General features: G+C 52.8%; 7 protein-coding genes across 20 annotated transcripts in view; 3 read left to right on the plus strand and 4 right to left on the minus strand.

Moving 5' to 3' along the window:
- Positions 1–2,753: 2,753 nt before the first annotated feature.
- FAM227A (family with sequence similarity 227 member A) lies at positions 2,754–41,772 on the minus strand. 2 transcript variants are annotated; one of them, XM_037068027.1, is made up of 17 exons: positions 41,652–41,772; positions 36,977–37,046; positions 35,428–35,504; positions 33,429–33,575; positions 31,521–31,622; positions 30,946–31,050; positions 29,283–29,406; positions 23,744–23,851; positions 22,947–23,026; positions 20,755–20,842; positions 20,022–20,116; positions 17,146–17,303; positions 15,065–15,217; positions 13,356–13,493; positions 9,295–9,420; positions 5,760–5,819; positions 2,754–4,075 (listed from the first exon to the last, which is right to left on the minus strand). In XM_037068027.1, coding segments are annotated over exons 1-17 (1,677 nt in total). In that variant the 5' UTR covers positions 41,697–41,772; the 3' UTR covers positions 2,754–4,074. The 2 variants fall into 2 exon arrangements, with proteins under 2 accessions (XP_036923922.1, XP_036923924.1); XM_037068029.1 differs by lacking the exons at positions 2,754–4,075; positions 31,521–31,622 and having other exon boundaries at positions 5,570–5,819.
- Positions 41,773–48,360: 6,588 nt separating this feature from the next.
- On the plus strand, positions 48,361–73,109 carry CBY1 (chibby 1, beta catenin antagonist). Of its 7 annotated transcripts, none has more exons than XR_005069696.1 (7): positions 48,361–48,458; positions 50,010–50,124; positions 51,118–51,223; positions 51,307–51,425; positions 53,823–54,051; positions 69,980–69,984; positions 73,098–73,109. XR_005069696.1 is itself a non-coding variant. In XM_037067815.1 (5 exons), the coding sequence occupies exons 1-5, from the start codon at positions 49,554–49,556 to the stop codon at positions 53,901–53,903; spliced, it is 474 nt and encodes a 157-aa protein (XP_036923710.1). In that variant the 5' UTR covers positions 49,505–49,553; the 3' UTR covers positions 53,904–54,634. The 7 variants fall into 7 exon arrangements, 1 of the variants encoding a protein (XP_036923710.1); XR_005069692.1 differs by having other exon boundaries at positions 48,367–48,498; XR_005069694.1 differs by having other exon boundaries at positions 48,367–48,498; positions 50,015–50,124.
- On the plus strand, positions 55,337–57,357 carry TOMM22 (translocase of outer mitochondrial membrane 22). The gene is made up of 4 exons (XM_037067817.1): positions 55,337–55,488; positions 55,763–55,881; positions 56,333–56,450; positions 56,680–57,357. Exons 1-4 carry the CDS (start codon positions 55,372–55,374, stop codon positions 56,752–56,754), a joined length of 429 nt encoding a protein of 142 aa, XP_036923712.1. The 5' UTR covers positions 55,337–55,371; the 3' UTR covers positions 56,755–57,357.
- JOSD1 (Josephin domain containing 1) lies at positions 57,564–70,018 on the minus strand. Of its 3 annotated transcripts, none has more exons than XM_037067814.1 (5): positions 69,756–70,018; positions 68,561–69,387; positions 60,566–60,694; positions 60,233–60,427; positions 57,564–59,615 (listed from the first exon to the last, which is right to left on the minus strand). In XM_037067814.1, the coding sequence occupies exons 2-5, from the start codon at positions 68,743–68,745 to the stop codon at positions 59,516–59,518; spliced, it is 609 nt and encodes a 202-aa protein (XP_036923709.1). In that variant the 5' UTR covers positions 68,746–69,387; positions 69,756–70,018; the 3' UTR covers positions 57,564–59,515. The 3 variants fall into 3 exon arrangements, with proteins under 3 accessions (XP_036923709.1, XP_036923708.1, XP_036923707.1); XM_037067813.1 differs by having other exon boundaries at positions 69,707–70,018; XM_037067812.1 differs by having other exon boundaries at positions 69,691–70,018.
- A 3,518-nt stretch (positions 73,110–76,627) lies between the features above and the next one.
- On the plus strand, positions 76,628–113,750 carry GTPBP1 (GTP binding protein 1). Of its 4 annotated transcripts, none has more exons than XR_005069742.1 (13): positions 76,628–76,969; positions 80,436–80,547; positions 86,002–86,182; positions 86,715–87,063; positions 89,284–89,407; positions 90,648–90,762; positions 92,066–92,210; positions 92,343–92,525; positions 93,266–93,401; positions 93,960–94,138; positions 95,000–95,200; positions 96,063–97,582; positions 113,738–113,750. XR_005069742.1 is itself a non-coding variant. In XM_037068426.1 (12 exons), the coding sequence occupies exons 1-12, from the start codon at positions 76,778–76,780 to the stop codon at positions 96,153–96,155; spliced, it is 2,010 nt and encodes a 669-aa protein (XP_036924321.1). In that variant the 5' UTR covers positions 76,628–76,777; the 3' UTR covers positions 96,156–98,544. The 4 variants fall into 4 exon arrangements, 2 of the variants coding, with proteins under 2 accessions (XP_036924321.1, XP_036924322.1); XR_005069743.1 differs by lacking the exon at positions 113,738–113,750 and adding an exon at positions 98,697–98,707 and having other exon boundaries at positions 96,063–96,558; XM_037068426.1 differs by lacking the exon at positions 113,738–113,750 and having other exon boundaries at positions 96,063–98,544.
- SUN2 (Sad1 and UNC84 domain containing 2) lies at positions 99,391–117,921 on the minus strand. Its single transcript, XM_037068425.1, has 18 exons — positions 117,840–117,921; positions 114,791–114,938; positions 113,771–113,961; positions 113,279–113,416; positions 112,620–112,715; positions 112,192–112,285; positions 111,191–111,261; positions 108,689–108,816; positions 106,340–106,594; positions 105,856–105,933; positions 105,339–105,382; positions 104,488–104,653; positions 103,993–104,214; positions 103,661–103,745; positions 103,121–103,236; positions 102,806–102,973; positions 102,370–102,462; positions 99,391–100,964 (listed from the first exon to the last, which is right to left on the minus strand). Exons 2-18 carry the CDS (start codon positions 114,910–114,912, stop codon positions 100,851–100,853), a joined length of 2,181 nt encoding a protein of 726 aa, XP_036924320.1. The 5' UTR covers positions 114,913–114,938; positions 117,840–117,921; the 3' UTR covers positions 99,391–100,850.
- A 17,307-nt stretch (positions 117,922–135,228) lies between these two features.
- Positions 135,229–137,440, minus strand: part of DNAL4 (dynein axonemal light chain 4) — an 11,068-nt gene continuing 8,856 nt past the window's right edge. The window contains exons 4-5 of one of the 2 annotated variants that reach the window (XM_037068491.1): positions 136,143–136,241; positions 135,229–135,565 (exon numbers count right to left, since the gene is read on the minus strand). In XM_037068491.1, the coding sequence (XP_036924386.1) occupies positions 135,458–135,565; positions 136,143–136,241 (207 nt within the window). In that variant the 3' untranslated portion in view covers positions 135,229–135,457. Of the gene's footprint in view, positions 136,242–137,440 lie in introns of both variants that reach the window. The other variant, XM_037068492.1, reaches the window with a different exon arrangement.

The raw sequence follows: 137,440 nt of genomic DNA on the forward strand, positions 1-137,440 counted from the left end.
GGGAACCAAGCAGACCCCCCCCCCCCGGGGATCCTCAGAGAGGTGGTAAGCTTTGATTTGGGGCTGGGAGGATAAGTAAGGCGATGCCAGCAGGGCACTGGGAAAGGCAGCGGGAGCATGGAGGCCTGTGTAGGGAGCTGCAAGGGGTTCTGCCAGTGAAAGGTGCTAGGGAGACATGAGCTCTCAAAAGCCCAAGGTAACATCTGGTGACAGTTCACATTTCTAGCAGGTACTGCTTGCCACAGATTAACACGTCCACCCCACACAAAGGCACCCTGAGGCAGGCACTGTATCGAGAATGATGATACAGTGATGCTGTTCCATCTCCCTACGGATGATGGAATGGAGGCACCGCAGGGTTAAATAACTTGCCCAAGGCTCACAGTCTGGCTCACGTATAGGTTCTTAACCAATATGCTGAACCAGTATATGACAGACTCTCTATATTTGTATGTGATTTTATTTTACATTTACAGAAGCATGGCATAAGCACATACAGGAGAAGCAACTAAGCCTACTGGAGGACAATTCAGCCACCCTCGCTGTGTGGTCTTGGGGAAGTTACTTAACCTGTGACTCAGTTTCCTCATCAGAAAGCCAAGACTAGTATAAGGACTGAGTGGCTGTGAGAATGAAGTGGGTTAATACGCTTGGAGTATTTGGGCTGATGTGTGCAGAATGAATTGGAGCAGGTATGAGAGGACAGGGAGAGCACCTGGGAGAACGCTGTAAAAATCCAAGCCACGGGGAATGGTGGCTGCAACCGAGAAAGCCCTCAGTTTGAAATGGGGAAAACTGTGACGCATTCGCAGGACTACAGGACAAGACAAAATAATAGTATAACAATTTGCTTGAAAGTGTCTAATCCATAGTGTATGTCTTCAATTTTTATTGTGGGTAATTTCAAATACATTAAAAAGTGAAACAGTATATTCCCATCAGCTGGCTTCAAAAATTTTCAACACACAGCTAATCTTGCTTTATGTATACTTCCATCCACTTCCTCCCTCATATTATTTTGAAGCAAATTCCATACATCATAATTTCATATATATATTTCAGTGTATATCTCTAAAAGAACTCTTTTAAAAAACATAACCATAGTACCATTATCGCACCTAAATATTGATAAAACTTTTAATTCCATCATTCCTTGATTTATTAGGTGGAATATATTGAAGAGAAACGTCCCTTCATCTACTGTTTGCTTATCTAGTGATACAGTTCACATGGAAATGACATGATAAATACTGATTCATTTCCTTTATTTACCAGTCCTCAAAATAATGAATTGGTTCCTTAGTATCCTTCAAAGGTGGCCCATTAATTTTCTTTTATTTTAGATTTTTAAAATTTATTTTTAGAGAGAGGGGAAGGGAGAAAGAGAGGGAGAGAAACATCAATGTGTGGTTGTCTCATGCATCCCCTACTGGGGACCTGGCCCGCAAGCCAGGCACGTGCCCTGACTGGGAATTGAACCGGGGACCCTTTGGCTCACAGACCAGCACTCAACCAACAGAGCCAACCAACTGTCCTGCAAACTGAAAGGTCATCGGTTTGATTCCCAGTTAGGGCACATGCCTGGGTTGCGGGTCCCCAGTCGAGACACATTCAAGAGGCACCGAGTGGTATTTCTCTCACATATCGATGTTTTCCTCTCTTTCTCCCCACCGTCCCCTCTCTAAAAATTTTTAAAATGTGGGTGTATAGTGTGTCTTTACCTGTGAACCCTTCACCACATTAGGATAGTGAACCTATCATCACTCCAAAAGTTTCTTTGGGGCTCTTTGTAATCCCCTCCATTCTCCCCTTCCCTCCCTAACCACCCCACCACCTTTCCTTAGGCAACTGTTTGTTTAAAGACAAAATATACCCTCAGTTCATAATCAATTAAAAATCAGGACTACAGGACTCTCTCTCTTCTAATATAACATCTGGATTTCCTTTCTTCCATGCTCAGAGTACTCGTCCACAGCAACACTGGGAATGACAGAACTGGAGTATCAGTTACTCACTTGCTTTATCACACATTACAGTAAATGCTTTTTAAATGTTAGTTTCCTTTGATGCTCTATGCCCCTCCCCTTATAAAGGGTAAAAAATTCTTCCCCATAATTTATAAAGAGGGAAAATAGGTCTTTTATCTTGACCTTCCTGAGAGGCCTATGGTTAGGAGTCTTCAGGAATTTCTGGAAGTGGTCCATGCAAGGATGATCTTGGACCCAAGCACTATGCGAAGGGTTGTCTTGAAAGACGGTAAGGCGATTTACCTTGGATGCCAAAAACCAGGAGACCTCCCTCCTGAGTGGGGGCCAATGGCAGGGGCAGGTGAGCAGGTAAGTACACCCGTGGGAACTGCTCACAACGGGAGTGCACGAAAGGCTGTGGGAGCAGGAGGGGCACTCTGTCAACCTTGCTGGTGGTGTTTCCGGGAGGGCTTCCTGGAGGAGGAGCAGGAATTAGCAATGTTGGGAGTTAAGAGGGGAAAGGGAGAAGGGGTACCCAGGTACTGAAGCAGCAGTAGGCAAAAGGCCCATAAACAGGAGAGCGAGCATGGCTCCTCAGGAGAAAACTGCAAAGAGTTGACTGCAGGCACTCTCCCTCGGGGAGCGTGTCCGGACCTTTCCCTTTTTCCTCTTCCTCCCCGAAAGGCAGCATCTCCTAAACTCTAAGGGTCCCCTTGAGACTTGCAACCAGGGGAGCCATGGGCAGCAGCAGCTCCACCTGGGCCAATCCCATGACCCAGCCTCCAAGGCCCCCTTTTCTCTGACCTCTCAGTGAGCTGAGCAGCCCCACCTGGGCTCTCCTGTTGCTTCTTCTGTCCTAAGCCCTTCCTGGTTTCACTGTCCCAGCTTTAGTGAATGTACTCGCAAAAAAAAAAAAAAAAAAAAAAAAAAAAGAGTTGATTGTGGCTTAGGTAACAAAGGGGAGGGACAGACTGCTCTGGTTACCTAAGCCGTACAGAACCTCACGCATGGCAGGTGCTCAGCACGTGCTGCTTTCAGAAGAACGTGCTCTTCACTAGACAGGTGCTTTAACCAGCTAAGCCATGGAGCCAGCACTGAAGAAGAGCATGCTTTTCAATAGCAATGATAACAACAACAAAAATAATAATAGTTGGTAGCAACTACCAAGTGAAATACGCTGTGCCAGGAACCTGGCATAAAGTCTATCACTTAATCTTCACGAAAACACTACCCTGGCAGGCAGGCAGGCCTTCTTCTCTGTATTCAAGTTCAGCGCTTCTGGGCCTGAAGTCAACATCCGTTATGAAGCAGGGCAGGGACTCCAAGACCTGAATTTTCTGGGGCCAAAGCTTGGGCTCCTCTTCTACCACCCGTCCTGCACCTCTTTACCTGGGTAGCATCTCCAGGGGTGGTCACCGAGAGGGACACTCAGGTCCAGGAGAAGAGCCGTATCCCTGGGAGACATCGTAGGTCCCAAGAATGCACTCACTTGCTTCTTGGTTCAGGCACACAGCCACCGGCATGGTTTCCTCCTTTTGGCTGTGCCAAGCAGGCTGTTCTCACCCAGAACAGGTCACTCCTTGGGCCATGAGGCCAAAAGGACACTGGCTGAGCCTCTCAGCCCAGCTGCACGTCCTTCTGCACACTGGCCCCTGTACCTCTGAGCCTCAGTGAAGTCTCTCTCCACTGGGCTTTTCTTGGATTCCACACAGATCTGTAGCAAAGTATTAATGCATTCTTGGTTTATACATCCTACCCTGTCTTGTGGCTGTGAGCCCTGTAAGGTCAGGGACTGGGTCTTTATTCATCCCTGTAACCACAGAACTAGTGCAGGCAGGACACACAACAGACACGGAATGAATATTGTTCAACCTCTCTAAGCCCTGGTGGAAGAAATGGAGGTAATAGCGCCACCTTGGGGGAGTTAAGGGAGATGATGTCTAAAAAGGATGTCGCCCTGGTGGTATGGCTCGGCTGGTTGGAGTATCCTCCACTCGTGCACTGAAAGGTCTCAAGTTCTATCCTCAGTCGGAGTCTGTACTGGAGGCAACCAACTGATGTTTCTCCCTCACATCGACGTCTCTTTCTCTCCCCTGCTTTCTCGCTCTCTAAAAGCAATGAAAAAAGGTGCTTGGATGAGGATTTTAAAAAAATAAATAAAAAGGACTTAACAGAGCACTTGGTACATAGTTAAGTGCTCAATAAATTATGTCTCCTGTGATTATTGTTACACAATATTATATATTCCGTGGTGTTACTAATAAACAAGTGAATGAAAAAATTACTAAGTAACTGCATGGATGAACGATGTGAATTAACTTCAGTTTACACCCCAGCTCCGGCCCGTGGTAGGAGTGCGCCGTGATATTCTTTGCCCCACAGACTGGGAGTGACCAGATGAGCTGCCGTATCAGCTTCTCGTTTGCCTGCTGTTCCTGTTTTAGATTCAACCCAACAAGCGTGGGCTTCGTTCCTAACGTTCTCCCAATTCTTGGACAAGGATTCCTCCAGGTGAGCTGGAAGGTGAGAGGCTAAGCAAGAACATTTCATTTTTCTGCCACTTCTTACTGACCTCTCTATGGATGGATCATAAAAAACCAAACAGAAACAGACTTAAAAACCAGTGTGATGAAGAAAGGAATCCCCCAAATTATAGAAAGGGCCTAGAAATCAACCACCTCTGGGTACGTGAAGGGTCTGAATGTACTGGGGGGAGGTTTGCAGAGCCAAGGGAGAATCTGGAGCTAAATTATAACAAGTACATAAGAAAAAAATGAGAACATGGGCTGATTTAAAAAGAGAGAGAGACTTAGTTCCAGGGATATCAAACAGTTTTGCAAAAAAAAAAAAATAATAACCACAGTGCGCTACATGGCGCATGGTGACGGCACTGATGGCCTAACAATGCTGATTAATGATCCGATCACAGTCATGACAGAAACACACTGGGAGCACGGGGCATGGGAAGCGTGTGCATGTGAGAGAGTGCCTGGCCCTCACCCTTCCTAGTGAGACCTTGATAGATCAAGTCTAACAATGAAAAATCAAGGAGCAGCTCTTGATCGTGGCCACTGCTCGGAACCTGCACTCAGACTGGACGGTGTGCTGCCCCATCACGTGCTCCCTTCGCCTCCGGGCGGGGGGAGTCCTTCTCTCCTGCTGACCTGGTGGAGCATTCATGTGCTCACCAGCCCGGGAGCATGGGACCTTGTGGCCCAGAAGCCTCATGGCCAACGGCAGCACTGGCTCCACATGCAGCCTCCAGGGAGGGGGCCTGAAGTGCGACAACAGCTGAAAACAAGCTAAGCTGCCTGGGTGACGGCTGAGAAGTTGCCCCGGACTCCAAAGGTCAGTACTTTCAAGTGGAACAGGCATTCTGGGTGCTGCCTTTTGTCTGGGTCTTGCTGAGGACAGCTGGGTTTTGTGGAGGAGATGAGCATTGAGATGGGGGCCCCCCATTGTCCTAGATCACTCTGCATTGGAATAAAAACCTTCTTCCTTTAAAAAACATCAAGGAGCAGAGCAGCATGATATTTAGACATAAAAAGGAAAACAGATATTAATGGAGAGGAAAGAGCAACGAGCACTTGTTAAGATGCACTGGACTGGTCTCCCCTTCCACTGTAAAATGGATGTTACAAAGAATAGTATGCATAAGCTACTCCTAACCTGGAAGATTCCATCGCCGCCCAAAAAACTGGTAAGACTTTCTTCATAGGAAGCTTACCTCTTAAGCCTTATCTTAAGAACAGTTAGGCCGCAGCTCGGGCCCTGGGGTCTAAAACTGCTTACCAAATGAGAGAGCCTGGGGAACAGTCGCCACTAAGCCGCTCCGAGCATCCGCTGCCTCCACTGTGAAATGAGGACAAAACACCCGGTTACCTCACAGGAATGCCGTGACAGACAATCCACAGCTCGTGCTTGGCGCGGAGCGAGGCCCCGGCCAAACGAGCACTGAGTAAGCCCAGCTGTGGGACCCCCGCTGCCTGCCCCTGCACAGGTGAGAAAAACTAATGAATAAGTAAAAGTTACAGTTAGGAAAAAGATTACTTGCGATTTCTTAACAAAGTATGGGATACTTTAAGACATGAAACTTTGCCGATGTACAAAAAATTCGTATTTTGTACTACTCAACAATCCTTTCCTGGGCACCAGAATTTTAAATGATAGCATTTTTATGGGCTTCCACTGTGACTTCTGCCTGTCTTGTGCCGACAGATGGGAGAATGAGGCCACGAGCTCAGGAAAAGCCCCGAGTGCGTCAGCATCTGTTCCTCCACCCTTTAGCCCATCTGCGCTTGAAGCCTGCCTCTTCCTCCGCCCCAGAGCAGTGACCCGGTGAAACAACTGCTTTCTCCAAAATGGTCTGCTCTAAATCTTCCCATCCAGAACGTTCCACTGTAGTAGTTTCTTGCACTGCTTTGAGCCCAGGAGGTTTTCGTGTTAGCAAAAGTCTAAGAGCTTAGAGAAGCATTTGATCTTGACCTTCAATGTGTGTATCAGGGAAAGCTTCCTGGAGGAAGAGACATCCTCTGCCCTGACTCTGAAGCAGCAGCAGGAGCAGGCTGTGGAAGGATGGCCAAGGTGGGAGGGGTAGTAGCATTTCTGCAGAGTAGGTGCTTGTGCCCAGCAAGGCCTGGAGGCAGGAGGAGCCTGGCCTCTTAGGGCAGCTGCAGGGGCTCAGAGTGGTTTGACAGGCCGGGGGTGGAGAGAGAGGAGGGAGGAGAGGTGAACAGGGGCCACCTCACAATGCCTCACTCCTGTCTAAGAGTTTGGATTTTACCCCTAGGATCCTTAGGGGAAGAGGAGAAACTGTGGGTTTTGAGTGAAAGAACAGCATGATGAGATATGGATTTTTTAAAGAGATCCTCGAGGTGGAGTCTGTGCCTAGACTCCAGAGTGCCTCCGTTGCCCCCTTTGAGAAACAGAACGAAACACAAGTCCTCAGAAGACTGTGCTGGGACTTGAACGGGATGACCGATGGACTGCGCCTAGCATGGGGGAAGACCACTTCTCAACTCCTCTCCCAGTGTTTGCAGCGGGAAGAACAAGCCTGCTCTAGACGTCTGGGCTCACCACCCTCGCTGACTTCTGAGGGAGGTGTCTAGGAGGACATCTGTGGGCCCAGGCTGTTCCCTGTCTAAACGTGGAAGAAACTCTGGGAGCTTGGAGGTGCTTTCCTGCGGGTAAGAACTGGTGTCTTTTCTCAAGCTTCACCGTTTCAGTTCCCAGCGATGAGTGAGCAGGATGTGGACACAGTCCTAATTGGTAAGCTGGCCCAGGGCCCGGAGAACCCGGGAGTCCCTCTGGGCTGGGCTGGCCAGTGCTCTCAGGCATGCTCAAAGGCTTCCTGGACTAAGGAACGTAAGAAGTTTTAGGAAAAAAATGAGACTATTAATTATTGGCAGTTTCTGTGCCAGGCTCTTTCCGTGGGTTGGCTCTTTCATACACGACAACCATCCACATGTTTCATGGCAGGGAAACCAGGCAAGAGAACTTTGGGAACTTGGCCTGAAGTCATATAGGGGGCAGAGAGAAGATCGAAAACCCCAGATCCTTTCACAGCTAAAGCTCCGCCTACTGCTCCATCTTTTCCTGTAAGGGAAACTATGTAAAGGAGACAGTGACTCCTTTACCTGATGAATTTGAACCTGGGGCCCCTCCAGAGCAGTCATCCCTGCCACGACGGGGGTCCCCCATGGGCCGTTATAAAGGAGAAGGTGTTGGAGTTTGTTTATACATGATTCTCTTCTCCTTTTTAATTCCTATTGTCTGTATGTTTTATAGTATACATGTTACACTAGTATAGAAATATAGATGCAATTTCTAAATAATTAATATATTGTTAGGGGCTGGATGCTCCTAAATACTTTTTTACTGAGAGAGAGATGAGATCAAGATCAAGAAAGCTTGGAGACCACTGACCTAGAGGCACCGCCAGGGTTCCATGTAAAGGTAAATATTCACGGGACACTTTTGCAAATTCCCCCCAAATACATCCACACTCCCTTTGTGAAGACTTCCATCTGCCATCGGGACTTTTAAAATCCAAATATGACCACACGGCTTCCCTGTAGAGTATCTTTCAGTGGCTCTCCATGACTTAGAAATAGTGCTTCATGCACACCCCTTCATGACCTGTCCAGGGACCTTCTCCACCTCGCCTCTCCCGGAAGCCCCTCACACTCTTGCTTGACCTCCTGCCTCGGAGCCTTGGCCTCCACTGCTCCACCCACCGAGAAGGCCAGCTTCTGCTCTCATTCCCTGCCTTCTGCTTGGCAAACACCCGACTCAGGTCAAGACACACCGCTTCTGGAAAGCTGGTGTGGCTCAGTTGGCTGGAGTGTCATCCCATACACCAAAAGGCTGCAGGTTAAATTCCTGGTCAGGGCACACACCTAAGGTTGCTGGTTTGATTCTATTATGGTACATACGGGAGGAAACCAATCGATGTTTTTCTCTCACATTGATGTTTCTCTCTCTCTCCCTCACTTTCCTCTCTTTCTAAAAACCAATAAACATATTTTTTAAAAAGGATTTCTGCATGGCTCCAGGCTTCTGCATCCTTTGTACCCTCTGTCAAATAGCACCTTTGGAACTGACCGCATTTACTGGTTGATACGCCTGCCTTCTCTCTACCAGATTGTAAGCCCTCTGAAAATAGGAACTGTGTCTTAGCTACCACTATTTACCCAGTGTCTATAGCAAGGAACTTCTGAAACCTCTCCACACCTGGGCTTGCTGCTCTATAAAACGCACTAGATAATCTCCACCTCACATGGCTGTTACAAAGACTAGAATGAGCCCTGGCTGGTGTGGCTCAGTGGATTGAACACAGGCCTGCGAACCAAAGGGTCACCAGTTTGATTCCCAGACAGAGCACATGCCTGGGTTGTGGGCCAGGTCCCCAGTGGGAGGTGCATGAGAGGAAACCACACATTGATATTTCTCTCCCTCTCTTTCTCCTTCTCTTTCTAGAATAAATAAATAAAATCTTTAAAAAATAATAAATAAAGGTTACAATGAGGTCATGTTCCTAAAGTGTTTAGCTTAATGCTTGGCACAGAGTCACCAGTTAATAAATGAGAACCATTATTATAATGTTATAATTTAATATTGTTAGTTATAACATTTTAAATAAAATAATAGGTAAAACAGTAAATGCATAAATAAATGTCACCCACGCAAAAAACTCCCTGCTTCTGTTTTTCACTCAGCCTAGGAAGAAGTATTAATATAATGAACTCTCTCCTCTATCCTGGGAATCGTTATTTTTATTTTTCAGTCTTTGGCCGCAGTTTTCTTTTTCTCCAGTTGTTCAACCTACCTGAAACTGGAAACATCGGACACGCCACTGGAGCTTTCTAGTTCCAGGGAAGAGAGTTCACTGGGGCTCGAAAGTGGGATGGGAGGGTAGTTCAACTTTTGTCTCTCTTTCTCTGCCTTTTCCTTTCTGTGGGGCAACAAAAAAGATATCAACAGCAATCAGCTCAAAAAATGCAGGGTGATTTCTTCAAAGTTTTCACTGGCATCTTGATGGGTGTGGAAAAAAAAGGTTTACAAACCAGTCAATAGCGCTGGCAATCACAAACAACTAAAGTGGAGAGGCAACCACACGTTGATGTTTCTCTCCCTCTCTTTCTCCTTCCCCTTCCCTTTCTCTAAAACAATAAATAAAATCTTTAAAAAATTTTAATATTTTAACTCAGGGTGGAATTGAGTGCTGGCCTGGAAACCAGAGTGTCGCTGGTTCGATTCCTGATCAGGCACATGCCTGGGTTGTGGGCCGGGTCCCCCATGGGGGGGCATGTGAGAGGTGGCCATGCATTGATATTTCTCTCTCCCTTTCTCCCTCCCTTCTTCCACTCTGTCTAAAAATAAATGAATACAATCTTTTTTTAAAAATCCAACAATTCATGATAAAAACTCAGCAACTAAAAATAGGGGGAACTACCTCATTTTGATAAAGAATACCTACCAACAAAAGACAGCTAATGTCAAACTTAATGGTGAGAAGTCTGAAGCTTTCCCATTAAGGTCAGAATCCAGGATATTCCCCCTCATCACTGCTTTTTTCTCTTTAGTGATTGATTAATTGACTGATGGATTTGTAGAAAGACAGACAGACAGAGAGACAGAGACAGAGGGAATGGGGTTGGCCCTTTTCTTTCTTTCCCTTGTTAGAGTGGCTGGTCTGGAAAACAGACCGTGAGCTGGAACTCCGGCAGCCAACGTGATGGACTGTGAGGGTCCTTGGGGGAGGAATGCAAGGGCTAGGAAGATTTTATTTTGCTTTTGTTTTCCAGAGAAATTGAAATAAACTGACTTCAGGCTTGAGGATACTAGACTAGTAGAAAATAAAGTTAAGTGGAAGTCTGTCTACTAAATGCAGGATGCCTCCCCCCATTTCTTTCCTCTATTTCCAGAATGCCTGTAGCCAGGCATACACCCCATAGGCAAACGACTGGAGGATTCTTCTTCTCCTACAGAATGAGCTGCTGCTGAGAAAACCACATAGATGCTGATTCCTGAGGGTCTTTTGGTGAGAACGCTGGCTTCTTTCCTATTGCCGAAAAGAGAGCAAGCCCAGGCACTGAAAAGCCTCTGATTCTTACTTCCACTGTCAGTTTTTTAGAGCTTTACTCTTATGTATAAAGACAGCCCGGGATCATCTATAATTTAAGGAAAAACTCAAAGATGAAAGCGAGAGTTCAAAACAGGCAAATAAACAAACAACCCCCCCCCAAAATGCCCAAGAAAGATACCCATAGAAATAATATGGGAGTCAGAAGAAACTTAAAAAAAAAAAGATTAACACCCTGGCTGGTGTGGCTCAGTGGCCTGAGTGCCAACCTGTGAGTCTCAGGGTTGCTGGTTCAGTTCCTGGTCAGAGCACGTATCTGGACTGCTGGCCAGGTCCCCATTTGGGAGCTTGGGAGAAGCAGCTGTCAGTGTTTCTCCTGCACATTGACAATTTCTCTCCCTCCCTCCCTCCCTCTCCCTCTTTCCCCTCTAGAAATAAATAAGTAAATCTAAAAAAAAATTTAGTGCCCTCAGTTATAAATTAAAATATCACATCTATGAAAAAGAAGAAAATGCTATGAAAAAGGAACAGCCAAAACATAAGACCAGACTCTACGAAATTCATAATGAAATAGAATTTTTAAAATTAAAACTAGCATTGGAAGATAAAATGCAGACAGAAATTCATATAGATGCCAACAGAAGAATAAAGATAAGAAAATTAGAAAACCAGTCTAGGAAGCTCCAATAACCAAGTACAATCCAGAAAAGCAGAGTGGGAAATAAAGAGAGAGCAATAATTAAATAATAAGAGTTGTCAGAAGCCTCCAGTACGAGGGTTCCCAATCCCAGTGAAACCGTAAGAAAAAGACTGACCCCCAGGTCATGACTGTGGGATAAAGGCAATACACTAAAACCTTCCACAGAAAAAAGTAGGATGTAGAACATTCAAGGCCATGGGAATCAGAGCGGTATCATGCTTTTCAAAAAAAACTAAAAGGTAGGAAAAATTTTTTTCCAAATTCTGTAGCAAATGGACTTTTAATTTAGATTTTTATTCCCCACAAAACATCTGTCAAATATTCATCAAGAGCAAAGTCATTTTGAATGTGTAATGACTAGGAAAACCTTCCCATGTACCTTTTCTTGAAGAACCACTAGAAGATATGTTCCAACAAAATGAGGAAGTAAAGTAAGAAAGAAAAAGACACGTGACACGGGAAACGAGAGGCTCCGACCGAGTGGAGCTGACGAAGGGCAGTCCGAGGATGACGGTGGGGAGGCTCCCAGACAGTAGCTGGGGGCAGACACAGCGCACGCCAGTCTAGACTGGTGGAGGGCGAGGGCCTGAGAAGAACTCCAAAATTAAAACAAAGAAAAGAAAGAAGCAGGAGAAATTAACAGCATGTCTCCCCACTTTTAGGATCTTCCACCACAACTTTTTCTTAGCCTTTGAAGTCTGCCTCTGCTTGCAGTGGAGAGACAAGAACAAGCAACAAAACGCATCTGCCCCTGTAACGGCCGCACTGTCTAATAGAATACACATAGAATATATATGATACGTTTGAGAATACGGAAAACAATGCAGCTGAGTTTTTGACAGCTCTTAACAATCTGGAAGAAATGATCAACAGATTATGTCACAGAAGGAAAAAAATCAAGAAACACAATGTAAGCATGTTATTTAGAAGAATGGAGGTAAGTTCCAGAGCCGAAGATGGAAATTTCTGTACAGAAGACTCCTGGATGGCCGCCTCAGAGTCACAGGACAGCAGACTTCAGGTGCGGCCTGTGAGACTCCCTGAGGCCCCTGCGTTCCCTCCTCAGCTCTCCTTCGCTCCCTGACCAGCCAGACACAGGGGCAGGCTGGTAACTCAGCTCTAGGAGCTGGCTACAGTGGCGGCCCATTCACTCCTCGCCACCCCAGCAAAGCAGCAGCACTGACCACTCCCTGCTGTGTCCCCTTTTGAAGTGTTGTCTTAGGACCCATGCAACTTGTAGCACGTTACCTATTTACGTATCTTTTTCCTCCTTCCACACTGCGGGGACTTTTAACTTATTTCTTTCTTTGTATCCTAAGTGCCTGGCATAGAAGGTCTTTAGTCAATGTTTACTTGGCATGTCTGTGCCTTCGTTCTCTATTTAGTAAAATGGGAGTAAGGTTGTTTAATACGGTTTGATGAGATGCAAATAAAATACAGTGGTCACGATGTCTTTGTTTGATGACACGTCACCCATTCTACCCCACAGCACTGACTGTGTGCCCTGCTCTCAGGCCTGGCTCTGCACACAGCACTGATCCAGACCAGGTGGGCGGGCCATGGCCCAACCAGAGATGTTGATGCGGTTTGGTGCCTGGAGACAGAAAGGACTGTAACCCTTCCTTTAGGTCACACTATAAAAACACAGGCTTATCTCTGGCCTTCTTTCTTTCTCTGGGAAGAGGGGCAGCTGCAAAAATAAGCCAGCGGGCGGAAAAAGGGTGATGGGGGCGGGGGGGGGGTGGGCGGAGAGCGCCTGGAGATATTGCTGAGCCCTTGGGGCCGACGGGGCGCTCGCCTGCAGGCTGCCTGGTTACCGAAGCCACTGGCCTGACCCTCCGCTCAAGCTCCTTTGAGCTGCTTTCCTGGCCTTGCAGCCGAAGAGCTCTGACCAACACAGTTTATCAAGGGCAAATGCTTGGCACAGGGGGAGTACAGAATCATTGGTGCCTCTTTCTACTATCACTAATAATAAAAAATAAAATAGAATGGAGTGAGTCACACATAAAAGTGAATGAACTTTCAGGTTTTCTTTTCCATACGCTAAGAATTCTTCCATTGTTCACACATTTCTACTTTTCCTCTGGTATTTTTTCAAACCAACCTTGAAAGGAATGCAATCTCCCTCTGAATGCTTCCTCTAGATTTCTTCTTCCTCCCCTCATTGAGGACCGAAGGGTGGATGAACATGCGGTTTGCCTTTTTCTTCTCTGCTTCTCTTTGGTCTACGTTCTTCACTTCCCTGTGGAAAATCACAGACATGGAGGAAAAGACTGGAGAGCCAGTACAAGCTCTCCTCGCTCATCTCTGTCTGCAGAGAGAGAGGCCAACGTTTACGGTCACTCACTGCGTCTGTGCAGAGAAACTGAGCCGAGAGCGGACCACACAGCAGCAACTCGGCCACTGCTGTGTGCCGGGGGTCCTGGCAGCTCTCGGGACAGATAGGAGTGTGGGGGCTGGGGGGGGTGTCCCTGAACTCAAGGAGCACACATCCAAATTAGGAAGAGGGGTGAGGAACTCCACAGTCTGAGAGAAGGCTGAAGCGTGAGCTTTGAGGGCAAGCTGAATTCAAGTTCGGGCTCCACTGCCTGCTCTGTGACCTTGGGCAAACTGTGTGACCTCTCCATGCCAGTGTACTCATCACCTCGGTAACAGCGCCTGGGGCTGGGGGGGGGGCGGGGTTACTGCAGGTCAGGAGCTGGCACACAGCGAGGGCTCCAAAATGTTGGCTGTGTTTCGGTAAGCTTGGGGTGCACCGAACAGGGAGGCAGACTTGGGTAATGAATGCATCAGCTGACTTCCGAAGTGGGAGTGCACATTTACTTGAAGAAGTAGGTCACGAGTGTTCAAAGTAGACAGAATAGCAGTAACTACGTGAGTGGGAGGAGTGGGATGAGGGTGCGGCTCCACCTGCAGGTACAAACTGGCTCTTCCTCCGCCGGAGGGAGACCCCATGGTCACCAACCCGCGTTGACACCATCCTCCCCACAACCCCAGGTTCTGTCACTGCCAGGTCAAGCCAGGCGCTGAGCTAGGCATCTCCTTTCACTCCCACGCCCACTCCATGAGCACCACTGGGCGTGTCCCCAGCGTGGTGCAGGTGGTGTGCAGGCCTCCCCACGCAGACGGAGGGACCTGACACACAGAACGAGGCAGCTGTGTCTGGCGCTGCCGTCCGTCCTGCTCCGGTGCGAGCCCTCTCACGGATGTGCTCCACGGGGGAACTAAACATGACTGATGTCCCAAAAGGGCCCTGGCCCATCTACAGGTAATGTTCTACATGGACAGTTGTCGCCTTCAGTTTGTTATGCCTACCGTTTAAAACATTTAAAATTTGAAAATATATAAAGTTTACATATAAAAGAAAGTAGTATAACGAACACCACTTCAACAGCAGTATTCTTCAACAGTTACCAACAAAAGGTCCATCTTGACTCATCTATTGCTCCCTTTGCCCCGCTGTCCCCACCCCAAATGTGTTATTTTAAAGCAAATCGTAGACACCATGTCATTTTACCCATAAACACTTCATTATGTATGTCTTTAAGATGACCCCTTAAAAATAACTACAAAACTATTATACCCTCCTTTCAAAGGCAACACAGCAATAAAAGGAATTCCTTAACATCATCTAAAACCCAGTCCACGTTCAAATAAAAGAATCTGGTTTCTGTTATTGTAGAGTTCACATTCTGAGCGTAAGAAAGCTCAACGTGCTTAAGATGCTGCAGGGCCAGCCCCGCAATGACAATTCCTCTGATGTGCTACAGAAGACCAGCGCTGGAACCTGCCACTCCCCGGGGCCCTAGATACCTGAGGAAGGTGTCCTGCTGCTCCTTCAGGTACTCGTCAAAGTAAGTCCACTCGCTCCAGTGGAGGAGGTTCAGCTGCCGCAGGGTATCCTTTCGCCTCTTCATGTTGCACAGGGTCATGCTGATAATGTCAGCATAGGTCAGGCTGGACTCAGTAGCTTTCACGGTCAAGGAGAACCCACCCTGCTGGCCGGTACTGACTCGGGGTGCATCTGGAGTATGGGGAGGAGGGGAGGTGAGGCGGCAGAGTGGGGAACCTGTCTGTGGATGGGGTAATGGGAGCCTGAGCAGGAAGCGACTCTGCTCTTTGACCTTGGCCCGCTTTGGAAGGAGGCCATCCTCTGTGCGACCAGGCCGCTCCCTAGCTCTGAATAAAGCCCTTCTCTCTTCCCACTGACGGAAGGGCTGACGCTTTTTTAAGACTGCCATCTAAAAGTCTCACTCTGTCATCTTAGTGGTGAACAGGAAGCAACTTCTTCTTTCCTTTCAGGTCCAAGGCGTCATTGCCTGGCTCATGTTTGTTTGTCCAAAGATTTCCTCTGCCTCCCGTCGCCCCCTCCACCCTCCCGGACGGGTCAGAATCTCAGCTACACTCGTCACTTGTTGTGGGAGCTCAGACAGGATGTAAGTCATCTTTTGTGTCTCCAGTTCCTCATTTATAAAGTAGGGGTAATAACACCTACCTTAGACGATGGTAATAATAATAATAATAGCCCTGGTGTAGCTCAGTGGATTGAGCGCGGGCCTGGGAACCAGAGTATCATGGTTTGATTCCCAGTCAGGGCACATGCCTGGGTTGCAGGCCAGGTCCCGGCAGGGGACGCACGAGAGGCAACCATACATTGATATTTCTCTCCCTCACTCCTTCCCTTCCCCTCTAAGATAAATAAATAAAATCTTAAAAAAATAATAATAGTGAGAGTTACTATTTACTTAGTACTAGCCGTATGCCACTTAATCCTGGTCACGACACTGCTGGCTTGGTTTAACTACCCTTATTTTAGGAAAGAGACGACAACACAGATACAGAGCTCAGGGCTGTTGTGCACCTGAGATCTGAAGACCATGGGTTACAGGGGGGACTCAGATCCGGGGCCGCGTATCCCGGCCCAGGCTTCTTCCACTACACTGCGCAATCCTGACAGACCAATAGGTGATATAAGAAAAAGCATTTTATAACAATAAAGTGCCAAGAATTGTGGGTTGTTATTCTCTGCCTGCAGACATGTCAGTAGGTTTGTGGATATGAAGTGCTGAAAGGCAGCAGCTATAAGTCCTACCCGGCTCACTATGAAAGCTCCTCCTGATGGGGAGCTACAGGTCCTCGGACCATTCGGGCACCTGTTGCCCGCCAGGCACCACAGGAAGCCTTGACCTCTGTTGTGCTTGCACTTTGAGACACAGTCCTATGAGGAAGGGGCAGCCATCCCCAGTTTACAGATGAGACAGTGAGGCTCGGAGAGAAGCTAGAACTCATCCGAGATCACTCAGCTGGTAAGCAGTTGAGTGGGTTCCTGAGTCCCTGTTAGGCCATGGCAGACCCTCTGTGGTAAACTGTGGTAAACTCAGGCCACCAACATGTCACACCTGCTTTCTTAAGGTCTGAGCTTCTTACCAGATCTTCAGGGTAAATGCCAGTTGGGCCAGGACTGTGCTGGTGTGTCTGGGGGAGGGGTGTGTGTGAAAAGGGTGTGAGAAAAGACACACACCTAGACATCAAAATTCCTTCTCAATACGTACTCCAGGGTCCCTGAGCACCTGGGAGGCATTACTGGGTTGCAAGGTATGGGAGGACATCTAGTTAATGCTTTCGTTCTGGTTTATGGGAAGAAACTTTGCACACAGGGTCATTCAACTTGCCTAGGTCCCACACAGCCAGTTCCTGAGGCAGATGTGGATCTAAATGAGCAAGATTCTGACCCTGAGGCTCTGTCAACCTCGGCCCGAGAGGCACCTGCTCTGTGCCAGGCGCTGTATTAAGGGCTGCATGCCTCACCCTTACCCTCTCTCCAACCCTTGCTTCCGGGCAGAGGAAGCAGGGGCCCCGAGTAACCTGCGCCCTGCCTGTGCAGGAAAGGATATGGGATGGTCTTGGTTTTCTCCTTCCGGGTTATCAACACGTCTTGGCCGCTGCGCCGCAGAGTGACGTAGTTCAGGAGGAAGTACACGATCAGAGGGCTCTTCCCGTAAACATTGAAGAGGCTTGAAGTCAGCTCAGGGTTTTTGCAGGCAGGGTGAGACTGAGCAGAAGAGAGAGGGGAAAAAGGAATCCTGTCATTTCACCGCATGCTTTAGCAAGTGTACAGGCACTCATGTCCCTTGACCCGGTACCTCTGGTTTTGGGACACTCTCCTAAGAAAGGTGGACAAAATAAAAACGGTTTAGGCACAAAGATGTTTATTGCAGACACTTTTACTATAACAAAGTATCAAAGTAACAGTCATGAAATTATTAATATCCCTAACCAAAGGTATAGTACGCCACTATTCCAATGTTTACAAAGAGTTGGCATTAAAATATTGTTTCAGATATAACAGATTAAAACAAGATGCAAAATTGAGCAGATATTACATATATGAAATAAATATAACTATATAAAATAATTGGGTAAAAAAAACAGGTGAGAGCCCTGGCTGGTGTAGCTCAGTGGATTGAGCGCGGGCCTGTGAACCACACGATCGCGATTTGATTCCCAGTCAGGGCACATGCCTGGGTTGCGGGCCAGTTCCCAGCAGGGGACACATGAGAGGCAACCACGCATTGATATTTCTCTCCCTAACCCTTCCCCTCTAAAGGTAAATAAATAAAATAAAATAAAAACCAATAGATTTTAGCATCAATTGGAACTTAAAAAATATTTTAAAAACCCTGATACACTGTATTTTGAAAAAGTAGCTATAGTATAACCAAACGGAAGTTCCATCTCTGAGTAATGGCTGCGATAGCACCTAACCATGCTATTCTCTGACCCTCCCCATTTTAACGGCCTCCCGAGATTTCTTCTGTCTGCATCAGGGTCCCTCAACCTCAGCACTTAACACTGGGGGGCAGATAATACTTCACTGTGGGACCCTACTCTGCGCATGGTCGCATACTGGGTGACCCCTGGCATCCACCTGCTAGATGACAGACAGCACCACTCCACCCCCTCCCACCCCCACTGTGACAACCAGAAGTGTCTACAGCGTGGCCAGACATCTCTGAGGGGGCAAAAGCAGCAAGATCCTGCTGGAACCACAGCAGCGTGGGGTCAGCAGGGAACCTAGAAGACATTGAGTCTAATGATCCCCAAAACCCTCCTCCAAACAGGGCCCGTCGGTGGTCACCGGCTGCCACTGAAAGGGGGGAAACAAGGAAAAACACATCATAACACACCTGACACAGAGTCAATTCATTCACTTTAAGGACTCTCTCTCTTGTCCCGAGATTGTCTTCTTTACCTTTTTATGATGATGACTTTTCCTTTATGAAACGAGGATGCCAGAGAGCAGCCATTTGGCCTTAGTGAACTTATTTAGAAAAACAAAGATTTTCAAAGTCTAGAGAAACCTAAGCAGACCCACTGACTCTATCAGAGAATTATCTTCTGGTGGTTAGTTGCCAATTTCCTCCCTGACAGCCCAGGACTCAGGGGATTGGGGGGTTACCTGCCCTCTGCTGCACTCGGGGCGGGGGCGTCAAACCAAAAAGAAAAGCGGGGCCACAGCAACACTGCCCGGCTTCACTTTCCCGGTTTCAGAGAAGCTGGTCGAGGACGTTAAACGACCCATTCAGGGAGCACAGCCGATGAGCCGCAGCACGGAGATGTGAGTCCGTGACTGTGTCTTTCCGCTGTGCCCTGCTGCTCCTCAAGAGTTTCGTGCTAGAAGCTGGCAGACAATGGGCAGTGGTAATAAACATGGAGAAGTGAAGGAGGTTCAGGAAAACTGCTACAACACTTGCCTTACCTGGCCTGTGGCTCCTTTGCCAGCTGGCGTCTTGGGAAAGCCCACAACCTCTTGCCCGTTCAGGGTCCTAAGGGCCTCTCCCGCCACACGAGAGTGGTGAGAGTGTCGGGGCCACTGACACAAACTACCAAGTGCCGAGGGTTGTGGGGAACATTTGGGGATGAGGAGGAGAGGAGAACACGCATCGTCCAGGGAGTCCTGTGGTCTGCGGGCTGTGCGGGTGACAAGGCTCAGCAGTTAAGGGCTCAGGCCCAGAGCCGGGCAGATCTGCAGTCTCGGCTTTGTCACTCACTTGCTTTGTGAACTTGGACAAACGAGTCACCTGCTCTGAGCAGCGTGTATTATTCCTTGCGGATAAACCGAGAACACTAGGCGCGGTGACCTTGGAGGACTGTGGCAGTCAAACGACATACACCGCACGCACAGGTCTGGCGCGGGACTTGAACCCTGCGTCCATCACACGGCCATTACAATCGCTGCCTCAGACACACTTCCTCGTGCTGCGGCCTACGAATGACTGTCTCTACTCTAGAGAGCAGGAAACAGACTCAGTGTTCCCGCGCTACTACACCCAGGCTCCCGGGGTCCAAGCAAGTCATCCCTGGAGAAATTCAGACAGTGTTTGCTCAACTTGTGCTTCCCTCAGCCAAGAACTTTGATCCCCTGACCACCACCTGAGTCTGCACAGAAATACCCCAGTTCTTACGCTGGCATCTCCACAGTGCTGACTTTTATAGCCATATCCCCCCCCCCCCTTTTAAATCATCTTGACTATTATACTCCTAGCCCTAGCTGGTGTGGCTCTGTGGATTGAGTGCTGGCCTGAGAACCAAAAGGCTGCAGGTTCGATTCCTAGTCAGGGCATATGCTTGGGTTGTGGGCCAGGTCCCCACTTGAGAGGCAACTACACACTGATGTTTCTCTCCTTCTCTCCCTCCCTTCCCCTCTCTCTAAAAATAAGTCGATAAAATCTTTAAAAATATGTAAATAAATTTCCAATCATATGCCCACCTTCTTAGGACGCATAGTCTCATATAGTCTTGCTTCTGATATCCTCAAGACTTGCTGTGTAGCTCTCCTCAAGAGTCGAGTCTGGCCAGAATGCTCTGTCAACGCAATGTCAGCAGAAAAGGACCACTGGAGCTGGTGGCTGTCGCATGAACGAGTACCTGCCAGACCTCAGCTTCCTACCAGTGCGGAAAGGCCTGGGTGCGCTGAGACCACTGGGAGATTCCGCAGGAAGTAGCTCAGGTAAAGTCACATAATTTCACCCCATTCGACCCCGCAGCCTTGTAGGGCAAGCCAGGACTCTTGTTTCCAGCAGAACTGTGAATAGCAAACTTTTCCAAGGGCGTTGGCCACCCTGGGAAGTCACTCAGTCACCTCTATAGATCAACAGCTAGGCACAAATCAGTTCCTGCCTCAGTAAATGCTGGCTTCTGATGGGGAGAGGAGCAGTAATCCAGTTTCGGATTTATTTTCTCCCTCCCCCTGACAGCCTTGCTTCCCTATAGATGTTAGCGCTGCCCTGCACTCCCCGTTAGGGAAGTAGGACTTAATTAGAGCTTGCCAAACTGAAAAGACAAGTACGTCCCCACACAAAACGTGACTTGGTGCCAAGGCCCAGGCTTGAAACTGGGTGTAAACTAGGGTGACTGACTATGTTGAAACAAACCCGAGAAATGAAGAATTTGGAGATAACTCAGTCCAAAGCTTACATTTCTCTTTTAGGCAATTAATGTACCTTTCATGGTATTCTGTATTTGGGAGGTGTCCTCTGAAGTCTTCTTGGATACAGAGTCTTTCTCACTGCTTGAAATCGCACTAGTAGACTCCAGGGGAGAGGAAAAAACAGAACAAACTCAGTCCAAGGGGCAGTGAGAGGGATACAAACAAATACACCTGCCATTTCCCAGTTATTTCTGATCGTCCTTGTAGAGGGACAGCTTTCAGGCACAGCTGGGCAACTCGGCCCTCCATCCAGCAGCGCGGTGGAGAGAAGTGGCTGAGGGAGAGAACGCATGGGCTGCGGCCAGTGGCGGCTCGGGTCCCAGCCCTCTGCGCAGTGGCTGCTGATCTTGGGGACGTCATCACACATCTCGCTGGCCTGGGTTCCCGCACAGGTTCTTATGAAGTCAGCAAACATGTGCCATGAGCACCGCAGCCACTGCTCACGCAATCGCCACGCCTCCTTCCATAGACATGCCGTTGAGCCACCACTTAGGTGTCTGGCACTGGGAAGACCCTGAAACCTAGGCCCTTTCCAGAGGAGCTCCCCGTCTAGCGGGGAGATCACAGTGAATAGACAACTTTGCTATGGTGTAGAAAGTACCACGTATTTATTAGAGAGGCAGTATGAATTAGGATTAGGTTTGTAGGTGAGTGACAGGGACTCAAAATAACAGTGGCTCGAACTACATAGAAATTTCCTTCCCACACTGGAATCTGCTGGGATAAGTCCTTAGAGCCTCTGACTTCTTCCAGATCCTGGTCCGACCTTTGCTAAGACAGAACCCTTGTTCTTAGGGTCCAAAATGGCAGCTAGAGCACCAGTCATCACATTCACCTTCCAGGCAGCAGAATGGAGAAAATGGCAGAGAGACAAAGGAGTCATATGAGCTCTTTTCTTAAGACTCCCAGAAACTGTCACGTGCACATCCACTAATATCTCATTAGCTGGATCTTGGTCACACGGCTCCACACAGATGTGGGGGGAGGCTAGGAAATGGAATCTCTTATCTGGCCAGGTACGTGCCCGGATAAACATCAGAGGGGCTCCTTCTGCAGAGGAAGGGGACAGCAGACACTGTGGCACAACTAACAGAAGGCCAGAAGCAGCACGAGCAGAGTGTCCTAAGGCGGTGGAGTGGGGGATGCTTGATTCTGTCTGGGGGAGAGCTGGAGGGATTCCAAGCAGAGAAGACACGTTTGTTCTGCCTTCAAGGACAAGTAGGAGTTTAGTGATGCTAAACAGATGGCCCACCGAGTGGCACAGAGGCAGTCCACCAGTCTCAACAAGCATGGCTTGGCTTTCATATAAATGTATTTGAATAGGAGGAAGAAGGCTGAACGGACTTCCCATACACCATGCAGCTGGTTGTCTGACAGCTACTGATGTGTATGGTGTGGAAGTGGTTCCTGGGACTCGCCAGAGGGAAAACACTCCCAGGGCTCAATGAGGCATCACGCTCATCCTCAACAGGCCTCTCAGCTCTACAGCAGAGAATAAACGCGCATCTGGCAGCACGAAGATGCAGGAGCTCAGAGCTCAGACTGACCGCGTCCCAATGTCTGCTGAAGTCAGCTGTGTGGCCTGGGGCGAGTGCTTCACCTCTGAGTATTTCTTCCTGTGCCAGATACAGATAATCATCACCGACCTCACAGGAACGTTGGAAAGGACCAGCGAGGATATATGCAAAGAAAATCTGCACGGGGTGGACTCCCCAAAGTACTTTTCCATCCAGCCTCGTGTTATGACCAGCGACCACCCCTCGGGTGTATGAGGCTAGGCGACCATCGCTGAGATGGTGGCTACAATCACACTGCTCGGGTCCCTCCCCACCACGGCACAGGGGACATGGGACCATTCTACCCACGTGGTCACCCTGCAGCTCAGATTCTGTACGCCGAGAGCTCATCTGCAGTGGGGCCAAGTAGCAGGAGAGCCTGTGTTTGAGCTGGGGTGAGACTCAACAGGGGCATGCCTGGAGACATGAACGGGGAATGGGCTTTGAGATCTCGTTTTGGTGGGTATGGGCACAGGCTGGAGGGACTAGGGTCAGCACTGTCATTGACCTTGACTGTACCCGTGCTCTGGCACTGGGGAAAATTCAGGGTGCAAGATGACGGGGTAGGGAGTGCAGATGCGGAGCTGACCAGAAGCCACAGAAGCTTACGGGGGCTCCAAGGGGTCTGGGTTCGCACCTCCCTCCTCACCTGAAGACCGGGGACTTTCTTGCTCTGGGCAGGCTTCTGTGAAGAGGGTGTCTTAGAAGTGAGGAAGGACCGCGCTCTTCCTAGGGGAGAGACAGAGTTGTTTGCCCGTTCCCTCCCTGTCCTGGTATGACACTGCAGGCTCTGGGCTTTGAGACGGCCCCTCCCTGGACGCAACAGCAAGAGAACTGGCCCCAGGCAAACCAGAAGCACCCGTTGAGCAGCTGGACTGGGCACCCCTTCCCAGGCCGCTCAGCACCCAAAATCCCTGCCACAGCGCCCGGTTCCCTGCAGTACCACTGTGTGGCTTGCATTTCTCACTAGACTGCTGGTGGGGTCCACGCTCGCCTCCAGTGGGACGCCAGTGTTGACGCAGTGTGGTGCCTGGCACGCGGTGCTCTTTACGCAGCTGCTGAGAGCAGTAAGAAAGCTGGCCCTGGGGGAGTTGCTTCTCTGAACCCTATTCCCTCCGCTGTGGATTCGGTGTGTAGTTCAGCTCATTGTGAAGATTAGATAAAAAGGGTGAAGAGCTCAGCATGGTGCCCGGCATGCAGACACACAGTAACTAGCACCCACTGTAATAATGTAAAATATTGCCTCCACACCCCAACAATGATGCTGTGCTGACTCTAACTATGGTTAACAAATGAACGTTTCAGTCATCTGGCGACTAGTTTGGGGATATACATGAGACAGAACCTGGCTTGAGGATTTCAGTACTAAGGCCTTTCCCTGCCCCAGCTACATGGTGGCTGGGCGCGGCCTGGGCACTTCTGCCCAGTCTGTGAGAGGTACCTTACCTTTTATCAGTCTTTTTCTATGCGACATCAATTCTTCTCTCCAGAATCTCTCTGGATCCAGTTTGGAGTAGTCCCAACTGTCATAGCTCTGTGGGCAAGGATATATACCTAAGAGGGAGTCAGAAACAATCATGAAAACTGCAAAAGAGAACGGGAGGCAGAAGACGGGAGGCAGAAGACAGAAGACAGAGGCCTCTGAGACGCCCCCTGCTGGTCATGGAGAGGCTGGGCTTCCAGCAAAGCATTATCCCCACCCCACACTGGCACTGTGGTCTTGGGTGTCCCTTCCTCTCTAGGAGACTTCGGTTTCTTCATCTAGAAGATGCAGGAGGTGATGCCCACTCTGCCCTCCGGACGGCGTGGGTGTGAGGATCAGATCAGAGCGCCCCGGGGACCTGTGACGTGCTACACAGATGTAAAGGCCCTGCAATGATCTGTCTTCCTGTCTACCTCCTCTGCTTTTACTGAACTCTGAGCTTGCTGAGCACAGGCCTATTTCTCTTTCCACCTGCAGGGCTTAGTATTGAGCCCGGAACATAACAAATCCGTACTTAGTAAATTTTGTTCAGCCTATTATCACACTTAGCTAAGTACCAGAAATAGGTTCACCCTAAATATTTGACGGAGATGCTTATGGGATTAACACTTTTCTTTTAAGGAAACTGAGTGTTTTGGGGTCTTGGCTTCCTAGAACCTGAACCCTCAGACATCAGAGGGACTGTTTCCCTCATCCTTTGGTTTAGGAAAGGAAAGACCAAGGGTCGGTCCAGACAGTTGAGCCTCCAGCAAAGCCGTTTACTGGACAAAGTCAGTGAGGAGGTTTGTTGTTACCGGGGATGGATGAGGAGAAGGAGGCTCCGCCCTGGACAAAAAGGGGAACAGGAAGGGGAAACGGAAGAGGAGGCAGCAGGGCAGGGCGGCCTAGCTCTGCGTGGACTCCGTCTCAACGCCGGGGTCTGGACGGCTGCTCCCCATTGTTTGCTGTTCAGTTTCTCTGATCCTGACCACGGTGAGGGGATTAAACGGGTGTGCAGAGAGGCGCCGGCACGGCAGAGCGTTATCCGCAGAAAGGCCTGTGGGCAAGACTGGCCCTCAGCGGGCACCTGGGACCTTGGCTGGTAAATATTTCCTTACACCAATATAAACTTTCCCTAACCACCTAGAAGAAATGGATAAATTCCTAGAAACATACACCCTCCCGAGACTAAATCATGGAAGAAACAGGAAATCTGGACAGACAAATAATGGGTAAGGAGACCGAGTCAGTAATTAAGCCCCTCGTCCAACAAAGAAAAGCCCAAGACCAGATGCTTCACAGATAAATTCTAATAAAATTTAAAGAATTAACTTCAATCCTTCTCGAGTTCTTCAGAAAAAATTGAAGGGAACACTCCCACACTCATTGTAGGAGACCAGCATTATACTGACACCAAAGCCAGCGAAGGGTACAATAAGAAAAGAAAATTACAGGCCACTATTCCTGATGAATACTGACGAAAAGTTCTCAACAAAGCCCTAGCAAACAGAACCCAATAGCACAGTGAGAGGAGCACACGTCACTGTGAAGCAGGATTCACCCTCGGGATGCCGGGTAGTGTGACATACACACAACAATAAATGGATATATCACGTTAGTAAAAATGAAAGGTAAAAACCACATGTTCATCTCAATAAATGCAGAAAAAGCATCTAACAAAATTCGACATCCTTTTGTAATAAAAACTCCCAAAAAGCTGGGTGCAGAAGGAACACATGTCAACGTCCCGAAGGCCATCTGTGACAAGGCCGCAGCTACATCGCACTCCACGGCAGAAGACCTTCTAGGATCAGGAGCACAAAACTGCGTTGTCCGCCCTTCCCACTCCTAATCAACACAGTGCCAGGGGTCCTAGCCAGAGCAAGAATAAGAAGGAAAAAACATCCAACTCAGAAAGGAAGAAGTAAAATCATCTCTATATGCAGATGACTTGCTATCATATTTAGAAAACCCTTAAGATTCCATAAACGCCGTTAAAACTAATAAATGAATTCAGTGAAGTTTCAGGATATAAATCAATACACAAAAATCAGTTGTGTTTTTATACACTAACAAAGAACTATCTGAAAAAGAAATTTTAAAAAACCCACTTACAATAACACCAAAAACAATAAAATACTTGGGAATAAATTTAGGTAAGAAATTAAAGTATCTATATATTGAAAACTATAAGACATTGATGAAAGAAATTGAAGACACAAATAAATAGAAAGATATCTCATGTTCAGGGATCAGAAAAACTAATATTGTTAAAATGTCCATACTACCCCAATCCATCTATAGATTCAATGCAATCTCTATTGAAATTCCACAGGCATTTTTCACAGAAGTAGGAAAAAAATTCACCCTGGCTGGTGTAGCTCAGTGAATTGAGTGCGGGCCTGCGAACCACACGATCGTGGTTCGATTCCCAGTCAGGGCACATGCCTGGGTTGCAGGCCAGTTCCCAGCAGGGGACGCACAAGGGGCAACCATACATTGACATTTCTCTCCTTCTCTCCTTCCCTTCCCCTCTAAAGATAAATAAGTAAAAATCTTTAAAAAAAATTCCTAAAATTTGTATGGATCCACGTAAGACCCTGAACTGCTGAGATAGTCTTGAAAAGAACAAAGATAGAGGCATCACACGCTGATTTTAAATAATGTTATGAAGCTATAGAAATCAAAACAGTATGGTATTGCCATTAAAACAGAAATATAGATCAATGAAACAGAATTGAAAGCCCAGAAATAAACCCACACATATACAGTCAACTACTTTTTGAAAAGAGAGCTAAGAATACTCAATGGAGAAAGGACAGTCTCTTTAATAAACGGTGTTGGGAAAACTCAATATACACATGCAAAAGAATGAAATTAAACCCCTATCTTAGACCACTTACAAAAATCAATTTAAAATTGATTAAGAATGGGAGTGTAAAACTTGAAGCCATAGAACTCCTGGAATAAAACCCAGGGGAACAGCTCTTTGACATTGGTCTTGGCAATGACTTTTTTTGGATATCACACCAAAGCACAAGCAACAAAAGTGAAAATAAACAAGTGGGACTATATCCAGCTAAAAAGGTTCTATGGAGCAAGAGAAAAAAACAAAATGAAAAGGCAACCTACTGAATGAGAGAAAACACTTGCAAACCATACATCTGACATCTGATGAGGGGTTAATATTCAAAGTATATAAGGAATTCATACAACTCAATAGCAAAACAAATAACCCAAGTAGGAAATGGGCAGAGGACCGGAACAAATGTTTTTCTGAAGAAGACATACAACGACCAATAGTGCATGAAAACGTGCTCAACATCACCACGGGTCATCAGGGAATGCAAATCCAAACCACGGTGAGATGTCACCTTCCACCCATTAGAGTGGCCATCACCCAAAAGGAGACAAATGCCAGTGGGGGGTGGGGAAAGGGGAACTCTTGTACCGTCGGCGAGAATGCAAATTGGCACAACCACTACGGAAAACAGTATGGAAGTTTCTCAACAAATTGAAACCAGGATTGCCACACAATCCAGGAACCTCACCTCTGGATACGTATCCAGAGGAAACGAAATCACTATCCTGAAGACACACCCGCACCTCCACACCCACCGCAGGTTACCGACAACCGCCAAGGCATATAAACCACCCGGACTCCCGCCTGTGGGCGGTGGGCAAAGAGGCAGTGCATGCACACGCAGACTGTTATTCAGCCACCGAAAGAATAAGGGGAATAAGTCAGAAAGAAAAATACTGTATGATTTCACTTGTGTTTAGAAACTTAACAGGCTAAACTCAGTTTGTTCTTAATTTCAGTGTCTGGTTCTATTTTGCTCGCTTGTTTGTTTTGTTGATTATGTTCCAGTTATAGGTGAGATCATATGGTATTCATCTGTCACCACCTGGCTTATTTCACTTAGCATAATGCTCTCCAGTTCCATCCATGCTGTTGCAAAGGGCAGGAGCTCCTTAAGTGAGCAAAATAGAACCAGAGACATGCAAATAAAGAACAAACGGACAGTAGCCAGAGGGGAGGGGGGAGAGGGCTAACGGGGCAAAGAAGGGGAAGGGTCATCAAGGAACATGTAAAAAGGACCCATGGACAAAGACAAGGTCAGGGGAGAATTGAATGTTGGGGGGGGGTGAGTAGGGCAGGGGAGAGTAATGGAGGGGGAAATAGGGACAACCGTAGCTGAACAACAATCAAAACTTTTTTTTATTTTATAAAAAGGCTGAAGCCAGAAGTGCAGAGTAGAACGGTGGCTGCCAGGAGCGGGGGTGGGGGACGGGGAGCGGACAGTCAGAGGGGCCAACTTCCAGTCACAGGCGGGACAGGGGCTCAGGATCTGATGCGCAGCGCGGTGGCTGCAGCTAACAGCACTGCACTGTCTGCTTGAGACCTGCCGTGACCGTGAACACTCAAAGCCCTCACCACAACAGCCACCACGGAAAACGGGGATGGTGTGAGGTGAAGGGAGTGTCAGCCAACCGTGTTACGGTCGACACTGTGCAACGTATACATTTATCAGAGCATCGCACTGCACCTTACACCCACACAATGTCACATGTCAACAACATATCCATAAAGCCGGGGAGGTCGCTTCCGTAGGGGGTAAGAGTGGTTCGCCGTGTGCAGACTGCTTGTGAAACAAGGTGGTTGATGCCGAACCCCTGCCCCCCAGACATTTGGATACGTGACATAGTACCCAGGTGTCTACACGACTAGAACCCAGGAAAAACCGTGGGTGCTGCTTCTCAAGTGAGAGTCTGTGTGAGTTCTCCTCGCCAGTCTCCTAACGTGGGGATTGTCTCCGAGACCGGGGTGCTCCCTTTGCCCTGGTGGTGTGGCTCAGTGGGTGGGGCACCCTCGAGAGAACTGAAAGGTCACTGGTTGGATTCTCAATTGGGGCACATGCCTGGGTTGTGGGACAGGTCCCTGGTGGGGGCGTGTGAGAGGTGCCAATGTTTTTCTCACACATCAGTGTTTCTCCCTTTCGCCCTCCCTTTCCCTCTCTCTAAAAATATGTAAGATCTTAAAACAAAAAGTGCTTGTATTTGCATAGTATGTAGTACACAGGAACCTCTCGATAAATGGTAGCTTTTTGAGTGTTCTCAGAAAATGTCTGGGTTGCGATGGGGGAGGTGGGGAGGAGACGGAAAAGCAGCTGAACAGCAAACATAACACGGGCACTGTGTGTGCTGCAGCCAGTGGGGCCGCCGGGCAGCACCCGGGGCAGGGTGTGAGGGAGGGCGGGATGTTCTAACCAGCATACTGCTTTCGGGTTCCTGAGTTCTGGGCTGGATACAAGAAGAGGACAAGAAATGTCTCAGAACTGTTTTGAGGAAGCAGGAAAATTCTATTCTTAAGCTCCAACTGTACACTTTACTTTTTTTAATGTCAAGGAGAGCAAAGGACAACTGCTTCAATGAAGCGGGGTGATGGCAAAGAGTAACATACTCGGGTGGAAAAAATAGGTGCAGAACTGCTTTCCCCAGGAGAAAGCAGGTGCCCCCTACCTGAGATCCACAGGCTCATGGTGTTACAGACGTCGGACTTGAACTCGTGTGAGTTGAACCAGGACTGCGGGAAGCAGCAGCAGAAGCTGGTGTACAGGCCCTTACTCAGAAGTGATGGCAACCTCTGGGGGGCAAGCAGAGGGCCTGAATGCATACATGCATCAATAAAAGCAGCTTTCCCTGTATATTGAATTATGTCTTCCAGGAGCTGGGACGACATTACAGCAGCTGTGATGATACACTGGGGGCTTATCAGGCCCAGAGGCCTTACAAAGGTTGTGCCGTCGAACCCTCTGGGCAACTCGGTGAGGGAGGCATTATCGGCTGAGGCACAGAAAGCCTAGGGGACTTGTTAAGGGGTCACTTAATCATTGGGATGTAAGTATGTCCCAGCGTCACTGTACTGTTTCACCTCCCACGCACTCTGTGACACTGCTCCTTCCTATAATCCCTGCCCTTAACGACACTGGGGATTGTATTTTTAAATCTGCCCTATCAGGTACAAAGTACTGAATTATTATTGTTTTAATTCATATTTTTAATTACTGCTAAAGATGAACTTTTTCTGGTGAATTTCTAGTTTATGAACTTTGTCCATTGGCCTATGGGGTGTTTCATTTCTTTCTTACTGATTTGTAAGAGTTTTTATGCTGTGTAACATATTCATATACAGTACAGGTATTTTTGCCTAGCTTCTCATTTGCCTTTTAACTTTGTACTAATTTTTAAAAAATTTTATATAATTAAATCAGTCTTTTCCTTTATTTGGGATCATATTTAAAAAGTCCTTCCCCACCCTCAAATCAGGCAAATATTCACTTATATTTTCTTTTAGCAATTCTTTTAGTACATATATACATATGTTCATATATAAAGTAAGATGTGTGTTCATATAATTTTTAAAAATTATATGCTTATTTAAATGCTTCAGAAACACACAGACTAGAAAAGAGCCCTGGCTGGTGTGGGTCAGGGAACTGAGCGCCAGCCCGTGAACCGAAAAGTTACGGATTTGATTCCTGGTCAGAGCACATGCCTGGGTTGCGGTCCAGGTCAGGCCCCCAGTCAGGGGCGTGCCAGAGGCAGCTACACACTGATGTTTCTCTCCCTTTCTCCCTCCCTTCCCCTCTGTCTAAAATAAATAAATAAAATCTTTAAAAATAAAAGAAAAGGAAGTCACTTATAACTTTATTTCCCAGAATATAACCATTGCTAAGAGTTTGGAAAATATTTTTCCATACTTTTTTCTATTCATAGGCACACACACACACATATATATATATATATATGTTTTTAACATAGACTTGCATAAATTGCTTTGTTTTTCACTTAAAATATAACATTATATCTTTCCCAATCAGTACAGGGTGGGGTAAAAGTAGGTTTACAGTTGTGAACATGTGCCGAAAGAGAGTTCATTCGTGTATTATTATTTATTAATCATTGTATTATTTTCTACCTGAAAAACCGTATCCCTGCTTTTGCCCCAGCCTGTACATACAGACCTGCCTCACTGTAGGTGCTGCGTTCAAACTCAGTGCGTGAATACACACAACTTGCTAGTTACTCCCTCATGGAAAGAAGTGAAGGGCATTCCGCTGGCATTAGATGTGAACGGCTACTGCGTGTGATCTTTTCCCCCAAAACGGTGGCCATGACTCACTTTTAAGATAGCCTCCTCGTAGTGGGACCTGGACCCATGGAACAAGAGAGAGGCATAGTGCTGGGCTATCCGGTCGAACAGCTTGTTCTGGATCTCTCTGTTTGGCTGCCAGGAAGAAAGATAGAGAAGGAATTACTGAGTTCCTTGTTGGAAGAGCCAAGGGCTGAGATTCTCAAATAAGAATTTCTCTTAATTTTAGGAATCTCATTCTTAAAATTGTTATTTAGGAAATAACATAGCAGTTTGTTTTACAGGGTTTATAAAATGTGTCGACAGGCAGAGAGCTGAAGAAAGGTCCTGACTTTACTCTCAGCCCTGCCCTTGACCAGCCTTGCGACACGGAATAGTGGACTAGTTCCTGAAGCTCAGGGAAGCTGGAAGACTGGGGGCAATGGTAAAGCGCAGGGATGAGGACAAGGCATGGGAGGGGAAGGGGTGGGGTGACTGGGGGGGAGCCGCAGGGGTGGTCCATGGAGTCAGAGGGGCTTACGGCCCGCGGTAACGAGGTTAGGTGGGATTTGTGCCATGGGAAAATAACCTGAGCAAGGGAGACAAGCAATCAGATTTGCATTTACCTGGAACCTTTCATGAAAGACCCACCAGAAGCTATCCAGCCATATGGCTCTCAGAGAGGGAGAAGAAAGATACTTCTCTAACTCTCTCTGCGAACAGAAAGACTTGAAAAGAAACAAAAGTGCACATTATTATTGTTGCTGTTACTGTTCTTTTTTATTATTTGCCTGGAGTCACAGGCAGATTCATAATCCTCTGTACTCAAAACCTTCCTCTCCTCCTTTACTGTCCCACACTCTGTCATTGTTACTAATCTCCCCATTTTCCCACCAGCTGTCTTTGGAGTCAACTTCAAACACAAACACCTGTCCCTAGCTGATGTGGCTCAGTGGATTAAGTACCAGCCTGAGAAACAAAGGGTCACTGGTTTGATTCTCAGTCAGGCACATGCCTGGGTTGCTGGCCAGGTCCTCAGTAGGGGGTGCACGAGAGGAAACCACACATTGCTGTTTCTCTCCCTCTTTCTCCTCTCTGAAAATAAAAATAAAATCTTTTAAAAAATAATAAAACTTAAAAAAAAACCCAAGCACCTAACTTTACAGTGAATGCTGACCATTTGCTTTGCCAGGTGTTTTCACATATTCTCTTTTAACCCTAAGGGCACAGGCGGCAAACACAAGGCCCTCGGGGCGAATCCAGCCCTCCACCTTGTTTTATCCAGACCAGCGCCTTGTTTCTACCTGGTGGCAGCACCGAGCTCTCACTAAACTATTAAGGAGTAGTTACATTTACACAGTCCTAAAATTATATTCGGCCCTTTGAAGGCAAGCACGAGGCTGATGTGGCCCCCAGTGCAAATGAGTCTGACACCCCTGTTCTGGAATAATCATAGGAGGCAAGTGTTATTATCTCCATTTTACAGATGAGGAAACTGAGGACTAGAGAGCCGAAGTCACTTGCTCAAAGTAAAACAGCTCACAAGTGACAGGGCCAGGATCAGGCAGCGGGAGGAAAGAGCGAGAGAGAAGGAAAGGGAAGAGAATTTGAAGCAAGGGGTGATTTGAAGCAAGCAGCGGTGATGGGGTGACTAGTCGGAGCTGAGGGGACAATGACCAGAGCTGCTCTGGAAACACAGGAGCTGTGCGACTGTGAAGGGCGACGAGGGGGGGCGCCCCTGGAAGGTGGCCGAGACCACTTTCTGGGCTTTTCCCCTCGAGAGCAGCCAGCCGTTGTCTCTATGTGAAACACAGGTTCTCCTGGGCCTCGGAAAACTCCCTCCCTTCCTCCCTGAGGAAGCCAGTGCGTGCTGCTCTCCGCGTGGGTTGCTCACCCCACGGTGCACCATGGGGCATGGAAAGAAAATACTCTAACTAATGTCTAATTAAGATAAAAAGAAATTAAGTTTACTGATATGCAGTGTAGCAATTGACAACAGAACATACATATCACACATTAAAAAAGCACATACCGCCCTGGTTGGTGTGGCTCAGTGGACTGAGCGCCAGCCTATGAACCAAAGGATCAATGGTTTGATTCCCAGTCAGGGCACATGCCTGGGTTGCAGGCCAGGTCCCCAGATGCACTGAAGAGGCAAGCAACCATACACTGATGTTTCTCCCCCTCTCTCCCTCCGTTACCCTCTCTAAAAATAAATAAAATCTTTCAAAAAAATTTAAAAAGCATATACCCTGAGAGTGTGCACTCAGAATTTTTCGCTCATCGAATATGTGACCGAAACAATATGAAGACTAGTGCTCTGGTAGAAAGAATCCAGGTTTTGGAGGTAACACGGGCTTGGGGTCTAATCTCACCTAAGTCACTTGCAAACTGCGTGGGCCTCAGTGACTTACTCAAATGCTCTGGGGTGTCAAACCAGGACAGCTGCATCTGCGGCAGGGTGCCGGCGAAGCTGGGGCGCTGCTGGGCCCACGGGCGGGCAGCACACAGGTGGGCTGTCTGCTCTTTCTCACCTTGCCACTGAGGGTGCTCCGCTCAGACTGGACCACATTGTCCACCATGGCACAGAACACCACGCCGTTGGGGAGTTCACTTGGCCTGGAGATGTCAAACTGGGTGCACTGGTACAGTTCCGCCAGCAGGTTTTTATCGGCTGTTTTCTGAAGCCAAAGAAGCAGAACATGAAAACGGGCTCCATCAGGTTGACAGTTTCCGACAAGAGGGTATCTTCCCCCTCGCGACCTTCGGAATGCTGAAGGGAACGGGGCGCGTGCACGACCCCAGCTCCCCTAACCAAACACCCACTCACACTATTTCTCTTTTCCCTTTCAGCCTGTGAGCACGTGTGTGCAGATGTGTACATGAGACTACTTTACACACACATGCACACTCAAATTTCAAATTTCTCATCTGAAACGACACATCCTAGCCGTGACCAGTGTGGCTCAGTGGACTGGGCATTGCTCCCCAAGGCGAAAGACTGCCAGTTCGATTCCCAGTCAGGGCTAGTGCCTGGGCTGTGGGTCCGGTCCCCAGTCAGGGCGTGTACAAGAGGCAACCAATCAATCGATGCTTCTGTCTCACATCGAAGTGCCTCTCCCTTTCTTTCCTCTCCCCTCCCCTCTCTCTAAAAGTAAATTAAATATAATAACATACCCTATTAACAAGATGGGCTATAATTATTTATTTATTTTTTAAAGATTTTATTTATTTACCTTTAGAGGGGAAGGGAAGGAGAGAGGGAGAGAAACATCAATGTATGGTTGCCTTTCGCGCGTCCCCTGCTGGGAGTTGGCCTGCAGGGAAATGGCCTGCAACCCAGGCATGTGCCCTGACTGAGAATCGAACCGTGATTGAGTCGCAGGCCCGCGCTCAATCCACTGAGCTACACCAGCCAGGGCTAAGATGGGCTATAATTAAGTTAATTACTTCTAATTAATACTACTGCCATTATACTCAAGTTCATGATAAAACTGGGAACATATAGTTTTCCCCCCTCCTTGGGTTATTTATTTAGTATGACTTTTTCAAAACGTCAATATGAGGTCAAAGAATACGACTACCCTTATGGTTCTTAATACATATAATTAAATGGATTTTTAAAGTAAAAATAAAATGTGACTAAAAAATGTAAAATTCTGGAAAAGTAGAAAGAGGAAACCAACTACCACCCGCCAAAGTCACCGGCCAGGAACGTTCCAAGGGCGGACCTGCTCTCTGATGGGTGCGGCGCCCGCACGGGGGGTCGGGGTGGGGGGGGTGGACCGCCGACTGAACGCACCGCCGCCGAGTCAGACAGCCTGGGCTCAGACGCCAGCTCTACCATTTAGCAGCTGTGCCACCTGGGGCAGGACATTTAAATCCGGTCAGCCACCATTATGGGTCATAGGGCAGTTTCCATGCTGACTCTCAACTGTTGCACTTGATGCTGTGTGGGAATTTTCTAAGCTAAAAGATTTTAAAAAGATACAACACTGTACTGTTCACATTCTCCAGCACTGAAGGGCTGAGACACATCACACCTGAGGAGCTGAAAGAGCAAGCTCAGAACCTTAACGGGGAGGCTGCTGGAGAGGGCCAGCAGTCTGGCCGTGGGTCCGAGCATCTGAGCAGGAAATGGGGATTGGCCATCAACCATGCATGATGGCGGACAGGTCAGCTACGCCTGAATCTCAGCCTGCATCTCAGCTTCTCAGGCATCTGCAGGGACCGACAGACTCGTCCTGCGGAGCGGTGCGACCCAGGGGCTCTGTGAGCTCCATCTGAACTCACTGTTCGTAGGTTCTGCAGACAGATGAGTGACCTCTGGAACGTCCCCCCATTCTACCCTTTTCAGGGTGCTATATGAAATTCTAGCATTCTTAAAACACTTGAAGATCCTCCACAAAGAGAATTGTGAGTTCCTGTGCTGTGGCCATCCAGGCACCCAGGACTTCCCCTGCTCTCAGGAACAAAAGTGACCTCGTGCCCAGCAGAAAGCAGCCAGAGACTCAGGAGTAGGTGGTCCCTTACCCTTTTAACAATGAAAGACTTGACGTTCCTGGATTCTGGGCTGCTGCAAGGAGCCTGTGGTTTCCTTTGGCTTGTGTCTGCAGGAGAATGGAAGAAGAGGGCGGGGCATGAGGAACCTCGGGCCGCCCCTGCTACGCTGCAATCACAGCAGTGATTTTTCACTCGCCCTGAACTGCCTGATGACACTCGTACCCCTAGTCTCACTAGATCCCGCCTGTGGTGTTGACTTATTAAGAGTCCCTTCTGCCCTGGCTGGTGTAGCTCAGTGGATTGAGCGTGGGCCTGAGAACCAAAGGATCGTGGTTTGATTCCCAGTCAGGGCACATGCCTGGGTTGCGGGCCAGTTCCCAGCAGGGGACTCACAAGAGGCAACCATACATTGATGTTTCTCTCCCTCTCGCCTTCCCTTCTCCTCTAAAGATAAATGAATAAAATCTTAAAAAAAAAAGAGTCCCTTCCTTGCCCTGACTGGCATGGCTTGGTTGCTTGGGTGTCGTCCCACAAAGCAAAAGGTCGTGGTTCAATCCCTGGTCAAGGTACACACTTGAGTTATAGGCTGGTCCCTGGTTGGGGCATAAGAGAGGCAGCTGATTATTGTTTCTCTCCCTCTCTTTTTCTCTCTACAAAATAAAATAAAATAAAATCTAGAATAAGTAGCATAGACAGTGGGGAGAAAATGAGGAGGGCAAGAGTAGTGTGGGAAATGTAGAAGCTAAAGAACTTATGACACATGGACATGAAGTAAAGGCGGGGAATGTGGGTGGGAGAAGGTGTGCAGGGTGGAGGGGAATGAAAAGGGGAAAATGGGACAACTGTAATAACATAATCAACAAAATACATTTTTAAAAAAGAAAAAATAAAATAAAATCTTTATTTAAAAAGGAGCCCCTTCCTTATTTATTTATTGTTTAAGATTTTATTTATTTATCTTTAGAGGGGAAGGGAAGGAGAGAGGGAGAGAAGTATCAATGTATGGTTGCCTCTTGTGTGTCCCCTGCTGGGAACTGGCCTGCAACCCAGGCATGTGCCCTGACTAGGAATCGAACAGCAATCCTTTGGTTTGCAGGCTTGTGCTCAATCCACTGAGCTACACCAGCCAGGGCGAGTCCCTTCCTTATCTGATCGGACCGCTTGAGCCAGAGGAGGAGCCGGGAGAAGCAGACAAAACGTGGGCTTTGAAATCAGGCTGGGATGAACCCAGGACCCTCCAGACAGGCTGTGAGACTTCTGGCTGGCCCCCAGGCTGCTCCTCATCCACAAAGTATGTCAGTGGCACCAGCCTCACAGGTTGGAGCATCAGGAAGATTAGACAGGGGAACACGGCGAGAGCACCCGGCACACCGTGGAACGTATCATAGTAGGTGGTTCTCGGAATGGTACTGTCCTCCCCTCCTCTGTTGCCCAGTGTCAAGAAGTCAGGTTCAAGGCTCCTTCAGAAGAGGACAGTGGTATCCTCGTCTGAAACTCAGGACTCCTACTCCATGCGTTCCACATACTGAAAAGCCAAACCCCGCAAAACACCATCCAGACCACGAGAAAGGGTTTTTGCCTCTGACTCTCGAGCTGCCGTGACTGCTCTCTGTTAAAGCCTTCTTCTCCAACTCAAATCTCTCAATTGCCTTCAAAAACCAGAAAGAAAGGAGACATTAAGGACTGATACAAATACTAGTGGATGGTGGGGGTCAGGGACGAGGCCATTTCTCCTGTGGGTGTGCAAATGGCCTGGAGCAAAGTTTGGGACAGGGCCTCAGGCCTTTCCGTGGCTGGCAGGGCCTTGGTGGCCACTGACCTCATGCCCCTCCTGTGTCACCACCAATTACGTGTCACCACCAATACGTCCCTCAACCCCACCCTCTCTCACATTGCCCCTCCTCCTGGCTAAACGTCCAAGGAGCACAGGACTGGAGTGGCCCCCAGCACAGCCCCACGGGTTGAATGCATTTTAAAATACAAGCATGGAGGCTACCAGATGGGAGCTACTCAATAAAGGCTATTATTATTATCATTGATCACCATACACTTGACCTCTAAAGAAATTTCTCTCGATCTCTGACGCCTCCTCTCCTATCCCCGCCCCCTCCTGAAGAGGGAAGCAAGCAGCACACACACTGGCCGCCTGACAAGTTGTGCTGACCGTCCGCCAAGCCCACCGTGCCTGGATCGCAGAGCTGACGGAGCAGCAGGCTTCAGTGTTCTCACCCTCCAGGAACTGACAGCCTGTGCCGAGAGCCACATCAGTGCCTGCGGAACATTCAACTGCGGGGTTTAGGGTTCGCCCACAGGAGACTGGGGTGAGCAGGAACAGTCGGGGCTGCCCAGCGCGGGAAGAGGCGAAGCTCCCGTCTCCTGGGATTGATTCGCTGAAATGCCCCTTGGCATGTGCGCAGGCGTGAGTGTCTGGGGCTGGGGTCCGGTCGGTAAGGCATGTGTCAACACCGTCGCTCTGATAAAGTGTGCAAGGATGAAGATGGTGAATTGGTGGGTGGGTGGCAATGTAGGAAAACAGCGAGGTCTCTGATCCTTCCCAGGATGCCTTAGGAGGACGGGGGGCCCTGCACACCGAGGGGACAGAAAGGACAGTCGAACATTGGAAAGCAGCAGGTTTTAGGGGAAGTGATGAGACCGGCCTGGGGCTGCATTTGCACGTGAGGTGACAGGGCACCTACCAGCGGGGCTGTTCCTGGGAAGGCAGCTCCCAAACCTGGCCGATGACCGGATCGTGGAGTATCATCAGGTATCCAGACTTGTTACAGAGGCTGATCTCTTAGGTCTGTGTTGGGTCCTGAATTGTTTATTGTGGCTCCTGAATAGTTAGCTCCCGATTTAAATGTTTAAGTACCAGTAATTGTCACCATGAAAAATCAAACAGCACAGTAAAAAGTCTTCCTCCTGCACCTCGCCCAATACCTTCGTATCCTGCAGGAGCCTTCCAGAGCCATTCCGTTCAAAGGGGGCCACACAAGGCGCACACAGCCCCAGACCTTGCAATTTGCACCCTGAGTTTCAGAAAGCTCCAGGGCACCCAGATGATCAGTTAGGGTTAGGTACCCCTCCTCTGCGTAGCTGGGAGCATGAGACTGCGATACAGGCCAGAAGCTACAATTTGCAAATGTACTATTCACTCCACACATATTCCCCGAGCCAAACTAAAAGCCGAACACTGTGCCGCTGTCCAGGATGCAGCAGCGTGCAGTGTTACTGTCCCTGCCTTAGGCGGCCCGGACTGGTGGGAGAAGCCGGTGATCAAGAGGTGAGTGGGGCTGCTGTGGGGAGGGACAAGGTGACAGGAGTGTGCCCAGAAGGGGTACTCGCGCTCGTCTTGGGTGGAGTGAATGAGAAGGCAGCAAGTGGAAGGAACGTGCCTGCCTCTGAAGTGAATGGTGAAGCTGTGGTGACCGGTGAACATGCTCTTGAGGGAGACTGGCAACAACGCTAAGCAAGGTTCACGGCCAGAGCCTGGGGGAGACACACACGGAGGGCATGAGAGAAGGAGGAGAAACAGGAGACGCAGGGAGGAGGGTCTAGGACTCAACAGGAGAAGGCTCCCTCATGCATCGGCATGCATCTCGGGGGCACGTCTTACTCACTCGTGGGCCCGAGCTCCTTGGTGCCATCCAGTGGGGCAGCACGGAGGCGAGAGAAACCGATGTGGCCACAGGTGCTGACTCAGAAGCAGCCACATGGTCAAGGCCGGATGTATAAAGGGCAAACCGTGGCCAACAGAGGCTGGGCAGGGTAGCCCAGGGGGGGCTCTAAGGGCAGGAGGCAGCTGGCGTCTGACAGATCTGACCAGCTGCCTGGGCCGAGGAGCAGGAAGGCCAGGCAAGGGGTCCCTTCCGCCAGGCCATGGGAGGACCGAGATGCTCCTGGCCCGGTGCTGGCTGTGACCGGCATCTTGAGGGAGCTATGCCCATGCTGGGCAGCCCTGAAAAGCCACCAGACCTCGCTGCTCAGAGGAGAGTTCTTCTGTTCCCTGGTTTCACAATTGTCATTAAAAAGTCACAGAGGTGACACATATAAATGCGTTCTTGTTTTCTGATTTGTTGAAATCAGAATTCCAGCAAGTTATTTTATGGCTATTGACAAACTAGCTCTAAACTGTGCGGAGACTGACAGAAGACCCCGAAACGCAAACACAGCAGTGACGGAGACGTGATGTTACTCGACCGCAGGAAGCACTATGAAACGACAGTGATCAAGACAGGTGGTATTGGCAAAGAACAGATGAACAATCAATGGAACAGAACAGAGAGCCCAGAAACAGATCCACATAAATACAGCCAACTGAACTCGGATGAAGGGTAAAAGGCAATTCAATGGAGCAACAACAGTCTTCTCGACGACTGGTGCTGACACTGGACACCTGCGTGCAAACAAGTGACCAAGGCACTGACCTCACGCTCTTCACAAAAATTAACTCGCAACGGCTCGCAGACCTACGTGTACAACACGAAACTCTAAACCCCCTAGAAGGTAACACAGGAGAAAACCTAAACGACCCTCGGTAAGGTGGTGGCTTTTTGGGTGCAACACCAAAGACACAGTCCGTGAAAGCAACGGTTGGTAGCTGGACTTCATTAACATTGAAACCTGCTCTGCAACAGACAAAGTCAAGACAGGGAGGACACAGGCCACAGCCTGGGAGAGCTGAGTGGTAAAGGGCATGCACCATGAAGAATTGCTATCAACTTGCACAAAGAACTCTTGAAACCCAACAATAAGAAAACAAACAAGTCAATTAAAAAATGGAGCAAAGCCCTGGCCTGTGGCTCAGTTGCTCGGAGCATCACCCCAATGCACCAGGGTTGCAGGTTCCATCCCTGGTCAGGGCATGTACAGGAAGCAACCAATGAATGCGTAAGTAAGTGCAACAACAAATTCATGTCTCTCTCCCCGCCTCCCTTCCTTCCTTTTTCTCTCTAAAAAAGCAATAAATTTTGCTTACAAATGGAGCAAAGAACTTAACAGACACCTCACTTCAGAAGACATACGGCCCTGTCTGTGTGGCTCAGTGGGTTGGAGCGTCGTTCCAACACAGTGAGGTCGCAGGTTCAATCTCCCATCAGAGGGCATACAAGAAGCAACTGATGAATGTGTGGGTAAGTGGAACGACAAATCCATGTTTCTCTCCCCCCACCTTCTGTCTCTCTAAAATCAATACATAATTTTTTAAAAAAAGAAGAAATACAGATGGCAAGTGAGCATACAGAAGAGACTGTTAACATCACAGACCATTAGAAAACTTCAAATTAAAACAATGAGATACCACTGCATACCGATTCGAATGGCCAAAACCCAGAACGCTGATACTACCACCAGATGTGGACCAGGACGTGGGGCGGCGAGGATTTTTCCTCACTGTGGTGGGAATGAAAAAACGGCGCCTCATTTGGGAGACAGTTTGGTAGTGTCTCCCTGTCTCCCAGCCTAAACACACTCAGCACACGGTCAAGGAATCACGCTCCCTGGTCTTCAAGCAAACGAATTGAAAATCGTGTCCAACATGAAACCTTGCACGTAGATGTTTATCACAACTTTACTCAAAATTGCCAACACTTGGAAGCAACCAAGCTGTTCTTCAGTGGGTGACAGAGAAACCATGGTACATCCAGATCATGAAGTATTATTCAACACTAAAAAGAAATGACTCATTAAGCCATGAACAGGCACGGAAGAACCTTAAATGCAAATCACTAAGTGAAAGAAGCCAACCCGAAAAGGCCACAGGGTACAGGCTTCCAGCTATATGACATCCCGGAAAAGGTAAAGCTATGCAGACAGTAACAGGACCAGTGGTGGCTAGGGTGGGGGTGGGGCACAGAGGGTTTTAGGGCAGCGAAGCCATCCTGTGAGACACCACCAAGGTGGACACACGTGGGTACACATCCATCCACACTCACAGCACAAAGAGAGAACCCCAATGTGAAGGACGGGCTTTGGGTGATGACGATGTTCATAATAATTTAGGTTCCTAAGTCAAAACAAACGTGCGGCTCTTGTGACAGGGAGGTCGTGTGTGAGTGGGGACAGGTGTGTGAGGACTCTCTACCTTTAGCTCCACGTTGCTGTGAACCCGCAACTGCTCTAAAAAATAAATTTCATTAATGAAACAATTTATCTCTGAGACCTCTAGTAGGCAAATGTGCTTTCCAATAAATGGGGGGGGGCCAGTAGGCCCCTTCCTTTCTGGAAGCCTGGCCCCGGCCCCAGCACCCGAAACTCACCAGGCTGCTGTCCAACAGCTGGCAGCTCAGGTCTATTTCGGCCATCTGCTGGTTCACCTGGTGGATGGAGCCGATGAGGCAGGCTGGGAGGGCAGCGGCTAAGGAAACCCTCCAGTGGCACCCACACGCCAGCAGGATGGCGCAGTAGGGCAAGGGCCCAGGCTCGCTCCCTCCCCGCCCACGAGTCTCTCTACTCCATTCTTTTTAACACTTCTTTTCTCTTGTTTTACATGAATTGCTTTATGAATTCTAAATGAAAATATTCTAAATACCTTGGAAAACTTAAAAAGCAGTCATCCATTATGCTACCACCCTAACAACTCCCGTTAGGATTTGGGGAGATTTCCTTCCAGTACTTTTTTACATAAGTACAAACTCAGTGTATGCCTATGGCTACTCTGACTTCTCTCCCACTCATTAACATAATTCCGGAGAGCTAAATAATTTTCATAATATTTTAAATGGCATTATATGAATCCAGGTAGAGGATGCACCTTAATACACTTAACTGTTCCTTGGCTATTGAATATTTAAATTGTTTACAACTTTTTGCAATGACAAATAATTGCAAATTATACACATAGTCACAGAGTGCTGTTTCCATATTTTGGATTTCTCCTTTAAGAGAGATTTTCAGGAGACGGATGCCTGGGTCAAAGTGCATCTCAACTTTGTTTATCACTATTGAAATCTCTGCCCACATCCTTGGCCCATCTGGTCGCCCTCTCTCTGAACTGCCTTCTGTCTTAGCTTCAATTGGTCTAGGACAGATCCACTGTAAAAGCCCCGTAATCCCGTCACTTCTCGCCGCCTTCACGAAAAGCAGAATCCACTCTTTCTTCCATTACCTTCCAGGGTTCTTACAAAACAGAGGGTGCGTGACAAGTGAAGGTGCCAAGGAGGGACAGGACAAACCCAACGGGTAGGTGAGGACGAGAGGAGTGTGGGATTAAGAAGAAAGCGGGAGCATTAGAAAAGGCTCAGGAAAGCTAGACACTGAAGCAGATCCTGATGAGCTCCCACGAGCTCATCTTGAGGGGGGTTTCGGAGAGGTGTGGGACAGGAGGGGACCCAGCGGGGTTCGTGCAGTTTGGCGGGCAGCAACATGACTTGAAGGGAAATAAGCTCTTTAGGAGATGGAAGGAGCTGTGGTTATTTGTAACCTGAGAGGGTTATTTGCTGGACAAGCTCTAAGCCGTCCAGAGATGGGATTCTGTGTGCCCCTGGGATGTAGTTCAAGGTCAGAAGTGAGAGTGGGATCAACGAAGGCAGGACTTGAGAAGTAAGATGCTGGCAGAGCCTGGATGATGCCAGAAGGGCAAAGGTGGAGTCCGGGCAAATGGGCTGGCAGGTGAGAAGAGTGGAGATAACTGGAGTAAAAAAAATTTTTTTGCCCTGGCTGGGTGGTTCCATTGGTTAGAGCCTCACCCCAATATGCCAACACTGTGGGCTCCGTCCGGGTCAGGATGCGCACACATAGCACCCGTGAATGCCTAAATAAGCGGACGACAAATCAGTGTGTCTGCGTGTCTGTCTGTCTCCCTTCCTCTCTTTCTCTAAGCTCAATTTAAACACTTTTTAAACTGAGTCTTAAGCTCACTTGTCTGAGGGTAGAAGGCGGGACAATGACCTTTTCGTTGCTATCTATAATTGTAATCCTTTGGAAGGTAAAGGGGAAAGAAGGAGACAATGAAAAAAAAAGAGCTTTTTTCTCTCTTCTTCCTCCTCCTTTCAACAAATATTTCCAGTACTTCTTCTGTTTGAGCTCTTTCTGATTATCTCAGCAAACCAAATTCAAATCAAATAATCCTTCAGAGTCTCCAATGCTTTTAGAGGCTAGGAAGAACTTAAGGCATGAAGAAAAGTAATGGAGGAGCTAGGAAGTAAAGCATGTCCTAAACTCGGCGCAGGTTACGCCTCTGCGGCTGGTGCATTGGGTCGTGACCGTGAATGGCACCACAGAAGGATACAGGGCGGACTGTCCTCCAGGCTCTTCCTCGCAGCATTCTGCATCTCGCGCCGGGCGGCCAGTGAGACTGCCAGGGGGTCGGCCACCAGCACCACCGGCATAGCGGTGACGTTGATGATTTCCATCTTCTTGTAATAAGCCACTGTCCTGTTTCTCGTAAACTGGCAAATGGTGGCAAGTTTCCACTTTTAAGATCCTCCCATTTCTCCCTCTGATCTTGTTCTCTGTTCGACCAGCCTCCTGGAAATCACAAAGAGCAAGGAACTATCTTAGAAAGCACCGCCACACCCCTCCGGCAGGCAGGGCTGACGGAGGTACGTGCTGCACGCAGCGTGGGGGGCAGAGGCTTCGGTCGGAGATGCCGACTGTCGGTGACGGTGACATACACGAATTTCCTTTCTCCCCGCTGATGCCCCCCACCCCAGCCCCAATGAAACTGTTATACACTTGACCTTCAAACAATAAGAGAATGAGGAAGGGCTGCCCCCATGTAGTCGAAAGTCCACGTATAACTTTTGATTCCTGAACTGAATTACTGAGAGCCTGGAAGCCTTATCAATAGCCTAAACAGTCAGTTAACACACACTTCATAAATTATAACACACACTTCATAAGTTATTACATACCGTATTCTTACAACAAAGTGAACTAGAAAACAGAAGATATGATTTAAAAATCATAAGGAAGAGCCCTGGCTGGTGTAACTCAGTGGATTGAGCGTGGGCTGCAACCCCAAGGGGTGCCAGTTCAATTCCCAGTCAGGGCACATGCCTGGATTGCGGGCCTGGTCCCCTGTGGGGGCCACGTGAGAGGCAACCACGCAACCACACATTAATGTTTCTCTCCTTCTCCCTCCCTTCCCCTCTCTCTAAAAATAAATTAATTTTAAAAAATCATAAGGAAGAGAAAAATATTTGAAGTACTATACCTAGTGATTGAAGAAAACTCATGATAAGTTAAAGGGATAATCGTAGTTTTAAAAACAAGGACACCGGGATGTTGAAATGGCTCAGCCTCCAGAGGACCCAGCAAGCTAGTCTGCAAATTAGAAATAAAATTGAACCTTGTTTGCCTCCTTGAGCCTCACCTGGGAAGCCAGAGGTACAGATGAGGTCCCTAAGACCCCCTTCAGCTCTCGGACACTATGATTCTCTGACATGGGTCCACCTCCTCAGCATGAGGGGCCTGATCTACCCCAGGCTTCTGCTCCTTCTCAGGAAACTGGCCCCACCTCTACCCTGCCTCCTAGGTCCTTGCTTTTCAGCCAGGAGTTCACCACTACCATCTGTGGGCCCTCCACATCCACAGCCTGGAGGAAGAAGCCTGGTTATCGTGAGGGAGAAACACTGCCATCTGCCAAGAAGGAAATTCAGAATGGAAGAGAAAATGGAAGCAGAGTTTGATGGGCAACTCAACTAAGGGGCCCTTCCTGGGATCTCCCTTCCTCTCCTCCCCAGGCGTGGGTCCCCCCGCCTGCCCCATGAACTCCCTCCTGGCCCCTGCCACGCTATGCTCCATGCCTCTATGCCTTTGCATGTGCTGTTCTCTCTCTCCAAAGCTCAGCCAGGTGATGCATCTTTTGGAAGACCTTCTTCAGTCCATTGGAAGGGAGTTCTCCCTTGCTTTGCGGTCGCGAGGGAGAAAGAGCAGAGGCAAAACAGGGAGAGGACCATTTTGCTACTGTGAGTCGCGGCATTCCCTTCTTCAGTCGTTACCCCAGGCCATTGGTACCACCCTGTCCTCTGTGAAGCCCAGGGATCTTGCTTTCACCACTCCGTCACGGCACTTACAATACCAAAATGGAATGATTTGCTTCTACAGCGTTCTCCATTAGGCAAGTTACTCCTTAGGGATTAGGGTCACTCAATAGTTGTTTCTGCCACACTTCCTTCTAGTCCAAAAAGGCTGTCCATTTCAGGTTATCCCAAGTCAGTGGGATCATGAGAAGGGCTGGCCCAGGCCCAGGTCCATCCTCTTTCCTCCCTCCTACTCCCAGCCTTTAGCTAACAGGCAAGGGGGGGACGGTTGGGAGGAGGCAGGTGCAGCGTAGGGCTCCTCACTTTCCTCCCACCCACTCTCCAGCACAACTGGCGAATCCCATGTTCCCCGAGAAGCTGGGTTCAGCGTGACCCTGTCACGAAGCATCTTGCTTCAGCTTAACGTTATTACTCATGTCTAATGGGGAGAATTGACTATTATGCTTTTTAAATGTTAAAAATACGTAGTGTGTTCCCTTCTGAATGTTTCATCATACCATTTTAGAATAAGTACTCCTTAAACATGTTAAGTTTTTGTTGCCAGCACTTAAGGAGGCACAAAGGACAAGGGAGGGAATCAGCTGAGTATCTACCCCCCGCCCAGCACTGCGCTGTGTGCGGGGGGCAGATGAGGGGAAGAGTAAGAAACATCCTGCCCCCACGAAGCCGATTCTGGCTGCTGAGACCGGAACATCCTTGTTTTTCAAGTTAACATGTTTTAAGTTAAGTTAAATAAATTGACTTTTACCCTGACTGGTGTGGCCCAGTGGATTGAGCACCAGCCTACGAACCAAAGGTGGCAGGTTCAATTCCCAGTCAGGGCACATGCCTGGGCTGTGGGCCAGGTCCCCAGGAGGAGGCATGTGAGAAGCAACAGACTGGTGTGTCTCTCACAAACATCAATCTTTCTCTCCCTCTCTTTCTCCCTCCCTTGCCTTCTCTCAAAAAATAAATAAAATCTTAAAAAAAACAAGTTTACTTTTATTCAGTTTAACCTTGGGTAATTCAATGACTAATGGTAGTGTCTAGTACAAGCTATCCCCTCCCTCCTGGGGATAGGATGGTAAGCGGACCAGATTGGCCCCCTGCCCTGAAGGAGCTGTGTCTAATAGGGGAGGCACCGGATGATCAAACAATTATATTAGGGAATCATGAATAACTCTGACCACTTCTTTGAAGGGTCACACAGTGCTACAAGATGACATAATAGAGGGCACTAACCTAGTCAGCATGGCCAAGACTTGGAGGAAGAGCAGGATTTAATTAAATGAAAAGGGACAACTATATTTGAACAACAGTAAAATAATTTAAATTTAAAAAAAGGAGGGGGGCAACACCATCCAAGCAGAGGGGGGCAAGGGCAGAAAGGTAGGAAAAGGCTAAACCTGTGCATCACAGAGGCTACTAGCCAATGTGACAGGCGAGACTTTGGGACTGGGTCAGTGTGACTGAACAAGTAACCTGTTTATTTCAACATGAAAATGAAGCAGTACCCCTGACCGGTGTGGCTCAGTTGGGGTAGAGTGTCATCCCACAAAGGGAAAGGTGGTCAGGACAAATGCTGGGGTGCGGCCGGCCCCCTGTTGGGGCATGTGTGAGAGGGGGTGGATGTTTCTCTCCCTCCCTTCCCCTCTGGATAAAAATAAAATAAATTAAAAAATTTACACCCTGGCTGGTATAGCTCAGTGGATTGAGCACGGGCCTGCAAACCACACGATCGCGGTTCGATTCCCAGTCAGGGCACATGCCTGGGTTGCAGGCCAGGTCCCCAGTGGGGGCCATGCGAGAGGCAACAACACACTGATCTTTTTCCCTTGCTTTTTCTCGCTCCCTTCCCCTCTCTAAAAATAAATACATAAAATCTTTAAAAAAATTGGAAAATGAAGCAGTAACACTTTAAATATATTAATTATACGTTAAAATTATAATACTTGAGACCCTTGGAATTAAATATTATTCAAATTAATATTACTTGATTTCTTGTTTTTTCCCCCACTTTTAAAAACAGGGCTACTAGAAAAATTCTAAATGACATATGCGGCCCACATTATGTTTCATGGCCAGCGCCGGGCTAGACCGTGCGGATTTTGGTTCTAGGACGTGGAACTCTCCCCTTCTCCATGCAGTCAGGTGTAATTGGAAGAAATTTACACTCGGAGCCGCAGACCCATTGCATGGGTCCAGCGCCTCCCTGGCTGGATAGCCCGCACCCACCACGCACCCTGAGTTTCTTCATTTATCAAATGGAACTAACAACACACTGTGTTAGGATTTCGGGAGATCTAGAGTTGACGCTGTAGAAGTTCCCTGCCCCTTGCTCACTGTGAGGCCTTGAAGCGGCCCGAGCCTATTTCCCCCGCTTGCAGAAACCGAAGAGAGTCCGGTGTAGGCAGACGGGGAGGGTGAGTCACCATTCTTCTGTCGGGCTTACCTGAAAACGCCGTGGCCGGCGAACTCGGGGCCAGTTCAATCACAGGTCCCTCCTGCGACCCTGCAAAGTTCAGCATGCGACAGCGGACGCCTGTTGCCCCTACACCCACTAGGAAGGGGTGCCCTTTGCTTTGCGGTCGCGAGGGAGAAAGAGCAGAGGCAAAACAGGGAGAGGACCATTTTGCTACTGTGAGTCGCGGCATTCCCCAGGCAACGCCGGGCGCGACCACCACGTCCCCCTATCCCACAACAATGGAACCTTCGCGCGCTGCCGCCAGACGCAGTTACCAAGGTGACGGCCTGTGTGAGTTAGAGAGACCAGACCGCAGGTCTGTGGGGAGAGCGAGTGTTGTTCCTCGTTCTATCCGGTATCAGGGAAACATGTAAATGACTCCAGAAGACAATCGCTTTGTGGAGTCCATTTAACATATCGAAAGCAGTTCTCGGGTGTTTCTGGTGCTTCTCAGAGGCTCTCGAAGTGGGCTCCGCCGCGCCAGGCACCCCCACTTTCTCGGTGGTAGAGGCCGAGGCGGGGCTGTACGTGCGCGCTGCGGGCGGGCGGTGGCGTGGCCCGCGGGGACCACGAACCCTCGGGGCGGCTTGCGGGTGGTATAGGCGTTTATTTGAAACCCGATTTCTGGAACCTGTAGAGTACGTCTCCATCCCGGCGTCTCCGGAGGGCTGAAGAAGGGTAGGATGTCCGGTCGCTCCCTAGGGGACCCAGCGCCTCCCGGCTGCTGGAGCGGCCTGAGGGCGCCGGGCCGGGAGCGAAGGCAGGCTTCACCCCAGGCTGGTGACAGCCCCTGTCGAAGTGTTTTTCCTTGATTGTAAATTGGGATAGTAATTCCTCCCGTAGGTGGACTGTGAAGCGCACGCGAGCGAACGTTTGTTCGCTGCCGTCCACTGAACCCACCGGCTGAGTGGTGGGAGACGGGTACCTGCGCGGGGACGTACTTGGATGGCTCTGAGTGGCGTGGGTCCCTTTGGGAATCCGATGAAAGCCAAAGGCTCACTTTCTTGTTAGGTTAAAATAAGATAATGTAGTTGATGGCCCACTGCAAACTGTAGAGCACTGCGCAGTGATGCAGTGATTGTCCTCGTCCGCGCAGCACTTTAGGCTTTGTTTTGAAGCCCAGTTTCACCACCTTCCCGCGGTTTGGTGGGGGCAAGTTACTTAGCTTAAGCCTCGGTTCCCTGATTTATAGATGGAGACATCCTTGGGTTGCTGTAAACATCACATGGCCCGGCTTTTTGTAAACACCAAAGTGCTTTAACCACCCGTGGGTCTGGTACTGTTGTTTTCCCTTATCACAAATGAAGAAGCCTGCGGCCCAGGGTTCCGCTTGGGGGGGCGGGAGAGCGCACAGTGATGATTGGGACCCAGATGCTCTCTTCACTTCCTTGGGGTTGAGCCCACCGGGCCCACTCTCCCCGGGGAGTTCCACTAGAAAGAAGGCTGCCAAGGGGATCTCCAGGTCCACCGTAATGTTCCAGGACCCATGCGTGGGTCTCTGCCAGAGTTGTTTGTGGATGATGGGATCTGACTTAAAAGGGAGCAAGTACAGACCCTTCCCTTTCCTCATCTGTTAGATACTGGCTGTGTCAGCTCTGCCATTTTATGGGCCTCCTCCTCCCACTGGACACCTCACCTACCTACAGGACAGGTGACCTTTGACCTACACACTGAGTGAGAGGCACTGTTATCCATCTGAAAGTGAAGTATAAATATAGCTTCATTTCTTTAAAATGGAGTCTCTGCCCAGGCTGTTGCCTAGTGTGATTCCCGCCATTGTGTGGGAGTAAGTAGAATTGCATCCTTTGCTCCAGACTGCGAATCTGGTGATGTCAGCTTGTGACAAAGTTTAACAGGCAAGTCAAGCGCTTGCCTGTGTTAACAGAAACTGTAGAGCCACACACGCCTGTGTTCAAATTCTAGCTCCCTTTTAGGATCTTAGTGTTTCTAAACCTTTTCTGTCAAATGGGGATAACTAGAGGAGCCAACAGAGGCTGGTTGCGAGAGTTGAGATTCTCTGTGCAGAGGCTGTAGCTTCTGCTTGCCTGGCACGTGGCGAGCACTCGACACGTGGGGGCCACTGCCAGGGCTATGAATAGCCACAGAGGATGTATGTTGCAGTGGTTTTAGGGCAGTAACATAGAGTCACTCACTCCACTGTTTGTACCTGTGACTTGTTCTTCCCCCAGCACAGGGAACATCGACCTTTCCCTGGTCAGGCCAAAGATGCCTCTCTTTGGCAACACATTCAGCCCGAAGAAGACTCCGCCTCGGAAGTCTGCCTCTCTGTCCAACCTGCATAATGTGAGTGTCAGGACGAGGGGCAGCCCGGTGTGCGTGTGACTGAGCTGCGAGCCTGGTCCCAGATGGGGAGCGGGGGGGGGGGGGCCCTAGAGGCATCCGAGGAGGGGGCATCCTCTTCATTTATGCTGCTCTTGCTAACATGAGTTCGAACTCCTCTGTGGAAATCGCTGTCAGAGCTTGTTCAGGAACCTAGTAAAGCAGTCAGTCTTGCGATCATTGGCTCCGTGTATTATCCAATTTGACTTCACTTTATTCCCAAGACGTGGCCGGGGATCGATTTCAGTCGTGTCCAAGGATCAAGTCGTTCTGAAAAGACGGTGTTTTGCCACCGTTCATGGCCTGCAGAAGGCTCTGTCACAGCTCCAGAGGCAGTGTCCAGGCTCCTCAAGGGCAGAGGTGGTCGCATTCCTCTCTGAACACCCAGCACTAGGCCTGACGCGGGGTGGGTGAGGGAAGAGCCGGGTGGGTGCTCAGTGAGGAGGAGAAACATCAGAAAATAGAGCAAAGAACAGCTGCTACTACTGCTGCTTGATGCGGGGTGGGCAAAAGTACGTTTACCATTCATGTGGAAAATAATGCAGTAATTCATAGGTAATAATACAGGAATAAATTGTTCTGCATATTCATAACCGTAAACTTACTTTTGCTCGACCCTGTATGTACCTCCACAGAAAGCAGCTGATAACTTGGGCTTATTACACTTAAAAAGGATTTTTCACAGTAGATGTACAATAATTCATTTAATGAATTTCAACATAATGTAGTTTTTTTCCAGAAAACGTCTATTATATAAAGCAGTATGTTTCATTTCTCTTATAGTTTAAAAGTGTTTGTCACACCTTCCTTGATTTTCTGACTTCAAAAAACACTGTTAAATGTGTTGGGTAATGAGTAGAGGAGAGAAAGGAGTTCCCGGGGTCCTGTGGTTAGGAGAGGTGCTGGGACTGTGAGGGCCATGGCCACCTGAAGTGGCACGCAGTGTCTCACCCACAGTTGGATCGGTCAGCCCGAGAGGTGGAGCTGGGCCTTGACTATGGAACCCCCACTATGAACCTGGCCGGACAAAGCCTGAAGTTTGAAAATGGCCATTGGATAGCAGGTGTGCCTATTTCCTGCCGTGTTGTCTAGCAGGACTGTGGGAGGAAACCCTCCTTGTAATCACCACCTCTATCTTTCCACCAGAGGCAGGGATTAGTGGAGGTGTGGACCAGAGGGAGGCTCTGCGCCTCCGGAAGCGGAACCAGCAGTTGGAAGAAGAGAACAGTTTATTGCAGATGAAAGTGGACCTCCTGCTTGACATGGTGAGGAAGGTGATGGGAAGGGCTGCCTGGGCTTTCCTTCTGAGGGAGGCTCCACCTCGAATCAGTTTGTGCAGCTCATACCTTGTGAGTGCNACCAGAGGCAGGGATTAGTGGAGGTGTGGACCAGAGGGAGGCTCTGCGCCTCCGGAAGCGGAACCAGCAGTTGGAAGAAGAGAACAGTTTATTGCAGATGAAAGTGGACCTCCTGCTTGACATGGTGAGGAAGGTGATGGGAAGGGCTGCCTGGGCTTTCCTTCCAAGGGAGGCTCCACCTCGAATCAGTTTGTGCAGCTCATACCTTGTGAGTGCCAGTTGCCCAGGTACATTGCTTTGCATCCAAAGACACAAACCGAAATCAGACACAGTCCCTGCCCTCAAGCAGTCACAGTCCAGCAGGGGGTGGAGGGAGACGGAGGACAAAGGCGATGACAGTTCCTCATGGTAAAGGCGACATTCAGAGTCTGTACAGGGCCTGGTGTTAGCGTGTGAAAGAGAGAGTTCTTCTGAGCCAGGAGGGCGCCACACAGGAAGGGGCAGTTGAGCTAAATGCAGAACAATAAAGGGAGCCTGGGATAAAGGGAAGGAAGACCATCTGCTCACGGCTTGGAGGCGTCCTGTCCTGTGCAGACCTTCGCCTATGCCCGGCGCAGACCTGCCCAGGAGCTCTCTGCATTGGCATCTGTTTCCTGTGACTGTTAAATACCCAGCAGGCACCCTGGCGTGTGGTGTGGTTCAGTGGGTTGGAGCGTCGGCCCACACACCAGAAAGGTGTGGGTCCCATTCCCAGTCAGGGCGCACACCTGGGTTCAGGTCTGATCCCAGGTGGGGCACATTAAGGGAGGCAACTGATGGATTTTTCTCTCTCTCCCCCCCTCCCACCCCCTCTCTCCACCCACGTCCTCTCTCTCTAAAATCAATAAACATATCTGTAGTTGAGGATTAAAACAGCAGCAACAACAAAGCCCAGCAGCCTGTCGGGCCTAAAGATACACATGAAGTTCGATTGAGAAGCAGGAGAGGGTACACTGGAGTGGTTAAGAGCGTGCGGTCTGGAGTTAAACTTCCTGGCTTCTTGTCCAGCTGCACAGCAGTTGTGTGACTTTAGGCAACTTATGAGATCTGTGTGAAGAATTTAGTTTTGTCAGCAATTAACTAGGCATGATAGTGGGAGTCACTAGTAGTGAGTTAATCATACAAGTAAAACACTCAGGATAGTGGATTGCTCAGGAAGTGTAGCTCTCATAGTAAGCTGACCTCTACTTCAGAGAGTGTCTCTCTCTTTCTGTCCCTGTCATGAAATCAAGTCCATTGAAAGATCCCGATGAGGAAAACGGCATTCTTTTTTTTTTAAGCATTTTTTGCCCTATGCATCATGGGAGCTACAGCTTAGAAGCAATTATTCCTTTAGCTTAGAATCACCAGTGTCTGCCTTTTTCAACTCCTGGAGTGTGCTGCTGTTAACACAGTGAGTGCCGTGCAATCCTAGGTGATCAAAAATGTTGATGGAGCCCTGGCTGGTGTGGCTCAGTGGATTGAGTGCTGGCCTGCGGTTACAGGCCAGGTTCCTAACGGGGCTGCAACAGGCAGCTGATAGGATGCATCGCTCACACACTGATGTTTCTCTCCCTCTCTTTCTCTCTCCCTTCCCCTCTCTCTGAAAATAAATAAGTAAAATCTTTTAAATATATATTTGTAAGTTGTTTTTTAAAAACCATTGATGGCCCTGGCAAGTAGAGCTCAGTGGGTTAAGCGCAGACCTGGGAACCAAACATCCACGGTTCGATTCCCAGTTAGGGCACATGCCTGTGTTGCAGGCCAGTTCCCAGCAGGGGACACACTAAAAGCAACCACACATTGGTATTTCTCTCCCTCTCTCCTTCCCTTCCCCTCTAAAGATAAATGAATAAAATCTTAAAAAAAAAAACAAAAAAACAACTCCCTGACTGGTGTAGCTCAGTGAATTGAGCACGGGCCTGTGAAGCAAAAGGTCACTGGTTCGATTCCCTGTCAGGGCACATGCCTGGATTGCTTGCCAGGTCCCCAGTGGGGGGACACATGAGAGGCAACCGCACATCGATGTTTCTCTCCCACTCTCCTTCCCATCCCCTCCCTCTAAAAATAAATAAATAAAGTAGTTTAAAAAATATTTTAAAAAAAATAAAGGCTTTACTTTGAGCAAGACTAGAGATTTAAAACAAAAAAAAAAAATTGATGGAGTGGATTGTGTTCTTCAAGTACCTGAAGTGGTTCTGCCCAGTTACAAATCGGTTCCTGTCACGGAGGCTGGCTGGCAGTGTTAAAATGCCCAAGGCCTCTCCCCAGTGCCCAGGGCTGGCCTTGGAAAACTTGATTCAGCCCAGAAATGTCCTTTGTAATAGTCTGCTGCTTTACTTTCAGTTCTCGGAGACCACTGCCGAATTCCAGATAATGAAGAAGGAATTGAATGAACTGAAGAGTGTCAACCGGAGAAGGAAGTGAAGACCTCCAGAAACATTTGTTAGAAGAATAGGGAGAAATCTACTGATCAGGGAGTTTATTTTTTATAGCCAAACTAGTGGAGTAGGTCCTGGGAGAGAGTGCCATGTAATGGGGCCAAAGGCACTGATTCGCAAACTTCCCTTCCAGCGTTTGGTGCAAGAAACTGCTCAGGACTTCAAAACAGGTCTGCATTTCCAGAGTGCAGCTGTTGGTGCTTTGCAGGAGGCCATTGAGGCCTGTCTGGTCTGGCCTTTTTGAAAACACCAACTTGTGTGCTATCCATGGCAACCATGTAACAGTTATGCCAAAAGACATCCAGCTAGTATGCAGCATACTTGCTTAAAAATCCACTATGATGGAAAACGTTTCCTTAAAAAAAATTCTCTTCCTGTTGTTGGTAGTTCTGAATGTTTTCTCTCCCCACCCTCTCCCCCTGCACCCCCACCATGGAGTCAAAAGGTATCTAAGTATATGACTGCAAGTGGAAAACAGGGAACAGAAATCAGGTGTTGGCAGTTTTTCCCTTTTCATTTGTGTGTGAGTTTTTAAAATATAAATGTGGGGACATAAAGCATTAATGCAAGTCAGAATGTTCCAGTGAACAATTTTAGCAGTTCCACTTGATGACAATATAAACAAACAACCCTGATACATTTTTCTGGATGATGCCAGCTTTGGATCTTTAAAAACAAGTAAATGTCTTATTGATGGCAATTAAATGATGTTTATGGCATTTTTTTTTCACACAGTAGATTTCGTCCATTCACTATACTTCTGAGTTGTCCTACATGCAAGCCCATTTTTAATGTCTTCTGGGCCGTTCCTGTAAGTTTGCTATTAAAGTACATTATTATTTTTTAAAATATTTATCTTTAGAGAGGAAGGGAAGGGGAGAGGGAGAGAAATACCAATGTAAGGTTGCCTCTCATGCATCCCTTGCTGGGAACTGGCCTACAACCCAGGCATGTGCCCTGACTGGGAATCGGTTCAACTCGCGGTTCGCGAGTGTGCGGTTCGCAGGCCCTCGCTCAATCCACTGAGCTACACCAGCCAGGGCTTAAAGTACATTATTATTAAAAATGAAGTAGGCTGGTCCGATGGTAGTGGGTTATCAGAACTCAACTAAAGTTAGTGTCACTAAAGTTGGAAAACAACCCCCCACTACTCAATTTGACTGGCTTTAAAAATAAATAAATAAATAAAGTAAATGGGATCCATGGGAGGTGTGTTAAAAATGCAGGTTTCTGAACCCGCGAAACCCCCTAGCCAAAATTACTGCAGAATTACTCCATAATTTAGCAAGTTTCCCCTGTGTTCCATTTCCACTGAAATTTCAGCCGCCTCCTGACTGCGGACCAGAGGGTGTCGCTCGCCCGCAGCGCTCCCGCCTCCGGCTCCCGGAAGGGCGCTCTATCCTCCGCCCGCACTACACTCGCCTTTCTTCCGGTTCCGGTGTCTCCTTACAGCAATGGCCGCCGCAGTCGCCGCCGCCGGCCCTGGGGCTCCCCTGTCCCCAGACGAATTGCCTCCGAAGGGTGATGCCGAGAGGACTGAGGAGGAGCTGGAAGAGGAAGACGACGAGGAGGTACTGGGGCCCTGCGGGGCGGGGCGGGGCGGGAAGCGGGGTTCCGGACGAGAACGTCCCGCCCGGGAGTCAGCTCCGCGTGCTGCGGGACCGGGGCAAAGGCGCGTAGCTGAGCCTGGCGAGGTCGGAGCGTCTTCTACGAGAAGCGGAGTTAGGGGCCTCTTTTGGCCCAGAGTGTCCTAGCTCCGGGGTAGGGGTGGGCGGCTCGGCGTGTCCCGGCGTCGGGAGGAGGTTACCGCCGGTTCGGCCAAGACTCGGACCTCCTTCATCACAGCCGGATGAGACCCTGTTGGAAAGACTTTGGGGTCTGACGGAGATGTTTCCGGAGAGGATCCGGTCCGCGGCCGGAGCCACTTTTGATCTCTCCCTCTTTGTGGCTCAAAAAATGTACAGGTAAGGGAAAAGGGCAAAGACGGCGGGGTGTGCCTGGGGTGCCATGAAGGAACACGGGCTTTGGAGGTGGCATACCTGGGTTGGGAGCCAGCCTGCCACCTAAGGTCGTTGAGTGACCTTGGACTTGTGATACCTTAACTTTTCTTAGTCTTAGTTATTCTATAAAGGAGGGATTCTTGTCGGGCAGGGGCCTTGTTAGGGTCGTTTTAGAATAGGTGAGTTAATTAACGTATTCAAATCTCTGTAAGAACTCAGGAGAATGTTGAAACTGCTCTCACTAGATGCACAGCTACCAGCACTGCTGCTCCTGTTTCTGGTCAGAGTATTGTGTAGGAGTCGGTTAGAATACGATTATCAAAAACACTGACGTACATAGCGTGAGAAACTTTGTTCCTTCTTGGTGCAGCTGCCTGGTTTTGCCTCACCACGGTGCTGACAAATCCTCCCGCAGGTTTTCCAGGGCAGCCTTGTGGATCGGGACAACTTCCTTCATGATCCTGGTTCTTCCTGTTGTCTTTGAGACTGAGAAGTTGCAGATGGAACAGCAGCAGCAACTGCAGCAGCGGCAGGTGAGCCCAGGCCCGGGGCTTTTTGCCAGTGATGGAGCTACAACTTGGTTATGGCTCCCCCACCTGGGTGGACCAGCAGTTCACGTGTGGGTAGAGGGTGGGATCTGTTCCATGTTCTTGATGGTGCTGTCAGCATTATTTTGTAGAGCCTGTCTGCCCTGTTATGTAGGATGAAAAATGAGATCCCTGGGCCTGTACAGTGCCTTATATCCTTCCTTTTCCGTTCCAGATACTTCTAGGGCCTAACACAGGGCTGTCAGGAGGAATGCCAGGGGCTCTACCTTCACTTCCTGGAAAGATCTAGATTGTTACTGCTATTTGACCTGTCTCAGCAGGAGAAGTTTGAAAATTCAGTAGTGTTTGAACTCCTGATTTTTTTTTTTTGAAACTTGGGTACACTGATCTATCCAAACCTGGTTGGGAGAATTTTCCCCATGTCATCTCATGGAGAGATTCCCTACTTGCAGCTGTGCCCTCCAAGCTATCCTGACTTACTACTTTTGTCCTCACTCTGATACCAGAGTGCGGCAGTGCAGATGGTTCCTCCACTCTGGCCATCCCATGTCTTTTGCTAAATTGACTCCTGACCCCATCTCAGTATCTCAACGTGGGGGCCATTGGGAAGGACGTGCCCCCGACCGTGGCCGACTGTTGTTTTGATGTGCACACCGTAAGAAACACAAACACATTACAGCTGCAGTGTAAAAGCAGCCACTGTGAATTTCTGTGTATTTTGGAAAAGACGGCTGGCTGGCAGCAGCTTAAAGCACAGGATGGGGACCGGAGGGCAGAGCAGCTTACTTCCGCTGCACATTTTGGCTGTTAGACCTTTGTGTGTGTGTGTCTAGGACAGTAAGAGTCAGTGCTCACTTTTGTATTTAAATATTAAAAATTGTTCCGGCCCAAAGTGTTATGTTGTGTACTTCTGATAAATACATACCTCGAAATTAGACCATTTCAGAAGGGCAGATACAAACTGCACCAGAGGACAGTGTAGCTCTGAAAATGGCGTGTGGATGTGAGTGAATTCCTCCTAACGCAGCATCACACCATGTTTACCCCCTTTGTTCCTTTATGTTCATAATCACAGTTCAGACAGACGTGAGGTTTATGTATGGATTTTCCATTTTTAATATTTGGTTAAACAAAATACATCTTTTGTAAACAAACCCAGCACAAGGCCAACAAAAAAGGGTGGGGAATAAAAGCAAGGAAAACAAAAAGCCTAGGATTGCCCCTCACTGGGCATCAGGGTGAGGCCTGCCCCCTTCTTTAAAGGAAATGGGACTTTTTCCCCTTGGGCATCAGCATGGGTCCCCGTTTCTAAGCACCAGAATTGGATATGAACAGAGAAACCAGCCCTGAAATGTTTAAGCATCTTTGCATATCCCATTGGCTCATGGACTCCAAGGACACGGGGACTCCTTTGAAGTGCCATCTGCACAGGTCCAAGCAGATTGGAGGTGTTTCCCCCTCTTCCCAGGAAATGGCTTACTATCTGTCCCTGACAGTGCCAGTGGAGCCAAGGTCCTGGTTGTGACAACCAGCAAGGTTGGCTGTAACTTCTGGCTGGTGGTGTTCGGAATGTCATTGTGCAGGGGTAAGGTAAAGAGCTCTCTGTGGTGCCAAGCAGGTCTGATGTAGAAAATGGTACAGAAGAGACTGGTCAGTTGCTTAGATGGTGTAATGCAGTAGCTGCTTAGTGCCCTCTTACTAAGCATAGAAAACAGCCTTGTTGAAGATACATGTGCAGAAAAAGTGCTGGTGTAAACATGCACTCCAGTCACAGTGGGGAGGAGAAAGCCTCGGCTTCATCCCAGTTGGCCTCCTCACGTTTGACGTGCAAGCCGAGAGCTGGCTTTACTACTGGAGAAGTCAGTCGCTCTCAGGCCTGGTGAGACCATCGATCTGCAAGGGCCAGCCAGGTCATCTTTGCCTGCCCACCTGCCTTGAGGCAATGTCAACCACTTTGGTGACACGCAGTATGTGTGGCATGTACTCCCCTTCTGTTTTCCAAAGTTACAGGAGGAAAATGGCCTGCAACTACTTAAAGAGGTATGGGGTGATCAGTTCTCAGTTGATTTGTAAAGGAAATCACAGAAAGATGACAAATCCAGGTCCTATAACATAATGCACATGACCACCTGACTTGAGGACTCTGCTTGTCACTGTGCTGACTCGGAGCCCAGGACTTCCAACTCTAGCTAGTCTCTTCACAATACTTTCCTCATCCAACTGCTTCAATTGGTGGAACTTGATGTTGAAGGCAGGCTTATTTTTTTCCAGTTTTTGCCACTGGGAAAACTGCCCTTTGGCTTAGCTGTGCCCCAGAGCCTCCCAAATGACTGTAGTGAAGTGGCAGGGACAATGCTGGAGTGAGGCAGCCAAGGTGGCCACGCCCACCTAGCTTTGGTCAAGTCCTCTTAGGTGTCTAGTTACCCGGTCACACTACCACATTGCAGGATCCAACCACTTGGTATGAAATATTAGAGAATTTTGCGCTATAAAACTCCACAAGGATGGCCATAAACCACCCTTAAAAATAGGGTGAGGGGTGGCATCGAAGGCTGGAGACGGCATGCTGCACTGCTGCTGGGGTTGTGAAGACCGTTTCCTGAGAGGCCCTTTTTGCTCTGGGTCCTTCAAACCAGTCACACGGGCTTTGCATGCACTGTGTCTTCAGACCCACTGGTTGCCAGGAAAGGGGAGATGGAGGCAGCATCCCCAGGTAGGTCAGAGCGGCAGTGAACTCCAGCAGAGCCTCTGTCAAGTCCTCAGAGGAAAGGGAGAAATAAGCTAGGACCCACCTTTTCCCCTCTCTCCAAATGAAATCAGGGTCTTCTGCCGCTTGCCGTGTGCAGAAAGCGCCTACCTTCCCTTCCCAGGAACAAGGAACACTGCTTGGTTCTTGTGACATTTCACACATCTGGCCTATTGCACTGTCAGATCTGTGGGGAGAGACCTGCTGAGATGTTTGGGGGAGTGGTGGGGGCAGACCCATTGCACGGGCCACAGCACATCACGGAGGGCGCCGGGGCAGATGGGACGGAGGCTGGACAGAACTGTCATGGGTCCGCTCTCCAACTCTGACGGGCCTCCACCTCTTCTGGTACCACCAGCAGGAGTTCACAGTTCTTGCCTCGCAAATGGTGTTTTAGAAATTTCCTATGGGGAAAAAAATGAAAGAAAAAAATGCTGGTAAAATTGCAAATTCCAGTCTTGGGGCCCCACGTTCACCAGTAACCATTATTTGTACCCTTGGCAACCCTAAAGAACACTCGCAGTGATCTGTTCTTGGAGGAACAGATCTCCCTCCAAGTCTTCCATCCCTTCAGTCTGTCCAGTTAGGTTTCCAACCTGAACTTCCACTCTCCCTCATGTTGTTGTCAAACGCAGCTAGTTCTGTGACAAACAGAGCCAGGCCAAAAGTACTCTAAAGGGCTTCCAACTATTAAAAATAAGAAAAGTTCCTTCATTGATCTCAGAAATTTCACCCTCCCTGGCCTGAATGTCTTCCCCTGACCTGGCAGCTCCGTGGTCACCACTGGGTATTGGTGACACTACCATGCCGGTCCCACCAGACCAGAGGCCAGCATCCCAGACTGGGAACTCCATAGGCCATCAAAGACTCAGGTCTTTCAAATCTGGGACCTTATGATTCCAGGTAAGGCAGGGAGAGGTCCAAGGAGCTGGGAGTTTCACTTCCTTCGCCAACCACAGAGGAGGTCGAGGTGCCGAACGCAGCACAGGAGCCCTCCCCACACATCAGCGCCCACAGGCACCTGAGCTCGCTCTCGCCTCCGATCCACTCAGGCATCTTCAGTTTGGAGTCAAGGTTGTAGTAGGCACCGCCCACCTCTCGAACACAGATCCAGTGCTGCCTTTTGAGAGGCAGCTTCAGCGGGCCCCAGCACAGGCTGGAGGGCAGGTTCATGATGAAGCCCATGACGTTGGTCAGAGCGATGGCACCGACATCCCTGTGGAAGAGGAGCGCTGTCAGGCCCCGCAGCAGCCAACCCTTCCAGGTTCCCAGCTCTCATACCACAACCGCCCACCTACCTCCTCCTCCCTCATACCCTGTGTGCCAGTTCCCAAGTCAAGACTAGTTAGGTTACCTGCGCTTGTCCCACCAAACTGCTTCGTAGCCTTTGGTCTGCAGTGCTGCCATAATAACGTTCACATCATAGTTCCCGTTTCCCAGCATGCTCTTCTTGTGAGGAGTCACCATGGTGTTTGGAGACAACCTACAGATGTGAGAGGAGGGCTGAGCCCTGCTGATCAGCCTACCACCACCTGAGCCTGCACTACAGAAACGGCCTTTACGCCACTGTCCCCTGGAAGCTCGTTTCCTCCATTCAAGTCAACTGTAACCAACTTTCAACAAACTAGTCTGCAGGCTGGGCTCCTACTGTCCTGGGGACTACACCTCCTTTTATGCCAAACAGTAATTCACAGTGATGGGGCCTATACCTGTCATTTAGCACGGAATAGCCTCCTTTGTGAGATCCTGGGCCCACTCATCTCTGCAGTCTCTTTCCTTGCTGATTTTCCCGCCCTGATACAAGCCTTTCTTTTAACAATGGAAAGTAGTATTTGATATCAGCATGGGTAGTATCTGTTACTCTTTTTTTTTAGCTCAAGTGCTTTCTAGTCAAGGCTTGCACACTTGATATAATTAATCATTTCATGCCCAAAGGCCTACAGGGGCCCCGGCAGGCAACCTGAATGTACAATGCAAGCTGGGGCCAGATGCGAAGCAATAAAAAGTAGTAAGGCCTATGTTAAACTGGGGTGCATGACCCGCCGAAAGCATGCTGAATGCCTATGTCCATGTGTGAAACACTTAAATGAGAATTTTTTTAAACCTGAAAACACCAAGAATCAGCTGAAAAAAATGTTGGTGCCCAACAAAACTCCACTGCAGTCTGGTTCACTCACCCAGCTGCTTAAGGCCACTCTTGGCCCCGCCTCTTTGCCAGGCCTCCATCTCAAGGCAAGGCCAGTTGAAAGGCATTTCCAATGCTGCATTTTGCTTTCACAGGGTCTGAGGCCAGGGCCTGAGGAACGGCCACCTGATGGGTGCTAAGTGCGGGGGAAGGGAAGTGGGCAGTAAAAGCAGAGGCGTCCAGGAGGCTGCTCAGTGCTGTCTCCAGAATGAGACTGTAGGTCTGTTCTAAAAACTGAAGAAATCTCATAAAAAGTATAAAACTTCTACATACAGAAAACAGGGGTAATTTTTCAACACAGAAAACATTCCCGCCGCCACTTAAACCCTCTAGTGGCCCCCAAAACACTGAACCACAACCTGCACTACCTCCCCTCAGCCTGCCAAGGCCTCGGGGCCCCGCTGACCCCATCGCACCTCCTGCCACTCGACCTCCTTGGCTTCTTGCGCACACAGAGGTCTTGCTCACCGAGGGCCTTTGTACCCACCCACGGTTGCCACCACCTGGAATACTCTCCCCCAGGTCGTCACTTGGTCTGCTTGTTGTTTGGGTCCCAAGTATTACCACCTCAGAGGCTTCCTCTGACCACCCGGCCGTAGGTTCCTCCCAGCCACTTCCTTCAGTTACATTCCAGCCCTGTCACTACCTGACACCTCTTCCCAGATGTGTTTTTCCACACCAGAGGGACAGCAGGGGACGCAGGGGCCTTCTCCTGCGCAGGGGCCAGGTCCTGTTGATGCGACATCACCAGGGCCTGAAGGGTGCCTGGCACATGACAGGTGCTTAAGGAATGTTCTGGAAATGTTCTCTGTGTTTGTCATCCTGTCTCTTTTCCTGAGAACAGCAGTGGGCCCTTAAAGTGAGAAAAGCTGTGTGCCTGTCCCCAGGGCAAAGGTGTCTGAAGACACTAAGTTACAATTTGCAACCAAAATGTGTTCCCTGTAACAACAATTACCATTTTTTGAAAATGTCTGTGCCAAGCCCATGACAGGCTTTCATATTTCTAATTTAATCCTCACAATAAGCCTATGAGGCTATGAATCATTTCCATTTTATAGGTTTTAAAAAAACTCAAGTTTGAACGACATCCCTGATTACTTTTCTTTTTTCATATTGTTTCTTTTTAAGATTTTATTTATTTTTAGAGAGAGGAAAAGTGGGGAGAGAAACACCAATTGGCTGCCTCTTGCACACCCAGAACAGGGGATCAGGCTGCAACCCAGGCACATGCCCCGACTGGGGATCGAACCAGCAACCTTTTGGTTGGCAGACTGGCCCTCAACCCACTGAACCTCACCAGCAAGGCCTGATCACTTATCTTTCCAGTGACAGTGCTAGGATTCAAACGCAAACCTGTTGGGATCCAGCACTGTGCCTGTCTTACAGCAAGGATCCCCGATCGGAATGGCAGTGTGGCGGGGTAATGAGAACCAAGGCCAGCGGAGCCCCTGGGGCCTGGGCTGAAACGTGGTTTAACCGGAGGAAGGCTCTCAGGCCCTCGGATTAAATTCGGAAGCGCATGAAAGGAAGCCCAGCTCAACACACACCAGGCTCCCGTCCCCTCGCCACCTTTTCTCAGTTCTTCCGGAGCAGTCTCCAGCCAGCGGGTTCGTGAAGGCGCCAACAAAGGAACTGCAGGGCCTCCCTCCTCTTTCACCACCTAAGTCCCTCCCGGGCTCAAAGCTCACGGCTGCGCTTTCCCAAGTGTGTTCCTAGAGAAAACATTCAATACGATGGCTGCGTGAATCAAGAAAACAGGTTTGCTGCAAGAATTCTTGGAACCCCTGACGCAGTAATATTCACTTGGGTCCTCAGTGTCCACGGGTGATGTGGCAGTGTTCCCCGGTTAATCCCTCCACCATCTTTCACCCTGTCCCCCACCTTAAGCCTTAAGTGGGGGACATCTTTCAGTTCTCAAACAAGTTTGACCACACACACAATTCTTGGGAGGTGTGTCCTGCAAGGACCTTTTCTGTCTGACATCTTCTCATTTTCATGTCCCTTCCTGTCTCCTCTCACTCTCTCCCCTACCTAGAGGCCCCTCACCTGAACACTATTTTTGTATTTTTTCCATTACCAGTATTTATTCCTTTTATACCCTCTTCCATTTCCACCTCCGCCCCCCCATCACCACACCCTTGTCCCTTTTCCTTCTTGCTCGAGCCCTCCACTCCCTAACCCCACACTCCCCAGAGCTGTCAGCCTGCTCTTTGAGTCTGTCTTTCCACACTTGGACTTTTAACAGGGTCCTGAATTGACAACCTTGCTTTCAACTCTTCCTCCTCCAATTAACCTATGTGTTCCCCCCACGGTCACCAAGGTGTCATTTCACTCTCTTATATAATAAACGCCCATGGAGCCCTGGCTGGCGTGGCTCAGTGGACGTGCACCGGCCTGTGAACTGAAGGATCACTGGTTCTGGTCAGGGCACTTGCCTGGGTTGGGGGCCAGGTCTCCAGTTGGGGGCATATGAGGGGCAACACATTATTTCTCTCACACAATGATGTTTCTCTTCCTTTCTCCCTCCCATTCCCTCTTTCTAAAATTAAAAATTAAAAAAAAGAAAGAAAAATGCCCATGGAGCCAACTGCCTGGTTGGCCAGTTCCAGCCCTGCCCGGCCTGCTGCTTCCCTCTCATGGGGCCTTAGTGCACCTCAAGCACCGTGGCCACGAGGCCCCCATTCCTCCATCCCACTTCCTGTCCCAAGTCAAACCCTCTGGCTTCTTTAGGCTCCACCTCACACACTGCCTCCTGCATGGAATCCTGCCTGGCTCCTTTGTAGTAGAAAAGGAGGGGGATCGGGAGGACACGTCTCTGAGTTCACACCCAGGCAGTATCAGTACTAATTGTGGGATTTAATCTCCATGTCTATCAGCTTATCTGTAAAAACGGGAATAATTCCTATTTCACAGGTCCACTGAAGAACGCAGTTGTTTCACACGTGCCTGGACAAACAGGAAACGGCCCCCCTCCTCTGTACCCCTCACAGAGCGGCACTGGTGGCCGAATGAACATCTGCTGGGTCCAACCGGTCAATACAGGACACGGGAGAATGGCCTCCCTCTAGTCCCAGAGTGCTCATGTGAGTAAGTGGGGCCCACCCACCAGTGCCCCTGGTACCAGCTACTTCGATCAGCTTTACCACTTAATCCCCCCAACAGTCTTGAGACGGAGACTGACCCCACAGTGTAAACACGGAGACCAGGGCAGCGAGGTGACAGTGAGCAGCCGCTCACCTACAGCTAGTGAGTGGCAGAGCCAGGGGCAACCTCCTAACTCTGAACAGAGCTAAGGCCACACCGAACAGCCTCCTGGACATCGCGACACACCGGTCCCACAAAATTCCACAGGATCCTGTTCTGTTCCAACGGATGGTTTTCTTGAGACTCCTGAGCAAACTCCTGCTCGGGCCTGACTCTCTTAATGAATTCATTGGAAATTCTGGACCACTAAGCAGGCTCCTCACTGCCGTCAGTCAGAGCTTAGAGCCATGAGGTGTGAAGGGTCTGTAGGTGAGAGATGGGCTCTAGTCCAGGCCTCACACCCCAGTTCAATCCCAGGTCCTCTCCCGTGGTTACCACCGTGTCTGGCTCTGCTGGTGACTTCAGACTTTAATGAAAGGAGATGTGCAGACATTCATCCATATGCCTTTCTCCTCTAATCACTTCCCTTTTTATCAGCTCTGAACAGATGTGGTGACATTAGGAACTACGGCTCAGAACTCTCTGATGCCTGTAAATCACCGAAGTGTACATAAAGTACAGCTCACAGGGCCAGGCACTCAGAAGTACCCGGCAGATGCTGGCTATGCGAGTGACAGCGTCTGTCCCACCCAGGGAGAGAGACGGCGAATCTCTACAGGCGAGCCTTCACCACCACCTTTTCTCAACTTAGAACCACATGCCTTTAAACGTGGCCCCTGCCACCTGCTCAGGGCCTTTTATCAAGGCGGCAGGAGGACTCGCCCCTGTGGTAGAGAGTGCTGGCTGTGCCCCAGTCTGTCCCTTCCACCTCACATGAGGTCTTTGCCCCCAGTACCAAGGCAGTTTTCGTCTATTTAGATTTTAATAGCTATTTTAGTGGGGAAAGAAATGAACACATACCTAGCTACAAGAACATCTGAGCACTGAAAAATTGAGACAAATATAGTGAAAATGTCTGAGACCCAAGGACTTTCAAAACAATCTTGCAAAGCTGATACCACACTGTTTAACTTCTAAGTTCTTTCTTTTTCGATGTACAGGCGCAAATGATAACATGTCTGAGATAAAATATCCCTATCTACACACATGCGCAGTGATGCCACCTGCCCTATTTCTCACCTTTTCTCTAACTTCACGTCAAAAAGTGACCGTTTTCCAACCTCTTTTTGCCATCACCGGGGACATTACCACCCCCCCCAAACCAGGGACTGGGCCCGCCACACCTCTGACTCCTCTTTCTTTCCCTTCCCCACGATGCTGCCAAGCTGCGAGCTCAGCTCTCCCTAAGTCCCCATTCGCTTCCATTCCCAACATGAGTCACCTCTCGCATGGCTGTACTGCAGCTCCACCCTGCTTTGTGTTTCTCTTTTATCTGGCTCAAGTTCAGCTGCCAGGATGAATTTCCTCTCAACAAATGACATTAGTAAAAATTTTCCTCATTTCTACTATTCATTAGCACATCTTAAAAAACCACAGAACTTTCGATCGTAGAATTTCGAGTGGTCTAGTTGAAGCCGCCATCATCACCGTCCTTTCCATTAGGATCCAGAGACCACCTCTTCCTTTTAGACTGGTCTAAATCCCTGGCTCCAACTTTACTCGAGTCTGTCCTCCAGGCCTGGTCAACATGTGTGTACTTCTCAGCCACGGAGTCCTGGCCTTTTCCCGACAGTGCCTGTGGTGCCTGCCACACTGCAGGCGGCCAAGGAATGCTTGCTTAAAAAACTCAGTTTCCTCTGTCTCACCTCTTCTCCCCTTTGCTTTTCCTCTGATCCCTTTCTGGCTTTTTTTGTTGTTGTTGTTGTTTCTTTGTTTCTGTTCATCCCCACAGAATCCCTTCACACAAAATACTGAATATAGATGAGAACAGGGGCAGAGTATACTCTCTTCATGCACTGGTTTGCTGTGACTTTAAAGTGGATCTTTACATTGTGCTGATAGGGAACTGAGCAGTGTAATACAACCTGCTAAAGCTTTAAAAGCCAGGAATAGAACGCTGGTTGCAGGTGAGTGTTTAGCAAATATTTAACATTCTTTCATGGAGGGGAAACACAGCCGGCAACCACAGCCCGCATCTTCAGACCCAGACCAGCTTACTAGCAGGGGAACGGCTCCTGATGACACAACCATTATAACAGGCCTTCCGGTACTCAGAAAGCGACAGGGCAGTTAGGCGGACAGGCCCATTAGGACAGGCCCCAGAGTCACAAAGCTTAGGTCGGAATCCTGCCATCGATGGCTCTGTCAACTCTCTGTGCCGTGATTTCTCGTTTGGAAAAATGAGGAATATGTTAACAGAATCTACGTTGTAAGATCAGTGTGAGGAATGAGACAACACAGGAAACAGTGCTTTGCACAGAGTGTTCACCTGTGTTAGTGATCACCGTCGTGTTAGATCAGGGGCCGAATTTACAGTCCCGAAAAACTTATGAATGAACACACAAAATCTTGACTGTTGAAATTTACTGGCGAGTGAAACTGGGCAAATTGCTTAAAAAGAATCCTAAGGTTTTTTCAAGATCGCTACGTATTACCAAGTACCAAGCACATTCAAGTCCTCTCCTTGCTAGTCTTTCGTTAGGAAATAATCTGCAAACATTCAATTTAGAAGAAATATTAATGGCTGGTCAAAAGGAAGCAGTCTAGTGGATGAGCCTCCTCTCTGCTCCTTCCAGTTACAGGACGTGGTGATAGGAGACAAATGACCTCCCCTGCCAGGGCCCCAATTCCTAAAGAGTTAATTCTATTTGCCAGATAATGGACATAATGCAAATGACACATCCGCCCTGCAGAGGCATAAATGTGGTTATTCTTGGCAGTGAAAAATAATTACCTCATTATAACTTTGTACACTGGGATTAACATTCTTCTAAGAGAGGACTATGTTTCTTTCAGGGTAAACGGTCCACACCTATGGCTTCACAAATCACCCCAAGAGGGCTGTTTCTGGTTGTGATTCAGGTCCTTCAGGGGCAATAATTTCATCGCTGGGTGAAGGGAGTCAGAAGAGGGTCTTCTGGAACTGCCAATATGCACTACTTGAAGAACTCTTGAGCTTTCTCTGCACTGAGAACCGAGCAGGCCTAACACTTCCTGGCTGGAGGAACCAGACGGGCTCACTGCCAAAGCTGCTACGGGCTGCAGACGTGCTGACATGACTTGGTGATCCGAGACAAATTATCTCACCTGCCAAGGCTCCATTTGCTGAAGGGGACTAGTTCCCGCAGAATTAATTTCTCAAGCCATTGAAAAAAGAATTTTAGAACATCAGAGCACACAGAAAAACACCGAACTTCCATCCTCCTGTCAGGCAGCACCTGGCCAAGTAGGTAAGAAAGGGTATCTAGAATGAAGTAGAAAAGCGAGGAGACCAAGAGTCCACTTCCCAACATGGACAAATTACCCGAGCTTTCTGCCTGTGTCTCTGTCAGTACAGAGACAGCACAACACGCTGGGAGGCTACACCAGACAATGTATGAAAAGCGCCAAGGCCACCACTCCACCTCTGATGTCAAGTGACTGAGTGTGCATTTATCTTGTCCCTCGTTCCCTCCTAGGCCACAAAATCCTTGAAGGCACTATAGCATTGGTGGTCAATAGCACAGATACAAGCCTCAATTCAAACTTGGCTCCATCGCTTGCTATGTTACCCGGGAGTATTACTGAACTTCTCTGAGTCACGTCTTTATCCCTTAATGGAAGTAACAACACGTATTCCATGAGAACATTCTAAATCAGCATGATGTGACAGCACTGAGGCTCTTAGCACTGTGCCTCACCCATAGTAGGTGCTCAGTCAATGGTAGTGACTATCTTTCCAATTCTGTGTCCCTCATACCTGCTCAGAACATCATCTAGCTGATCATACCTGTTGGTCTGAAGGCAAACTGAGACATTGCCCCACCCACAGAAATTCAGATATAGCAGAAAGTATCAAGAAACCGAGAAGGGGCCCCCTACCTCTGGAAAATCTCCTGCAGCGTCTCCCGGGTGAATGCATTGCTGTCCTGGAAGACGTTATTGAGGGCATGCAGGGCACAAAGCTCCCTGCGCTGTTTCTCATGGTAGATCTGTGCGGGAGCTGCCTGGGGCAGCTCCAGTGATTCAGATTTGGCCTTGTCTCCTTTCCATGGCACGCAACTCATGTTTTTCGTTTTAGGTTCCAGAGAAGGCTAAAAACACCCCACCCTTCCCTCCAGAGGAAGAATGCAACCTTCTCAGTCTGCAGGATTCCTGAGGTCCACCTTATTTTCTGGTGTCCATGATTTATGCTTTGTCACGGGGGAAAACGATTGGAATCAAAAGGGAATACAATCCATCTCTTCATAAAAAAATAACTTTTGGATTAATGTAGTTCACCACCACTGTCAAAGTGCAGATTTTGAAAAAAAATCTAAAACCGTGCTCCCTTTTCCCCCCTCCCCTCCCACCCCCCTCCAAGAACAACAACAAAAAAAAAAATCACGATTTTCTTGCTATATTTTCCTCTCTGCAAAAACCAACCAGGCCTCAATGCAGGAGGACCAAAGGGAATCGGTCACATCGCTCCTTTTCTTCCATTTCTTTCGAACCACAACGCCACTGACTCAGGAGACAAGGCCTACGTGGTGGATAAAACGGATAATTCGAGCAGCTAGCGAGGGCCGACCAGCGTGGGATCACAGGTAGCGCTGGAGCCTCCCAGGCGGCTCTCCATCCCCTCAGGCGCGGCGGGGTCCAGCAGGGAGCGGACCGAGGTGGACACAGCTCCCTGGGAAAGCGTGGATTCTCACCTTCTCGCCGCGGCCCTGCAGGGTAGACAACCCCGGTTAGCTCTGGTGGTCAGACGGGCCACCGCAGAAAACCAGGCTGGCCAAGGAAGTGGCGCTGCAAGTACGGCCCCGGCCCGAGGGAAGACCCTTCGTCGCGACGGCAGACTCACGAGGTACGGAGCCGCACAATCCGCCTCGCCCTCGAGGGCCCACCCATCTCGCCGCCCCCACTCAAACCTCCCCGCTGGTCACGTGAGTACAATCCGGAGAGCCCTCCCGTCGCTCCCTAATCCCGGCCCCCATGGCGACCCGCGTCCGTGTCCCAGGTCACCACCTTACCGCGGCAGGGTGCTACCTGGAGACGTGGGCCACCACCTGGGCCGTGCCCCACCAAGCGCGCGCACCTGAGCCCGACGTCAGCGGCCCTCGCCCAGCCCGTGCTCCGGAAACGCCCTCCAGCACCGCCCGGGCTCCCGCCCCGCCGCGGCGTCACGTCTGAGGTCGGCCTGACGTCAACGGCGCCGGCTTCGGGGGCCTCGGCTGCCGCGCGTCTGTTGGCTGGGTTCTGGTAGCTTTGGGTGCGGGCCAGAGGGCCTCCGCGTGCCCGGCTGCGGAGCCCGGCGGCAAGCGCAAGTGGAGCTGCTGCCCGGACTCCCGACTCTTCTCCTCCCAGGTTGCGCAGGGCGGGGCGGTCAGCGGGAGCCCCGCCTCCACGCCCGCCACTCCCATTCCCGCCCCTCCCCCGGGCGTCGCCGCCGTTTCGGGCGGTGACCCTGCCTGCGGGTGCGGTTAGCGGTCCTCCCCACCCTGCCCCTTGCTCTGGGCTGTGTTACTCGAGCTGAGGGCTTTCGCTAACCCGGACCAGCCGCTCGTGCGCTCACCGTTTCTTGTCAGTCTAGCGTGCCATTCACCAGATGATTTCAAATCACCTGACCGACTCGGTCGGGCGCAGATTCTCTTGGTTAGTGGGCCCGACCGCTCCGCGCTCTCCAGAAGCACTGAGGCTGAGTCACTTGTCAAGTAGGGTGAAGATCCCTATTTCAGTTCCTTGGAGTCGTATTTCGATTCACGATATACAAAACACTGTCCTCTCGCCCTTAGGGTGGCTGCCTATGGAGCTTTCCTCTGGGTTTTCTTAAGGTCTACCTAAGCGCGTTGTGTTGGTCGGAAAGGGAAACTCAGTCCCGAATGGACGTCCCCTCCACTTTATCTACCTATCACGCATATGGAAGGCATCAATAAATACTCACTATTCACCTTAGCTGCCCTCCTTTTGGATTTCTATTCAGAAAATAATTGGAAAAACGAGATCACGCTTACAATTCTGTGACTTCCTTTTTTATGTTTTATTGGTTATGCTATGACAGTTGTCCTGATTTTCCCCCTTTGCCCCTCCTTCACCGAGCACCCCCACAGGCAAGACCCACACCACTGTTCATGTCTATGAGTCAGGTATAGAAGTTCTTTGGCTTCTCCATTTCCTATACTGTACTTTACATCCCCCTAGCTATTGTTTGTACTACCATGACTATTTGTACTTCTTAATCCCCTCACCCTTTTACCCATTCCCCTACACCCTCCTCCCATCTGGCAACCATCAAAACACTCTCTGTATCCATGATTCTCTCTCTGTTCTTGTTTGCTTAGTTCGTTTTATAGATTCAGTTGTTGATAGATTTTATTGCCATTGTTCATAGTTTTGATCTTTTTCTTAAATAAACCCTGTTAATATTTCATATAGTAATGGTTTGGTGATGATGAACTCCATTATTTTGTTGTTGTTGTTTTGCAAAGCTCTTTATCTGCCTTTTAATTCTAAATGATAACTTTGCTGGATAGAGTAATCTTGGCTGTAGGTCCCTGCTTTTCATGACTTTGGATATTTCTTGCCAGTCCCTTCTAACCTGCAAAGTTTCTTTTGAGAAGTCAGCTGACAGTCTTATGGACATTCTCCTGTGGGTAGCTAACTGCTTTTTCTCTTGCTGCTTTTAAGATTCTCTCTTTATCTTGAACCTTTCAGATTTTAATTATGTGTCTTGGAGTGGGCCTCTCTGCACCCATCTTGTTTCGGACTTTATGCTTCTTGGTCTTGCATGTCTATTTCCTTCACCAAATTAGGGAAGTTTTCTTTCATTATTTTTTCAAATAGCTGTCCAATTTCTTGCTTGTTCTCTTCTCCTTCTGTCATCCTTGTGATGCGAATGTTGGGATGCTTGAAGTTGTCCCAGAAACTGCTTATACTATCTTCATTTTTTAAAATTCTTTTTTCTACTTGTTATAATTGGTTTTTTGTTCCTTATGTGCAAAATCATTGATTTGATTCTCAACTTCATCCACTCTACTGTTGTTTCCCTGTAAATTGTTCTTTATTTCAATTAGTGTGTCCTTCCTTTCTGACTGGATCTTTTTTATGCTGTCGAGGTCCTCACCAAGTTCCTTATTCATCCTTATAACCAGTGTTTTGAACTCCGCATCTGATAGGTTGCTTATCTCCATTTCTTTTGGTTCTTTTTCCGGAGTTTTGATCTCTTCTTTCATTTCGGCTGTTTCTTTGTCTCCTTATTTTGGCAGCCTTCCTGTGCTTGTTTCTATGCATTAGGTAGAGCTGCTTTGACTCCATGTCTCGGTAGTATTGCCTAATGTAGTAGGTGTCCTGTAGTAGGTGTCCTGTGGTAGGGTCCAGTGGCACAGCCTCCCCTCTCACCCAGGCTGGGTATTTCAGGTGTGCCTTTTGTGTCAACTGAATACACCCTCCTCTTGTAGTTGAGACTTGGTTGCTGTTGGCAAGTGAATGGGAGGGATTTATCCAAGCCAGTCGGTTGCAAGAATTGGCTGTGACCACTGACCAGCTCTGTGGAAGATCAGCTGTGTGGGGGCAGGGTGGTGGTGCTCCAGTGCAGTCTGTGGTAGTCTACTGGGTGTGCAGGCCTTGGGTTTCCCAGTGGTGCAGGCCAAGTTCAGCCTCCACCTGTGTTTTGCCTGGGGCCACCCTGCCTGAACTATATAGAGCAATCTGAGTTAGCTGCTACTTGTGCTGCGCTTGGAGATGCACAGGCAAAGCCAAGCTGTGAATCTAGGCTGGCTGCTGCTAGAGCCCTGCCAGGGGTCACTTAACAAGAGGTACAGGGACTGGGGGCTCAATTATGCCAGCTATTGCTTGTTTGAGAGGATTTAACAAGTTGTGAAGTATGAGCCAAGATTATCCAGTCATATGGAAAAGCTACCTTTAACAGCTGTAAATTGGGTGGGATTGAGTCTTAGGGGACCTCTAGGGCAGGGCAAACAGGTTGATGGAGTCTCAGATGTGGCACTGCCCTGCTGGTTCTGTTGCTCTGCCTGCCTCTCTGTCTGGGAGAAAGCTGTCCCCCAGCTCTCACCTTGATGCCAGACACTTCAGTTCCTCTCTGTGTGCCACTGGTGTCTTTCAAACTCTGGTGCTGGAGCTCGGAGTGAGTCTGAGTAAGTCTGTGTGTGGGTTTGTTAAATGGAACTGCTTGGGACCACAGCAGTTTCTTCCACTGACTCAATCCCTGCTGGTTTCTGCAGCCAGGAGTTACGGGGACTTACCTTCCTGGCACTGGAACCCTGGGGTGGGGGGTCTGGGGTGGGGCTGGGACTCCTTGCTCCTGAGATATCCCTCCCTAATTTTTATCCATCACATGTGGTTGTAGGACCAGACCATTCTGCGTCTCTGCCTCTCCTACAAATCTGGATGGATGTGGTTTCTTCAATTCCGTAGTTGTCAGACTTCCATTCCACCCAATTTCTACTGGTTCTGAGTGATGGTTGTTCTATAATTTAGTTGTAATTTTGATGTGCTTGTGGGAGGAGGCAAACCATGTTTACCTGCCCACCATCTTGACCGGAAGTCCCTGTCACGTCTTTAACTCTGCTTCAACAGGACTCTTAACACCCATACACTCAACAGAGTTATCATCACTTAACACATGTTTGAGTGCCCATGGCATGGTTTGGAGTCCTCTGGGCTAATCCAGACAACTTTTGAATTACCTTAAATTTTTTTAATTTGTAAGCTTGCTAAGGGTTCCAGTTCTATTTATGTAAGATTAGTTACTGAGGCTTTGCAAGCATTGTTCTAAGTGCTTTACAAAGACCAACATATTTACTGCTAGCAATCCGACGTGGTGGATACTTTTTTTTTTGGAGGTGAAAACTGACGCTCAGGTTAATTAAGTTGCTCTAGGTCACATAGCTAGTAAGTAGTGGACTTGGGGTTTGAAACCGAGGCTCTGATGTGTCTTTGGAAAGAGGAGGTAAAGATGGGTAGGGAATTCCCTTTATATAATGTGATTTTAAGACTTCTCTATTCAAGAAGCCCTTACTCAGAATATTTATTCTGGACAAAGCCCTATGGTGAGAAGAGCATGCTTTTTAGTATCCCATCAAGTGTCAGACATTCTGAACTTTAACTCCTTCTGGAAAAGCCAGTTTCTGTATTAGTAAAATACTAAATATCAATTGTTATTCTGGAGTACAATGCCTTGATATCTGGCTTTTCTGACAAGTAAAGATGTTAATATTTCTAACTACCTCATAGAGAGATATATAAGATAGTGGTGAGCAATTTAGTCAGTAAAAAAGGAAAAAAACACATGTGAAGAACTATTATCAAGATAGTTGGAGTTGGACAGTGACCAGAGGGGAGAGGGGAGAGGGGAGGGAATTTCAGGGGAAAAGGGGATGGGTTTACAGGAACAAGTATAAAGGACACATGGAAAAAAAGAGGGGGGGGAAACGTGGGCAAAAATAAATAAATAAAGGACACATGGACAAAAACTGGGGGGGGTGGAAATGGGAGGGAGATGGGGAGGGCTGGGGGGGGTGGGCTGAGATGGGAGTAAAAAACAAAAACTGTACTTGAACAACAATTAAAAGAAAAAGCTAGTTGGAGTTGGCCCTGGCTGGTGTAGCTCAGTGGATTGAGTGCCGGCCTGCAAACTGAAGGGTCACCGGTTTGATTCCCACTCAAGGCCCATGCCTGGGTTACGGGTCAGGTCCCCAGTTGGGGGCATGCGAAAGGCAACCACACACTGCTGTTTCTCTCTCTCCTTTTCCTTTCCTTCCCCTGTCTCTAGAAATAAATAAATAAAATCTTTTCTTAAAAAGCTCTTTGGAGTTGGATGTCTTCTTGTCCAGGGTTCCCAGCTTTGTTTTTATGCATAAGATTGGACTGCAGTTGAAAACAGGAACAAAAGAAGGTTGCCTCTTTCCTTCCAGGGAGATCCCTGAAACGGGAAGCCATTTTGAACCCTGCCTTGGTTCACTAAATCCTGGGTTCCAAACCCGAAATCTTCGGCATGTTACCTTCTCAAGCGGCTTTCTTGCTTGCTACCTGAGATGAGTGGCCTAATCTCTAATTTCATCAAGCTCTTCAGATTTTTGAAACAGGAGCTCAAGGTACTAAAACTTGTGCTGATGGTGCTTTAGACGAGGACTTTCCACAGCAGAGGCCACTCTGAAAGAATCTGCCTCAGGAAACTGCCTGAACAGACCCTCGCTAGGTCTCAACTCCACAGTTCACAAACATGGGGAGGCGTCATAAAAGAACAAAAATTCAAGTAACTTTGACGATCTAATTGGCTTTGTTAGTGATTCATGAGTTGGCGGAGCAACCCATCCAGCAAACAGAAGGGAGCTCCAAGGAGTTGTACAGATGGGAGGTTTTCATGGGCAGAAAGAGGGTGGGCCAAGGAGGTTAAGAGAGTGGTTCATTTCAGGCAAGGTCACCTTCCTTTAGGAGAAGGCAGGGGGTCTTTTCAGGCAACTTACCTCATAAGTGATCAGGAAATTGCCGAATGACTGATTTAAGATTACACTCCTGCGGTAGAATGAAACTGCAATTAAGTTAGGTATTGAGCCCGGGCTGGTATGGCTCAGTGGATTGAGTACTGGCTTGAGGACCAGGGCATTACTGGTTGGATTCCAGGTCTGGACACATGCCTGGGGTGGGGGCCAGGTCTCCAGTAGGGGGCATGCAAGAGGCAACCACCCATTGATGTTTCTCTCCCTCTCTTTCTTCTCCCTTCCTGCTCTCTAAAAATAAAGTTAAAAAATCTTTTTAAAAAAGTTAGGTATTGAGCCTTGGTGGGGCTTCCCACTGTGACTCCATTTTGGGTCTTTCTTTTTAGCAGGTGCTTCTGGCTCCTATTAATATTTCAGCTGATTGCCTCTTTTTGGTAGTGTAATTTCTCTCTGCAGAGGTAGTGAATGGAGAATTTTCCTTAAGGTCAGCATTTAATTAATTGCCCTGTTCTGGCTGCTGTAGTATTCCAGGCATCGATCCGATCCTACTATCAAAATTTCCTGGAGATTGCCACCAGATCTGACCCTCCAGGGTTTGTGTGGAGAGCAGGACCAGTAAAATGGCATGGGTCCAATTAAGATAGCATGAAGTATACGAAATAAAGTGGAGTCATTTCTGTCAGCTAAAATGGCTGTCAGCCAGCCGTGCTACTTTGGTTCAAGAGGAAAATACCCTAAGTCAGGGTAAACACATCTGGCAAGGAGACATATCTGCCCACGTGGTCATAACAGACAGGTCTGGCAAGGAGACATATCTGCCCACGTGGTCATAACAGACAGGTCTGGCAAGGAGACACACTTGGCAAGGAGACACACTTAGGATATTTGACCACTGACTTAGGGTATTTTCCTCTTGAAGCAAAGTAGCATGGCTGGCTGACAGCCATTTTAGCTGACAGAAATGACTCCACTTTATTTTGTATACTTCATGGTATCTTAATTGGACCGATGCCATTCTACTGGTCCCGCTCTTCACAGACTGCCCTGAGTCATTGAGTTGAGTGGCCTGAGGCTTGTGCTGTTTACTACCTCTGTGGGTGGTGGCCCCAGGCGCAGGACCTATCCTATAACTGGATTGGGCCTTGACTCTGCCCATCATCCATCCGAAGGCTCTGGGCGACTCCGACCGTTTGGCAGTAGGATTTGGAAGCTAAGCATCTCCTCGGGTAAACTACGAGAGTGTAGAAAGGTGAGGGCAAATTGTGCTTGTGCGAGTGTGCGCGTGTTTTCCTCCTCATTGGGTGGCTACCGTGTCAGTCATACTCTGCACTGCGCCCATTGGACGGAAGGCTCCAGCTGGTAGCGTGGACTTGGTGCTGCTCCCTCTGGAGCTGCAATCCAGGAGTGTGACGTCTCCTGTATTTGTTGTTGGGGTTTGGGCTCATTAATTATTCATTAGGTACTTGAAAGGGCTGTTGCGATTGGTAGCTGAGCTCCCTCCTCGATTGTTTCTTAGCTAGAGATACGTGTAGTCCTCTGCGGGAGGCTGGAAAAAGTTCGCATAAATTATTCCGATAAGGCTTGGGGCGGGACTACGCATAGATTAGACAAATGAGGCGCGGAGGGATGGGAGGCCGGTACGAATTAGCCTAAGTTATTAAAGATGGCGGCGGAGCGGAGTCGCTCCCCTATGGACTCGCCGGTCCCGGCCTCTATGTTCGCCCCGGAGCCTAGCTCTCCAGGGGCGGCCAGGGCCGCGGCGGCTGCCGCCCGGCTACACAGTGGCTTCGACTCGGACTGCAGCGAGGATGGCGAGGCGCTTAACGGCGAGTCGGAGCTGGACCTCACCAGCAAGGTAGGCCTAAAGGGGACCTGGAGCCGAGGGGTACAGGGCTGAGCCGGTCCGGGCAACGGAGGGGGAGGGAAGGGGTAAGCCCACCCACCTGCCTGTGCGGTCAGTGTGGGGACCTCCCAGGCTCCACTGCGGGCCATTCCTTCCCCCACCGCCTAGCCTTGGGGGTGCCGCCGACCCGCCTCCCGCGGTCTGGCTGGGTGGGGGTGGGGGGCATCACAACCCCTCGGCTCCGCCACGTGGAACATGGGTGCCAGACGCTGATGGCACCCCTCTTGGTGCTGCCTCCTCCGTGACCGAGGTTTGGGCAGGGGGAGCGGAGGTGCGGGAGGATCAGGTCGTCTGGTGGTGGGGCGGGTGGGGAGGCGTCCTTTCCTGGTGTTGGGAAAGGAAACAGAAAGTAGTCGTTGAGTCGGGCAGAAGATTGTCTCGGCTGTGTCTTCTTTGTGAATCCACCCGAAACAAAATTGAAAGATGGACATAACCCATAATCTTGCCATCCTGGGAGTGGAACTACAACTTGTATGAACGGAATAATGAAGGACGTTGCAAATCTTGTGTTCTGAACTCTTTACAAGGTGGGCAGGAGTTAAAGTCTCACCTGCTTGGCGTTGTGAGGGATAAAAAAGTAAGTATAAGATGTAACTAGTGTTTTTGAGGTGCTTAACAATTGCTAAAGGAAGAATGCTGGCTTGAGCGTCAGACAGGGCTTGTTTCTGTTAAATAAAGAGACAAGCCCTAGGTGGGGTCACTTGCTCCCATGTCAGCAGAACAAGACTTAATTGCAGTTTCAGCCCCTCCTAGGTGTGGAGTATAGAACTATAGTTTCCTCATGGACACAGGGAGGTAATCTGCATAAGAGCCCCCTTCCCCACCAAAACTGGTGACCTGGCCTGAAACAATCCTTTTTTTCCCTAATAACTTTCTTATCCTGCCCAGTTTCCTCTAAGATTCTTACATTTTGCACTACTCAGATGCTGCACAATTCATAAGTTGTTCAATAAAGCAATTAGATCTTGAAATTTACTTGGTTGAATTTTGTTTTTTGTTCTTTTTTTTTTTAACAGATTCCTGCCCTGCCCTGCCACTTAAAAAGGCTCTGTGACCTTGGGGAAGTTTCTTAACCTCTCAGTTCTCCAGCTACATCTTCTTTTAAGTGCAGGTGGTTGTAAAAGTGAAAGGTGTGCCTGAGACACCTAGAGTAGTCTCTGATCCATAGCACTCAGTAAATGTTCGAAGAGAACTGATAGCTGGTCGTTCCCTGTGTAGATTAATAGCAGCTGATGGAAGATAGAACGCCAACACCCCTCCTACTTGTTGTTGAAAAACTGCAGGAGAGATGTGTGGGGCTTTTCACGGTCTTTGATGGTGAAATGGCATGGAGCTTGGCCCCAACCAGAGACAACTTGTCCCTGTAATCTAAGCAACCAGCTTTCAACTGTTCTTTCTCCCTCGAGTGGCAGCTGAGTTCTGGGAAGCCAGTGGTCCAGTCTGGTGCCTCTAATGCCACGGCGAGGATGGCCAGGCGGGGGGAGGGAAGGTCAGGGAGATGTGTGAGGTGGTGTGTGGCACTCAGGTTGTAAGTACGAGCTCTGACCAGTCAACTCGGGAATTGTAAGAGATGTGCTTGACTCAAGCAGATGAACTGGATATTAGTTCACGGTCAAGGTGTTGAAGACATCTGAAAACAGTGGGGGATTGCAGGGCCCATTTGCAAAGAGAGTTAATACCTTCCTTTCCTGGCCAACTTATTTACCGTTCCAGAGCACAAAAGTGTTACTTCGTCACATAGCTGGTGAAGCCGCCTCACTGTTTTAACATTGAGAAGCTATATACCAGGTCTGTCCAGAAGGTATCCAGCCATGTAGTATGAAAAGTAGAGACATTTACTGAAGAAGCTACAAGAAGCAGTGTGCATAGGACGATGACGCCTCAGTCCCCTTCAAAGTAGGCACCTTGGGACCTCACACCGTTCTCCCAGTTGATCAGCCGCCTGGTCATATTTTCCTGAATCTCACCCATGGTCAGAAATCTCTTCCCTTTCAAAGCCAGAGGTCACAGGGTGTCAAATGGGGGCTGTAGGGGGGCTGCGTCCCCTGGGTGATTTGATGTTTTGCCACAAAACTGCACAGGATGTGATGTGTGAGTGGGGACGTAGTGATGAAGCTGCCAATCACCGGTTGCCTGTGGCTGTGGCCTTCTGAATCTGAATAATTTCTGTGGAGCAATGTTCAAGTTTAACACAAACTTTGATGTAGACTCATTGCTCTACTCACTCAATCATTTTGAATGTGACCGCCACACAGTACAAGTGCTCACTTAAGGGCATCTACTGCCCCCACTGACTAGTGTAGTGAAGCCATTGTTTCTGCATGTGCGTTCCAGTCCGCTCCCCCTGGCTGCCAGGTTACATCGTTGTTGCACAAACTGTTCTTGTTATATTAACAGTGGCTGGACTTTTTCTGGACAGACCTCATATATTGGTGATATTGAAAACTGATCATGTGGAGGGAGAGAAGGGATAGGTTGATAGATTGATTCCTGAGGAAGAGATCACAAGCTATAAGTTTATACACTTTATACAATTATATGTGGAGATCTACGGCTCTGAAAGTTTCCAAGGGGAGAAACAGTGAACTGGTGGATAGTTTTATCCGAGAAGGTTGTTTGGGGATAATTGTGAAGACACTGTACTCAGCACTGAGGGCCTAGTGTGGACTGGGTGTTTACATGTTGTCTAACGGTCTCTACAGTGGCTTTATGGTGCAGCTGTTGGTAGGTTGCATGTGGTAGGTTGAAAAAACGAGGGGTTAAGTTCTTTGTCCAAGGTCACACATGAATGGTTAGAGAATGGGACCTGACATGCCTATTGGTAAATGGTCTCCCCAGACAAGTACTTGGTACTTTTTAATACCCATTAAAAAGTGGGTATTAAAGTGGGTAAAAGATGGGCACTGATACCCATCTTAGTGGTAATGGTGTTTTGTGGATGAAGACAAGTCTCGGCGGCAGTTCTTACTGCCGATTTTTTAAGATATCAAGATAGCCAAGGCAAGATGGAACCAAATTCTTTTGTTGTTACTGCAGCCATTGGTCTTGGGCGGAGGGCGTGGCCGTGCGGGGGCTCTCTGTCCCGAGTGGCGGACTTGGGCGTGTAGGTGTGAGCAGCGCTCGTCGATCTCCAACCACCATGGCGGGTTCTCAGTCGTGGCTGGCCTTTCCTCTGCCGGTGAGCTGCAGGAAGCGCGCCGCTGTTTCAGACACAGTCATTTCGGAACATTAGAAATCTCAGCTCACGGAAGGCCTCAGGCTCCAAGGCTGTTTAAGGAGTGGCGGAGAGGACGTACGGGGGCTTTGTAGCTGATTTAGACGTGGGGTTCAGTCAGGGTCCGTGGTCAGCTGTTGATCTGCTTTGGCTGTGGTGCTCTCCTAGAAAGTGTGGTCCTAAGGCTGTTGGTTTCTCTTCTAGCTGGTTCTAGTGAGCCCTACATCAGAGCAGTATGACAGCCTACTTCGGCAGATGTGGGAGAGGATGGACGAGGGATGCGGAGAGACCATATATGTCATTGGGCAGGGATCAGGTGAGCATAGTTTTCCTTTCACTTTATTTTTTAAAAATTATTTAGAGCACATTTTCCATCTTTTACCCACTCTTGTTCAGTGTCTGCGGAACTGTCTGGGAGGACGTAAAAGTACAATGTGATGATGTTAATTCCCACCTTCATGGTCATAACATGCTTGACTCTAAAGACGCGCTTTCCAAGCGGTTTTACAGATGCTTCCTTTCTGCCTCCCGTGCTCTCCATTTGTGCAAAGGTCAAATCCAGCCTCCCCTGGGCAGCTTAACCCTGGTGCCCCGCTCCGGCCCAGTGTATACATCCCATCACTACGTATTGTCTGCTGAGCAGAAAAGTTCTGTGATCCTTCTTGATGTCTGCAAGAAGTGGCCACCCCAGAATTCCCCTCTTCAGCAAGGCTTCCCTGCCCCAGACCACACTGGCCACTCTGGATAGCTGTGGTAACAAGCCCTCGCTTCCCCTGTGAGATCCACAGATGAGTAGGTTCGTTACCTACTGGGAGGAACCGGTTGCTGTACTCAGCCGCTTATTCCATTGTAATGGGACTGTTTGTAGAGGAAGGCAGCCTGGGTAACAGAATCTCAGATTATATCTTAAGCATTTTTCCCCCCGCTGGTCAGTCCTAGTTTAAACTTTCAAAACAAGGCCTACTTAACACTCTTCTTCCTTACCACATTATCTTTGCTGAAGTGGCAGCTGGGTATGTTAATGATTATCATGAATTTAGCCTGTACCAGAACGTGTCTGTCATCTTTACGGGAAGCCTCCGTAGGTCTCAGTGCATCATTAAAGGAACAGTTCTCTTTGTTGAATGCAGGCTTTGTAAAGGCAGATAATAATTCTTTTGTAGACTGTTTAAGATGGAGAAAATCTCAGAATCATTCTTTATTTGACAAATGACTATTAAGTATCTTCTAAGAGCTTGATACTCTTGCGAAGCATGTTTGAATACTGAAATCTGGTCTCTGTGCCAAGAAGGAAAGATGGCATAGATACACATAACCTCGGCAGAAAACAGTGTTTGGAAATGCTGTAAGAGTAACACAAGGAAGAGGGCTTGATCGCCAAATATGGCTGTACCTTACTTTGAAATATTTTTCTTATCTTTTCTTTCCTTTCCATCTTTGCGGCCACCTCCCAAGTTTCACGTCTTGTCACCTTTAGGAAGGCTTGGTCTGAGAGCTGGCTTGTCAGGGAAAGGAGGCCGTTGGTCAGCGTCCTCGAGTGCTTAGAGAGAGCAGGGCAGTCGGGTTCTGGAAAGGCCCCTTCGTCTGCTGACGGGGCGTCATTGGCAGGCCTCCGAAAGCCCCTGCGCCAGGTGTGCATCTGGCCCGCTGTACCAGGCGGACCACTCAGAGGAACCACATCTAGATCCGTCGTGACAGGTGTTGTGACTGTTCTTTGAACACCCAGTTTCTTAAGACACCCCCCTTCCCCCAATTCCTTAATGTGGACTCTCAGTGAATGTTATCATACCTTGGCAACTCACCACTAATTAACCCTCTCATAGCAAAACACCAGATGTCAAACATTCATTAACACACCTACACACCCAAGCATTATCGTCGCACCTGTCAGTTGGATGCTCTTAGGTTTGTAGTGACTCCTTCCTGCTGGAATTCTTTAGAGGTCATGACTGGTCTAACAAGTCGGACATCAGACAGGACTGCACCAGACTCGAGGCGCCCAGGGGGCGGCTTCGTCACCTGCTTCCTGCGTGCGCCTCGAGCTTCACCTCCGTTTGTCACTTCCTTTGCCTGTAAAATGGGGATAATGACATCCTTTCCCACCTGACTTCTGAGGAATTTGTATGAATAAGTCAGACATTAAAGAGTTCGGGGCAGTACAGGGGACTGAGCTCTTCCAGTGTGCGTTCCCAATTTAAAATTGGTCTTTCAAGCAGAGGCAGTCCGGCCTGGTGGTCTGGAACCAGCAGGGCTGAGTGTGCCTGCTGGCCCTTTAACTCATCTGAAAACGAGGGTGGTGGCGGTGTCACGGTGAAGGTTAACACTTAGCATACAGTAAGCATTATATACATGTTAGCTAGTATTAGTAGGTGCAGTAGTAATTTTTTAAGGATTCCGGGTTATAGTTGATTTGCCATGAGATTCCTTTCCAAAAGAACCTCGTTAATTCATCAGATACTATGTTACAACTTTCTAAGAGCCGGTACTGTATTAAAGTTCAGGCAACAAAGGAGGGGTGTTAAGTCTTTTGGGGAGTCAGGAAAGGCTTCAAAGAGGAATGCCCCTTGAATTAGGTCTAACGGGTGAATGGGGGTTTTCGAGGTAAATGGAGGCAGTAGTGAGCGAGCAGAGGAGGCCACGCGCACAAAGGCACAGAGGCACTGGCAGCTGTAGGGTGTTGGTGGACCAGTGGCGATTCAGAAAGTAGAGTGGTGTGTGAGGTTGGGAGTGGCCGTCAGGAGGGCGGGCTGGGCAGGTGGGCAGGTGGGCAGGGCCCAGGTCTCGAGGGTCTCGAGGGTCTCGGAACACCATGCCAGAGTTCAGACTTCTCGGGGAGTGGGAGAGTGCACGTGGAAAGGGCCAGATGAGAGAGACTCGGGGCTGGGCACGGGGGAGCGCGTGGCCTTTGGTGGGGGGGCTCTCCGGGCTTTTCTCCTTGGCCTTTGTCTCCAGTCCTCATGAGTGAGGAGTGCAGTGCATGGTGAGGAAGCCTAACAGGATTGGGGGGCATTTTCTGGGAGTTCTGGATGGACCTGGTGACAGTGGTGACTGCCCCCTGGTGTGGAACAGGACCTGAAAGCATTGATTTTTTGTTGGGTCAGAATCAGGAAATCGGGGTGTGGCAAGAAGGGCTGGGCTAGCAGGCCTCCTGTGAGGACCACTTCCAGCAAGTTCTTTTCTAACCCCGGTGTCCAGAGCTTGCTTGGCCATTCCTCTAGAAACTCCTCAGCCCGGTGCTCCATCTTCGTCCACTTATTGTGCATTTTACAAACACTTGGGACTTTATATGGGAAAGGCATCCCAGGTGGGGCATCCAGGGAAGGTCTGCGTTTGATCCGTTCTGAGGTGCTCATGCACCATTGGGGAAGACATGCATCTGCAACTGTTCTGCAAGGTGCAGTACGCGGCAGAGGCCACGGGGGAGCAGAGTGGGCAGGGTTCTGACGGGTAGGGATGTCACAGCCAAGAGGTAGAGCTGGAGCAGCACGTGGGGCGGGGCGTGTGTTGGGGGTGGCCCAACGCGGAGCGGCGGGTGTGGAGTAAGTAAGTGGAGGAGGCCTTACAGGAATTGCACCTGAGCTCTGCTGGGCCCGGGAGCCACTCCCTGCAAGGCTTTGACCTAGGACGGGGCAGCATGGGAGCTGTGCTTTGTCTGCGAACTTGGGCTTGTATCTGCGCACACATAAGGGCTAGTAGGGACAGACTGGGTTTGCAAAGGCCAGTTAGGGGTCTGCTGTGGTGACCAAGGTGGAACAAGGGCCTGAATCGGACTGGTGGCACTGGGTGGCAAAAAGAGGAGGGCAGGGACACAGAAAGAAGGGCAGGTGTAAAGCTGGAGTCAGTGATGAGTACTGAGCTTGGGCGACTGGAAGGGTGTCGTCCATAGCAGGGAAGGCGGGAGGACCAGCTGGTCTGGCTGTGAGAAGAGCCCTCGCCAGAGGGAAGAGCTCCAGGTTTGCAGGCAGAGGACCCACGCTCTCGTGGCCCCTCTGCTCCCTATCAGCTCTCAGTCCTCTCTGGGCTATGTTTACCCCACTGTTAGGTGGCAAGAGAAATGCTTACCTTTGTAGATTAGATACATATCCGGCTTCTAGGAGTCATCCAGCCATTTGGAAATTCAGTCTGGAGTTCTGGGGAGAAGACAGTGGTAGAAACTAATGTCTTTTGTCGTTTCCGGAATGACATTTGGAGCCATAGTGTGAGATAGCCAAGGGGAATTTCAGAGGATAGAGAAGGGGCCCACTGGTCACCAGTGGGGAGGATGAGCAGGAGGAGCCGACAGAGCAGACGGAGAAAGAGGAGGCCCCAGACAGCAGGGGCGGGCCACACAGGAGTTCCTGGTCACCACAGTTCCTGCCGGCGCAAAGTGCTTCAAGGGGCCCGGGTAGGGTGGCCGGCGGTGTCAGATGCTGTTGGGGTCGAGAAAAGGGCATTGGGTGAGCGGTAGAAGGCCCTCGATGACTTGAAGACTAGCTTCTTCTAGGGTTTTAAGAAAGGTGCAGAGAGTAGGTGCGTGATAGTCAACAAGTCTCAGTGATGCCCTTTTGAGATGGTCGGTGGTAAGAGGAGGTGCGGAGGAGATGGTAGCTCGGGGATCCTCCGGCAAGGAAAGAGGGGATGGGTTTCCTTCTAGTTTCGGAGGGACTTGAGCTTGTTTGTCAGGGGGCGGGTGGGCAGCGGAGGGAGGAGAGAGGGTGAGAGAAGGCTCCCCATCTTTGGGAGGCAGTAAAAGGGAAGAGGTCTGGCCAGCAGGGAGGGAGTAGCCCAGGGACAGAGTGGGAGTGCTTAGGAGTCGTGGACCCTGTGCCAGGCACCTGGCAGGAACTGTCACTCCATCTGCTCTCAGCAAGCAGTTGGCTGCCTCGTTCCTCCCTTCCTCATCCTGAGCTCAGACTCGTTTTCCATCTACTTGCTGGACATTTCACCTGAGTTACCTCAGCTAAAAATCTGTCCCGAAAATCATTCTTAAATTCTCTCCCCATTTTCCTTTGTTGCCTGTCCTCATTATTGCTTGCCTGGACCATTAGAATGACTTCCTTCCTGGGCTGCCCCTTTCTGGTCTCTTGCTCGGCAGTGCGTGCTTCCCACTGCTGCCTGGGACCTCCCTGGCCCTCCTTGGTCTGAGCGTGTGACTCCCGTGCCTGCCCCCAAGGCTTCCCACTGTGTTTCCCTGCTAACGTCTGTCTGCCTAACCGCTTCTCCCTCTTGTGTGGTCTCCTGCCACCTGCCACCCTGCTCCCCAACACGCCGAGCTGCTCACTGGTCCCTGAATGTGCTGTGATCTGCGACGCTCTGTGCTTAGCTGCGCTGCCTAGGACGTCTTTCCTCCTTTTTCGGCGGGCCCATTTTTCACACTCGGAGACCCAGTGCCCTGCGAAGCCGTCTTCACCTTCCCCAGGCCATGCTAGTTGCTCATGCTTTACATTCTCTTTGTACTGTTCTGTAGAGTACAGTATTCAAGCTCTGTTGCAGTTAATTAATTTCCTCTCTCTCCCGCTGGGCTGTCAGCCCACTGAGGGCACCTGCATTCCCGGGACTCAGCATGAGGCTTGGCCTTAAACCCGGGAGAGGCCCAGTGGTTACTGTTGAATGAACGAACCAGTGCCCTGCTGAACCGGGCAGGTTGTGGCGCTCTCGTTTACTCCTGTTAACTGTGTGCGCCCAAGTTTTTAAGTGTCAGGTAGAGAGAGCTGTGCTCTTCTCCGGTGTCAGGGGGCGGGGTGGGCTGTCTGGCTGGTTGGAGCACTGATGTCTAGGCTCTTGTCACCAGATGGGACTGAGTACGGGCTGAGTGAAGCCGACATGGAGGCCTCCTACGCCACAGTGAAAAGCATGGCAGAACAGATAGAGGCCGATGTCATCCTCCTGCGGGAACGGCAAGAAGCTGGGGGCCGTGTGCGTGATTACCTGGTCCGGAAGCGAGTAGGAGACAATGACTTCCTGGAGGTCAGGTGAGGAGGCCTCAGAACAGTTCGGGGGTCCCCGCAGCACGACCTCGGGGTCCAGGGCTTCACAGAGAGTCACCCTGTCTCCCCTGAGGCTGGGAAAGAGTGTCCACAGACTCGATGGCGCCTTTCTGCACTTCTGCGCTTCCTCACGCCTGAACACTTCCACTTGGGAAGAGTCGGGGACATGCCAGCTGTGCGTCCTGTGGGCTGCATCTTCCTTCCTACTGGCCTGTGAGGCTGGAAACCGGCCTAGTGGAGGAGATCGTTTTGGGGCCCCTGTCTGGCCAGCTTTGGGGAAACGAGCGGGAGTTAAGGGAGAAAGCCACTGTGGTGGCAGCCCAGGTCCTGGTGAGTGACTCTTTCTGTGCCCCAGGTGATACCACCAGGAACATTCCCGATGTGCTTGTCGACGAATAGAGGGGCAGTGAGCTGGAGAGGCTCAGGAGTAGGCCTGTCCGAACAGAGTCAGCTGGTGGCTTCCCCTTCACTCCCCCGCTCCCTCTTCACACGGGTGTCTGGCTTCGCGCACACGCAGGGTCGCAGTGGTGGGCAACGTGGACGCTGGCAAAAGCACGCTTCTGGGCGTCCTGACGCACGGGGAGCTGGACAACGGCCGGGGCTTTGCCCGGCAGAAGCTCTTCCGCCACAAGCACGAGATCGAGTCTGGTCGCACCAGCAGTGTGGGCAACGACATTCTGGGCTTCGACAGCGAAGGCAACGTGGTGAACAAGCCCGACAGCCACGGCGGCAGCCTGGAGTGGACCAAGATCTGTGAGAAGTCCACCAAAGTGATCACCTTCATCGACTTGGCTGGCCACGAGAAGTACCTGAAGACCACGGTCTTCGGCATGACAGGCCACCTGCCCGACTTCTGCATGCTCATGGTGAGTGCGGGCGCCCAGGGCCGAGTGTGCGAGAGCAGGGATCCTTCCGAGGCTGGAGCCGGTCAGTCGGGGCTCTGACACTGAGTCGGGGGGACAAGCTTTGCCGGGGTGCCCCTCCCTGAGCTCTCCAGTCTTCTCAAAGGAAGTCTGTCACCGTCTCTTAGGCGAGACTCAGAAGGGGTCCCCTGAGAACAAGCCAAGCTATCTGTAGCCTCTCGTTTTGGGAGAGGTGTAGAGGAGGGCTTCTTCTGGGCCTTACTCATTACCCCGAGAAATGGTTTCTTCTGGGGTCAGGCTCCTTTGAGGGGGTGACAGCAGGCGGTCCCCTCAGAGGGCAGGCTGGGAGGAGAAACGGAGGGGAGCACAGGCGGCAGTCACCGGGGCCTGAGCGGAGGTGTCTTCCAGAGCCTGGAAGGAGCGCACTAGAGACAGGGTCTGCGAGCCAGCACCGTGCTGGGCCCGGAGGCAGCCGTCTCGGTGAGCAGCTGCCCGGCTCCCGGAGAGCCCACTGGCCCGTGGGACCAGGTTTCATGCAGCTCGCTCGTGTGGGTGGACTGAAGAGGAAAGGGAGCGGTGGCTGTGTGGGCTCCTGTCGCTAAGCTTGTGTGATGTCTGGGTCCCGCTGCTCTACTCCCGGACAGAGCGCAAGTCCATGGGCCGCCACTGGCAGCAGCCTCACGGTTCTCACAGAGGCAAGCAAGCGCGTTTCCCGTGGGCGGGTCCTTCTCGAGGGCCTTCGCACACCCCGTTCCTCCGGCAGCTGGCGTTGGCTAGCGGGGCCACCACGAGCATCTGCTCGGAGCGAACTCGGTCAAGTGCTCGCAAACACAGGTGCTCCTCGGAGTCTGCTCGAACTGGAGGCTCCTGTCGGCTCCGTCCAGGGTTCTTGGGACCTCAGCGTGGTTTCATCTCCCACCTCTTCAGTCCCTGCAAGGCCATTGCCGACCGGGACCAGGCTGGGAAAGCAGAGGTTTCAGGGCTGGTCCACAGGGCAGAGGGGTACTAAGAAAGATACAGAAATCCGTCAGTTTAAAATGAGCGTTTTTCTGACTGAGCTACAGTCAGTAAGGCCAGTTATTGGAAACATCTTCACCCAGAGGAAATGTTATATATTATTATCTGACTTTTAGGCCGTGATTCAAATATTAAAAATCTTCTGAAGAAAATAATGAAGAGTTTCATCATTATTTCATGGCAGTCCATTACCTTGAGGAGGGGGAATCTTTAAAGCATACAGACCACAGCGGCGCCTGTGCGGCCCGAGCTCTTCCCGCCCCCTCCCTTCCCAGGGCCGCCCTTGCTCCCGCTCTCTATCGCAGTGTCCCATCTGGTAATGTCTGCTCTAGAGGGTCACTTGAGGTTTAAATGTCATAACATACGTGAAAGGTCCAGTGTACAAATAGCACGAATTAGGTGTTCAAGCGTCAAAGATGTGTTTTTAAGGGGAAAAAAGCAAGGTGTGTATAACATGCCACCATCAAAAAAAAAAAAACAGTGAGTGGATCACTGAAAAAAGCAGCTGTGAGACATTTGGGGAGCACCTGAGAAATGTCAGTGCTTAGAGACTGGGTAGTGGATGCTGTTAGGGGGCCCTTGTTCGTGTTCGTTGCCATAACAGCAGGAGACAGTTCTTTCTTTGAGGATCTGTGTGCCGAGCACTCGGGGTCCATGACCTGCTCTCACATGATTCAGCCAAAAAACAGACGCAGACAAAAACCATACCTCCCCCCCTCCCCGTCACATACACAAATAAGTACGGCAGAATGTTAGTTGTTGAATCTGAGTGGCGAATGTATGGCATTCATTATACTGTTCTTTCAACTTTTCCGGTGTTTGAAATTGGAGGGAGAGAATACATACACTTTTGCTGGTATGACTACAAGATGCTTCGGGAGGATACACGAGACACTGGAATGGCCAGTAGACATAGAAAAGACGCCCAGTGCCACCAGTCACTAGAGACATGCAAATCAGAACCACGATGAGCTGTCCGCTCACACCTGTGAGAATGGCTCTTCCCCACCTGCAAGTGTTGGCGAGGATGTGGAGAAAGGGGAACCCTCTCGTGGTGCTGTGGGGACACAGGTTGGCCCGCTGTGTCCTGTTCTGCTGGAGGCCTCAGACGGAGCGTGCTCACTCCGGCCCTCTGAGTCTGTGCCGGGCCAGCAGCAGCCTCAGTCTGTCTCCCATACCCTGACAGTTCTTTCCGTGTTGGGGCAGGTGGGCAGCAACGCTGGCATCGTGGGGATGACCAAGGAGCACCTGGGCTTGGCATTGGCACTCAATGTGCCTGTTTTTGTGGTGGTCACCAAGATTGACATGTGTCCTGCTAACATCCTGCAAGGTGAGTGGAGCCCCCGGCCAGCAGCAGTCTATTCGGAACTGCTGCCCGCTGTGGCCCTTGGCGGTCTGCTGCCAGGGCTTCAGCCCAGAATCTCCTGTTCCCTTATTTTGTGCTCAGGCCTGGCCTGGATATTCCATCAGCCCAGAATCACCTTTTTCTTCCTTGTTTATCTCTCGGTCTGAGCACAGTCTAAAATTATCCCCTGCGCTTATTCTTTTTGGTTCCAAATGCAACATTCTTTTTTTTAATAATTGATGAGAGAGAGAGAAAACAAACATGGATGTGTTGTTCCACTTATTTACCCATTCATTGGCTGGGGATTGAACCCACCGCCTTGACATACCGGGATAGTGCTCTAACCAACTGAGCTACTGGGCCACAGCCAAATGCAACCAGCCTGCCTTCCTTCTTTCTTTCCTTCCCTTAGGGACTTTCTTTCTTCATTTTTAGAGAGAGGAGAAGGGAGGCAGAAAGAAAGGGAAACTGGTATGTGAGAGACACATCGATCGGTCGCCTCTTGCCCGCCCCAACCATGCACCTGGCCTGCAACCCAGGCGTGTGACCTGGTCATGAATAGAACCAGGGAATTGATCAGGGCTCTTTCCGTTCGTGGGACGATGCCCAACCCACTTGATTGCCACACCTGTCAAGGCCAAATGCAAGATTCCTAGGGTCTCTGGCCCTGCACCTCTTTTCAGATGGCCGAAGGCAGGTGGCTTTGGGTTTTACCATCTGAGCTGCATGTATGTGGCGACGCTGGGGCAGAAGGTCTGATCACCTGTCACCACCAAGGCTTCGGGACAGGGTTGCACGTTCCCCTCACTGCCACTGCCGGCAGAGGGAGGTGGAGAGGTGTCCTTTGGGAGGGCCTCACAGGGCCTCTGCCTGTGTCCCAGTGTTCTGGGGGTCCTTTCTCAGGCGCATTTTGTTCCGGGAAGCAGAGCATTCTGAGAACATTGTATTAAGACCCCTTAGTCGCTTACGAGATGTGGGTCTTCTAGGGAGACTCGAGAGAAACCCCGTGGGTTTCAGACTCGTGACCTTGGCAGATGGGCCTTGTCTCTGTTTTGACTCCAGCAAGCAGGCGTCCACAGAAGCTTGATCTTTCTGCTCCTCCAGGCCTTGCGGCATTTAACACTGCCTCCTGCTCACAGCAGTAGTGAGGGCACCTGTTTTGCCCTGGAAGCCCGGCTAAAGAGAAGGCTGTGTCCCCCTAATTCTGTTTATTCCGCCCTTTCAGAAACCCTGAAGCTGCTGCAGCGCCTGCTGAAGTCGCCAGGCTGCCGGAAGATCCCTGTGCTGGTGCAGAGCAAGGACGATGTGATCGTCACAGCCTCCAACTTCAGCTCTGAGAGGTAGCGGGCTGGGGGGTGCTCCCTTCTGGGCAGGCGCAGACGTGGGTGAACAGGCTCTTGTGGTCTCGCCCCAAGGCCCCCCAGCTGGCCGTGTGGCCCGGGGGCTCTGTCCAGCTGAGACCTCAGCGTCCTTCCCTATGAAATGGGGATAATCGACCTTCTGGGAAGTGCTGGGCACGAGCTGTGGGAAGCACCAGTCCCGCGCCTGGCTGCCGTGTGGTGATAGCCATGCACCATTTTTATAACTTCTTACAGATTTTTGTACTGCTTTTCTCAAAAGCTCCTGAGTCTCAAATCACTTCAGGCCTTTACTCATTAAGGTATCCTTTGATTCTATAAATATTTTTTGGATGTCTGCTTTGTGGTGCTCTTCATGTAGACCTTGAGGTTTCAGAGTTGACTCAGCCACTGTCCTTGTCCTCAAGGTCAGCTCTTTGGCCAGAGGCTCTCTCTGAAGTTAGATAAGTCTGTTCCTTCTCCCGGAATCTTGGGGTTGCTACAGCCGTCCGCCTCTTGGCTTGGTCTGTAGGACAGGACCCTGGTGTTCTGGCCGGTGGCTCTGTCCAGATGTCTTCAGTACTGCCATTTGGCCAGCAGAGGGGGCGCATTTTGGCTACCCCCATTTTTGCCTTTGCCTGTGCTGTTCTGTGCAGTGCTGTGCTAACAGATATGGGGAATATATGATTTCTGATCTCGTGGAGACTGATTAACCCTGGGTAGGAGGTGTGGAAGCCATTGACATACAACTGATGGAAAATCAGACATAGTTACATGTGACAGAGACACAGAATGTTCAGGAGCTGGAAGGAGTTGAGAGCCCTCGGGGGAGGGATTCCTGGAAGAGGACCAGAGGGTTCGGGAGTTGGATAAGAGGGGAGGAAATCAGGCAGGAGGATTAGAGTGACCAAATAAATACATGGCGGCAGAAAAGAGCCACGCTTTTAGGAGAAAGTACAGTTCTCTGGTCTGGCTGGAATACAGGACTTTAAGAGAAATACACCTGCAGAAATGTCAGGGGGAGGGATGGGGCTGCTCTCTCTGTAATGGGAGGGGGGCAAGGCTTTAAGCGTGCGTGTGCTCTAGGAAGCAGCAGTTGTGAGCACCTGAAGCAGGGCAGTGGGGAGGACAGAGGAGGGGACAGATTTCAGAGGCAAAACTGAGTAGAGGAAAAGGCCTTTGAGTGGGGGTAGTAAGCAGAGCCCTGGGAGGCTGCTGCCCCAGGGGCCCTCCTGCGCCCCGTCCTGTGTCAGGCAGGAGCCGGCTTCCTGAGCTCCCGTCCTCCTTTCTCTTCTCCCTCCACAAGGATGTGCCCCATATTCCAGATCTCCAACGTTACAGGCGAGAACCTGGATCTGCTGAAGATGTTCCTCAACCTCCTCTCCCCCCGCACCAGCTACCGGGAGGAAGAACCTGCCGAGTTTCAGATCGATGACACTTACTCTGTGCCGGTGAGTGGCTCCTGCTGGACAGAGCGGGGTGGGAGGCTGGGCGGGCACTTCCTGCAAGGTGTGTTGGATCGAGTCTGTGGTGGAGAGCGGCTGGGTGGGGACAGACTTACTGGACCAGGGTCTTCTCTACAGGGTGTGGGGACAGTGGTGTCAGGGACAACACTCAGGGGCCTGATCAAGCTGAATGACACGCTGCTGCTGGGCCCAGATCCTCTGGGAAACTTCCTGTCCATTGCTGTCAAATCGATCCACCGCAAGCGCATGCCTGTCAAAGAGGTGCGGGGGGGCCAGACGGCCTCCTTTGCGCTGAAGAAGGTGAGTGTCAGTAATACCAAAACTCCCCTGGGGGTCCACGTCTGACGGGGCCCTGAGCCACCGCCAGTCCTCAAGGCTGCTCTGCAAGCCAGGGGCTACTGGCCTCACTTTTACAGATGAGAAAACCGAGGCTCAGAGAGCCTGCGTGACGTGCTCAGGAGGGCACAGGTAGTGAGTGGTAGGGCCAGGACTTGAACCCAGACCTGCCTGCCTCCTAAGCTTGTCCCTCCCTCTAGTATCTGAGCAGGGTGTCCATGCTCAGTGGTGAGGTCACATAGGCATCTCCCTACTGTGTTGAGGGTCCTTCTACAGGGCCATTGGGGGTCCATGCCAAGCCCTCTTCCCCTTCAGCCTTCTGTCGCCCAGGGGTTGGGTGAGTGCTACCGCTGGGACCACCTCCTCTCTGCCGGTTAACCCGCAAAGTGGGGCTGCCTTCACTCCCTCCAGCAGTCAGGCCGCACTTGCCTGCCTTTGCCCTCATCACCCACTTGATTCTTACCCATCCTTCAAGGCCCAGCTGAAATGTCACTTCCTGCCAGAAGCCTTTCCTGACCCTGAATAGCAGTGTTTAAGCTTCCCAGGGCACTAGAACCTTCCCAGGAGGCCTCTGGTCCAGTGCAGTGAGGGCAAGGCCGAGTTGGGGTGGTCCTCAGCCCCAGAAGGACTCCTAGTTCCCCAGGGCCGGGGGTGAAGCCCTAAGGCTTTAGTGACCCTGAGGTCTGGGATCCCCTCTCTTTCAGATTAAGCGCTCGTCTATCCGGAAGGGCATGGTGATGGTTTCCCCGCGTTTGAATCCCCAAGCGTCCTGGGAGTTTGAGGCTGAGATCCTTGTCCTCCACCACCCCACCACGATTAGCCCACGCTACCAGGCCATGGGTAGGTGTCTGGGGGTTGCGAGCTCAGGAGGCAGCCCTTCACTAACTGCTCCAGTAACCGAAACCCCAGTTTCACCTCTGTTCGAGAGGCAGGTCTTCCTCCTGGTTGGTGATGCTGTCTTTTGTGCCCATGGGCTGTAGCATTTAGTCCTGCAAACACAAACCGAGTGCCGGCTGTGTGCCTCCTCTGTGCCTGCTGGATGCTATAGTGTGCCAGGTGTTGCCAGGTGTTGCCAGGTGCTGGGGACAGAGACCAGATAGCCGAGGTCCCTGCCCTGAAAAAGCTAACAGTTTAGAGAAGGCACCATAGGCAGACACAGTGCCCTGTGGTCAGGAACAAGGACCGTGGGTCCAAGGTCAGGGGGACCTAACTGGAGGAAGAGGCAGGAGAGTTTGAGGCACAGTCAGATCCCGGTGCACCCCGGCTCCCCGGCTTCCCCGAGCCCCCCGAGGACTCAGCCTGCCGCAGGTCAAGCGTGTCCCATGCTTTTACTCATCACTTCCCTGCCATGCGCCCGACGGGTGGCCCCCGCCTGTCCTGACCGGGCTCCCTTGGCAGTGCACTGTGGGAGCATCAGGCAGACGGCCACCATCCTGAGCATGGACAAGGACTGCCTGCGCACTGGGGACAAGGCCACCGTGCACTTCCGCTTTATCAAGACCCCCGAGTACCTACACATAGACCAGCGGCTGGTGTTCCGGGAAGGCCGCACCAAGGCTGTGGGCACCATCACCAAGGTACGGCCTGGCAGGCCTCACCTGCCTCCCGCCAACACCAGGGGCTTCTTGAGGAGCCCGAGCATCTGGACAGCCAGGGGCAGAGGTGCCGGTCCCCACCCAGGGAGAGCTGGAGCAGTGTGTGCCTCCTGGGGGGCAGTACTGGAGATTTTTTTTTAAGATTTTATTTTTAGAGAGAGAAGAAAGAGAGGGAGAGAAACACTGATATGTGTGCCCCAACCAGGGGCCAGGCCCATAACTCGGGCATGTGCCCAAGTGGGAATCGAACTGGCGACCCCTCACTTTGTAGAACAAGGCTCAACCCACTGAGCCACACCAGTCAGGGCAGTACTGGAGGTTCGTGATAGCCACCCTCTGAATGTTTCCAGCTGCTGAGATACTCGGTTGGTTCCTGGAAGACCCCAAGTTAAACTTACCCCAGCCTCCTGTTGCAGGGACAGCAGGTCCCAGGGCTGGAGACGCCATTGCTATCCCTAGGGGCATCTCAGCCCGCTCAGTAGGGAGAGAACCTCGAGTTCAGCTCCCAGGGCTCCGGCAGGCCTGGCCCCAGCCTGGGGGCTGTGCTGAGCAGGAGGGGCCGAGGTACCCCGATTCTCTGCGTGCAGAGCAGCTGGAGTGGGGCACAGGGTAGAGCCCTGTGAGGCTGGGCTGAGGCAGCCTGGGACACTGGGTGGGGAGAGAACAGCTCTCCATTCCTCTGCCCCTGTTTCGCCCCTCCTGCCCTGGACCCTGGGCCCTGCTCCAGGACGAGCCAGGCTGGGGAGTGAGGAGTCCCTCAGAGAGGAGGTGGGGGAGCAGGCAGCTGAGCTGACGTCCCTGCCCGCGGCCCCGGCCTCACCCCAACCCCCTCGGCTACTGCAGCTCCTCCAGACCACCAACAACTCCCCGATGAACTCCAAGCCTCAGCAGATTAAAATGCAGTCAACGAAGAAAGGCTCCCTGAACAAACGAGAAGATGGGGGCCCCTCTGGAGGCCTGGCGGTAGGGGTGCCCCAACCTGGAGATGAAGCTTGCTCTCTAGGGGCGTCGCAGTCAGCTGTGTCCAGCAGTCTCCAGCCAATGGTGAGCATGCCTCCCAGGCCCATCTTGGGCTCCAGACCACCTCGGGCAGGGGGCTGACGGCGGGGTGTGCCTGTCGTGTTCAGTGAAGGTGACGAGTCATAGGAGAGCTTCTGCCACGTCTGCTCATAGATAGAAGGTGTTTCCCACAGTTCAGGCACACAGGCGCTTTCAGAGTGTGAGCACTTTGTCTCCGAAGGTGGCGTTTTTCAAACTTGGAGGTGTGGCCTACATAACATCACTTTAATTGGTCCTGATTAGCGTTTGGTTCCACATGTCAGTTTCCCTTCCTAGTAACAGTGAGTGCGGTTTACAGGTGTGGGTGGTATCCGCACGGGCTGCAGCCCGAAAGGTTGGGAAATTGTTGCCCTATAGGCTCTCCTGGGCCTGCTCCCCAACGTGACACCTCCTGAGGGGTTGGTGGCCTTGGGCCCTCTGTCACTGCACCTGTCACTCACCGTCCCCTGCCGGCACCTTGCCCCTTCCCGAGTCTTTTTCCCTGTCCTACTCCTCTGTGGCGAAGGAAGCCTTCGCTGGGCCCACCTTTCCTGCCGCCTCCCCGTGTCGAGCTTTCCAAGGGCTCCCACCTTCCCCTTCTCTCTCTACCTGTCTGTGTGGCAGGTGTCCATTCCTGGCACACCCTTGCCATGCCATACCTGCCTTCCCTCTGGGAGGTAGGCAGAGCAGCGGCCCTGGCTCCATCGGACTGCAGTGACAGCTGCTCCGGAGGGGCTGGCCCCTCACTGCCTGCCCTTGGTCTCAGGCCCCGTCTTCCTGCTGCCCCTGCTCTGCTGCTCCCCTCCGCTGCTCCCCTCCACTGCTCCCGGTGGGCCACTGCTTCTCACGCTCCTTCTTTCTCTTCCAGTCCAAGCCCAGCAGTGGGGGCCGGCGACGAGGGGGCCAGCGTCACAAGGTGAAGAACCAGGGGGCCTGTGCGACTCCTGCCAGTGGCTGCTGAATTTCCTCTGCCGCCCCTCCCCACCTGCGGGGTTGGGTTCTCAGCCTCTGGGCCAAAGCAGCCCCATGCCCGCCCTGGGGCTACAGCTGGGAGCTCACCATTCCCCGCCCCCTGGTTTCTGGGGGCTTTGTAATTTATAAGCTGAGGAAGGCGGCCAGACTTCTGCAGTGCTGACCACCTCCCACCCTCTCGCCCACCTTCTTCCTCACTCAGTTTTTGTACCTCTGGGCCCTTAGTTTTTATTCTTTTTATTTTCTCTTGTGTGTGCGTGTGTGGTGGTGCAGGAGTGGCCGCTCAGACCCTGGCAGTCTTTCTTCCTACCCCTCTCCAACACCACTGACTGCCTGTCCATTCATCTGTCCGTCTGTCCATGTGTCGCTGTGAGAACCGGAAGGGGCTGAGGGTGCCGGGAGCGCCTCTGTGGAGCTGACCGCTGGGCTGGGGGCTGCAGGTGTAAGTGCTGGTGCTGCAGCCTCCCAGCGCCTCCTTCCTGGATGCGCACTCCTAGCAGGGTGGGTGGTGCTGGCTTCCTTTTCTCCCCTCTCTTCTCCTTAAACCCTAAGGCAGACAATGCCGAAAGCTCTTAAACTGTAACCTGTAGGTGTCACCTCCAGAGAGAGGGGACTGGATTGTGGGCCCTCCCTACCCCTAGCCCCGACCCTTGCCACTGACCCAAAGACAGCTGGTAGCTTTTCCTTCCCCTTGGACACAAGCCTGGGTTCGCCTGGCTGCTCGGCGGGTCTGCTGAGCTGGAGCCTGCGGGAGCCACTTCCTGCTGGGACTCGGTCTCACTGGGTCTCGGGCACTGGCGAGCAGAGCGGTGTCACCTGCTCGGGGTCATGCTGCTTTTGTTGGGGATCAGGTGCTCCTCTGAGCCAGACTGGGCCTGGAACCCCCACTTCCCGCCACGCCCCTGCCATGTGGCCCCAGCGCAGCAGTGAAGGGCGCGGCTCCCAAGTTTGGGAGCCCTGGCTGGGGTGCAGTGAATACAACTCCTCTAGGCCCAACACAGAGCAGTAAGCTTTCAGGAAGGGTTGCCACCTGGTGTGGGGGTGGGGCTGCCCGGCCAGAAATGGCAGCACAGGCCCTGGGCCAGCCTGGTCTGAGCTGGGGACTGAAGCCCCCTGTTTAGGGCAGGCTGATGGGTGCGTGTGTGCCCTTTCTCCAGCTGAGGCAGACGCCCAACAGGCTGGGTCCTTCCTCAGCCTTGCCTCCCTCCTGTCCCCAGCCCCTCTTCCCTTCCCCTCCCTGACTGTTGGTCCCTTCACCCCGCTCCTCCCAGCTCTACTTCTGACCTGGGTCAGTGCAGGGACCAGACCAGCACACGAAATAAAAAGTCCGCTCCCCATCCAGCTCCTCAAGGTGGCAGTGCTGTCACTAGGAACGCTGTTGCTCTACCTGCCCTGCACCCCCGTCTCTGGAGCAGGGTGGGGTTGGGGGGGCAGCTTCTCCGGGCCGCAGGCGTGGCTTCAGCACCCAGGCTCTGCCACCAGCTGTGACCCAGGACGCCTTGTCAACCTTCTCTGAGCCTCAGTTTCCTCCTCCACATTAAGAGAGAAATGCTTTTGAGGGTCATAATGACTCAGGGAGAGGATGGACGTGAGGCCCTGGTGTGCCCAGCCTGGGCGAGGTGCCTGGTGAGTGGTCAGGACCCTGGTCACCACTCATGCTGGTTTCCAAGTCTGCAGCAGAGGCCACAGGCAGGGGACAGACTTGAAAGAAGTGTGGCAGTGATGTCTCTCTGGTGTGGCTGGGGCTGGGCCACGTGTCTCACTGACTCCACAGGCTTTGAGGGAGGTGGTGGTCGTTCCATTGTTCTAGTTAAGGAAACTGAATCTCAGAGGGGCAGGGCCACCAACAGCGGCAGATTCCCGCCCCCCCACCCCCACCCCAGCGGATCCCGGCTGGCTGCAGTGTGTCTTTGGCCCCTGCCTGTTCCTTTGTCTGCTGGCTGCTTCCCTCTTGCTTTTGACTCTGGTTCTGCTTACAGGGGCTGTTTCCCAACTGTAGGGCTCCAGGGTTGAGCTCCCCCTGCTCTGTCCCCAAGGCGGGTGCTGTGGACTTCGTGTTTCCAGGGGTGGCCATGGTAGAGCCCCAGAACAGGTGGGACCCCGTTTTGTGTGAACTCTTCGGCCCCTGTGAGCATAACCACTGTATGTTTGGAAGCTTCGGCCTCCACCCAGGCCCCTCCCCTCAGATGCAGCAGGCGGATCTGGATCCCGGTGGTCCTCGGGCCACATGGGCTAGCAGGGCTGGCTGATGGCAGCATTTTACTGCCCTCCGTAGGGATTGCGGAGTTCCCTGGGCGGTCTCAGCCCTACCAACTCTCCATTTGGAACAAAACACCAGCCCTTTTGTAGTTGACAAAGAATAAACTTGTTAATCTGAAGATCTTGAATGGCATCTGTGACTCAGTCGGTACCACTACTCTGGCTCAGTGCCCCCTCTCCCTGCCCCCGGCCCAGTGTAAGGCTGGGGACATGCCAGTGGGATCGGGGTTGTGGGCAACACCAGCAGAGATGGCGTGAGCTGTGCTGTGAGGGCCACAGGGTTTGAGCTGTGTGAACAGGCCAGGGTGCCCAGAGGGCAGAGCAGGGGCCCCGGGCCACCTGTGTGGGACGAGTTCCAGGGACTCCTTTCCTGGAGCCACTCGGGTGGTGCCTGTGTTGAGAGATGCTGCCTGAGGCAGAACAGGTCAGGGGCGGCGTGAGAGGAAAGCAGCGAGCCGTGGTTGGGGTGAGCCCTGTGTGGGACTCGCCACCGTCCGGGACAGTTCCTCCCAGGAACTGGCCCGAAGCCTTTGGGGCTGGATTTGCACTCCCGCCACTGAGTTGTCCCTCTCCTGTCAGCTGTGCCTGGGACTGGCTCTGGGCCAGGTACCACGTGGGGACAAGAGGCATGTGTCTTGAGAGCCCAGTTGGGGGCTGGCGCTGCCCTTCGAGCAAGTCATTAGTGATGTTGAATCTGGGGGCGTACTTACAGGGAAGGGCCAGGACCTGCTCCCCTGAGCGGGTGGGCTCTTTCGGGGAACCCCCTCCTTGCCCCATCTCAGCACAGACTCCAGGGACAGATCTCCAACTCCCACCCACATCAAAGCTGGGTTCTAGCTGAGGGGCTTGAGTTTCTAAAGCGGGGAAAAAGTGTTTGAAAAGGCGTTGTTTGGGCCGAGAATTCACGCTCATTTTCCCCGAGCAGATGACCTGTGCAGCCGGCCAGGTGGAGACCACACACTCCATCAGTCTGGGCATAATTTATTTTTTGCATAGCCAAAAACTAGAATCTGGAGATACAAAATTAAGAACCCAATAGTGCAGCATTTGTGACAGGAGAGCACGAAACCAGACTTGGTGGTTGGGGGGCAGCGGCTGTGCGGGAACCAGGGCTGGGGGAACACGGGGCAGGGCTGGAGCCGTGCCTCCGCCCCAGCTTCGTGCTACTGCCCTGTAGCCTGGCCCCCCCCTAAGGAGGCCTGTGTGCGTGGCAGCCCCTCTTGGCGGCGGGGTCACACCCAGGGCCCCACAGAACGGGGCCAGGAATCAAGCCCTTAGCTTTTCAGTTAAAAAACAGACCTTGAAAAATATTTACATACTACAGCAGGGCCTGCTGGGTCAGAAACCCCCTGCCTCAGGCCCCTGCCCTACCCAGCCCCCCTCCCTGCCCCCAGCCCCCCTAGAAAAAAAGCCAGAAAGGAAACAACTGAGCAAGAGCTGAAAGAGCCCCAAGGGGGTGGCTGAGGGTGAGGGCCCCTTACCCCAGGGGCCTGATTGCCATGGGGGTGGGGCGGGGCCCACAAGGCAGGCCGACCTCCCACCTGATACCCTGAATATCACCATGACCAGGTCGTCCCTGGGGCACCAGGAGAGCCCAGGAAGTGCCCTGCCCCCCCATAGCTGACCACAGGCGCTCACGGCTTCAAAGGACAGGTCCGGGCTCCCTGCACGCTGGGGGACTTGGCAGACTCGCTCAGGGGTCAGGCGGGCCCCAGTCCCAGTATCAGAAGAGAACAAGCAACTAGTACCCCCCCACCCCCCACCCCTGCAGGGCGGGCCCCTGAGCTCTCGGAGGCTCACAGGAGCCAGACGGCCCCAACCTGGACAAACATGGTGTGCAGAAGCCCTTAGGAGGCCCACAGGGCCAGGCTCCCTGGGGCCATGGCACTGTCTATGGGAGAGCCCGGTAGCCCTCTGGCAGGAGCTTCCCGCCTGCCACCTGGTCCCCACCTGCGCCGAGAGCACCTTCCTCCCATAGGCCTCACTCCCCTAGCCCAGGCCCACGCTGCGGCTCCTGGGGCTTTGGCAGGAGCCTCACCCCAGCCTCTCAGCAGAGGCTCCTGGGTGCCAGCCCTCCAGCATGGGCTGGGACGTCCAGGGGCAGCCAGTGCTTACTCGTGCTGCCGGAACGTGTTCCCTCGTCACCTCTCCTGCCTCTCAGTCCCCTGTGTTATGCTACATATGTACACCCTCCCAGGAGGGGAGATAGACGCCTGGTGGAAGAACGAAGGATGAAAAGACACTGGAGCCAGCTGCGCCCCTCAAGCTGCCCGGCTGCTGGGAAAGCCCTGTGCATTCTTTCTCCACGGAGCCAGTGGTTCTTGCCAAGCACGAGGGGGGCGTGGTGGGGGTGCTGCTCTCCCGCCCCCGGGGGAGGAGCAGGCACGGCTGGCCTCCCAGCTGGCTGGCAGTGCCCAGGGAAGGCCTAGTGGGCGGGCTCCCCGTGCACCCTGAAGCGGTAGATGCAGGTGTACTCGGGGTGGCCCCAGTTCGTCAGGATCCGCAGCTCCACCACCTGGTATGCGGCCATTTTAGGGTCCTGGCAGAGGAGGAACGGGCTGGTGTCACAGAGGCCTCCGCCCTGATAGCAGGCAGAGACCCCGGCTTTGACGCTCCCATCTCCAGACCTTGCAGGAGACTCTCCAGCCAGTGGCCCAGGGCCCCCAGTGGCTTCAGAGGTCCTATAGGGGCCACCCACCCGGGGCCACGTTAAAGTGACCTCGGAGCTGAGCATCGGCACTGGTCACCCAGGCACTTCACAGGGCACCGGGCCATTCCGGTCGACCAGCAGAGCCACCTTCACGGAGTTTGCTGCTCCATGCTGATGTTGGGAAAGAATCCCTTACTTCGAATTAAGCAGAATTTCTTCTTTTTTAAAGAAGAAATCAGGCCTTGTCCTCAAAAAGCCCCAATTTTTGAGCCTGCCTTCAGAGCCAACCTCACCTCCCCTGATGCCCCCGTGCAGCTCTCTGGCTCCCCTCCTGTTCCCCTGTACCCCTTCCGGAAGGCACGGCACACGCACGTCGCTGAGAAATCCCAGCAACTCTCCTGGCTCCGTTACCACCTTGGAGCTTGTGGCTCGGTCCGTGTGTCCAGGCCCCACGTCTGCTCCACCGGACTGTCCCACAGGGGCCTCAGGTGGGGGCCAAACCTGCCCGGTCTCTGCATTAGCCTCTGCTCTCCTCACCTCCACCCTCCGCTCCCCTGCCCCCGTTCAGGCACTCCCAGTGGTGTCCCGCCACCTCTCGGTCCTCTGAACCCCACCCCCTTGTCAATTCTGGCTTGTTCCCCTGCAACCGCTTCCCGACCCACTGCCCTGTCTCCGGGCTGGTTTCCCCGTCAGACCCACCATTCCCGCGCAGTCACAGGGACCTTACCGTAGCACTCATCACATTGTCACTTCACCTAAAGCACGGCGGTGCCCACCCTGTCCCTCAGCCCAGCCCTGAGGGCTAGAATTCTTTGGCCTGGTCTCTAGGCTGGCCTCTCCAGGCCCTTTTCCTGCCGCTCACCCCCGAGCTTCTCACTAGTGTATTCCAAGTCCTCCCCCTCTGGGGAGGGTGCAGTAAGCCTGCATCAGATTCATCTGGGCTCTTTGTTGGAATGTAAGTTCCTGGGTGCCGGTGGCCCCGAGGAACCCAGCTCCTGGGGCAGGACTCGGGACCCTGCATTTCTAAGAAGGGCCTAGAGGACAGGCCCACTCGGGGTGAGTGGCCACACTGCACTGCACGAGGCCTGGCTGCGCCACGCGCACTGCTCACAGGCAAATGCACTCTCCCAGTGCCTGAGCGGCTGCCCCGTTCCATTCCTTGAGCTGCAGGAGCTCGGGGGCTGCGGGATCCCCGCTCTGAACCCCCACTGCTGGGCACAGGGTGACTGCTCAGAATCTGCTGAAAGTGGGGGAAAGGGCCCGCCACCCCCGCCGGCGAAGCAGGGTCCTGTACCTGGAAATAAAATGTCTGGATGGGCTCCCCGTCCTGGTCGTAGGTGAACTGGCCCAGAAGCGTCCCCTCCTGCTGCAGGTCTTCGTCGAACCCCTGGACGGACAAAGGGAAGACGCTGCCCTGAGGCACGTGCCCTGACCAGCCAGGGAGGAAGGCCTGCCCTCCCTGTTCCCACACTGGTCCCCTCTCGCCCTGGTGGCCTGCAGGGAACCTGAGCTCAGGGCTGCTAGGGCATCCATGGCAGACAAGTCACTTAGCTCCTTGGGCCTCTGCTGTTTCTTCCTCCGCAGCCTGAGACAACTAGAATCGGAGTACCATTTCCCACCCGGGCACCACCTCTTCCAAATCTGCTTCCCTCCCCAGCCAAAGAGTGACCCCAACATTACCCTCCATAGAGACCCCTGGGGCCTCCCGCACAGGTGGAATGGATACTCACAAGGACGGCAAAGTCCTTGGGGGCACTGGAGATGGTGCTGTTGGGCGACAGGGACTTGGGCACGTGCTCTAAGGTGACGGCAGTGGGGCGGATTCGGGCAGAAAGGCGAACCACGGCAAAGCCCTGGGGCCCTTGGAAGGCCCAGCAGTTGCCCGGGTGCACGTCTGGCTAGAAGGGAAGGAAAGTCGGGTCAGTGCAAGCCTGGTGACCGAGCCCGCCAGAGTGCAGCCCTGGCTGACCTGGGATGGGACACCCCCTCACCCACACAGGCGACTCTGCTCAGGGGCCCTGCTGTGGCCCTCGCTGGGTGCCTACCTGGAGGATAACGCGGGGCGACTGGGAGTGGTACCACAGGGGGACACCAAAGAGGCTGAGGAGGGCCGTCTTGGTCTCGTAGGTCTCAGAACATCGGGTGCTGATCACACTGGCCCCTGACACGGGAAGGAAAGGAAGTGCTGGGTGCCTGGGGCCTGGATACAATCAGCAGGGGAGGGAGACCGGACAACGGGCTCCGCTCGGCAGCGCAGAGGTCCCCAGGTTTCAAGGGCCGAGGCAGCCCAAGCAGGGACCACTACTGCCCAGGTCCTCTCTGGGGACGGTGAAGGTGCCCCAGGCCCAGTCTGTACACCTAACCCAGACCTCAGAGCAGCTATAAACAGCCTCGTCCCAGCCAAGGACGATGCTTAGCACGTCCTGACGTCCTGACACCTTGGAGCTGTCGTTTGCCTGTTAGGAGTTCCAGGTGGCGCGACTTCCCACAAGCCCGGCTTGGCTAGCACCACAGCTGCTCCAGGAGAGGCCAGGTGCGAGTGCAGCCACCAGGGCGTGTAGCCAAAAAAAGAGCGGCATGCACACCTCCCGATTCCAGCGCGTAGTCCACCATCCCGATGCGGTCCTCACTGTAACGCTTCAGGGCCTGGTTTACGATGCGGTGCACCTCCTAAAACAGGCACCCAGAGCCACTGTGACAGGGGCCAGACCCGCCCACCCTCGTACCTCCCCTGCCGGGGGCCAGGGCCCACAGACTGACTCCCTTCTGTGCTTGCTCCACACGGGTGTGCCTCCACCTCCCAACACCAGCCCCAAAACAAGCACTAGAGCCTCGTGCATGTCACTTGGGTCCCAAAACGAGCCAGGGAGCTGGCAGTGTGTGTGTGTAAACGGGGTCCCAGGGCTGAGTTCCTCACCTCCTCTGTCACCCCAATTGCGCCTTCCTTCTGCAGCCGCAGCCCCAGGCTGGCCACAGCCTCCCTTGCAGACTTGCCCTGCATCTCGGCCACGTGGGCGAGGACCTTGTTCTCCAGCTCCTGCAGCTGCGCCTGCACCTCCTCTCGCTGAAGGAGCCCAGTGCGGCTTCCACCGCCTCGGAGAAGGAACTGGCTGATCCAGGCAGGAAACTGGGACTCCACCTAGGGCCCGAAGAAAGGTCTCAGTCGGGGATGCTGGCAGCTGGGTAGAGGGGTGGAGAAGGGGCGTAGGCCTGCCTGGAGGGAAGAGCTATGACCCACTATGTTCTAGATATGAAAACGGGAAGAACTCCCATCAAAGGGAGCCAACATCTAGGTCAAGTCTAGGGTTGGAGCTCGTGAGCCAGACAGGCTGCAGGGGCAGGAAGCCCTCCAAGGATAGGCGGTCTCAGAGAGTGAGGTGTTCGGGAGGGTATCTGCACAGTTCCCACGCACATCGTCCCGCACGGCCTGGAGCTGCTGCGGCAGCAGGCCCACTTGGTCCTCCACGGAGTTCTGCTTCAGGGTCAGGGCCGTCAGCTCCTGCCGCAGGCTGGCCAGCTGGCCCTCCAGCCGCCCCAGCTCCTTCATGGAGTGCTCGCGGAAGGATTCCTGGGTCATCCTGCTCCCAAAGAGAGAAGAGTAAGCCTTGGGTCTCTGGGGAGGTTCTTCGCATTGGCTCCTGCTGTAAGGAGGGCCCACCACATGCAGGTGAACACCAGGCCTGCTCTTAGATCCTGGCTGTGAACACGGCTCCAGGGCTGGCTTGCCTGTCCCAGGGAGCGGATTTTTATTTATTTATTACTTACTTTCAGACAGAGGGGAAGGGAGAAAAAGAGGGAGAGAAACATGGATCCGTTTGCCTCTCACATGCCCCCCACTAGGGACCTGGCCTGAAACCCAGGCCTGTGCCCTGACGGGGAATCGAACTGGTGACCTAGGCTGGTGCTCAACCCTCTGAGCCACACCAGCCAGGGCACCAGGGAGCTGATTCTTATTCTGATCCTTCTCTAAGCTCAGATCCGTCACCCACTGGGCCTCAGCCGCTCACACCCCCCACAAGCGTGATGTCTGGGGAAGTGGCTTGAGGCTGTCTAGGAGGCTGTCCAGAATCCGAGTTCCCCTGCCGTGCCCTCTGCCAGCCTTCACACCCCTCAGGGACAGGATCTACGCCTGGGGTCCTGAGCTAGGCTTCAGCCACCCTGCTCTCTGCTCAGAACTCGGCTCTGAGGGCTCCACTGCCTGTCTGCCTGGGGCGGGGCTGGCCGGAAGGGGCAGGCCCCGGCCAGATTGCAGGGCCCCCTTACCTGTGCCACTCGGACTTCAGCAGCTGGAGCCGAGTCTCAGACTCCTGTTAGGGGAACAAAGGAGAAATGCAGGTGAGGTCAGGCCCAGCGGAGTCGGCCTGCCAGAGCAGCACCTGTTGTTCCCTTTGGGGTCTTTGCCTGACCACACCCCTGCCCCAGGGTCCCCCAACCACTCCAGTGAATGCCAAACTGGGCTCCCAGCCAAGGTCCTCAGGAGAGCCTCACCCAGCACCTGGCATACGGAGGCCTCCGTACGTTCATTCATTCACCCAGCATGTCAGGCCCAATGCCACGGGCTGCTTGAAAGTGACCCTTCCCGCCCCCCAGCTCGCTCCCAGGGCATCCCTAGGAGCATTCCCGCCCAGAGGGCTCAGGCCAAGCAGAAGTCGGGAGACTACACCCCACCCCCTCTATGTCTAAACAGCCTCCTTCAGGAGGCTGACATGTCTCCCCCGGCCCAGGCACAGATGGTGAATTGGGGGCCACTGCAGGCTGCAGGTGCCCCAAGCCCACCAACCTGGGAGGCCTGGACGATCTTCTTGAAGAGGTCTTCCGCATCCTGTTGGTGTTCTGTTCTCAGGGTGGCCACTTCTTCCTGTGGGGCAGTGAGAGAGGAGGTTTCACCAAGCCAGCCCAGGTGGTCACTCGCTGCCACGGGCGGGGTGGCTGGGACGCAAACCAGGCCCCTCTAGGAGCTGCCTTCGGCCTGGCCCTCCCTCTGCGGTGCTTCTTGGGAACGAGCCAGCCTGCCTGAGGTCTACGTGGTGCCAGGCACTGCACCAGGCACCCCGCACTCTCGTGTGCTCGCAAGCAGCGCAGGCAGCAGAGCATCTGGTTTAATGAGGAGGAAACTGAGACTTAGCAAAGGTCAGTGCCAAGTGGCAGAGCCGTGTCTGTCACAGCAGGGGTGCAGGGTCCCGCCCCCGCCACCCACATGCTCACCATGCCCCCCGCAGGCGACCCCCAGCTCTAGCCCAGAGGCTGCAGCTCCTCTCCCCCACCTGGATCTGGGCAGCCGTGTCCCTGCGGAAGTCCTCCTTCAGGGCCGCCTCCCGGCGGCTCACCAGCCCCTCCAGGAGTGCCAGGGTGTCCTCGTGGCTCAGGCCACCGCCACCTGCCTCACCAGTGGCCCCTTGCCGCAGCTCCAAGCGTTCCAGGCGCAAGGCCTCCTTCTGCCAGTTGGAGGAAAACTCGGCAGCGAGAGCTTCCAGGCGCCGCTCCAGAGAGTGTACTCGGGACAGAATGCGCTGCTCGGCCTGGCGGGGCGGGGGTTGGGGGAACCGCAGAGGTGAGAGGCAGAGGTGAGGACAGAAAGCAGGGAGGATCCCAGACGTGCCCCAGTGCAAACACATGAGGGTCCAGGGCTCTCAGGGCAATCTCTCTGCCCTGCGGGTGGGTGAGTCATTCAGCAGGTAAATGTGGTGACAGTGAGCCCAGGGCACTGGGACACTCAGCAGACCGAAGGGGGCATCTCATCCCCAAAAAGGAATATGTGTGGGACAGGGGAGAAAGGACACAGTGCGCTCCCAGAAGAAGGTCCCAGGGGAGGGACAGTCCAAGAAGACAGGAAGAAACTGCAGGATGGCCCCAGGGGGCTAGGCGTTCTGTGGGCTGTGCCCATCCCCCTCCACTCTGGGGGTACACATGTGTGGGAGAGCGTGGAGCTGAGGGGTTCAGCTGCTGACTTTCAACAGCTTCCTCTCCTTCCATCAGTAACTACAGCTAAATGGCCAAATCATTTGAAAAGGCTTTTTCTTTCTCCTCTTTAACTTGTGCCCCATGGAGAAGACGCAAGACAAGTCACTTGGGCTCGAGGGTGGCATGTGATAGTGCGCCGTGAATTCTGAGAACCTCATTGGCTTCACAACAGAAATCTTTGCCAAGAGAAAGTGTCAAACAGTCTGTCGAGTATCAAAGGGCGAGAACACTGGCTACGGAGGTGGCTTCTGGTTTTTAAAATTCCATTTGTTTCGAGTGACTCAAAAGGCAAACAAACAGTAAAATGTCGTGTTCCTAACCCCTGCCAGCCTCTGCCCAGGGCCTCCCCCTCCCCCGCCCAAACCTGGCAACCGTTTGTATTAGTGTCTTTATGCAAATGCAATCTTTCCTTCTTTCTCTCTCTCCTCTCTCTCTTTACAAAGAGGTGGCCCTGGAATTAAATTGTATTTAATACCCTAATGATTGAAAAAGGAAAATGCATATGCCATTATTTTATGAAAAAATAAGATCAGTCAGGAAAGTAACATTCACCAAAATGAATGGTGAAAACTGTTACACCAAATTAACTTCAGCAAGACACAAACAAAGCCGAGTAATTGCAATAAACGGTTTGGAGTTTCCACTGTGGACCTCAGGATCTGTGCACTGGTCGCCACCCCACCCTCCCCGGACTGCAGGCTCTGGGAGCACCACCTAGACCTGTTTCATCTGCCCCCCACCCCCCCGCCCTTGCAGCTTGCAACAGTGGCTGTGGCCCTTCCCTCCACCCTGCGCATGCGCCCTGTGTGACGTGGCCTTGCAGGTGCTTCCCCGGCTTGTGTCCAGCCTGGCTCTGGGGTTTGCTGAGCCAACAGAATGCAGAGGAAGTGACAGGGTGCCAGTTTCAGATCAAGGCCTCAGAAGGCCTGGCCTGAGTCTGCTCTCTTGGAAGCTTGCACGGCTGCTGCTGGGAGAACAGGACCGGGCTAGCCTGCCGGACAACGAGAGCGCGGGTGGAGCGCAGCCCGCCCTGCTGATGCACCAGACGGCTCCCACACACGAGGGAGCCCAGCCAAGACCGGCCTGGCCTTGCTCAGGCCGGAGGACCCAGAGACTCGTGAGCTAATCAAATGCTTGTATTTTAAGGCACCGATTTTAGGGATGGTTTATCTGTGCTGATAGGTAACTGACCGGGATATTACCTTATTTATAGAAAGTGCTCAGCAAATACAGGGCAGCACAAAAGGAGGTTTACAATTGTTGAGTACACAAACACAGTTTATACTTGTATTGTCATTTATTAATTATTGTATTATTTTCCATACGGACAACTGTAAACCTACTTTTGCCTCACCCTGTATTTGTGAAATTATATTGAAAGCTACAGAGCAAATAAAACTACTCGTGTGATTCCTTTTCCTTCTGTTTTCTGGGCTTAGAATGGTGACTCACCTCAGAACAGTTCTGAGTCCTGTCTGTGCGAACTGCCTGCGTCCCCCGACACACACCCCGTGTGGTGGAAAGGGTGCTGGGGAGATGAGGCAGGGCCCCAGCTAGGGTGGTGCCTCTGTCAGCTTTGCTTGTCAGCTGTAAGTGCAGGGAAACCACCTGCGAACAGGCTGAGGGAGGAGCCTGCAAACTAAGATGCTCACCTGGGAATGTGAGGATGAGTCTCTGGACACCCACACTTGTTGCTGCTGGCTGCCGCCCCTCGCTGCCCACCAGGAGACCACAGCGGGGTAGAGTGTCTGCAGCCCGTAGGGGTAGAAATACCAAGCACCTGTGCACAGAGGGGGGGTGGTTACTCAGGCTGGGGGCTGTGCACAAGGTGCAGACAGTGAGGGCGTGGGCCTGACTGGTTTGCTCATGCAAGCTGAGCCGGGCTTCTGCCCGCAGGTGGCGCGGGGGCAGGTGCTTCCCACATTTCTCTGGGGTAGCAACTTCCACCAGCCCAGGGTGTATGCATTTTCACGTCCCCTCAGGGGTCCTCATCTCTCAAACCTGGAGAAGACGGCTACACAGGCTAGAGACATCTGGGGCTACAGCCCAGAGGCCCCCACTGGTGGTTCTCAGCATAGACTTGACATCAGAATCGCCCAGGGAGCTTTTAAAACAGCCGGTGTCAGAAAACGCACCATAAATGATACACAGACGAACATATAGCACAAAAAAGACCGCGCACATAATCTGAATTGCTAATGTTTGTAGAGAAGGTACGAGGTTTTTTCATTCACTTTTGCAAACTTTCAAGGATGCTGGAGAAGGGGAGGGAAGGTCCTCATTGCCCAGCGGGAAGACTTGTTGAGCTGCCTAGTGAGAACTCTGAGGGCTGTGAACGAACAAACGGTGGAAGCAAAGACAATGTGGGCCCCAATGAAAGGAAGTGCACGTGTGACAACCCAAAGAGCTGTCTGAATGTGAGAAGAGGAAAGCCAGTGGTGGAAGATGTGATGCGACAAGAATGAATTTGTCAAAAATCAGTGTAATAAATGCTGGGAGGTGGGGGGAGAAGTGGAAACTGGCCCCCCGGCGTCCGCCTGCCCTCCACACAGAGTGAGTTCACTGGCCGAAGGGACCACATAGGTGGGATTTAAAAGCTCCCCAGGTGATTCTAATGGCAGTCGAGATTGAGCATCACTGATGCAGAACACACCTGCTGGAGAGGCGGCCTGTGGCTCCAGGACAGGGCACAGGGACACAGACACACAGATGTGCTTGTACATTGCTCTAGGGCCATCTGTCTGTGGTGTGTTTACTTCTGAGCTGTGCACGTGTTTGTGTGTGTGTGTGTGTGTGTGTGCCGGGGTGAGGGCACCGGAAAAGGCCACATTGGCTGAGGAGTCTCCAGCCAGTAAGATGCCACACCTGCCACTCCTCAGCCAGGAGGCCGGGTGCAGGCGAGACAGGAAGCAGGTGACCACCAGGCTTTGAGTCAGACCCTCTGGACATGACCTCATTGACAGCATCCTGGACCAGGCCCTCTGCCCGCCCCTTGCCTTTGAGACTCTAGATAGGCACCTGCTCGTAAGGCCAGCAGGAGGGCATGGCCAGCTCCCCAGGGGAGGGTGAAGCCCACCTCCAACTGCGTTAACTCACGGGAAAGGGCTTCCTGACCAACACACTGTGCGATTGTAAAGGGCATCACCCTTAAAATGGTGATGCCCAGTTCCCAATGGATGTGAACAAGCTGTTCTTGTAACAGGAAATGGAGGAAACCAACACTTGGCAAAATGTTCTACCTTGGTATTAGTAAAAAAAAAAATAATAATACCAGTTGAATAGACACTAAACCTATAAAAAGCAACAGTAATAAATAATAAAGCATGATCTTAAATTATAAATTGGTAGGATTGATAAAATTGACTGGGGGTGGGGGTCATGGAGGAAACTTATGTGAAACTGTCAAATGAGAAACTGACAGGAATGTGTGAGTGAGCGTGCGCGCGCGCGCGCACACACACACACACACACACACACACACACACACAAAATGATTTCAACTATGTAGCAAATCTGGAACTCCCACGGCAGAGAATGGGATAAGGTAGAGCATTTCATGGTGACAGGTGTCTTAGTGTAAAACGTGTCCTCACTTCTCTTTATTACTTCGTTACTTGGATCTTAAAGTTAGCTAAAGGTGGAGCTTGACCTTGTAACAATAATTCACTCGCCCAGACTATGCTCTGATTTGGAATGGAGGGAAAATGACCGCTGATCATAATGGTGTCAGGGGCCCCCATTTCCCCCCCGATACTCCTGTACCAGGGCGTGTTCCAGCCTCGGTGGCTCTAAGGCTCCTCCATAGGTGCTGGGCAATCCATTGCAGCCACCCAAACTGAGGACAAGAAGAGGGGGTAGGAGCATCTCCCCTTTCACCCACTGGACACCCTGCGAACCCAGTAGCATCGGTCAGCAGAGGACCGGGGAAAGCCTAACAGGAGAGGCCTAGGGCTTGAGCCTCTGGAGGTGCCTAGGCTGGGTCTGACCCACCTCACCCTGCCTCTTTCCTGTTCTGGTAGGTGATTACCATCCCTCTAGTTTTCGGTTCTGCTCAGCACTGCCTCTACCCACACTCTCCCCTTCCCCGCTGGCTCACCAGCCCCATCTCGGCCGCCCTGGTCCTACCGGTCTCCTGGGACAACGGGGAAGCTCACCGTAGGTCAGGCCGGTCAGGAGCAGCAGCAGCAAGAGGAACCACAGGAATGTCTTCAGGGATGAGAGGCGCCTGGGTCATGGGAGGAAGCAGGGTGGTCGAGGTGTCAGGGGGGCTCCAGGGCCCCTTGGCTCCCTGCCCCGGGGAGGCCCCTAAAATTTTTTTCCCTGAGTGACAAAGTAGGGCTGAAGGGGAAACCCTTGCGTGTCTATCTTGCCAGGGCCAGACTGGACTCTTTAGAGGTCTTGAGTAATAAGGACAACTGTGACCCTGTGAATTTAACTGATGTCACGAAAAATAAGTAGTGGAGCCCTGACTGGTGTGGCTCAGTAGATTGAGCACCAGCCTGCAAACCAAAGGGTCGCTGGTTCGATTCCCAGTCAGGCCACATGCCTGGGTTGCAGGCCAGGTCTCCAGTGGGGGGAGTGTGAGAGGCAACCACACACTGATGTTTCTCTCCCTTTCTCCCTCCCTTCCCCTCTCTCTAGAAATAAATAAATAAAAGCTTCTAAAAAATAAGTAATGGAATCTTCAAAGAAACTAAAATTTTCATATATAGCGGTCCTCCAAATAAGCAAATACAGGGGAAAAATATGGAACTCCCTAAATGACATTTTCTTTTAGAAAAACAAGGAAACTTTTTGTTGCGGGGGCGGGGGGGGGGCGGCCAAATCCATCCTTGCCCCTCTTCTCAGCCCAGCCCATCGCTTGCTCCACCCGGGCCTGCAGCCTGTGGGGCCCCGACTTCCTGCCTTGGTCTCCTTTCCACTGCCGAGGGGCCTGGCCCCACGTCCTGTCTCTGCTGGGCCAGGGATTTGGGGCACAAACCCACAGCAGCCTCGGGCAGCTCGTGAACACAGGGCCAAGAGGGGAGCAGAAAGTTCTGGGGACCACCAGTGCTGGGCCACAGCCTAAGGCCTGACCGGCGGGCGGAGGCCACCCTTGTCTAGGTCTTCCATTTGGAACTTTCTGATCCGTTGTCCCGGCAGGAGCCTCGCTCACCTGGTTAAAACGAAGACGTCGAGCAGGGAGGCAGCGGTCGTCAGGCGGTACCAGGAGGTGCCGACCCACCAGTACAGGAGTCTGAAGAGCCGGCCTGAGAGAGGGAGCGTCAGGTTCAAGTGCCACCCTGAGCCAGTGGCAGCCTGCGGGTGGTGGTCTCGGAGCACCGCCTTCTCTCCACCTGGGACCCTCCCTGCCCCTACCAACACCAACCTGCCGGGCACCTCAGTCCTGTCGCAGGGCTGCCCGGTTCCTCTACTCCCGCCCACCCGCCTCTCAGCCAACTGGCTCCCAGCGATTATTCTCGGTGGCCTTTCCCGAGTGGTCTCACGGTCTCTCTGCGGGCGCTGGATGCCCAACTGCAGAGATGAGCGAGGAGGGGCTGTGGTATCGAGGAGACGGTCGTGCACGGAACAGCCAGCACCCACCTGGGAAAGTGACCACCGTCCAGAGAAATGAGCCTGCCCGAGAGACAGTGCTCCTCAGCCGTGAGCCTGAGCTCCGCTGGTCTGTCTCCAGGTATCCTGCAGGGACAGGGCGGACACCAGCTCAGTGTGTCCTCACCTGGAAGAGCTCTGGGATGTGGAGACCGCCTGTCACTTGTCTTCCCCCTTAGACTGTGAGCTGAGACCACGTAGCACTCTCCTGCACATTCCCAGAGAATCACCGGGCCTGGCACCCAGCAGGTCAGTAACTGTCCGCCGTAGGAACTTTCCACCGGTTTCTGACATTGTGTCCCCCCCCCCCCCGAGCTCCCCGCCTGCCTCGTGGGCACTCCCTCAACCACGGTGCAGAGCCCGACCCAAGGAGGGGGCGCCTCCGCCATGTGAGGCCCGTGTTCCTATGCCTGGTGGAAGTGAACCAGACAGCGGAGCTGACCGTAGGCCTAGTGAAGCAGGATGGTCATCGTGTTGAGAGACACCCCAGGCTGGGGTTCAGGGCTCTACGGTGGCACAGCAGGGACACCTGGACCATCTGCGGAGGCACCTGCCAGACCCCATGCCATCTCAAGCTGCCAGGGACGCCTCGCCCAGCCTTCCCTCCCCCCGTCCCCGGAGGTCCTGCAACCTGCTGAGGCATCGCCTACCTGCGTAGTCATCCTCAGAGGAGTAGCCCGAGGAGGACCCGAGGAAGTCCTCTGCCAGCCTGGTCTCCGTCAGCCCGTTGATCTTGCTGCTCTCGGTGTCCCCGGTGCCTCTCCTCCTCCTCCCCCGCAGGTCCTCGCCTGAGGGGGGAAAAACGTGGTGTTCCACTGGGGCAGAGATGCTGGGGAGGGTGTTCCTGGGGGGCCTTGTGGGGTCACCCTGATGGACAGACGGAGTCTGCCCTTGGCCTCACCCCAGCTCTCTGGGCCCTGCCCCTCTATCTCCAGGACTTGGAGCGGCTACGTGGTACTTCCTCCTCCAACGGCGGCTGGAGGTTCAGACACCTGGCTGCTCTTCTACGGGTTTCTGAACACAGGGAGCCCCTCCTCTGGCCCAGCAGGGTGAGGGGCCTGGAGGGGAGACCCATGGCATTTGGGCCCTTACATTTCCAGAGGAAACAGAGCCCCCAGGAGAGAAAGGCCGCAGACACTCACTCCAATAGGGGTCGCGAAGCAGCTGGTTATCCAGGATGGAGCTCCTGGCCAGGGAGGCGGCCCGGGGACTGCCAAAATAGGACTCCTGGACCACGGACTCGCTGTAGTAGGAGGTGTGGGCGTCAGAGGAGGGGCCCAGCTGTGGCGCTGGGGACAGGCGCTTGGTGTTGCTGGACTTCCTCTTCAGGGTCCTGCAGTGTCAGCCGGGCAGGGAGAGGGGGAACAGGCAGGTAAGCCCAGCCAAGAGTAGGAAGCCAGTGGCAGTGCCCTCCTGCAGTGAGTGGGTTGGCCTTGTTGCTAGGCAACTAACAGCTCCCAACTACTGACTGGCTGTCTGCACAGCACAGGTAGCTCCTCCACTCCCATTATCTCTAAATCTCACAAGCTGTTAGAGGAGATCATCAAGGTGACAGGTGATAAAGTCAAGATTCAAATCCTGGTCTCTAACTGCAAAGCCAAGTTTTTTTCCCCTCATGCTTCTTAATGGATTGGTCATTCCTACAATCCATGGAAAACTCAGACGAACCTGGTCTGGCCTCCAGGAACCTCTGGGGCTGCCATGGGGGCCCACGTCTGCAAGGGGGCAGAGTGAGGTGGGAGCCCATCTTACTCACTGCCTGGTGCCCCTGGGACCCTCTCCTCAGCAATTTGGCTGGCCCTGCTGGGGCCTACATGTGGTAAAGCACACGCGTGTGGGTCCAGGGTGATGACCAGCCGGGCACGCCCATCCACAGCAGAGGGGGTTCTCCTGAGCCCGGTTTGCAGTGTCAGGGTTTCCGGCCTCGCTGATTCTTGAAGCTGCCTCTCCCCACTTCCTGTTCTCCAAACACAAGGGCAGCAGCCTGGCTAACAGTAGGGGAGAAGTGGCCCTGGTCCTGGCCTCCCTGGAGGTGTGGCTGTCCCCTCAGCTGCACACAGGTAGCTTATCTCTGCCCATAAAGACCACAAGAGGAAGAGGCCGTGAAGCCCTCTGCTGTGAGCCTCTCAACGCTATCCCCAGGGGTGGTGGCAGCTCCTCACCTGAAAGGGCTGTCTTTAAACAGGGTGCTCTGGCTCCCTGACACGGAGCTCCCGCCACTGCTGCTGCCTCCGTCATCATCACCCTGGGAGTAGCGTGTGAGGCGCTGGCTTCGACGAGACATGCTGAGGTGGGGTGGGGACCCTTCCCCTGAAGAGTCGTGGGAGAAGAAGGAGCACAGGTGAGATTTGGGGCTGTTGGTAGCTCCTCCTCGGGGGCGGAGAGATGAGAGGCACTTTCTGCCAATGAACAGGCCACCCCCTGTGCATCCAGTCCAAGCAGCCCCAGCCCTGGCTCAGTGGATTGAGCCCCAGGCCTGTGGACCAAAAGGTCGCTGGTCTGATTCCCAGTCAGGGCACAAGCCTGAGTTGTGGGACCAGGTTCTCATTTGGGGATGTGCAAGAGGCAACCGATGGATGTATCTCTCACACATCAATGTTTCTTTCTCTTTCTCCCTTCCTTCCCCTCTCTCTAAACATAAATAAATAAACTCTTAAATAAAAAACAACCTGAGATGTGGGTGCCAGCACCACCACCACCACCCACCCTGCTGCAGGCCGCCATGTCCCGGGCTCACTCAGTGCCCAGGGAGCCTCTTCGCACAAGGTTCTCCAGTTTTCAGTTTATCTGACGCTGAGCTCCGTGAGAGCCAGAACTGTCCCTTCCACACCCTTTGGCGTGCAGCACACACCAGGCACACGAGAGATGTTAAATGAATCTCAGTCGTGTCCCTGGTGGGACACACTCTCCTTTCCTTGTAGCTCATCTGCCCATGGACCAGGGTCCCCATCAAACTGTGACACCAGAACTCAAACTGTGACACCGGAACACCTGTCCCTGGCACAGGGCCCCACACTCAACAGTGGTCGTGTGCTGGATCCCCTGGGCTGGTGACTGTGCAGCAGCGTCAGGACAGATGTGACAGTGGTGATAAAACCCTTTGTAAATGCACCCTAGGTATCTGGTTCCTCACATAGCCACTTCTGACCCTATAAGCCAGGGAGATGTCATTAGTCCCATCGCACAAGGGAGGAGCCTGGGACACCGAGATGAGAGGCACCCCACCCCCAGCCTGTGAGCAGCAGAGCCAGGGTTGGAGCTCACACCTGACATGTGGTGGGCTCCGGCCTGTCTGCCCTGCCATAAAGTTTTCAAGCTGTTTCAGGAGTGTACTGTGGCCCCAACTGGAGTCCCTGATAGCCTCAAATGTGTTAGGAACAGGCTGTAGACAGAACTGTTACACAACAAATATTTGTTAACAAACTAACAGAGCAGGGCAGTGCGGGGTTACGGGGGAGGAAATCAGGGCTCTGGAATTGATAACTAGGACTGGAAGGAGGCCCAGGTGAGTGACCTGGTGAAAGGAGTCGTTCTACCACCTGCGGAAGATTACTTTGCTCTAGAAACCCAAATTCACAATCTCCGATTATCAGTGCAAAGAGCACCAACGTGCAGCCTCTGCCAGCCCGTGTTCCAAAGTCATTGTTACTTAGGCCCACTCCAGAGGTCCTCGTACTTATGACTTGCTCTCACTTCTAATATTCCTGGTTGATGCTTAAGTTACTAGCTTTCTGAGTTGTGTGGTGGGCATAGGCTCAACACTCCCCAACTCAGACGACGGAAACCAGAAGGTCCGGTTAGTCCAGCTGGAGGATTCTAGAAGGTCCTCTTCTGAAAACAAGCAGCCTCATGTCTTGGTCTCATTGGCATCTTCTCAGGTGGGATGTTTACCTGACACCCGTCCCGGGTTCTAGCCCGTGCTGGTGGAGAGAGCTGACTGGTAGTAGCCAAAACAGGAAGTTGGCCTGAGTTCTTTTCTCTATTCCACTCCTTATAAGGCCATTCCACCCCCACTTCTGCCCTCCCCACCTGAAAGCTGGCTCCTCCTCTTAACCCCTGCCCTGCAGAAGTGGAGGCCTTCACTCTGGGGAGAAACTAAGCAGGGTGTTTGCACCATGCCAAAGGCTGGGGCTGGCAAGATTATAACTACTCATATGGCAGGGGGTGCTGAAAACTGCCAGAGCCTCCACCCTCCTAGGGGGGCTCTTAGTCCTTTCTGGGGCACGCTGGCATCACAAAACCAGTTTGCAACTAAGTTTGGGTTTCACAAGCTGAAAAAGGTCAAGGCTTCATCTCCAAAACAAACAGGAGGTGAGCCTCTGGACGCTCAAATCGTTTGCATATGAGAACAGACACCACCCCTCCAACACACAGGATCAGCTGAGAAACCCTCAAACTAAAACACCCCTGGCCCCTCCGGGCTGAACCACATCCTTTTCTCAACTTCACCTTCCTCCACCCCGCACAAACTTGTCTGACAGCGTCTGTCCGATGCTCGATGCTCGGACTTCGCATTGGTCTTGGGCACCTTCCACGGGCCCTTTTCCCACCGCATTTCCTCCTGGGGCCTGTAAAGCGCTCCAGGTGCTGTAACTCCCTTCATTCCCTTCCCGGGGAACCTGCAGAGATTTTTATCAGCCGCGAGCCGCAGCCTTCCCTGCTTCTCCGATCCAAGTCACACTCCCGCCCCCTATTTGTTTGGTTTCTTTTTAGAACTGAACAAGATGGGCCTCCCTCCTATTCCCAGAGTTCTGACAGGCAGAGGCAGAAAACAGCCTGGAAACTGCCTGACTTGCATGAAAACACCGGCACTGCCCTGGGCTGGTTTGGGGCAGCCCTGTCTTCACTCACCCCCTCCAGGGGGAGGTTCTGTCCAGGGAAGTCCCGCCTGGAGACATCCGCCCTCCGAGGGGGACCAGTAGGGCGGCCAGCCCTGGGGGCGGGGAGCCGGCAGAGATGAGTCAGGGCGGATGGCCTTGGCAAGGGGCTGGCTCTTGCCGACCGGCCCAGGGGTGTGCGCCGGGCGGGGCTGGAGCCTGGCCCAGCTTGGCCCCGAGAAGAACCAGGCCTGGGCAGCTCGGCCCTGGCCGGAGCGGCCCGGTGATGACCCCGGGGTCAGCCGGGCCCGGCGCTGGCGGGGAGGCGGGCGAGGCCGGCCCACCACCTTTGCCACGCGCGTCCGCTCCCCAGAGGCCCGTGGCCAGCTATTACCTGCTGTCGCTGCCTCTTCGTGCGCGTCTGGGGCGTCTGAGGCCCGTCGTGCCACCCAGACGCGCCCCCTTCTCTGGTCGGAATCCCGCGAACGGCGCTCGGCGCGGGGGCCCGTGGCACCCGGGAAGACACGGCCCGGGACCAGGCCGGCGGGCAGCAGCTGCGAGCGGTGGACAATGCGGCCCGCGCAGAACCGCGCTGCGCGAGTGGGCCGGGCGGCGCGCGCGTGGCCGAGTGTGTATGTGTGTGCCTGTCAGTCAACCCTGACAGGACGCAGCCCATTGGCCACGCCCCGCCCTCTTTACCTCCCACCGCCGCCGCCCATTGGGCGGTTTGAACACAAAGGCCCCGGCTCGCCCCGCCTACCGCGTGGGCCCCGCGGGCAGGGCGCGCCCAGTTAGGAGTCCGCGCGTGGGAGGCGCGGGGGAGAGCGCGACGTCTGGGTGACGAGGACTCAGTGGAGCCCTCGACCGGGTCTCCCTGCGCACTTGACTCCCAGTCCAGTGGTTCACAACACCTGAGGGCTCGTGTGCTGCGCAGGACCAGTAGCCTCGTGGCCGCAGCGTCCCAGCGCTCCGCAAGCTGATTCTACGAGTCCGGGATGCCAGGGCCTTACATTCATTGGGTGGTTGGGGGCACAGTCTCCTTGAGAATGGCCCGAGGAGGTGGGGAGCAGGGGAGGTAGAAGACCCTGGGCCTAGCGTCCACGGGGTCGTGTTTGTCCATCTATAATGGTGCATGTATAATTGTCCTCTTAGCCAGGTCTTTTTACACCCATTTTACAGATAAAGAAACAGGTTTTAAGTAATTTGCTTCAAGTCACACAGCCGGAAAGAGGCAATATTGAGATTAGAATATTCTCTGGCCCTGGCTGACATAGGTAAGTGGATTGAGCACAGGCCTGCGAACCAAAGGATGGGGGTTTGATTCCCAGTCAGGGCACATGCCTGGGTTGCAGGCTAGTCCCCAGCGGGGGACACAGGAGAGGCAACCATACATTGATATTTCTCTCCTTCTCTCCTTCCCTTCCCCTCAAGATAAATAAATAAAATCTGTAAAAAAATTCTCTCCACATCCAATCCCACATTTTCCATTTTAGGGTTTGGACATGGTGGAGGCTCTGCCACTTCCCAATCTGCCTCCCAGGGCCCCCAAGTTTCACTGCAGAAGCTTTTCTCAGTTTTAAGGAGGGAGCTGGCCACAACTGGTGCTGAGAAGGTGTGGCGCGCACGACCGAATGAAATGGCATTGGTCCAGTTGGAACAAGGCAGGCTCCCTGTTTGTTTCTCTGCCTCACTCAGACACGCCTGTGGAATGAGCATCGACAGACACTCCATGAGTAAAGTGCTGCCTAATTCCAGGGCCCTGGGCCCTGGCTCCCTCCCGGCACAGCCTGGGAGGGGTCATTTTCTGTGCAAGTTCTTCCAGGAGAGGGTGAAACCGCCTGCTGTTATTTCACTTTTCAAGTGCCAAGAGGAAGAGACAAGAAATGACAAAATCACTGAGACAGAACAGGAAGTGGTGGTGGTGGGGGGCGTGTCAGGGAGGGGACTGAGGAAATTTGAAGCCCTGTGTTAAGTAGACTCCAGATGAAAAACCAACCCCTTCCCCTGGGCCTCCACCGCCCGGCCTGGAAAGAAGGAGCTTCGGCGGCACTTACAGCATCTTCAAGACAGTGGTGCTGTTTGGGTGCTGCCTCTGGGGATAGACGGAGAGCTCCCTGAGGCCAGGGGGAGAACTCAAATCAGATTCAGGGTCTGCGTCCAGGTAGGGCAGGGCTCTCTCTCGACACCCTCTCCCCACCAGGATGCCTAACCTCCTAGTTCGGTCCTAGCCAGTTTCAGTGGAGTCTCCAGACCCCCCATCTCCACTGGAGAGCGTGGGGCCCTCCTCTCCCAGGGTGCTGGCAGAAGGACCTCCCTCCTGGGATGTGCAGGTTTGTGAAGCAGGAGGCGTTGTGCCTGCCATCGGTCTCAGGCAGAGGCAGGCCCTTTTTACACTGTGTCGCCTCCACAGGCCTGTAGTAGGCGAAGATTGGGCCCTAAAGACACCAGGTGCAAATCCCTGGACCCCGTGGATGTGGCATACGCGGAAAGGCTTTGCAGATTCTCTTAAGTGAAGGACTGTGAGACGCGGAAACTACCCTGGTGTGTCAGGGTGGGCTCTCAATGTAATCCAAGTGTCCTTTCAAGAGAGAGGCAGAGAAGAGGACAATGTGACCACAGAGGCAGAGACTGCAGCATCATGTGGCCACAAGGCGAGGAAGGCTGGCAGCCACCAGCGGCGGGAAGAGACAAACGGGTTCTCCCCTGGAGCCTGCGGAGGAGCTCGGCCCTGCCCACAGCTTGCTTTCTTCTGTCCAGTGATTCTGATTTTGGACTTCGGGTCTTCTAAACTGCGAGAGAATAAATTTCTGTCGCTGCGAGTCAGCACGTTTGTGGTAATTTGCTACGGCAGCATAGGAACGTCATAAGGCCCCAGGGACATTCTTGGTTTGGGCTCCCACAGTACGCCAGGCCCCTCCCTCATGGACCCGTGCATCAGGCTGGCGTGATCTCACACACACACACACACACATACACACACACACACACACACATCCCCTGTCTCCTCGTCACTTCTGTGCCTGCCCCTCTGCCATCTGCTGGCGCAGCAGCTCTGCCCTCCCAGGCTGTCCCCTCTCTGTCCAGCCCGTTTGTTTGGCTGGTCCCCTTCCAGCCCTGCTCTCTCCCTTTGCACTGCCCGGTCCTTCCCCCTTTCCCCTCCCTGCCATTTCATGGACAGTGGCAGGTGGGAACGGGGTCTGGGTGGCTGACAGCGTGGCCACTGTGGCAGGGCCACTTTGTGACTTTTGTCATCGCTGGGCACTTTGCTTTAGTGGCCCCTTTCTTCATTTAAAAAATTATATTTTATGACTACATTGGTAGATGATTGTATTCTAGGCTTAACTCAGTAAATATTCATCATTATGATATTTAATTTTTGCTTTGGATTTTATTATTTTTATTTTTTATTTTTAAAAGATTTTATTTATTTATCTTTAGAGAGAGAGGGAAGGAAAGAAGGAGAGAAGTATCGATGTATGGTTGCCTCTCGTGAGTCCCCTGCTGGGAACTGGGCTGCAACCTAGGCATGTGCCCTGACTGGGAATCGAACCGAGATACTCTGGTTTGCAGGCCCGCGCTCAATCCACTGAGCTACACCAGCCAGGGGTTTTCCTTCACATTTTAAAAGAACTGTAAATGCAAACACTTCATGGGTGCCCGAAGTGTCCCAGGCTGACATGGACTCCAGTCTACACTGTCCTCGGCATTATGGCTGAGATGAGACAAATTCACATGGACTACTGAGTCCTGTGGAGGAAAAGAGATGGCTTGGCCACTCTCTCAAGAGGAGAGCGTGCTGACCCTTGCTTTGACAGGCTTTCATTGGCTTTAATTTGCATAGGAATACAGGGTGTATATGGAAAGCTCACCAATCATTGTCAGGCAGTAATGATCAAATAGGTAACATTCAAAGAAATCTGAGAGCTTATTTTGAATCAGGGTCAGATAGCTAAAGGGCCATAAAACTTTGGGGAAACAAACTAATTTTAGGCTTGGACCCTTATCATTTAAATTGATGGTATTAGCAAAGCAGGTTTCACAGGATTTTATGCATTTTTTTTTAGGCCTGATCGCCCTGGGGAACCTGCCCTTTCCAGCACAGGGCCTCACCCATCTCTGGCATTGTTTCAGACTTAGGTTGAGCAGGGGAAGTAAAGCAGCCAAAAGATTAGGAGACTTCTCACAGTCAGAATGAGGACTCGGGCTATGTCAAAGCTGAGGAGGAAGGGTCCATCACCCCCTTTCTCCATAGCCTCCCAAGTCCTTCCCTGAGGGCCTCATCGTGACCATGCCTGTCTTAGATGGTCCCTCCCTTGAGGAATTTTACCTGTCATTGGCTAACTGGTCATGCACTGGGGGCCAGGCACGGTGAATTAAAGTAGGCAGAGGCGGTGCTCCTACCAGGCAGATAAGCTTTGTCTACTTAGTGGCTTAGGGTCCCAAGGTCTCTCACTCAGCCTTAGCCCTGGGGGGTTAAAGCTTCTGGAACCAGGCAGGGTGGTGGTTCCCAACACTGGGCCCTGGGTGCCACACAGGTGCTCAGTGAGGGGAACCAACTCAGCACCCCTGGGCCACAGAACACCCCTGTTCTCCTCCAGAGCAGCAGCGGCTGTGGGAAGTCCTGTGTCAGGAGGAGCTGCGGTGACCAGCGAGGGTGTAACAGTGCAGCCAAGAGGGAGGCCCTCCAAAAAAAGGGATTTGGAATGGGATCCAGAACTCAAGGTGTCCAGGAAATATGAGAAAGACATATAAGATGTTCTCACCCCTTACCCGTCCCCACAGGTGTCAGTTGGGGGAAGGGACAAATGGAGCAGGGCCATTGAGAGCTGTTTTGCATAGCAACAGTTTTGTAGCTAACCTGTAGAACAATCATTTAACAGATCTATAACCTCTAACTGGTTTCATAGATATGTTAAATAGCTGTGACCATGCTTTGAGCCAGGGGGGTGGGAGTGACTTCCACCCAGGATGTAACTGGGAGGCAACACCCCCTGGTTACAGCGCCTGTGTGAGAGCTTGGAGATGATTGGCTCCACGCCATGGAGCCCTGTCTGCCCAGACTCACTATGGCAGCCCAGTAAAGCAGGGAGGATATGGGAGTCCTGGCAGGTGTAGCCGATTGTAGGAGGAGTCAGAAATAGGGCTGCAAAGGAGGACTGGCGCGGGGGTTTCAATGCAGACGCAGCAGCTATTTAAGAGTGAGCCATGCTGTTGTGGCAGAGTGAGGCCCACCTCTTGGTCATGTGAGAAGGAGGGGGTACCACGCACTTCTGGCAGAGTGGGGCACCTCCGCAGTCATGTGAAAAGGGGAGAGCCTGGCGGTTTGGGGCAGAGTGAGGACCCCCTCTTGCCCAAGTGAAGGAGGGAACCACACACTTTCGGCAGAGTGCAGACCCCTGCAGCTCTGGTAGAAGAGGTCCACGTGGCTTTGGAGTGCTCCCTTTGGCTGCGTGGCCTGGGAAGCAGGAGAGACTTCACCTGGAAAAATGGGTGCAAAAAAGTCTTGCCAGTGGACCATGAGAAGGTGTCACATGACTTTGGATTAATTAGAGATCCTACCTGGATGGCGACGCAGCTGACGGTGCCAGCAGCATGAAACACGAACGTGTGCTTCTTTTCCTGAGATATGGCACTCCAAATTAGGGCAGGGGAGAAGGAAGCACCGTGGGCATCTGTGGTTATCCTAAAGGACTTTAATATTTTTATGGGAACATTGGGTCACTGCTTTAAGTCTGTGTAGCTTTAAATAAGCCTTTCCTTTTCACAAATCTCTGGCATTGAGAGATGTCTCTTCTCTGGCAGCGGACAGATGAGCCCAGTAGGTATTAGTATACCGTCCTTGGGAGGGGCCCCTGTTGTTCTGTAACAGTTTTTGGCATCCCTGGGTGGGCCAAATATTGGCCCCCCAACCTCTGTTTGGTACCAAGGGGGACGCGGCATCTGTAGCCCCAGTTCCAGGGCAGGGGTGCCACCCACCCGCTCTGTGACCCCTGGGCAGCCACTTCATCTCTCTCAGCTGTTTTCCTCATTCGTTCAGTGGGAATGACAACACTGGTCCTGTCTGTCATGTGAATGGCTGTGCGACCTTGGGCCCGTCAGTGAGGCCCGGTCTCTGGCCTCTGTCTCCTCACGTGTGTGGGCCTGTGAGAGGAGCTGCTCCAGCACAAAGGGCTTTGCCACCAGTGGTCTTGGCGAGGGGCAGGGAGGGTCTGTCCCCGACTCAGTAGTCAAGTCACGTGTGCTCCGCCTGGGTCCAGAGGCCAGGCTTCCCCGTTATATCGCCACGTGGTAGTGGAGTGATCTGCACACGCGCCTGCCTCCTCCAGGGGCCCAGGACAGGGGTGCTGGGGGTGCGAGGGACCGGGCGGAAGGAGGTAACGCTGTAGGGCCTTTGTCAAACGACCGCACGAGTGAGTCCTGGCCACCTCCCTGCAGCTGAGGAAACCGCCAGGTGTTCCTCCCTGCTGAGGACACCAGTCAGCAGTCAGGACGCTGGCGTCTGTCATTAAACCATCCCAGGCAGAGCATCCTCAGTGGGGGCAGGGGCGGGGCACTGGGCCGTCAAGCGTCTCAGCCTCAGGAGCTGTGCAGAGGCAGTGATCTCGAAGGACCTGGTGCTCCAGCCCCTGGGCAGGCTCCCTGACCCATGGGGAGCTGAGGTGGGCTCCCCACTCTGCCCCACCCGGCCTGGCGACGCTCTTTATTCAGGGAGCCCAAAGAGCTCCATCAGCGGGTAGCGACCCAAGGGAAGCTCATTTTGTGGAAGGAGAAGTACAGGCGGAAGGGGGAAAGGCACTGGGTCCAGGTCACTAGGTGGGCCAGCCAGGCGTCGGGCAGACCCCGGACACTCCCAGTCAGGCCCTCATGGGTGACTGGGCCTCAGTCATCTCTGCCCCCAAACCCCCCACCCGCACCTATCACAGTGCCCAGTTCCTAACAAATGAGCACCGACAAACTGCTTCAGTGTGCTCCCCCATCCTCAAACACCCCCATGCTCCCTAGCCCAGCAGCCGCAGGCCCCTGGGGGACCCCTTCCTTACCCCACCCACGCCGTACCCACTCCCACACGCGGCTGGCCTGTCCTTTTCCGTTTCTGGGCCAGATGGAATTCTACTCATCCTTCAAGGATGGGCTCGGGTTTCCCAGCCCCTAAGTATCCAAGGCAGAAGGCAGGGCTCCCGCCTTGTGTCCCCACGTTCTGAGCGCCCCTCTGCCCGCACACGTCTGACGCTGTGCTCTGGAGTGGCAGTGCCAGTCACCCACAGCCTCAGGGATTGTGTGGGTTAGCTGGGCGAGTGCCTGGCACTCGGTTAGTGAACATGACGGTATCACTCACTGTTCCCCCGCCCTCTGCCCTCCAACCTGGGGCAAGTGCCTGGCTGTGTGGAGAAACGGCCAGCATGGCTGTGCCGTCAGAAGGAAGGTCGGGTGGCCCTGAGGCCTCTGAGGGCACTGGCCCACGGGGCAGTACTCAAGGGCTGCTTTGAGGGACTGGCCTGACATCTATGTGAGTTTGTCCCTGCTGGAAACTGACTGCCAACCTCTCCATGCTCCCACCAGCTGCTCCCCCTCCCGTGGGGACGTGGGGAGGCCATCGGTCCAGGGTGCAGCCTTGATGGTCTCTGCTGGTGGACAGTGGGGGCAAGTCGTCTAGCCTTTCTCAGCCTTGATGTCCTCATCTGGAAAATGGGGTGACATCGGTGTGTCCACGAAGTCGACACACCGATGTCACAGAAGCTTGGCACAGTGCCTGGCCCACCGTGAGTGCTCAATATCAACTACTTTTTCGTCCCTAAGCATTTACGTATTTACCCGGTGCCACTGTGAGAGCCTCCGACAGCAAGGCACGCTCCACTGCAGAGGGCGGCCGAGGGGACAGATCGTCGTCACCACACACAAAGCCCTGGTGGGACACTGGCCTCTAAGGGTCCCCCACAGCCAGGGCCTCAGTATGGCTTTCATGGGCCTCTTCCTTGTAAAAATAATAAAAATTCTATTTTGGGACTCTGTTGGTATAAAGACAAACAGGCTAGATTACACTCATTCCCTGCCCCCTGCTTCTTATGGGAAAAATTTCCAATATTTTCATGGGTCCTAAAAGTGTCCTGGGCCCCGGCACTGTGCCAGGCCATGACTCCTGACCCAGATTCGGGGAGTCAGGGAAGCTGCCAGAGACAGGGGCCTGAGGGCGCGAGGAGAAGCCAGGGACAAAGCGGTGAGAGGGCACTGCAGGGACAGTGCTCAGCGGATGGGGACACTGCAGATCTCCCAGGCCCACAGCACAGGGACAGTCCCTGTCCCACCCCAGCCCTGTCACTGCATTCTTCACCTGTGTCCCCAGCGCAGCCACAGTGCGTCTCCGAACCACGCCACCCTCGTCACTCGCTGAGCTCTCACCTCCAGGACCACAGCGCACTCTGTCTCTGCCCCAGCCTCAGCTGCCCCACCAGCACTGGCGGGGGCAGCAACTGTCGCCCTCCCTCCCACCAGGTGGCTGTGGAGACACACCGGGTGGTGCGATGGCCGCTCTCCAGGGCCTGGGGAGAAGGAGCCGAATGCGGCTCCGCAGAGGCAACCAGTCCCCACAGGGGTGTTATTGCTGGCATGGCCGGCATGTCTCTCCCGAGCAGGGACCAGCCTCAGAGCAGGGACCAGCCTCAGAGGCGCCGTCCTCACTCAGCACGCCGCTATCAGCACTGCAGCCTGGGTGGCGAAGAACGCTCCCTCACGAGTCACTCGAAGTGATCTCCAGAGCAGGCACAGGACTGGTGGGCCCTTGGTCATGGCTGAGGGCATTTCAATCCGGGGACTGGTTCATTCAGTTCCTCTGGGCCCAACACCGTGCCCATCCCCCCGTTTCCTGGGATTCTGTACTTCCTGCCAGCCCAAATCCTTCAGGTGTGGGGGGATCTGGGTGGCACACACCTGATCTGGGGCTTCAGAGGTTAAATGTGCCTGTCTGCTCAGCTTACTCCCATTGGCCAGCAAGCTGGCCTACCAGCATGTTGGAGGGCCTCCGGTCCATGGATCTGGGCACCAAGTTCACCATGGCCCGCAGCCTCCAGCCCAGGGCCTCCCGGAGCCCAGAGACTCCCACGTGCTGTTGTTTGGGCTGCAGGGCCTGGTGGTCCGGAGTTGTGGGCTTGAGTATGTTGACTGCTTGATGCTGGAGGGTGGGAGGGTGGGGCTGAGTCAGCCAGAGCTGACTCTGCTCCAAGAGAGGGCTCCCTCTTGCAGCTGGGGTATGTGTGCGTGTGTGCATGTACGTGTGTGCACAGCTCAGACAGCAGACTTGGGCCACCCCTTGGGAGTGACTGACCTTGGGCAAGCCTCAGCGGGCTTGTCCGGCAACAATAAGGGGTGAGTGTCCTGCCTTTAGGGTCCCCTGGAAAGCTCACTGCAGGCTCAGCCCTCTGCTCTGGCAGTGTCTGCTCCCTCCCACGTCTTTGTTCCAGCAGCCCTCCCTCGCCCTCCCCCTCCCAGAACTGGTCCAGCCCCCAGGACCTGCCCTGCCCCCACACCCAGTCCCCAGTTGGCACCTGTCACTCAGGGACAGCTCTGCAGGCGTGTCTCAGGCCTGCCCAACTGTCACTCCACTGTCTCCTGCTGGCTGGCTGCCCAGGCTCTCGCCACACAGGCTCAGAGTGTCCCGCAGGCCACCCTCTTTTCTGTCTGGAGTGTTCCAGACTCTCCTGTTTTCTCCCCCACATCCCTGTTCCTTTCTGTTACCGCAGCCTCCTTCCGGGGTTGATCCTCAACAGTGCTGCTCTTGGGGTCAAGGCTGGTTATTCCTAATTCAGGCAATTTCTCAGCCTTCCTCTTCCAGCCTCTCCTCAGCCCACACCTCCCACCCCAGACCCTTCGGAGCCAGGCCCTGGCCTCCACCGCACACCCCACCCCTCCCCTAACTGTCAGCCTGCCTCCCGCTCCTAGAATCCTGCACCCCTCCTGCCCCCCTCCCCACGATCAAACGCCCCTTCCTTCCCGCCAGTCTGTGTGTCCCCCTGGAGCAAGCCCTCATTCTGGAACCCGGCTCTGGGTGGTTTCTGGGAGCGGGCGCGAGAGGGCTTGGGTGGCGACCTGCTGAGGGAATTGCCAGGCCCTGGGTGTCTGCCCTGAGCCAGGTCCTTAGCACCTGGGCCTCCACGCTCAAGGGGGCACTGTCAGGTGGGGACTCCCAAGCAGGCCAAGCTGCAGGAAGGAACGTGGGCTCAGAGTGTGAAGCGGGGGCGCTGGGCCAGGCTGGACCATGACTTCACGGAGGGTGGGGACCTGCCTGCTCCAGTACCCACACAGGCAGAGCACACAGTAGGGCCTCAATAAATGTTTGCCAATGAAGAGCAGGAGGAGGTCAGATCTGACAGACTCAAAGCCACCATACCTTGTCCCATTTGGGCCCAAGGTACCTGAAGAGGTGACCTGTGACCTGCTGGGCCTCAGAGAAGAGCAGGGTGCAGAGAGCTGTTCCAGACCCATCAGCTCCTTCCCGCTGGTCCTGGCGGAAGCTGTGGTGGCAAGTCATGTTATTTCCATGTGTGGCCACAAGAGGTCTCCCCCCCGCCACCAGCCGCAAGGAGACGAGCCTCCTAGAAGACTCCCAGCGTAGAGGAAGGATCCATGGCAGGACGGGTCCCAGCAGGCTGGAGGATGTGCTGAACCAAAAAGGGGGGCCCTTGGGTCACAGAGGAGGCGGCCTGCTGGGAGAGGGGTGGCTGGTCTCGGGACACATGGCCAGCCTGTGGCACAGCTGACAGGCTCCCTGCCAGGTCCTCCCTCAACGGGTTTGAAGGGGTCTCCTCGTTGTCAGGGCACGTTACAGTTGGCTTTGCTGGGTTCCCCCAGACTTAAGACTGCACGACAGACATGACGTGGGGGAAGTGGGGGGGGGGGTGGAATCATGGATGGGATTACAGGCAGACTGTGGACTTGGCCGTGGCCAAGGCCACCACCCTCCTCCATCAGGGCCCAGGGGGTCGTGCCCACGTGCATGCCAGTTGATGTGAAGTGTTCTCAGGTGGTGTGGGTGCCCTGGGCGTCTGGACTGGCAGCTGTGCCAATGTGCTTGGCCTTGCTGACCCTGGGACCCAGACACAGGGGTCAGGACTGGCCCTGGATGCCCAGGTGGCGGGGCCTTGCTGAGGGGCAGGGAGGCTGGGGATGGTCGAGAGGGATGGAGGAGACAGAAAAGAGGGAGTCTGGGACAGAGGGGCCCAGCGGAGATGGAGAAAGCAGCCCCCACCTAGGAGTTGCTGAATGCTTGAGCTCTACAGGCCTCAGAGAGCCCCCCGCGTGTTGCCCATCCGGGCAGGTGGGGGAGGCTCTGTCTCTGGCCAGACCCGCAGCAGCGCCCAGGAGTCCGGCCCGTCAGACCTTTGCCATTGGGCACCCCTGTTGTGGGTATGTGAGCTCCCCCTGCAGTGGCGCAGAGGGGCTGGTCCTTCTCCCCATGCGGGCGCAGGCCTCGCACCTGTGGGCGGGCAGCTGGCCAGCAGTTTTGTGGCCCGCAGCACCCCTTCACGGAGTCCTGGCCACTGCTGAAGTCCTGCCGCTCCCCAGGCTCCCATGGCTTCTGGCTAAGTGACCATGGGCTGCCCTGGTTTTGACAAGGCCACCTAAAGGGGCCCAAGCGTAGCAGCAGGGACACTGAGATGAGTGCCAGGAGCTGCAGAGCCTGGAGCTGGGTAGGGCTGGCAGCAAGAAGTCAGAGAGAGGCAGCGCCTGCCAGAGCCAGCCAGCTGCGGGCTGGGGGCAGTGTCGTCTCCCAGTGGGGTCCCAGAGATGGAGCCCAGGGGGCACCACGGCCCTGGGGATGTGGTGGGGGCCTGGGTGAGCTAAGTGCCCTCGCTGGTGCGGGGGTGTTGTCAGTGCTGCTGAGGGAGAAGGGGCCGCAGGTTAAGGGGTGGAGGCAAAGGCAGGGCTGGGCTCCAGACTATTCAGTGACACAGCGTTTACCCCATCCCTTCCCTGGTCCCGAACAAACCTCCCAAGGGCTGGTGCATAACCAAGGTAGCTCCAGAGGGGCCCTGAGCTGGGCGTGGGGGAGGCCCCAGGCCTGAGATGCCCTGCCCCTGCATCCTGGAGGCCCTCTTCCACACGGGCATCCCAACACTTGATGGGGGCCGCGTGCGGGACCATTTAGCACACTGTCACCGTGGTGTGGGCCAGCGCCTCACCCCAGCCTGCCCTCTGTATGGCGGCTGGACCCTGCTGTGTGGACGCCGTCACCTCACTCGTTTCCACCCACTTCCACACCTCACCTCAGTGAAGGAGGCCCACTGCCCCAGAGCCACCTCTCATTCCCGCCCCCGCTCACGCCAAACAGCTTTGTTTTCTGGAAACACCAAGCTCTTTGGCTGAAGGGCTCATGCGCAGACTCGCCACTCTGCCCTGACTTCTCCCTCTCGTGTTGAACTCCAAGTCCAGCCGGCTCAGATTTCCCTGCTCTGGTCTTAGCGCCCCTCCCAGGCACCCCCATGCCCACATGATGGCACTGTGCATGTGGAACTGTCCCTGTTGGCTCCTCACGGTGGCACACGCGTCACCCTGTGCTGTGTTCCCTGGTCCCAGCAGAATCCGGCACAAAGAATGTGCTGAAAGTTTTGGCAACTAAACAAAAGGTTGACAATGGCATTCACTTACTACATCTATTGAGTACCAGCTGTGTACACAGCCTCTGCTTAGCCCTGTTGTGGGTATGTAAGGCAAGGGTCCCTGGGCTCCTGGAAGGGCCTCAGACCGTGGATGCTGTGGGGAGCCCCTGTCCCCGCCAGTGCGATCCGGGGCTCCTGCTCGGGACCCGCATCTCCTGGCATTTGCTGGCCCGGCTGCAGCTCTGCCTGCCCGGTGTTCTCCGGGACGTCCCTTCCAAGTGTGTGTCCCCTTGACTCTGTGCCCCGAGGGCAGGGGCCACAGTGGTACCTATTTTCCCTGCACAGGGCCTGGCATCTTGCCAGAGCACGCTAACTATTTGCTGAGTGACAGCTGGAAAGACTAGCAGGACAGCAGGAGGGACTGAGAGGGGCTGTCCCAGGCCCACCTGGGTGTGGGGGCTGAGCCGATGTCCCACCGCCAATGTCAGTGCTTGGCAGAGGCTCCAACAACAGGAGCTAACGGAGACCTGCCTACCACGCCACACCCCGGCCCCCAGGGACCTCTGGGGTGGGAGCACAAGGGCGTCTCCCCAACTTACCCACAAGGAGGAAAGGGCTCAGGAGCCCGAGGGACTAGCTCAAGGTCATGTGGCCTGACAGTGGAGCGGCTGGAACTCAGGGCTAACTGCAAGCCCCGGGCTCTTCCTGCCTCCCTGCCCTCCAGCGATGCTCTCACCCTCGGGGATCCCCTCCTGCCGCTTCTGGACTCTCACCGGCTCTTAGGGACCAGGTCAAAGTGAAGTGACTGTGAGTCCCAGACAAACCTGAGGTCTTCTGTGAGTGGCTTGGAAAAGTGGCCAAATGCTTCAGAATTCAAGGGTCAAGGTTATTCCCTGACCCAGTCGCTGCTGATGCACCTGCCTCACATGCCGTTGCTCAAAGCTTCCTGAAGACTCTTCCACCCCTCCATCATCCATCCTCCATCATCCACCCACTCATCATCCGTCTGCTTTCCACTCAACATCCGCTGTCATCTGTCTATTCATCTGACCATTGTCCATCCATCTGACCACCCCTGAGGCTGGGGGACGGCTCTCCGGACTGACCCTGACCCAAATCCTTCCAACTTTAAAACACGTCCACATTTGTGGCCACCATCTCCCCAGTGCCCTACAGCAACCTTGGGAAGCAGGCAGGGCAGGAGGTTCGAACCGTTTTGCAGGTGAGGAAATGGAGATCAAGAAGCAGAGGGGCCTGCCCCCGCTGGCAGGCTGACCTCCTGAGAGGTTCCAGAGCTGGGGCTCTGGTGCCGCAGGCCTGGCCCATGAAGCATCCTGGCTCCGCCACTTAACTGCTGTGTGGCCTGGAGCTTAGCCTCTCTGAGCTTCAGCGACGTCCTCACAGAGTGGACGTAGGATTAAATGAGCTGGAACGTGGGAAATGCTCGGTGAATTGCCTGGCACACTTGGGACACCCAACAGTTAGGGAATATTATTATTAAAACTTTTTAATTTATTGATTTTAGAGAGGGAAACTTCAGTTTGTTGTTCCACTTGCTGATGCACTCATCGGTTGATTCGTGTATGTGTCCTGACAGGGATCGAACCCACAACCGTGGCCTATCAGGACGACGCTGTAGCCAACTGAGCCACCCAGCCAGAGCAGCCTGAAAATATTACTAATACCAATTCAGAGCTTCTGCCTCTGGTCGTCTTTCCAACCCGCCCGCCCCCGCCTTTCTAAGGATGAAAGACAGCAGCTGGCGGTGGGAAGCAGTCGCCCTAAATACGTAATGAGAACAGGGAAACAGAGCAGGGGGCTGGCTGGGGCTGACTTTGAACAACCCGCTCCCAGACTTGGGGAGGGGTCTGAAGGACAGAAGCAGATGCTGTCTGCTGCTTCTTCTTCTTCTTTTTTTTTTTTAAGACTTTATTTATTTACTTTAGAGAGAGGAGAAGGGAGGGGGAAAGGGAGAGAAAGATCGATCTGCAAGAGAAACATGGTCAGTTGCCTCTCGCACACCCCCAACTGGCGCCCTGGCCTGAACCCCCCCGCAGGCACCCTGCCTGGGAATCGAACCCGAGCTCAGTCCCGAGCCACCCTGGCCAGGGCACTGCTTCCTAGGCCCGAGGAGCCTGGCTTCACGGCTCAGTCACTTCTGCTGGGGGCAGGGTGGTCACGGGTTTGGGCCGACCCCACCAGCCCAGGGGACACGCCCCTGCCTGCCTGCAGGCTGTTCCTGGAAGAGGCGGCAGGAGTGGGACTTGGGAGCTGCCTGCTACACTCCCAAGACAACGTTAAACGTTCACCAGCAGGTTTCTCCAGAGGCCCCACTGAGAGCTTCAGCGGCGCCTGCCCCCTTGGCAGTGCGCTCACAGGCCTGGTTGCCAGGCGCCCAGTACCCGTCCTCGCCCTCCACCTTCTCACTCTGACCGCCTCGCTGCTCGCCCTCTGGTGAGGCCTCTGGTTCTGGAGTCTGCAGCCCCTTGGGGGCGTCTCTCTGGCCTGGCTGGGGCTCACTGCTGTCCCAGTGGCACAGGGCACTGAGGGTTGGGTGACCTGGCCTCCAGATGTGCTTGGAAAGGCTTCCAGTGCCCCCCACGGACTCTGGCTGGGCCCAGGAGGAAGGGCTCCCCACAAGCAGATAGCTGCGGAGCGGGGGCAGCAAGGGCTGCGCCCCTGCCTCTGCCCAGGAAACGCCGGGGCTGCTGAGCTGTGAGCGGAGGGCGAGGTGCAGGTCTGAGGAAGATGCTAGAAGCCAGAAGGATTGAGGCACTGGGGACAGGCCGCAGGGACCCAGCTCACGGCGGGGTGCGGGCAAACACAGGACCTGTGGAGGCAGTTGTGCTGGGAAAGCGCAGGGCGCTGGAGGCTGGCAGGTTGGGTTCAGGGCCTGGCCTGGGTCTCTGCCTAGATGGACCCTGGGCACGATGTCTTGTCCTCTGGCCTGGGTCTCTTTATTTGTAAATGGGGACAGTGTCACCACCTTGAAGGTCTGTCGAAAACAGAGGACGTTGTGGCCATAAGGGAGGGAGCCCAGTGCCTGCTAAAGGCATTTCTTCCTCCTCAACCCCAGCGAACCCTTCACCTTTGGCCCCGTCTCGTGCCCTCTGGTGAACTTCACTCCCAACCCCTTCCCTCGCTGAGCATCACCCTGGCTTCCCTGTGTCACCCTTTTCCTGCACATGCTGTCACCCCTCAACCGACGGTGCCTTCCCCTGCACCCCCCCATCCCACCCCTCCTGTGCCCTGCACAGTGAGGGTGGCTCTCCTCTGTGAACCCCCCATTCCCCTGAACCCCACCCTCTCTCTTCTCTGGGCAGATGGTTTAAATGCATCCTGCTTTACTGTTCCTGGGTCTGTCCCCCTCAACAGATTGTGGGCTCTGTGCTGTTCAAGATGGTGTAGTCTTCATTGCTTGGTCCCCTGCTTCAGGCCTCCGTCAGCAGGCTTGTTGAATCACTGGCCATGAGCTGGCATGGCCAGGAGGAAGGTCAAGGTGCCTTTGATTGGCACGGGCCTCGGGGACAGGAGGGAAGCAAAGACACTGAGATCAGGAAAGAAACCCCTGGGAGACACAGCTGCCAGGGTCCTGGTCACCCGGCTGGCCCCACAGCGAGCACGCTGCCCTCTGACCCTCTGGGAGCATGGGTGGGCAGGGGAGGTGGGGACAGGGTGCCGCTGTCCTGCATGTTGGCTAGGGCATGTCTGCTCACCTGCCCTTCACCGGTCTGACTGTGCTGAATTTCCACCTGGTCCTGAGGGAGCTGGGGGTCGCCCCCCCGACACTCCCCCACCCCATGCAATAGAAAGGAAAACAGCATGCCCAGGGGTGCACAGTAAGTACGGGAACGGCATGCACTGGGGCCTCCCAACAGCCCCAGGAGGCTGGCGCTTTTCACCCTCATTCCACGGACGGGCAGCCAAGGCACCGAGAGAAAGCGCAGGGCTGGGCCCCAGCCGGATTTCCAGACCTCAGAGCCCACTCTCCCGGCCGCCCAGCCTCACTCTCTGGCACGGCACTCAGCAGATCAGAGGAGAGAAGAGCCACAAAGTAGGTGGTTAGTCACCTGTAGCTGTTCCAGGCTTTGCCCCCGTCTCCTCTCATTCCCACCTGCACCCCGTCAGCTTCTCCAGGAGCACCTGGTGGGGTGCAGGGCTTGGCCAGCACAGGCGCCAGGCCAAGGAGCTGGCCACCTCACCTCCCCATCTCCTGGCCTCAGGTCCCAGAGGGCTTAGGTCAGCTGTGAGGCAGTGACACGGACTTCTCGGCTTCTCGGCTGGTCTGCCCCGCTGCCCTCGGCTCGCCCGGCAGCAGCAACCCCAGCGAGCACTTGGTTCTCAGCGAACCCACAGGCTCTTCCCCCTGCTCGGCCACACTGGTCTCCGTCCATCCGGGCAAGCTTTAGCAGGCCAGCAGGTCTCATTATAATGGGACTCAGCCTCACAACGGCATCACTGAGCCAGGGCCCAGGAATCCTGGGCCACCCTGCATGGGCCATCTAAGGAGAGGGACCTCGGGTGGGAGGAAGGTGGGCTAGGGAGGACAGGCACCCAGCTCTGCCCGTGTCCAGCATTCTCAGGACTGAGACTGTGACCCAGAGGCCAGGCCCGGGTCCTGCCATGTGGCCCCCTCACTTGCAAGTCACATCCACCCCTGCATTTACTCCCCCATGCCTCAGACTGGAGCACCCCCCCCGCCCCCCCGCGAAGCCCACTCTCCCTTCAAGAGCTGGCTTTCTGGCCTCACCCTGCCAGAGGCCGTCGTTTACTCACTCAGCTGTGCGTGAAGCCCCTCCTTCCTCCTTCCAGAATGCCTGGTCCTAGCGTTTGTCACATCCATTGCCACTTCCCGTCATTAGTGTCCCTCCCCAGTCTGCTGGAAGCTCACTGAGGGCGGGTCTGCAGCTTTCCTGCCCTCGCACCCGCGCTCACAGGGCCTGGCACTCAGTAGCTGTTGAATAAACGTCTCTGAGCTGAACTAAATTATGTGAGACTGAAAACGTCTTTAAAGTAGCTCAGTCTGGCCACTAAGGCTGTCCCAGGGAGTGTCCACAGGCCCCGTCCTGGCCAGGGCCCAGGGTTTCCAGCAGCCTTGCTCTCTGGCCAGGTGCCTCTCTGGGCCCCCGGGGACACCACAGGTTGGGGGTCCCAATCACAGCTTCCCCCAACCTCCAGAGGCTACAGACCAAGTCAGTTTTTGGCCATTTTAATTGTAAAAAGCAAGACATTTATATAAATAAGACCGCTATGTAAAATAGGCTTCACCCTTCTACTAAAACGCTCCCCCCACGCAGAAAGAACGTAGAAAACCCAGCGGAACAGGAGTACAAAGCGGCGTGCGGTCCCTGATGAGAAGTGCTGGCAGGCCAGGTTCCCTGCTCAAACAGGCCTCTCGGTGAGTGCGCCCTGGCCCGGCGGCTCACCGAGGCTCCGCGGCACCTCGAGAGACTGTGCGGCGGCAGTCCCCACACCCTCGGCCACTGGACACCAACTGCACGGTGGAGGCAGCGGAGAAGGTTCCCGAAGCCTGGCGTCGGGGGCGGGAATGGGGCTCTGGAGAGTCACCGCTTCTCCAGACAGGAGAGAAGCTGCCAGTGCCCCTGGGGAGGACGGGCTCCTTCTTGGGGCCATTGCATATGGTCCGTCAGGACGAGGACAGTGGACACCTGCCAGCAGTGCTGGGGTGGAAGGGCAGGGGGCTCCCAGGTGCGAGGGGACTCGGCCCCTGAGACAGGAGGGGCTGGCATGTCCTTGGGAGAAAAGTTCCACCTTCCTGCCCTCCTGCATGGAGACCACTGCCTGCTGCCTCTGCACACCCCGGCCCCGGAGGGAGGTGGCTGGGAGCCTGGGGTAGAGATATCAGCATGTTCACACACTGGGCATGGCTCAGGACATGGGCACACAGGACAAAAGAAAGACAGCACGCTCTCCTTCGTGAGCCAAGGGCCTGCCTGGGGCTGCCCCCATGCCAGATGACAGGCATGAACAGGCCCTGCAGGGTCGGGGTCAGGGTCAGGGTCAGGGGGAGGGGGGCAGTGTCAGGAGCACTTCCAGACACACACGGCCAGGGTCCCCCCGAAGTACAGGTAGAGGAGGTTCTTCACCTCATGCGTGATCTCGAAGCCGAAGCCTTCGCCAATCACCACGTGCCAGGAGGAGCCGAACTTCTTGTCCATGGTCTCTTTGATCATCTTGGCGGCACTCTGGAACAGAGGGGACGCTCGTTGGGCATGTGGCGGGGTGCATGGGCCAGCCCCCTCCACAGGCAGCAGCAGTCAGACTGCGCCTGGCGCCTGGCACCTGGCACCTGGTGAGAGCAAGGCCTGCGGCCCTGTCGACGCTGTTCTACTGCTCCCGGACCTTCAGGGGGTCTCCACGCGGCCCCCCGTCAGGGGCCGCTGCACAGGGACGGGGAAGCAGACACAGTCTCACCGGTCAGGCGGACACTGTCTCAGGTGGCGGAGCAGGCACCAGGTCAGGACATGGGGCCCTGGGTTCGAGCTCCGGCCCGCCACTTGGCGTGTTTCTGGTGTCGGTCCCGGGCTGTTCCAGGACTAAAGAAAGTCGCATCTCCAAAAGCCCTTCGCAGACGGTACAGGACTGTCACTGCCGCTGCGGGTGTCGGGTTTACCCTCAGGGAACAGAAAGGCTGTTCCCTGACGGTTCTGTAAGCTCTGGGGGGAGAAGCTGGACTGCTTCCTGGGTCAGGGCGACAGCCCCACCCCTTCCTGCACATGCTCCTTCAGGAAGCTTCTTTCAAGAAGAGGTTGGGGGAAGGGCAGAGGCCCTGGTCCTCGTGGGACAGGTCCCAGGCTCAGGCACCTGCCAAGCACCAGCAGCCCCACCCGGCCCCGGTGCCAGGTGCCCCTGAGCACTTGGTCCACACCCCCCAGAACACACGCCCTCACCACCCCCCACTGAGGGCGCAGCACCCCCACCCCCGGTACCGACTAGGAAACAGGCTCAGAGACGAGAAACGGCTTATCGAAGGTTAAAGAGCTGGGAAGGGCTGGGAGTGGGATTGGAACTCGGGCCTGGCTGGCCCAAAGCCTGGGCTCTCATGGGCCAGGGTCTGTCTCCTCACTGGCTGCTGTGACGCTGACCACCTCTTCGGTCGCCACCAGCCCGATGGCCGGGATCCCCACGCTGATGCCCAGGGGCCCCATCACCAGTTCCCAGGACGGTGCCTGGCGCAAAGATGGTGTCAGATCTTTTCAGATGGATGAATGGACGCATGCATGAATGCCTGGGTGGGCCTGTTCTCTGCTGGCATGGAGCCAAGGGAAAGGTGCCCTACTCAGCAGCCCACCTGAGACAGGGTGCAGGAGCATCGCCAAGACCCCTCTGGCTTTGGCCCCTCTAGGACTGGGCGTGGGCACCAGATCAGTGCCCGCAGACAGCA

The sequence above is a fragment of the Sturnira hondurensis genome, unplaced genomic scaffold (genome assembly GCF_014824575.4).
Source record: "Sturnira hondurensis isolate 20B ecotype Veracruz unplaced genomic scaffold, ASM1482457v3 Scaffold0017436, whole genome shotgun sequence".
Taxonomy (NCBI): Eukaryota; Metazoa; Chordata; class Mammalia; order Chiroptera; family Phyllostomidae; genus Sturnira; species Sturnira hondurensis.

What these genes read in the sequence shown, in the direction of transcription:
- FAM227A (XM_037068027.1), bottom strand. Translation starts at nt 41,696, where the DNA reads ATGGCCGAAATAGACCTGAGCTGCCAGCTGTTGGACAGCAGCCTG. An exon ending in ACGAGGAGGCTATCTTAAAA is followed by an intron (nt 29,407 to 30,945) that starts GTGAGTCATGGC and finishes CTTGCCCCCCAG; the next exon opens with AGGTTGCCATCACTTCTGAG. An exon ending in GAGAAAACCAAGACCATCCC is followed by an intron (nt 15,218 to 17,145) that starts ATATCCTTTCCT and finishes CGTGAAAGCTAC; the next exon opens with TGAGTCCAGCCTGACCTATG.
- CBY1 (XM_037067815.1), top strand. Translation starts at nt 49,554, where the DNA reads ATGGAGTCTCTGCCCAGGCTGTTGCCTAGTGTGATTCCCGCCATTGTG. An exon ending in CTCTGTCCAACCTGCATAAT is followed by an intron (nt 50,125 to 51,117) that starts GTGAGTGTCAGG and finishes TCTCACCCACAG; the next exon opens with TTGGATCGGTCAGCCCGAGA. An exon ending in AAATGGCCATTGGATAGCAG is followed by an intron (nt 51,224 to 51,306) that starts GTGTGCCTATTT and finishes TCTTTCCACCAG; the next exon opens with AGGCAGGGATTAGTGGAGGT.
- TOMM22 (XM_037067817.1), top strand. Translation starts at nt 55,372, where the DNA reads ATGGCCGCCGCAGTCGCCGCCGCCGGCCCTGGGGCTCCCCTGTCCCCA. An exon ending in AAGAGGAAGACGACGAGGAG is followed by an intron (nt 55,489 to 55,762) that starts GTACTGGGGCCC and finishes CCTTCATCACAG; the next exon opens with CCGGATGAGACCCTGTTGGA. An exon ending in AGCAACTGCAGCAGCGGCAG is followed by an intron (nt 56,451 to 56,679) that starts GTGAGCCCAGGC and finishes TTTCCGTTCCAG; the next exon opens with ATACTTCTAGGGCCTAACAC.
- JOSD1 (XM_037067814.1), bottom strand. Translation starts at nt 68,745, where the DNA reads ATGAGTTGCGTGCCATGGAAAGGAGACAAGGCCAAATCTGAATCACTG. An exon ending in GTTTGGTGGGACAAGCGCAG is followed by an intron (nt 60,428 to 60,565) that starts GTAACCTAACTA and finishes CCTCTTCCACAG; the next exon opens with GGATGTCGGTGCCATCGCTC. An exon ending in GGAGGCGAGAGCGAGCTCAG is followed by an intron (nt 59,616 to 60,232) that starts GTGCCTGTGGGC and finishes TTTTCCCCATAG; the next exon opens with GAAATTTCTAAAACACCATT.
- GTPBP1 (XM_037068426.1), top strand. Translation starts at nt 76,778, where the DNA reads ATGGCGGCGGAGCGGAGTCGCTCCCCTATGGACTCGCCGGTCCCGGCC. An exon ending in AGCTGGACCTCACCAGCAAG is followed by an intron (nt 76,970 to 80,435) that starts GTAGGCCTAAAG and finishes TTTCTCTTCTAG; the next exon opens with CTGGTTCTAGTGAGCCCTAC. An exon ending in ATGACACTTACTCTGTGCCG is followed by an intron (nt 92,211 to 92,342) that starts GTGAGTGGCTCC and finishes TCTTCTCTACAG; the next exon opens with GGTGTGGGGACAGTGGTGTC.
- SUN2 (XM_037068425.1), bottom strand. Translation starts at nt 114,912, where the DNA reads ATGTCTCGTCGAAGCCAGCGCCTCACACGCTACTCCCAGGGTGATGAT. An exon ending in CAATTGGGGTGACAGAGGAG is followed by an intron (nt 103,746 to 103,992) that starts GTGAGGAACTCA and finishes TGCCTGTTTTAG; the next exon opens with GAGGTGCACCGCATCGTAAA. An exon ending in CTACGCGCTGGAATCGGGAG is followed by an intron (nt 103,237 to 103,660) that starts GTGTGCATGCCG and finishes TTCCCGTGTCAG; the next exon opens with GGGCCAGTGTGATCAGCACC.